Source organism: Eurosta solidaginis, chromosome 5, assembly GCF_040869045.1.
Source record: "Eurosta solidaginis isolate ZX-2024a chromosome 5, ASM4086904v1, whole genome shotgun sequence".
Classification (NCBI taxonomy): domain Eukaryota; kingdom Metazoa; phylum Arthropoda; class Insecta; order Diptera; family Tephritidae; genus Eurosta; species Eurosta solidaginis.
This window is the reverse complement of record NC_090323.1, coordinates 79,972,200-80,116,378: the sequence shown is the minus strand read 5'-3', so window position 1 is coordinate 80,116,378 and position 144,179 is coordinate 79,972,200. Positions and strand designations below refer to the sequence as shown.

Genomic DNA, 144,179 nt, shown 5'->3' with positions numbered 1-144,179 from the left:
ATATCGCCTGGGCTCAAGTGGAGAGGGTGCCACGATAAGCAAAATTGCGAGTTTGTTTGGTGTTAGCGATGGCGGAGCAATACAAGTAGAACTTAAAATTTGTTTTTGAAAAATAGTAATTAATACCAAATCTTTATACAGAACATGACGAACATAATATTTCAAGCCATTTTAAATGTGAGACAGCAATTTGTGTACTGGCCAGACAGTGCTGAGCGTCAAAGTTTAGTAGCTGAAACTTTCGACGAGTTGCCCCACTGCATTGGCTATGTTGATGGCACTGAAATAAAGTTAGCCGAGAAACCGCTTGACGATCCGGAAGCTTACTTTTCTAGGAAGCATGTGTATTCGTTGAAAGCGCAGGCTGTGTGAGACTATAAGCTACGAATGCGTCATTTAGTGCTCGGATTCCCTGGAAGCGTCCACGATGCCAGAATATACAACAATTGTAGTTTAGTGACCCAAGCTTCAAGCTTGTTTACAGGTGCACAATGGCTGCCAGCCGACAGTGCTTATAAATTAACAAGTACTGTTATAACCCCCTTCAGATCCACCTCTACAGAAATGACTTCGCATCAGCGAAATGCATTTAACCGCCAATTTAGCCAATATCGAATAAGAATTGAGCATTGTTATGGTATATTGTGTTATGGAATTGCATTTTCGGTGGAAGCAGTAAGGAAGGCGGTCGGCATGATGTGTTGGTGCACAGTGGCTAGTCATTGTCGGCTGGGGCGGGTCCTTGCCAACCATACTGTTCCTGCGTCATAAACAGAAAAAAGTTCCTATCATGCCTATCAAACTAGCAGCTGTCAAATTTAAAATAAACTGACAGAAGCGCAGAGACGACTCAAAACGCTTATAATTCAAAATAAAACAACATCCGGCCGAACCGGATGTCACGGACAGACCGTTAATATTCAAAAATTTAAATTCAAATTCAAAAAAAAATAACGCAAAAAAACTACCGAACCGGAAGCGACCGGTTACCACTCTGAAAATCAAATAATAAAACAAAGCTGAAAAATTAAAATAAAGAAGAAAAGGGCCGAATATATATAGGGGGCGCCGCGGGTGGTGTTGCGACGCCCGGTGCTTTGCCCACCCTCAAAATCCATGGCCACCGACGCACCTATTTTTCGGTGCGCCTTACCTGGATACCCTATGTGCCTTCTAAATAAAAAGAGACCTCAGCATTCCCATTTATAATTCAGATTTATTGACAATTCATTTCAGTGAGAGACTTAGACTATATCTATATTTAATCTTCTGAGGTTAAGACTAACTAACTTTTCAGTTTTTTTTTTCCAGATTTGCATAGGTTTTTACGTAGTCACGTAAAATGTGTCTAGTTATAAGTGGAAGTTTAGTTATAAAAACAGAAGAGAAAAATTAGCGCTAATGTGTTTAAGTATAACCCCCTTTTTTTTTTTGCTTTGGTTTCTAAACAAGTTATCTGTTACGGTTTCAACTTTTATAAAACAAAGTTATAATAACAAAAATTGAATAGATGATAAATGTGCGTAAAGCTGGAGTCATTGGTGCCGTATGTCGTATCGCTGTATCCGTATCCCTAACGTAATCAGCTGTTTATCGTTACGACGGTAAACCAAAACCCAATTGGTTGGCTACGATACGGTTACGACCTTAGTGGCAATAATCGATTGCATTGATTCTCATAAGATTGGTCGAATCAGCTGTTATAAGGTTACCGATACGGTTACCGATAAAGCACCAATGTCTCCAGCTTAATACAGATATAAATGAAACAAAAATATCTTGCCCTATTAACCAATACTTATATATAATAGGGATTAAAAGCAGAAAAACATGTGCATACTTTTTTGAAATTGTAGATGTGAGCTATACATAACTGTGCTGAGGCTAGAAAATTTCTGGTCTCCACTTTAAGATGGAGTATTTCCATTTTTATTAATAACTTTCGACTTTTCCTTGGAAAAATTTTGTTTTTTTTTTCTGTTTTATTTTTGTGTTAATTATTTTAGCTTATCTCATCTTATTTTATTTTATCTTAATTTAGTTTATCTCATTTATTTCATTTTATCTAGAGTTAGTTTATTTTATTTTAGTTAACCTTTTTTTTTTCTTTTGACTACTTAGGTTAAGTTTATTGTGTTTGCTTATCTTTTATTGTTATTATTATTATTTATAATCTTTATTGCTTTAATTTAATTTTGTCGTATTTTATCTTATATTATTCTATCTTGTTTCCGTTTAATTTAATTTTATTTTATTTCAGTTCAATTCTCCTTGATTTTGTTTTATTATTCTATTTTATTTTATTTTACCTTATGTTCTTTTTTTCTTTTTTTTTCTTACTTGTATAATTCTGGTATGTAGTGTTGTTCGGGTTTTAATAAGGTTTCAAAATAATATAGATACATAAATAATATAGCAAATTAAGAATAACTACGCAATATATTTACAGAGGCAGGTTTTTTTTTTAAATTCAAATTTGTGCTAAATAAACAAGACTGTCATATATTTCTTTTTATCATTTACGTAAGTTAGCAATTGATTGTTAAGACCTCGTCAAATCAGAGTTTGGTTACATTGTGCTAAAAAGTTTTTACTTACAAGCCCAAGTAAAGCTACTATAAATTATGATTATATACTTAACTGATGCTGTGGTTCGTATGAGCTGTTTTATAAGCAATGGAGGGAGAAAACTTGTAACAATAGCGATATTCTTTCGTAAACAGCCGGTAGAGTATTGGAAAGTATAAAACTTGGCCAACATGAAGCCGTTTGGAAGCAACTCGTTCTGCTCAAGTTACCAGAACTCTTTCGATCCTCACCTACGTCTGCTGGAGCTGTGAAGAGTCAACCTATTTTCAACTGTAATGACTTCGAAATTTCATCAGTTCTTTCTTTTATTTTAGTTAGTAAAAGAAAAATTCTTTAATACCGAAATCTTTATAAACAAATTCTAATATTTTAGAAAATTTAGAGGATTCATTGGGAATTTGAGGATTTTATTGAGAATTCCCGAGAAAAATTTTTGAAGTTCAAGAAGCTTTTTTTTTTTTTGTATGAAACCCGTTTTCGAACGTGTTTTCGAAAAGTTCCAAAGATTACATAAAATTTGAGATAATTTCTAACCGTTTCCAAGCATTTACTTGGAATTTCAGGAATCTTCTAGTGTGCAGGGTTCCAGTCCAATTAATGTTAGTTAGTTAATCAAGAATATATTTTTCTTTGACCATCCCTTTTAAAGAGTATTCCAAGTTTTCTCCCCTAAAAAAAACTTAATTTTACATACATTGTATGGAAGAAAAGCTACCGATGCTTTCGAGAAAAAAAAATTGTCAAAATTAAGTGCTATACCGGTCTGGGCCGAAATGAATTAGACAATGCAAAATCAGGGTAGAGGTAAAGTTTTAAGCTTACGGAACGAACTCACCGCTTAGATGTTTTTGCTGTTAGTTGTTTTAGTTGGGTTGTGCAGCAGGCCTATATACGGCGAACCTGCTGGTTGTTGTCGCCTAAGTTGGTGTTACAGCAGGCCTATATGAGGCGGCCCTGCTGGTTGTTGTTAATATAGCTGACGTTGCAGCAGGCCTATATGTGGCGGCCCTGCTGGTGTTTGTTGTGGTGTTGTATCATAAGCTGCTGCGTATGGAGTTTGTGGTGTTTTTGGTGTACCTGGTATTTGCTGCGCTCGAAGATGGCGCAGTCGAGTATGGTAGCGTGCGCGCGGTGGTGCAGTCGATGGTTATAGCGCGCGTGGTGTGGCGCGCTGGCGGTCGTTGCGCTCGAAGATGATGCAGTCGAGTATGGTAGCGTGCGCGCGGTGGTGCAGTCGATGATTATAGCGCGCGTGGTGTGGCGCGCTGGTGGTTGTTGTGATCGAAAATGGCGCAATCGATGATTATAGCGCGCGTGGTGTGGCGCGCTGGTGGTCTTAGCGCTCGACGATGGCGCAGTAGATGAGGATAGCGCGCGTGTTGGCGCTAGTGCAGTGCAACAGTAAGTAGTTGTTGTTTTCAAAATATTATCAGTTGGGTGGGTTTCTTGCTGTAAAGGTCTAAAGACAATTTATGTATGTACACGCAGGCATGCGCATGGAATGAATAGGTGATTTTGATGTTACACGGTGGATAATGCCCGCACGCAGGAAGTATGGGTTCAGGTCTCTGTCGCCACAAAAAAAGAAAAAAAAGACAATGGTCCAGCTGAGGCACTCTCAACACAATCGTATGCAGTGTGGAATCACTCGAAGGATTTGTCGTCGTCGTCAATTCAGTATTTTAACTGGTTACTCCGAAAATGCCAATCACTTTCCGTTGTCACTATTTCACTTGCAAACTTTTCTTCATTACATTGTTCGGAACCATTTTAAGATCATCAAAATCACACGATTTTCCACCTATTCTCTTTACGTATATGGTGTTCCACGAGCATTTCCTTGCTTATTGCTTTTATATTTTCCTAGCAACATCGCTAATCGATTTTCTTTGCAAAATCTTCTTTGATTAATTTTTCTTTTCTCTTTGTGTAAATTAGCGCGGTGAACCTCCACATCCGTTCAGGAATTCGCGACCACCACCGGTGCTTCTCCACTCACTTTTCTTTCATGATTCTCAAAAGGCGCACTGTAATTAACGATGGCTAGACCGCGAAATTGGATTTTCACATCGAATGGATCATTTCAAAAATATGTTTTCTTTGTTTTTGTGTTTCGCACTAGCAATACATAATTTTTTTCCAAGTTTTTATTGGTTTTCCATATTGGAGTTTTTGCTCATAACACACCCACAATCACTTATGTTGGAGGCCCTTGCCAATGCGGACAATTCGAAAGTTTTACTTCGATTTTAGGCAACGCTTGCTTTTCTTCTTCGGACACGTCTTTTTTTTTAATGCTTAAGGTACGTTTTACCCAAATTTTCCCAACTTCCAGATTGGAACACTATTTCACACATACCGAAATGAACCGACTACCACCTACCACGACGCATGCCATTTTTTTCTTCACGGGAGCAATAAATTTAGCCGCCACCACATTCAATGCACTTTACTTATTCAATTTTTGTAGGTTTTGCCCAAGGAAAGAAATTTTAGTTAAACAAATTTGATTTTGCCTTTTCCGCATATTTAATTTTTTTGGGAATTTCTTTCTTTTCTAGTGTTTGTAGTACGGCGCGAAATAATTCGGCATAAACCCGTGTATAATGGAGGTTATAGTTCAATAATGTATTATTATAGCGTGCACGAACACTATATTTTGCACAACTTTTATTAATTTTCCGGGCGACTTTATTACCCTTGGCAAAACCCAACCGATACCGACGCTTGCAATCTAAGTTCTGATTTTCTGCCCAAAATGGCCGACCGCGCCATGGCATTGTGGAAAACTTTCGTTCCATTATTGCGACTACGCAGTGGAACAGCGCCGTTAAATCGCATGATTTAACTGTGGTTGCCATGGTAGAACCATACAAGGTGGTAGTCGCGGTGACAATCCTGCAGCCATCATTAAAAGTTCGATATATTTCGGTTTTGTGAACCGATGGACTAATGTCAAAATCATACTGCGATGAAAGTTAATGTGTCAATTCGTATGAACCTACTAGTCAGCTATCACCTTGTATAGTTACGCCATGGTGGTTGCCGTTATTGGGAATTTTCCCACATCGTTGGACTATTTCGTGATGCCACCTGCGCGAAATTAACAAAATTTTGTTTCAACCACCCCAGGCAGACATGAGTGAGGGTGGATCCTAACCTTTCCTATCACCAGCCAACTGGTACGTTCCAAGGTTGAATCTCCCAAGTAGACCATAACAAACCTGCTTCGCTTGGAAGACCTGACGATGAAGCGAACAGGAAACCGGTTCATCTGTGGGAAGCCACTACCGGGAACATCCGATGCCAATCAACGTGGGGCACGACTCACCCCTGAGATAAGAGTCTCAAAGTCCTACTACGAAGCTAGCCGGGCAACATAGGTCCATCAACAAAAAAGTTGAGTCAAATCGGGAATTAATTGTGTTTCCTAGTTTAAAAGGGCTTTGCGGCAATTAGACATTTGTTATGGAGAACTCGTCAAAACTCCGAAGGATGATTTCTAGTGGTTATCGCCCCCACAGAAAGGCAAGACGAAAAAAGTGTAGACATTTTGATATGGAGAACTCGTCCAAACTCCGAAAGGCTAGTCCGACCTAAGCGTGGACTGCCAGGGTGTTCACGGTCCTCGGTGAGTACGCGTGTGAACACCCCATGAGGTCAGTGCTCGGGGAGAATACTGGGCGAGATGTCCCCGACCGCCAAAACGTCCACACAAAAAAAGTCCGATTGGTAGGTAGATATAAAAAAAAATCAAATTGTAATTTGGCAAAGAAACGTTCTTTCTGGTTCATTGCGGACGAATGTCCGAAGCGTGAAAGCGACCTATCAATTTCCCGTTTAGGTCTTCGAGATCATACAGTGCATTGCCTATTTTTCGAAGCACGCGACACTTCAGGTATTTTGGTAGGAATTTGGCGTTAATGCCCTGTTTGAAGTTACTTAAGGCAAAGTTTTTCCGAAAAACTTCCTGACCTTCCTTATAGTTGACTTGCCTAGAGCGCTTGTTATAGGTGGTTACTCCCCTATCCTTTACGTGATCTAAATTTCTACGGATCTGCTCACGAATATTAGTCAACTTGTCAGCTCTGCTTACTACCGTAACCTGGTCTTCCCGAAGGCTGCCGAGTTTCTCTAAAATGTTGTACGTTGAGGCATGTTGGACCATATTTTGGCCATATAATGCAAAGTATGGAGAACACTGAATCGCCGTATGAAAATCACTTCTCAAAACAGATAAAATCTCGGGTATATGCTTATCCCAATCGGTATGGCCAGGTTTATCTTTCAGGAAAATCCCAATCTTCGAAACAATTTCTCTATTAACGCGCTCGGATGCGTTTGCTTGGGGAGAATATAACCCCGTCCTCACGTGCGTCACCCCATAATTTGCAAAGTTCATTTCCTTCGAGATAAACTGCTTGCTATTGTCACTGTGAATAAATTGAGGGACCCCTACAGCTGGAAAAATTTCGGAAGCGAAGTAATTTATAACGTTAACAGTGGTGGCTCTCTGCATGGGCTTTAGCCAAACGTATTTTGAAAAATGGTCTAGTACTATGAAGAGAAATTGGTTTCGCCGCTTATATCTCGGATATGGCCCTAGGAAATCGCAATATAATCGCTGAAATGGCCTCTCGGATGCAAAGGTATTCTCTATAGGCGGTCTCGGCTGCTGATTAGTGGGTTTTACAGCTTTGCAGGTGTCACAACGCTGGACGTAGTCCCTGACGCCCTTAGCCTGCTGCGGCCAGAAGTACTTCTGCCTAACACGTTCTAAGGTTTTCTGCCACCCGCCATGGTAACTCCGGTTAGCGTCATGTGCTAATCTCACTGCTTCCTCAGTCAACCTTTTCGGCAACCATAATCGCCACAGCGAGTCTTCTTCCCCTTCCACTCCCTTACGAAATTTATCTCGTTTGAAAATTACCCCGTCCACCACTCGTAAATCCGGAAGCGATTCCTCATTTTCGGCGACGGTCCGAATTAAGTCTAAATATTCGTTGCTGCTAAATGTGTGGTAGTGAAAGACAACTCATCGGCATCAAACCGCGACAGCGCATCTGGTACTACATTCAGGGTGCCCTTACGATGTTCCATTTTAAAGTCGTATCTTTGCAGTAAGAGCGACCACCTCGCCAACCTCCCGCTCAAGTCCTTTTGTGTCATTAACCACTTGAGATTGGAGTGGTCCGTGATAATACGAAACGGTAATCCCTCCACATAGGGTCGAAAACGTTTCACGCTGATTATGGCGGCGAGACATTCCAGCTCGGTTACCATGTAATTGCGTTGAGCATTATTCAGCTTTTTCGACACAAATGCGATTGGGTGCTCAGCGCCCTCGTCATCGACCTGGAACAACACTCCGCCAACACCTATTTTGTAAGCGTCGCATTGTATTACGAATTCCCTTGAAAAGTCTGGTTGGCCCAAGACAGGGGCGGAACTCAAAGCTACTTTTAGCTTTTCGAAGGCCTCTATAGCTTCATAGGTAAGCTTGAACGGGCCTGCTGACTTACGGAGACAGTCGGTCAAGGGACCTGCCAAGTCAGCAAAATTGGTAATAAACGCCCTGTACCAATTCGCCATGCCCACAAACCTACGCACTTGCCGAGGGGATTTAGGAAGTTTTGCATTGCTTCTATTTTCCCTGGATCCACTTTCAAGCACCCGCTGCCTATCAGGTACCCTAAGTAACGAATTTCCTTCTGACAAAATTTACTTTTTTCCACGTTTATTGTCAGCCCTGCGTCTCTCAAACATTTGGCCACTTCCGCTAGCAATTTCAGGTGGTCTTCAAAATTAGTGCTGCATACCATCAGGTCGTCCAGGTAGACAAAGACGTTCTCTCGCAGAGGCGAAGGGATTGCCTTGTCCATCAGCCTACTCATAGTCTGCGGTCCATTGCACAGACCAAATGGCATTACCTTGAAGTGGTACAGAGGCCTCCCCGGAACTGCGAATGCTGTTTTTTCCTTGGAGGACTCTGTCAATTTGATCTGGAAGAACGCGTCCTTCAGATCAATGCCACTAATAAAATGCGTATCTTTCAGTCTGCTCAATAAACCGTTGATATGAGGCAGGGGGTATGAGTCATTCTTAGTCACCGCGTTGACCTTCCTGGAATCTATGCACAGCCTAACTTTGCCTGGTTTGCGAACCAGCACCACAGGACTACACCACGGGGAGTTTGATTCTTCTATAACTCCTAATTCGAGTAACCTGTCTAGTTCGCTAAAAGCTTCGGCTTGCCTCGGTGGCGAAAGAGGGAAATGTTTGCTTTTTATGGGAACTGCATCACCGGTGTCAATGCGATGCTCCACTAATTTAGTTTGCCCTAGGCCTAACTTCTCGTACGAAGGAAACGTCTCGATGACCTTTTGTAATTCTAATTTCCGGTCTGGTGACAATTCATGGAGGTTAAGTTCCTCTTCCTTTTCAAGCCTAATCTCTATGCACTCTACGCTTGGGAATATTTCGGGAGCTAACGCAAATGCAGTCCAAAAATCTACCCCGAAGTACGCTTCTGGGAGCAAGAGAGAACAAGGTAAAAACGAATAACCTTTGTGGTATTTTTGAAGGTGGCCGGTAGAGATACTGAGCCTAGAATTCTTTGCTTGTTGCCTCCCGCGGTATATACGAACGCATGTAAGGGCTGATATTCGAAGCCGTTATCCTCTAGGAATTCTAATCCATTTTTGCCTAAGATGGAAACGTTGGCTCCCGAGTCCAACAGCCCCACAAGAAAACTATCTTTAATTTTAGCCTTTACGAGAGGCCTTTCATCCTCTGTAAGCGTTAACGTGGTGGCTTGCAGCAGTCTACGCTCCTGTACTCTCCTGTGGTATCTCTTCCTACACTTCAAAATATTGTCCGATACCGGGTATTGTTCGAAGATGGTATGTCCTATTTGTTCATACCGATGTTCCCTTTCTTCTAAGTTTGGTGGAAATTGCGTTTGGCAAGCGACATGCCTATGCTGGCGTTGCAGAATTCTGGTCGGCTCGCCCATCGCGAATGAGGACGTTTGACTCTCGGATTCAGAACTATTCGAATTGTCCGTACTGTCAGGGTAAGTTTTTATCACGTTTGAGGGCTCTTCTGCCAGGGTACTACTGCACCTCGGAAGCTCATCACCTCCATGCAGAGATTCACCCTCTGGTTCAGTGCACGGGACGACACCTCGAGCACTGGCTGGTGTGGGAGCTATGAAGCCGAACGAGGTTCCCCCGCCTTCTCGCTCGGGTACTGGTTTCCCTGCCTGCGATGGTCCCTAGGGCATTTAGGAGTAAATACACCCTTATACCCACATTTAAAACAAAAAGGATTTTTAATGGGTTCCTCACAATATATATAGGAGTGGCCCATTGCCTGGCAATTCCAGCATTGGATTCCCGAATAGTCCGGTCTCCTGTTGCGTCGATAGTCCAGCGCCTCTATCTGCGGATCCATTTCGCCGTCCTCGTCTTCCATCCTCATGTCCGGGGTTGTTACGCGTGCTTCGTTTACATGCCGTCCTGGGTGAGTGGCTCCCAACAGCTTGGTTTCTTTGAGCACTTGTTCACCTCTGCGTGCTACATCGCGTAGATCATGAAGGGTCCTTACATCTGCGTTGAAAAGCATCAGCTTAAGGCTACTGTTGACGTTCCTTTTTATAATGTCAATCAGTAGAATCTCCGACATGGGTTCTCTTAAGCGCGCGTTCAAGGAAATAATATCTGTGTGGAACACGTCATAGCACCCACTTGCTTTCTGCTTACGCATGGAAATCTCCATCATGATCTCGTGGTCAGTTTTCAAAGTGCCAAACTCTCTTTTCAATGAGTAGCACAAAAAGGCATAAGTCGCGTTTAGGTTTTGTTTTGTGTAAAGCCAGTGCCATTCTTCGGCCCGCCCGGAAAGAAACAGGTGGAAACTAGCCATTATTTGTTCGTCCGTGCATTGTGTGCGATCACACAAGGTGTCCAGCTTAAAAAGGAAATCCGCTACGCTTCCAGTGCCATCGAACGCGATTTTCCACTCCTACAGTTTCACTACTATGCTACTCGGTACAGGGTACATTGGTGGTACTACTGTTGGCAGTGGATTACGCTCCATCCTATTCGCGTTCCGGTTCTGATGAATTGATTGCTGCGCAGATTCGAAAGCGGCGTTGAGCTGATCCATATTGTTTCTGATTGACCCCATCTCTCTCCGCATTTCCTCCTGCGAAGCCTGGAACAGCTGGTGTAGCACGTCCACCCACGTGCTTCCACGAGTAGCTTCGTTCTGCATTCCTGGGGCATTCGCCCGGTCACCTGCAGCTTCTCCAAAGTTTCCAACTCCTTGGTGTAATGGTAAGGCACCAGCTCCATCCGGTGCATAGGTCGCCACATTGGTCATTAGCCCCGAGATATCATGCGCGTTCAGTAGGCATTCGGATTACTGGTGCTTCCAGGTCTGTCCAGCTTATTGCGAGGGTCATTCAGGTCCGAGCCCATATTCGGCCCCGCGGGATCTACATATGGTCCACCTACTGGGGTGTGCACCACCAAGGGACGCCTGGCCTTGGGGAAACCCCCCTATTACGACCGCCCCGGTTCTGGCTCCCCCGAAAGCTTCCCGCACTCCCAAACGGAGTATTTCGGCCCGGTTGGCCGTACGACTGCTCGCGTGACATAATAATTCAAAAAAAAATTTTATTTGTTAGGTCGTAGTTTGTTAAATCCTAGTATTCGGAAAAAATACTTTTATTTACTGCCAAACGTAAGGCCGTTAGGGGTTAGGTAAAAGGTACGAATTCACCCCCCTTCCACCCTATATTTTAGACGATGATTTGTTTAAAAAAAAATGTGTATATATATATATGCGAAAAAAAATTTTTGTGCGGGAAAAAAATCGCGCGAACAAATACTATTGTCCTTTGTTCGACTATCGTATCGACAAAGAAATTCAAAGCTGGAAAAAAAAGTAGTTAGTAAAATATACAATATAGGTGGTGATGGGAATGCTGACATCCCATCATTAGAAGGCAGCAGGGCTACAGAATAAAAAAAAATAAACACACAGATACATTCATACATGTCCCTAGTGCTCCCAACCGCAATTCTAGGGGGCCTTAAGGCCCCCCTCCGAGACTGGTTGGGGCCACTAGGGTGCGCTCCAGGCACACACGGGTCGGTCTCAACACGCCCAGCCGCAACGCAGGGGCAGTCTCCAGGGGCTCGCCCCTGGGACTGGTTTGGGGTGTTGAGGCCGCCCGTCCATTCTTACCGGACACCCCTCCTGCCTCCGCCGCAATGGGTGGAGCGGTTTCGTAGCCGCTCCCCCAGTCTGGTGGGACAGGAAAGGGTGCCGCTGTAGATCCCAGCTCCCCTCGTCATAATCCAGGTGGTATTCGGTGCTACCACCTGAGACGTAGGATGAGCTGGGGTCCGTACAACTCACACACACACTCACACAAGACAACACAAATTCGGCATAAGAAAACTATAACAATTTAAACATTACAAAAAAAACCCAATTAGCGGACAATATTATTCCAAGCCGACTACGGACAACTTCCGGGTAAAAAAAAAACCCCAAATCTACAAAAAAACTAAGTGCGTTCAGCACTGCCTCATCGGGTGAATACAAAAATTCGGAGGACTGACGTGAAGTCTCATGACCCCTTCGGCCACTGCCCCCGATGACCAGCCTGGACAACCTGGTCCGTCCAGCCATCCCACCGCAACGTAGGTGGCGGCTCCTGTGGCTGCTCACTCGGACTGGTGGGATGGTCAACTTCACAGGTTGACCCGACTGACCCTGGCGGCCAGCGCCTCAGGCGCCACGTTGGGCGCCATCTGTTATGGAATCGCATTTTCGGTGGAAGCAGTAAGGAAGGCGGTCGGCATGATGTGTTGGTGCACAGTGGCTAGTCATTGTCGGCTGGGGCGGGTCCTTGGCAACCATATTGTTCCTGCGCCATAAACAGAAAAAAGTTCCTATCATGCCTATCAAACTAGCAGCTGTCAAATTTAAAATAAACTGACAGAAGCGCAGAGACGACTCAAAACGCTTATAATTCAAAATAAAACAACATCCGGCGGAACCGGATGTCACGGACAGACCGTTAACATTCAAAAATTTAAATTCAAATTCAAAAAAAAAATAACGCAAAAAAAAATACCGAACCGGAAGCGACCGGTTACCACTCTGAAAATCAAATAATAAAAAAAAGCTGAAAAATTGAAATAAAGAAGAAAAGGGCCGAATATATATAGGGGGCGCCGCGCAGTATTCCTATTTATAATTCAGATTTATTGACAGTTAATTTCAGTGAGAGACTTGGACTATATCTATATTTAATCTTCTGAGGTTAAGACTAACTAACTTTTCAGTTTTTTTTTTCCCAGATTTGCATAGGTTTTTACGTAGTCACGTAAAATGTGTCTAGTTATAAGTGGAAGTTTAGTTATAAAAACAGAAGACAAAAACGTGCACGTGTTTAAGTATAACCCCCTTTTTTTTTTTTGCTTTGGTTTCTAAACAAGTTATCTGTTACGGTTTCAACTTTTATAAAACAAAGTTATAATAACAAAAATTGAATAGATGATAAATGTGCGTAATACAGATATAAATGAAACAAAAATATCTTGCCCTATTAACCAATACTTATATATAATAGGGATTAAAAGCAGAAAAACATGTACATAATTTTTTGAAATTGTAGGTGTGAGCTATACATAACTGTGCTGAGGCTAGAAAATTTCTGGTCTCCACTTTAAGATGGAGTATTTCCATTTTTATTAATAACTTTCGACTTTTCCTTGGAAAAATTTTGTTTTTTTTTCTGTTTTATTTTTGTGTTAATTATTTTAGCTTATCTCATCTTATTTTATTTTATCTTAATTTAGTATATCTCATTTATTTCATTTTATCTAAAGTTAGTTTATTTTATTTTAGTTAACCTTTTTTTTTCTTTTGATTACTTAGGTTAAGTTTATTGTGTTTGCTTATCTTTTATTGTTATTATTATTATTTATAATCGTTATTGCTTTAATTTAATTTTGTCGTATTTTATCTTATATTATTCTATCTTGTTTCCGTTTAATTTAATTTTATTTTATTTCAGTTCAATTCTCCTTGGTTTTGTTTTATTATTCTATTTTATTTTATTTTACCTTATGTTCTTTTTTTTTTTTTCTTACTTGTATAATTCTGGTATGTAGTGTTGTTCGGGATTTAATAAGGTTCCAAATAATATAGATACATAACTAATATAGCAAATTAAGAATAACTACGCAATATATTTACAGAGGAACGTTTTTTTTTTTTACATTCAAATTTGTGCTAAATAAACAAGACTATCATATATTTCTTTTTATCATTTACGTAAGTTAGCAATTGATTGTTAAGTCCTCGTCAAATCAGAGTTTGGTTACATTGTGCTAAAAAGTTTTTACTTACAAGCTCAAGTAAAGCTACTATAAGTTATGATTATATACTTAACTGATGCTGTGGTTCGTATGAGCTATTTTATAAGCAATGGAGGGAGAAAAGTTGTAATAATAGCGATATTCTTTCGTAATCGCGCTGCAAAGAAAAACAGCCGGTAGAGTATTGGAAAGTATAAAACTTGGCCAACATGAAGCCGTTTGGAAGCAACTCGTTCTGCTCAAGTTACCAGAACTCTTTCGATCCTCACCTACGTCTGCTGGAGCTGTGAAGAGTCAACCTATTTTCAACTGTAATGACTTCGAAATTTCATCAGTTCTTTCTTTTATTTTAGTTAGTAAAAGAAAAATTCTTTAATACCGAAATCTTTATAAACAAATTCTAATATTTTAGAAAATTTTGAGGATTCACTAAAGGAATATTTTATTGGGAATTCCCGAGAAAAATTTTTGAAGTTCAAGAAGCTTTTTTTTTTTTTGTATGAAACTCGTTTTCGAACGTGTTTTCGAAAAGTTCCAAAGATTACATAAAATTTGAGATAATTTCAAACCGTTTCCAAGCATTTACTTGGAATTTCAAGAATCTTCTAGTGTGCAGGGTTCCAGTCCAATTAATGTTAGTTAGTTAATCAAGAATATATTTTTCTTTGACCATCCCTTTTAAAGAGTATTCCAAGTTTTCTCCCCTAAAAAAAACTTAATTTTACATACATTGTATGGAAGAAAATCTACCGATGCCTTCGAGAAAAAAAATTGTCAAAATTAAATGCTATACCGGTCTGGCCGAAATGAATTAGACAATGCAATATCAGGGTAGAGGTAAAGTTTTAAGCTTAGATAAAGATTTGTAGATCTAATAGTGTCAAAAAAAATCATCAGAAATTTTACATTTTTCTGGTTTTGAAAATAATTTCCGTATCCGGAACGAACTCACCGCTTAGATGTTGTTGCTGTTAGTTGTTTTAGTTGGGTTGTGCAGCAGGCCTATATACGGCGGCCCTGCTGGTTGTTGTCGCCTAAGTTGGTGTTACAGCAGGCCTATATGGGGCGGCCCTGCTGGTTGTTGTTAATACAGCTGATGTTGCAGCAGGCCTATATGGGGCGGCCTGCTGGTGGTTGTTGTTGGTGTTGTATCATAGGCAGCTGCGTATGGAGTTTGTGGTGTTTTTGGTGTACCTGGTGTTTGCTGCGCTCGAAGATGGCGCAGTCGAGTATGGTAGCGGCGCGCGGTGGTGCAGTCGATGGTTATAGCGCGCGTGGTGTGGCGCGCTGGTGGTGCAGTCGATGATTATAGCGCGCGTGGTGTGGCGCGCTGGTGGTTGTTGCGCTTGAAAATGGCGCAATCGATGATTATAGCGCGCGTGGTTCGCGCGCTGGTGGTCTTAGCGCTCGACGATGGCGCAGTAGATGAGGATAGCGCGCGTGTTGGCGCTAGTGCGGTGCAACAGTAAGTAGTTGTTGTTTTCAAAATATTATCAGTTGGGTGGGTTTCTTGCTGTAACGTTCTAAAGACAATTTATGTATGTACACGCAGGCATGCGCATGGAATGCATAGGCGATTTTGATGTTGCACGGTGGATAATGCCCCCACGCAGGGAAGTTTGGGTTCAGGTCTCTGTCGCCACAAAAAAAGAAAAAAAAAGACAATGGTCTAGCTGAGGCACTCTCAACACAATCGTATGCAGTGTGGAATCACTCGAAGGATTTGTCGTCGTCGTCAATCCAGTATTTTAAGTGGTTACTCCGAAAATGCCAATCACTTTCCGTTGTCACTATTTCACTTTCAACCTTTTCTTCATTACATTGTTCGGAACCATTTTAAGATCATCAAAATCACACGATTTTCCACCTATTCTCTTTACGTATATGGTGTTCCACGAGCATTTCCTTGCTTATTGCTTTTATATTTTCCTAGCACCGTCGCTAATCGATTTTCTTTGCAAAATCTTCTTTGATTAATTTTTCTTTTCTTTTTGTGTAAACTAGCGCGGTGAACCTCCACATCCGTTCAGGAATCCGCGACCACCACCGGTGCTTCTCCACTCACTTTCTTTCATGATTCTCAAAAGGCGCACTGTAATGAACGATGGCTAGACCGCGAAATTAGATTTTCACATCGAATGGATCATTTCAAAAATATTTTTTCTTTGTTTTTGTGTTTCGCACTAGCAATACATAATTTTTTTCCAAGTTTTTATTGGTTTTCCATATTGCAGTTTTTGCTCATAACACACGCACAATCACTTATGTTGGAGGCCCTTGCCAATGCGGACAATTCGCAAGTTTTACTTCGATTTTAGGCAACGCTTGCTTTTCTTCTTCGGACACGTCTTTTTTTTAATGCTTAAGGTACGTTTTACCCAAATTTTCCCAACTTCCAGATTGGAACACTATTTCTACCACCTACCACGACGCATGCCATTTTCTTCTTCACGGGAGCAATAAATTTAGCCGCTGCCACATTCAATGCACTTTACTTATTCAATTTTTGTAGGTTTTGCCCAAGGAAAGAAATTTTAGTTAAACAAATTTGATTTTGCCTTTTCCGCATATTTAATTTTTTTGGGAATTTCTTTCTTTTCTAGTGTTTGTAGTACGGCGCGAAATAATTCGGCATAAACCCGTGTATAATGGAGGTTATAGTTCAATAATGTATTATTATAGCGTGCACGAACACTATATTATGCACAACTTTTATTAATTTTCCGGGCGACTTTATTACCCTTGGCAAAACCCAACCGATACCGACGCTTGCAATCTAAGTTCTGATTTTCTGCCCAAAATGGCCGACCGCGCCATGGCATTGTGGAAAACTTTCGTTCCATTATTGCGACTGCGCAGTGGAACGGCACCGTTAAATTGCATGATTTAACTGTGGTTGCCATGGTAGAACCATACAAGGTGGTAGTCGCGGTGACAATACTGCAGCCATCATTAAAAGTTCGATATATTTCGGTTTTGTGAACCGATGGAGTAATGTCAAAATCATACTGCGCTGAAAGTTAATGTGTCAATTCGTATGAACCTACTAGTCAGCTGTCATCTTGTATAGTTACGCCATGGTGGTTGCCGTTATTGGGAATTTTCCCACATCGTTGGATTATTTCGTGATGCCACCTGCGAGAAATTAACAAAATTTTGTTTCAACCAGCCCAGGCAGACATGAGTGAGGGTGGATCCTAACCTTTCCTATCACCAGCCAACTGGTACGTTCCAAGGTTGAATCTCCCAAGTGGACCATAACAATTGAAGGAGCGCTTTAACAGTTTAAAAGAGCTCAGAGTTACGATAAGAAATGATGAGTCGGTTAAATTTGCTTGTAGGTGGATATTAGTATGTGCAATTCTACACAACATTGTCATACAGCAAAAATAACATTGACATAACCGACTTAACTGAGGGTGATATTGGTGGCGAGGAAGAAAGGGGCCTGAAACGCCAAATTGGTCTAGCAGCGAGGGTGATGCAAAACGGCGTGCTATTCTAACTTTTATGCACGCATCACATTAACAGAACTACAAATTTCTATCCTTATCCCTCTCTCTACACTTATAACCATACCAACCTCTCTCCTTCCCTTTTTATTCCTTCCACTTACTCTCTTGTTCTTCTTCCTCTTCATCTCCCCAATTTTCATCCTCCCACCAATTTTTCTTTCCGTCGTTTCCACTGCCTCTGTTTCTTATCCTATCCTTATTCCTATTCCTGTTCTAATTTGTATTTCTATTCCCCTCCCTCTCTCTACAAAATCACACACACACATTAATTTTTGTTATATGTTTGGAAAACTCCCCAATCCATTTTGTAATTATTCATATTTATTAATTTTTATAATTCATTACAATTGAATTCGCTTTTATTTTGTAATAAAAAATTTTTAATTAAAGAACTGAAAATGTAAAATTTCATTAAACAAAAATACGATTGCACTGAAATTTTTAGTTCTTTGAAAGATGTAGGCAGATTTGTTGCCATTAATATCTGATTAAATATAATTAAGTAACTCATTTTCTAAAAATTTATATTACCCTAAAAAAACAAACAAAATCATTTTACTCACATATTTTTTGTTCAACAAAGCAGGTAAATTAATAGTCGTGAATCTAGCTGCCAGAAAATGACTTTTATTCATAGTTGAGCACAATGCATTAGGTTTTAATTTCTACTACCACTAAATTTTTTGATTTAAATTAAATTTTCCACTACCATTATAATTTTAGTGAAACGTTCTCTACTAGCATTAAATTTTTTACCATTAAAAAATTAAGTAGTAGTCCAAATTATTTTCATTACCATGAAAAAATTTAGTGGTAGTGGAAATTTAAATCTAATGCATTGTTCCCAACTATGCTATCATAGTATCATAGCTAAAATTTGTCTCGGTGGGCTTCACTATGACAATAAGCAGTGTGTCCGTCTGCTTGGTTAAAATACAAGAATGAAACTACTTAAGCTTACAATCAATTTCATACTTCTTCAATCTTTCCTGACTTTCTAATTTTAATTTTTCAATTTGTAATTTCTCTTCTTTTTGTATTTCAAGTTCCATCTTTCTTAATTCAATTTGATTTTTTAATTCAAGCTCTTTTAGTTGTACTTTATTTTTTTCCTTTTCCCTCTCAAGCTCTAGTTTTTTAACTTCTAACTCCAGTTTTCTTTCTTGAATAAGAAGAAGGTCGTTAAAGGTGTTAGTAGTAGGCATTTTTTTCCGTTTGTTTTTTCGCTGTCGAATCGGTGATAACGTTCTGGTTTGTGGCAATTTATGCTCAAAAGTGCTATGTTGTGTATTGACCGGTTTTGCATTACACGTTCTGTTCTGCTTGTGCTGCGTTAAATCAACACTACTTTGAAGACAAAGAGGCTCAGGAGTACTAGTTTGGCTTCTGGCGACAGGCTCAAAGACGGAGTCCTGTTCTGGTTCTGTGTCTGTGACATAGGAAATTGAGTAGGAATGGTCGATTGTCATTTGCGTATCAATTTGGCTGTCGAAAATAAACGGCGGGGCCAAATATATCAGCAAGCATATCGAAATTTGGCCATATTTTTTGTATGTATGCTGTCACACTAGACTCGTCACCACTGGCCAACAAACCAGACCCCGTCTTGTTCTTCCAATCGAGAGCAGACACGTACGATGCCTTGAGGTATCTCATTTTGCATTTTAATGAAATCCATTCTATTTGTCCTAGACTGCTTGCCATTGATTTTATTCTTGTGTAGAAGCGTTCGGCTGTCGGCTTCTGAAATAACAAAATATTTGAATATAAGTATTTACATCATTTTGCCAAAGTAGGTAGATCATAGATTCCTAGTAAAAAATCACAAAACCAACGTACATACATACGGCCACAATTATGCATATGTACATATGTATACAACAGACTGTCCCAGCCTGAACGGCGATATTTAGTTGAAACATGTAACAGCAACGCTGGGTCAGTGCAAGTTGGCATAAAATACGCAATAAACAATCACATATAAATATGTAAAAAAGTAGGCGACACATTGCTCCTGGCCAAGGCTGGTAAATATTGCAGCTAAATTGAAATTTAGTCGAGCTGGTGGCAGCAATATTGGGCAGGTTAAGTCGGCTACCGCATATGTTAAACTTTATACAGATTAGTTTTAGTTATCAGCAATTAATACACTCAAAACAATTGTATACATACCTCAAAAGACTTCTAGACCTCTAGTTGCGTGAGCAACTGCTTCAAATAAATCCATATTTTCTGATTCTGTCCATCGGTGTGATGTATTTACTCTTCTTCGTTTGCATTTTTGTTTTGTGTTCTGAAATACAATAGATTATATTTAAAAATGCAAAAACTACAAAAGAATTGTTTATTTTACCTCCTCCATTGCTTGATTTTATGTCTTAGCAAACGCAAATAGTTTTTATCAGCTGTTATGTCTGCAAGGTTGCATTCCTTTGAGTTTATCACGTTTACACGGTAAAATGTGCGCGTAAATTTATACAAATTGTGTAAATGATTTTTCATACAAAAATTGACAGTTCGTTTACGCACTAGATAAATTAATAGGGGGACTCATGATAGCATATAAACTTATAAGGTGTAAAATTATATCCATTTACACACGCTGTTATATGAACGCACCTAGTAATACTCTTGATAAACTTGATTGTTTATCAGCTGTATTATTGCCGAACAACATTTTTTGATTGTTATACAAATTAAAAAATGCCAAGACTAAGTAAAAAATCAAAACTAAAACGCCTTTACTTGCTGATGTTGGAGATTTTTGATGAAAATGCCGTCTGTAATGTCTGCAAGGTTGCATTCCTTTGAGTTTACCGCGTTTACACAATGAAAGTGCGCGTAAATTTATACAAATTGTGTAAATGATTTTTCATACAAAATTTGACAGCTCCTGCGTAAACTAGATAAATTTATACGTTTACACACTTTATAAGGCATTTATACGGTTACATGAGTCCCCCTAATACGTTTACACACTTTATAAGGCATTTATACGGTTACATGAGTCCCCTTACTAACTAACACAAACATGTATACGTTCGACAAGAGTTACGTTCCAATGACGCGTGAACCAGATACGGCTAGAAATTTAACATGCAAATGCAACAACAAATGTTGTGATCCTGATGTTCTGTTCGTTTCGTTTTCTGTAGTACATTTTTTGACAGCTAACCACTTTTGAGTTGGTAGCACTTATGGCTCAACTATATGGCTGGCTCATCTCTACAGCAACAACATACCTTTGTTCAGATTGTCAAAATCAGCGTGTTGCTGTTAGAAGAATGTAATGGAATGGAAACATAAAACTTAGCAGCTTTTGTGTATAGTAAGAACATGTTGTCAATGTGTTGCTTTCGTTTTGAGTTTGCCATCTCCTTCTGACAATCCCTACTCCAGTGAAATGAAAAAAATTAAATCAGCTGATGAGATGAGCCAACCATATAGTTGAGCCATGGTAGCCCTGAAATAAATATGTGGACATATGTGTATACATAAAAGATTTCGTCATATTTAAAAGCAAAAACCAGGAAAGAGTAAACTACTTGAAGAAAATGTAAGGAAAATAAATTGTTTGTTTACGTGCGAAACTATTTAAATGTTAATAATTCTATCAGTATCTTCAATCTTTTGTGGACGTTTCTTCTTCTTATTTTCAACAAAACAGATGTTTTATATTAGTGCTACCAGCTCTCATTAAGCGGGAGTCATTGGTGCCGTATATCTTATCGCTGTAGTCGTATCCCTAACGTAATCAGCTGTTTATCGTTACGACGGTAACCAAAAACCAATTGATGGGCTACGATGCGGTTACGACCTTAGCGGCACAAATAATCGATTGCATTGATTTCCATAAGGTTGGTAGAATCAGCTGTTATAAGGTTACCGATACAGTTACGGATAAAGCACCTATGTCTGCAGCTTTAAGTTGATCCAGATCGTTCCAGTGAGATTTGATCGTGAGCCAGAGCTCGATAAGTCAATGGAACGCTACTAAGGGTAGTTGAAAGAAGAAATAAGAAAGAACGTGTTTCATCATGATGTAATAAAGACAAGGTGGTATGTGTAGTGATAGCTCATTTTGAAAACTACCATACAATACGAATGATGAGAGAAAGGGGAAGAACAGAAGAGTCCGTTTTGTGATATAGTATTAAATATGGTACTTTTTGAATCAAAGCACTAAGTGCATTTTTTACATCTTTCATTAAAATATTAATACAAGTTTATGGCAGACTCTCCGAATATACTTCAAGGTTTGCATACTACACATGAATTCAAGAACATTAGGTACAAGGAGCATTTGAAGAAATGATAGAGATATAGCTCTAAGCGGCCGACCTTGCATGTTTTATGCAAACTCCAAACTGCATCTGCTAGGGCAGCTAAGTTCTCGCTCAGAAACTTTTTATAGCAAAACCAGAGATGCGTCACTTAGTTTGTGTTCCGAAGGGCAAAATCTACTTTTACTTTTTTGGATACTCGGGTTTTACACACGGGCAAAAAACTGAAGGCCAGAAAAAGGTACAATGACATTAAGTTTGACCTTTTCATTATCCCATCTCATGATTTTAAAAATCAAGAAAGTTGATTGTAAGTTTTTGCAGAACTTCGAAACGTAAAAAACGTCGATTCTTACACTTTTTCGGGCGATACCCTGGATTTTTTCTTTAAATTTTTTCGATAAAATTTTGAGTCATAGCTGTAATGCTATGGAATTTAAACTGAATGTTGTTTTTGAGACGGAGATTCTAAAAGTATGAGCAAAATTAATGTGCCCCTCCAATACTCAAAACTATCATCAATCAAATTAGCGATACTTTTTTTTTGTCATTTTCAATATTAACAGTTTTTTGCTTATAGCTTCTTGAGGCAACTGAGTATTGAAATTTGGATTATGCACGATAGTAGCCTATCAGGGACTAAAAATACCTGGGGCTTCAAATTCGATGTGCCACTTTCAGTTTTGAAGGTAGAGGCAGAAAAGTGGAAGCACTTGGTTGCGTAAATTTTTTTCAGGAGCATTTTTTTTTGTGGGCACAGCTACAATTTTACTTTTATCACTTCATACCCGTTTGTTAATTTTTTCTCTACACCACGGTGGTATATCATCAATTGCCTCATCTTGGAATATTCACGCGAGGAAAGTTATTGATGTTTGTACATGGGGCAAATAAACGAAATTTCCGACAAAAATTGGCAATCGTCAAAAATTGCAGACATTTTTTTTTTAACCAGGTTTTATTTAAAAGTAAATAATGAAAAGAAACACAAATTTGGTACAAAAATTAAAAAAAAAAATTGTTATCTACACTTCTTGACGATTGCTAATTTTTGGCGAAAATTTCGTATATTTGCCCCATGTACAAACATCAACAAATTTTACATAGCTAACAGCTGCATATATCTCCATATTTTGTTAAAATTTCGATATAATCGGCACAGAAGTGTTGAAATAAAAGTATATTTAACATTGCGACCTCAATTTATATATATTTTGTTCGATCTTTTGACTATATCTTTTTGAAGCATTATGTAAGACGAGTAACGGCGATGCACTATAGCTCCGATTTACTCCTCAATGTTCCTAACAAAAAGATATTTGCGTGATACCATGTTTCAAAAAAAATTTTTTTCCAACAAAACCAAAGTTTGACGGATTTCCCCATATATAAAAAGAAAGGCTAAAATGTGTGTTAGTTGGTCTCCGGTGTTCGAAGAGATGCGTCGGTCGATTTTGTTCAAACTTTCACATAAGGCAAGGTGCACACGAGGCTACGCGTATTAGATGCTGCAAGCGAAATTCGTACGCTTTGATGCCGAACACATGTATTTGAATGGAGAGCTGCATACGAGGCGTCAGCTGCATGAAAGCGACAAAGCATGAAATTTTCGTGTAGCTAGGCGTACAGCAATGTTGGTCGCTAGGCGTAAATACGCCTAGAAAAGAGCAAGAAGAAGATGTTTGTTTACAATTTTTCGTTTGCAAACTTGTGTGCTGTGCTTCTGTTGCTATAAATATATATTGAGTTTATTTCATATAAAAAAATATAAAATGGTCGACGCGACTAAATTCGTTCAATTGGTTGAGAATTATCCTTGCCTATACAAAAATAATTTAGCAGAATATTCGAAGAAATATATTACAGAAAGAGCCTGGGCAGCAATTGGTGTGGAAATGAATTGGTCAGGTGTGTAGATTTTGGGTTTCTTTTTATAAATAAAAACAAAGAATATGTCTAAATAGATCTAAATTTATTACACTCTTCCTTACAGTGCCTGATTGCAAAGAAAGGTGGAAGAACTTGCGAGATGGCTTTGTAAGAAGTCTCAAGCCATCTCCTAGTGGATCTTCTACTAAGAAGGGGGCCTTACTATTTGCACGACATTATGCAATTCGTTCTTCCATATGTAAAACCAGAGGCCCTATTCAGTAACTATGAGTTTTGAAATGTACATTTTTCTTTCATACAAATTATATGAAGAAAAAGTGTACATTTTAAAACTCACAGTTACTAAATAGGGCCCCAGTGCATCATTCTGAAAATACCAGCAACATTATAATATCAGAAATGGAAGAACAATATTTGGATGAAATTGAAAATGGATCAATTGCTGACGACAACTACAGCGATTGTGCCCCCACGAAGACAGGGTCTTTGATCTGCAACAACCTAGAATCACATCCAGCCAAAGAGAGCAATTTTGCATTTAGTGTCAAGAAAAGAAAGAAAACAGCCCGAGATGAAGTCGATGTGGCGGTGCTAAATTACCTTAAAACAAAAAAGGGAAATACAACTTCGGAAGATCCAAAAAAAATGTTTCTAATGAGCTTACTTCCCGACGTAAGAAGTCTTTCTCTCGAGAATTTGCGCACATTTAAAATTCGATCTATGATGCTGCTAGAGGAGCTTTTAAATGAACAAAGGGCACAGTCTGTCAGGCGGGAACTGTTTGATCCAGCAACGTCTTATGGCCAAAATATAGAAGTCTGCACCCCAGCTCCTTCGCCCGATGATACTCCAACCTATACTCCAGTACTATTTGAAACAATTGACTGTGAAAATAAAAGAGCCTTTTACACAAACGAGTAAACTTGCGTTTTTGTATATTATTTGTTATATAATTATACTATTATTTAGTTATAAACAGATGTTAGAATGGGTATGTTTTCAGTGGGCTGATCTCATAAGTATCTTACTACATAGAAGTAGTCATGAATTAGACGATACAATAGTGAACGAAAAAAGTACCAGTGTTACAAGTGGATGCTAGTTTGAATACATGTACACCCAGGGAAGTACGTATTGGCACAAGGCCTTTTTGCGGTTTTCATCTAGTTTTGCTTTAGAAAAATAATTATATAAATATATATATAAATAAGATGGACTAAAAAATCACATGCTTAAAATGTTTCCCAAAATTTAGAAAATGTTTTTGAAATCGGTTTGCATAGTTTTCGTTCTGCAATTCATTTAAGTTTTATTTAAAAATAGTGAAAACAAAAAAGGAAGTAGCTGAAACAACTTGCAATTAATTTTTGCTGCTATAATTTTATTCGCATGTGTACACATAGTTCAAACTAGCCTCATTCACAGAACAGATCGAGTACTATTCGTAATATTATTTGATATGAATTATTATTCACTTTTTTTCAACTATTTGAATTAAATTTATTGCAATAAATGTTGTTAAATGGAAAGTAAAACATTCTAACAGTTTTTATAAACAATAATTCCACTGCCAGGGCAAAGAAACATTTGGTAATAAAAAATAATTGCCTAAATAGTGTCGTAAGTTTTGTGGGTCAGAATTTTCCATTATGTTTACATTATCGAACGCTGGCAGAGTACTTGGGTTCCGTTGAACTGGTTGTTGGTTTTCGATATCGGGAAGTAAGGTCGTGTATGATATGCTATCTTTTTTCCTTATAAAATTATGTAGGATACAAGCACTTTGTATAATTGAAATGATTGTTTCGTACTTTTGACATCGTATAGGTGTTGAGAAAACTCCAAATTTGTTTACCATCATCCCGAAACTGCACTCTATGTTCTTCCTACCGCGACTTAGTCTATAATTAAATAGGCGCATCTTGTTGGCAATGTTTCTTTCCGGATAAGGCCGCATAACATTTTTCCTTAAAGGAAAGGCATTATCTGCTACGAAATAATATGGCAACTTATTTCCACTGTCGTCATGCGGTAGTTCCTTTGGGGATGGTAAATTATTGTAACTTTCTAACCAACGTCCAAACGTCGAAATTTTAAAAACTCCCCCGTCGCTATTTCGTCCTGCAAATACGCATCGCAACAGGCAAGTAATATTACTGAATGGTAGTTTTTGTAATTTAAATGAGCTGAGCCCGAATTTGGATATTTTTGAATTCGCACATGCTTTCCGTCGATAGCTCCTAAGCATTTGGCAGCTGCCATAGATCAGAGAACCGTCCCGCAATACTCTTCCAACGCTCCTCATTTGGCAACGTCATATAACAATCTTTTAATGAATTCCATATAGCTTTTGTTGTTTCTTCAACAATTACTCCGATTGTACATTCTCCTCTTTGAAAATATAAAGCAAGCGCATTGAACGTGCATCCTGTAGCCAGATACCTAAACAAAAAGTTATAAAGAATTTAGACCACGCACATACACAACAACATTTTCGCGACCAACTCAGTAGTGGCCTCAATTCAAAGAGACTCATATATAATGAAAAGCTCCGACTCAGAAAATATTCCTATAACAAATCGAATTTGTCATCAGAACAGGGTAGCTGTTGTTGTAGCAACACCTAATACTAGGATTTTCAACAGAGTTGGACGACAAAGAAATTACTGCTAGAGTTGTTGGTTCTACATTACAATAGACTCGGTGGTGTATGTCACGCGGATTACATGACGCATGCCGGGGTGATTCTGGATAAGTAAGAATTTACTCTGTAACAATATCGAAGCTGAGCAAGTGACAAGGTGACAAGGAACTCACTGGGAAGTTTTTAATTACCCCAGGTCCCGGAAGGTTTTGGAGGTAATAAGCGCTATTGAAAGTACTTTAACCAGATTATGAAAGGCGAGATGGTATCCGGCCCTGGAAATGTGCGTACTTATCTGCAACGTATGGAAATGCGGTTTAAGCCAACTGTGTTTAGAAACCTTTGCGGGCCAGCGCGTATTTATCTGGATAAAACGGTTTTCGACCGGGAAATCCCGGCTTAGAAAATTTCAGAAGCAGCTTGTTTAGCATATCATTTCGATCTTCAACAAGGAGGAGTTCGTGTTATTCAGATGTCATAACCAAGCATTCCATAGCAGTTATGAGTGTAGAATTATGGTAGGCCTGCAACTGTATCCAGTCGAGGTTATGTAGATCGGAACACCATACTGGTGGCTCACAAAAAAGATCGGTCGGCCAATTCCGTTCTACATCGTCAAAGGTGTTGTTTGTACTTTCCCCCAGGTGCTGCAAGTGACTTTGTGTCGCATCTCTACGCAGCAGTTTAAATGGCCTAGGCGGTTATGTGCAATTTAGTGATAACGGCAGCTCATAGCTTTCACCACAATCAAATCCAATCGCTCGCTCAATAGTTGAATACAGCAATTGTGTAGGTCAGGGAAACAGACTCTTAGTCCCTACCTCCCTTTGCACCCTTTGCCAGCACAGAATATATACGTTTCCGACATCCGCCCAATGCAGCTCCTGCCATGGACGGTGCCACTTTCCTAGATGTTCTGGTCTCCGCGACGATCTGCACTGCAGACGTTTTCTGGGTATAATGTCCACAGAAAAGATAGTGAGAGCGGAAATGGAGGCGGCCTCGAGTTTATCATACACCACTCTGTGCAATATCATATATTTGATCCCGGCATCGACCGCAGGGACAGTGTCTTAAAACGTCAAGGCTTATTTGTCCGGTCAGGCGATGCAAACCTAGAAATCATCAACATCTATATCCCTCCTGCCACCTGTTGCCCCAGTGGATACCGCCCTAATATCAGCGACTTACTCACTGGCAACAATCGCATTATCTTATGCGATTTCAATGCCCATCACGATCTATAGCGTTCAAACTTGCGGGCGGACAGTAGGGGTGAGATGTTGGTGGATCAAATAGAAGAAACGACGTTCTGCACAATAAACGGAGACGCCCCCACACGTATAGTAGGAAGCTGTCTCAGTTCGTCGGACATATCAATCGTGAGCGCAGGACTAGTAAACTGCGTCAACTTGCAGCCGATGGTAACATTGGCATCCGACCACCTGCCTATACTTATTTCGCTCGAGCGTTCAGCTGACTTCATCGGCACAGAAAAACGCACTTTCATTAACTTTAAAAAAGGAAAGTGGGACGAATACAAATGCTTTACAGACAACCGCTTTGTTGCCCTCCCTATCCCGACTGATGCCCGCCTCGGCTCGTTTAACTCCCGCCGGTAGAATTCCCGAAATTCGGCCCCACTTACCGGCGGAGGCCGCAAGTTTAGCGAGAGAACGTGACCTTATAAGACAGCTCGATCCCGGCGACCCCCAATTAAGGGATATAAACCAACGCATCAGATTGCTTGTGGATGAACACAAGCGGGCGAAATGGGAGGAGCATTTAAGCGGTTGTAACCTCTCTGCCGTTGTATGTAAACTTTAGTCCACCGTAAAGTTCCTATCGAATCCGTCTAGGCACAATGACAAAGTTTCCATCGCCTTTGGTGATAAAGTGCTGTCGGATGCGAAAAAATGCGCGATAGCTTTCTGCCGACAATATATACTGCATTCTACGGTCGACAAGTATAGACGGAGAGCCAACAGACACGCACATAAACATAAATTCAGCGCGCCACCAATTACCATCACCGCCAAAAAGGTTGGCGATGCCATCGGTCATGCTAAACCATCCAAAGCAGTGGGCTCAGATGGCATAGGCATGCCGATGCTTAAAAGCCTAGGGAAAGAGGGTTTTAAATATTTAGTGCCTGTATTCAACCTGTCTCTTTCCACCTTTGTCATACCCGAAAAATGGAAAATGGCCAACGTGGTCCCGCACACTTTCACGCATATTGGTGTTTTCTTTCTGTATGGAAGCACCAACGAGCATAACCAAATCCTTGAATGTAGCTTTTGACATGCGATAAAATGTCCGGAACTTTGTATCATCCTGAGACAACTCCTTTGCACATACAAACAGTCTACAATTAACATTTTTCTGAATATATGGATGTGCCCAATACTTTCTCTTTGCTTTCTTTTCCTTTCTGCGACGAAGGAAATTTAGCAATACCAATTCTTCGTCGCTGGACATGTTTATGTTGACCGATACAAACAAAAATTGTTATTGAAACCCGTTTTGTTTTGATTTTGATTTTTCTCTTATGCGCGGTGGTGAAAACTTTTGTTTTTAATTTTATACAAAATCAACTTTTGTATAATGGCAATTATACAGCATAAATAAATTTTTGTAGCGACGCTTGTAAGTAGCTACGTATGCAGATCTTGAAGAGTAGAGGAATTGTAGCTACATAAAATATCTTGTACGCGTCTATGACGGTTAGCCTCGTGTGCACCTTGCCTAAGTTGCGTATACCTTACGCGGTAGTTATTACATAGGTTTGGTTGCGATCGACGTACAAATGCTAGGGTCTTGAGATCGAAACGTGGACCTGGGTAATCCTGGGATGAGTTTGTACAATATGGGTGCTATGAGTACTTTGATACGGTGTATTTTTCGTACACCTTGGTGACTAGGGTCTCGAGATATAGCAAAAAAAAAAAGGACCCGGGTACGCCTAGAATGTAGTGGTGGGTAATAACAGAATTTGTTGAGTGTTAACACAGTAGCACAGGCACACTTTGCAGTGTTAACACATTGTGTTGACACAATTGTGGTTTAACTGATTATCGAAAGTCGATATGAGTGTTGGCACAATATCAGAGCACAGTACTGTGTTACTTAAGCACCAAATACACGACACGAACATTTCCCCGAACATTCCCGTTATGTCATGTTTCTGCGACCTTTTCTGTCCTGTATGGTGGTGTTTGCCAGTTCGCGCGTCTATGGCGAAATAGCTCATAATCGTAGTAATTTCTGAACGGAACAGACGTGCGCGGAAAAGTAAAATGGACAATAAAAAATTTCTGAGCGAATTTATTGAAATGTATAATTTTTTTTTACGCTTAATTGCCACAGCGAGCAATATTGTTGCAGCACAATTGTTGTCCGTATTCATCGCTGTCTGAAAGAGAACTAATGTTCGGCCAAAAGTTCGTATGGTGTATGGCCAAGCAGCGAACAAGATTGCGGAATGTTCGCGGAAATGTTCGTGTCGTGTATTGGCGCTTTACCTCTAACTCAACCTTTGACGCCATTTAGAAAAGTAAATCATGGCAACATTTATCTTTTTTCATACTCCCATGTTAAGGGAATCTACGTTATATAACCACTACTTTTGTTTAAATCAGGCGTGCTAACCAACGAACCGATATCATTTCGTTACGATAATTAACGTTAATAAACGAAACAAAGGCGCATAATCATAGTCAAAACAAAATAGGTTTTAAATTTAGTTGCAGCTTTTTGACATAATTTTCTATGAGCTATCTACCAAAAAAGCTGGAACTAAATTTAAAACCTATTTTATTTCGACTATGAATATGCCCCAAAGTCATTTCGTTTCGTTTATTAACGTTGATTATCGTAACGAAATGATTTCGGTTCGTTGGTTAAGCATGCCTGGTTTAAATTGAACATTTCAACTTAGAGTACACATTTTGTGCCCACATCTTTTAAACGTTATACACAGGCAAGATTATGAGTACAATCAACACACAAGCAAAACACAATCACAATGGACAATGTATGTATGAATGTGCACTTACGATCTGAGTGTCATTATCTGTGCTATAGAAACAGTCAGCTTTGTGCCATCGAGTGTGCCACTGTGTTATAAATTAATCGATAAGTGTGCGTGTGCGTGCCGCACATTACTGAGTGTTAACACAATAACACAGCACAGTGCTGTGTTACTCAGCCTTATAAGGAGGACAATTGGCGTTTTAAAGCTCTTGAGCTAGCCATTCAGAAATCAAACTATAAAAAATAAGCCAAAGAGGTAAAAGTCTAGTTAAGGGGTCGACTGCCAATACGCGTCAAAAAATATCGAAAGAAGTGTCAAAAGACGCGTATTAATCTCGAGAACAATAAACCGATGGCGGAAAAGAAAATTTTTATCTCTGTCCGGAGATATTTGCAGTTGAAGTTGGCGATTTCCATGTGGTTGTTGTTGTGTTCATACCCACAAAAAAAATTGTCCATCACCGTGGCGGAAGCTACGGTTATACCACACACCCGGACTTGGCATGGCATAGCCCAGGGTTATTTTTTATAAGCGCGGCCGAAGGCCGCCAACGCAGAAAGGTGTTCTGCGAAAAAATACTATGGATCCCCCCCCGATTTCGAAGGTACCCGAGGGTCTTTTTTCGGTTTTTCGTTAATATCTTTTGAACGAGTTAAAATTTTTATTTTCCGCCTTGGGATTATTAATAGTGATGTCAAGATGCGTCGTTTGACACCTCTTTCGATATTTTTGGTAGCGTATTAGCAGTCCACCCCTCAAATAGCCTATTACCGCCAAAGATTTGAGGCCTCCGTTTTGCGAATCCGAAAGCGGAAATCAAAAATTTTACTTCTGTCGAAAGTTATTCACAAACAACCGTAAAATGTGCCGAGAGGGTCCGAAATATAGGGCCTGATCCATACTTTTTTTGCACAGAACACCTTTCTACGTTGGCGGCCTTTAGCAGTGATTTAAAAAATAACCCTGGGTGGGTCCGACACCGGTTTGGGGATCAAAACTCAATGCGCGCAGAACACCTTTCTGCATTAGTATGTGTGTGTGTGCACAACAAATCTGGCAAAAAAACGACCACATGAAAATTTGATCCGATTTTTTGCTTATTTGACAGAAATTAAAACTTAAATTTTCGCTTTTGGACTCTAAAAACGGAGGTCGAGACGCGTCATTTGATACCACCTTTGAAAATTTTTGTTACAAATTAGGTGGTGCACCGTCTTGTAAAACGTTACCGAGGCTAACTGTTGAGTTACTGGTAGCACTCTAAGTGGAGACTATCCACATATGTATATGATCAAAGCGAACTATTAGGTCCGCATGAGCAGAGTGTTCATAAAAATAAGAGTAATTAGAACCAACTTCGAAGATTGAGTTCAGTAGAAAGACCCGGTTTATTGATCAAGCTCAGAACGGTACGGCCCAAATCTTGTGTAACACTTGGTTTTGTAATATACAAAATTAACACAAATGACGGAGCTAGTACGAGGAGAAGCTTCCGAATCGGACGACGAAAGCCATTTGAAAGTAAGATCGGTACACAGAATATAAACCATAACGCTTTCAAAAATTGTGTTTACTTTTATTTTAATAGGGAGCAAATATATTCGCATCTGAAATCCCAGGCGAAGCTACTGAGTCTGATGAAGGTAAAGTTTTTATACATGGTGTTGCTTAACGCATAATAGACCAACCCTTATATGATTCCTATTGGCCCGATAAACAGCTCATTTTTGGCACGCTTGCCAAGGCAGCCGGTTCTGTGTACCGGAGCGACTCGGCATTTTTCCAGACCAAGGACTGTTATTTCAGTGTAACCCCATTTAATTTGTTACGTCCCTCCCACAAATAGTCATCCTCCCAGCAGCGGGACTGCTCCATATTCTCTTGCTCCGGGAAAGTATCGAATCCAATCCGGGTCCGTCTCCTGACCCCGGTACTGTAAATAGTTTTGCTCCGTCTGCCGGAAAAGAATCCTTTTAGGACGGTCATACCCTTGTCATTGTGTCTCGGACAGGTTGTTCTGGGCTAGATCCCAAAACCCGACGTCCACGTAACTTTTATAAATCCTTTGTGGCTCCTTGCTGTTCACGCACAAGGTCGTCCCGTCTCCTCCCCCCTCCCCTCTTTTCCGGCAGCAATCGTGTAGGTCAGGGAAACAGATTCTTAGTCCCTACCTCCTTTTGCACCGTTTGTCAGCACAGAATATATATGTTTTCGACATCCGCCCAATACAGCTCCTGCCTTGGACGGTGCCACTTTCCTAGATGTTCTGGCCTCCGCGACGGCAATTAGCACATGTCTTCAACCTGTCTCTTTCCACCTTTGTCATACCCGAAAAATGGAAAATGGCCAAGGTGGTCCCGCTCCTAAAGCCTGGGAAACGAGCTAACATAGGAGAGTCATATCGCCCGATATCTCTCCTATCGCCAGTAGCCAAGACGCTTGAAGCCATTTTGCTCCCCAACTTCAAAGCAAATTTTCAACTAGCCTGTCTAGAAAACTTCATAGCACAACCACCGCGCTAAATGCCATTAGCACCCAGATAAATTGCGGTTTAAATCACGGCTACCTCCCTGTCCTCTTCAGTTGTTTCACCTTGCTAAACCGGGCATTATCACCGACTAAATCATCCGAGACCTTATTTACAACATGTACGTCCCAGATGTCGACCATTTTGAACATCCGCGTCGATGGCACTACGCTACCGACTGTCCTACACCCCAAAATCCTGGGTGTGACGTTTGATCAGGACCTACATACTATCCCAAATAATATTTTCTTTTTGTAAGAGAGTCGTCGAGATTACAATGGAATAGGACATCAGCCGCAAACTGGCAAAATATATTTAATACCGAAAACATCTGGTATTTTAGTATTCAAATTTTTATAATTTGGAAATTTTTCAGATTAATTTTTATTACCTAACTTAACTTACAAAATTGATTATTTTATCAGAATACGGTTCACATTAGATTGCATTTTTCTCGATTGTTCGGACTCAACCTTAACCAATTTTATATTAAACAGGCGTAAAAAATTACGTCCCAAAATAACTGGCACAGACATGCATTCATCTGAAACAATTTTAAGTTCAACAGTTTTATTTTATTTGTGATTATTATTGCAAGTTTAATAATTCCAAGAATCTCCAAAGTATTTCCTCCGCTTGCTCTGGATCGTCCGTGGGTGAAGGACAAAGACGTCGTCCGTGACGGGTGGCTGCGCCTGGATTGAGGGAGGTTAGGTCGCAAGTGCTGTTGGCGCCCTTGGGCAAGCATCGGAGTACCCTAGTTGGGTTTGCGGCCTAAAAAATAGCGCGATGAAACCCGTCGGGGGGTTACCGTCGCTGAGACTAGAACATCTAGGGAAGTGGCACCGTCCAAGAAAGGAACTGCATTGGGTAGGCGTTGCAAGCATATATATTCTGTGCTGGGAAACGGTGCACAAGGTGATAAGGACTTAGAGTCTATTTCCCTGACCTACTCGTGTGCTGGTGTTAGAAAGAGCTAAAAATACCCTGCTACGGAGACCCAGGGTTGGAGCGGCCGTATGAGCTGGTTGTGGGGGAAACTCGTTTTTTATTTTTTAAGTCAACCGACATTGGTTATACATACATACGTGCATCCGTCGGCCTATCCGTCCGAGGTGTCATCTTAACACGTTTTTTTTTTGTTATAACTTTCATTCAAAGAAATGTATTGTGATGAAATTCAATATACACATTTTCTCACAGTGACTAAGATTCCTGCTAAAAATGGGAATAATAGGAATGCAATCACTCCCACTTGGTATGGTAAGCACCTTGTCGATGGTGTGATGGCTTAGTCAAACTCCATAGCTCCGGACTAGGTGTCTGAGATCTTTAGGGCATTCCATCTACGCCGTTATGCCTATTAGAAGGTGGCGGGATCTCAGTGATCAATAACTTTGGCTAAGGGATGATTTACAGCCAGAGGGTATATCCGACTCTATTTCAATCTTCCCGATACTTGTGTTGATAACATGGAGGGAGGGAGAATACAGTCATAAGCGAGAGCAGGCAAAAGCGCTGCAAGCGATGTGTCGGATAAGGGAAGCAAAATTAGCCTAAAATCAACGGGGTCCGTTATGGAACGGCAGGGGAATCGAACAAGAGAACAGTAATAGGGACGGATCAGAGAGACCGTGTAGGCAGAATGCAGTTCAAGAGTTTTCCCGTGAGAAACCTTCAGTAAAACCAGTATGAGAAGGTAGAAGCTTCACACGGGAGAATGAAACAAACACGTACAACTATCGAAACAGCGCTAAATCGATCCTTCCTGCTCCTTTTGATGCTTTCGGCGAAAAACAACGTTGTCCACATTATGAATTATTTGAGATTACTCGAGTTTATCCCGGACTTTGGACGCTTCAACGAAGATGAAAAGTAAAACTAAAGCTAAATAGCCAAAGTGGCAAGGTTAAAGGACCTCAATTTTACCTGTTGTTTAAACTCGCACTAAAAAACTGTGCTTAAAATAAAATAAGGTAATAGTCTAGTTGAGGGGTCGACTGCTAATACGCTACCAAAAATATCGAGAGAGGTGTCAAACGACGCGTATTAATCTCGAGAACAATAATCCGATGGCGGAAAAGAAAAATTTTATCTCTGTCCGGAGATATTTGCATTTGAAGTTGGCGATTTCCATGTGGTTGTTGTTGTGTTAGTACCCCCCAAAAAAATTGTGCATCACCGTGGCGGTAGCCACGGTTATACCACACACCCGGACTTGGCATGGCTTAGCCCAGGGTTATTTTTTATAATCGCGGCCGAAGGCCGTCAACTCAGAAAGGTGTTCTGCGCAAAAATACTATGGATCCGACCCCCGGTTTCGGAGGTACCCGCGGATCTTTTTTCGGTTTTTCGTTAATATCTTTTGAACGCGTTAAAATTTTTATTTTCCGCCTTCGGATTATTAATACTGATGTCAAGACGCGTCGTTTGACACCTCTCTCGATTGGTAGCGTATTAGCAGTCGACCCCTCAACTAGACTATTACCTAAAATAAAATTTAAATAAAAACTTTAGTAGCATACACGTACAAGCAAAACAATTAACATACAAATATGTTTCCTTTAACATCGTCTTCATTTTACAGGCATGGCTCCTACAAATGTAGACTTAAGGCAGCCTGAACAATGCTATCATCCGCTGGCAAAATCCTGAGCCAGATAAATAATTTTGCATGTAAATACAACAACGACGATTTGAGCTAGATAAATCCAGATAGAAGTCTGGTTCAATTTGTGAGCCAGATAATTTGTTAATTCTTTTTAGGTTGGTAACGCGGCCTTTAATATACCTACTTTTTCAAAAATAGATGTCGCTGCTTAGCCTTTCGCCGTATGAGTTAAATCAAAAACAGCGGCGACATCTGCCTATCACATTTCACGTGTGCGAAAATTTCACGACATCTGCTTCTCAAGTCTCAAGGATCCAGAGCATTCCCGTGAGAATTGAGCGTGAGCCGGAGCTGTAAAGCTCACTGAAAGACGGCATAAAAGTTTCATAACCCGGTTAATCTTAAGTTGGCAACTCTGGCTAAGCAAGTCGAAAGTTTCTTTGCTCGGCTATTTGAAAATTTAATTAATTTGTTTAAAGTGTCAAACAATTGTGAGAATTGCTAAATACATGGTTATATCCTTTCTATTGATCGGAAGTTAATGAACGTTTTTTGTTCTCTGGCGTATTTCTTGTAAAAGTGGATAATTGTGAATCTAAAATTAAATTGCAGTGCAACAACAGTAACTAATGCATTTATAAATTTAATTGCATGCAACAACAACTAGTGCAAGAACAAGTAAATGCACTTTGCGCCATTACTAACTAACCTGACACTTGCCAAGCGGTCTACTGCGCCACCTGTGTGTGAAGACATCTGTCCATCAGTTTATATAAAGGTTACCAGACGTTCATGGGTTGGATTTTATATAAGGTGCCACGATTTTCAAACTTTTGTTGATTAGTAGGGGTTGAGGGGGTCCTAAAAATCACCAAAATGGAATCCGCATCTCTAGGAAACTCTTAGTATATGAAATATAAGCCTTTTAATTTCCAAACTTAGTAAAATTTCAACTTAAGTCCTGCACTTAAAATTCGGGTCGCACATGTCGATAGCGGTATCAAAAGACGCGTATTTGCGTCAAGATTCACAATCCGAAAGCAGAAACTATATTTTTTATCTCGTTTAAAAGTTATTCGCGGAAAACCCTTCGATACTATTGTCGCTTTTTTCGTTGTTGCAATTAAACAAACGAAAACAAATGAAGGTGGTGAATAGTGTTGCGAGCTCCGCAACAATATCTTTTTATCTTGGTAGAACATTATAAGGTGGTGGCACGTCGACATACATGCAAACAAACATACTCTATCAATGTATTTTGATTTTGTAAAACTCTGACGGGTTTCTTTGGAGGTGAGTTTTTATGTTAGTTTTCTTGTTGCCGGTGTCGGATCGGTTAAGGGTAATTTTTTTAAAGGTATTCTACGCAGAATTACTGTGCATGGCGTAGCCGGTGTTAGATCAGCTAAGGGTTGTTTTTGTAAAGTGCGGCCGAAGGCCGCCTACGTAGAAGGGTGTACTACGCAGAAGGACATCACCGTGGCGGTAGCCACGGTTATACCACACATCCGGACTTGGCATGGCGTAGCCCAGGGTTATTTTTTATAAGCGCGGCCGAAGGCCACCTATGCAAAAAGGTGTTCTACGCAGAATTACTGTGCATGGCCACCAAAAACCAGCTTTTTCAATTTTTTGGTAAATAAAAGCTAGAAAATTTAAAGATGTATATACATCAGATAAAATGTATTTTTTTATGTTATTTTTCGATTTTTTAATTTTTGAAATCCATCCACTAGCTTCGGAGATATTTTGATTTGAAAAATTCATAATTTCGCCTTTTGACATAGAATTACCCCCAAACCTTTCATTTGCACCAAAATAGAAATAATAGAAATCAGCATAAAAATCTCTATAAAGAAATGTCAAAAGACGCGTATTAATCTCGAGAACAATAATCCGAAGGCGGAAAAGAAAAATTTTATCTCTGTCGGGAGATATTTGCAGTTGAAGTTGGCGATTTTCATGTGGTTGTTGTTGTGTTTGTACCCACAAAAAAAATTTTGCATCACCGTGGCGGTAACCACGGTTATACCACACACCCGGACTTGGCATGGCGTAGCCCAGGGTTATTTGTTATAAGCGCGGCCGAAGGCCGCCAACGCAGAAAGATGTTCTGCGCAAAAATACTATGGATCCCACTCCCGGTATCGGAGGTACCCGCGGGTCTTTTTTCAGTTTTTCGTTAATGTCTTTTGAACGAGTTAAAATTTTTATTTTCCGCCTTCGTATCATCAATACTGATGTCAAGACGCGTCGTTTGACACCTCTCTCGATATTTTTGGTAGCGTATTAGCAGTCGACCCCTCAACTAGACTATTACCGCCCCTTTTTGTAAATTCTTATCATAAAAAATTTTAATATTTACTTAAAAATCTCGCGTTCCGGTAAATTAAATACATTAATTTCAAATTATTCAGAGAATTACAAAAACAAAATACATTGATAGTGTATGTTTGTTTGCATTTATGTCGACGTGCCACCACCTTATAATGTTCTACCAAGATAAAAAGATATTGTTGCGGAGCTGGCAACACTATTCACCACCTTCATTTGTTTAATTGCAACCATTGTAAACTTTACCAAGTAGCGCAACTAACAGCTGATCGCTCACAATTTGTACACACACACAAACATCACTAATGGCCATATTACGGAAATCTTAGGGAAATTGAAGTTAAATTTTTAAACAGACAAAATGTTATAATTTTGGAATATATACCATCTAGGACACCTTAATTGCAGTAATTGAAAGAAAATGTTTGCTTATACTCAAGTATTTAATTATATTTTCTAAATTTATCTGTAATATTGATACAATGATTGATCCAATGCAACTCTGGTCTTCCTACTGTCCTTCATTCCACTCCATTCGAGTGCCTATTTTCACGGCCTGAGAGTGCCTTCCACTCTATTCGCAACATAACCTCGAATTAAGCTGCCAAACTATATAGTAAACAATGATTGCAACAAAGAAAAAAGACAATAGTATCGACGGGTTTTCCGCGATAAAAAATAAACGTGATAAAAAATATAGTTTCTGCCTTCGGATTCTAAATCTTGACGCAAATACGCGTCTTTTGATATCGCTATCGACACGTGCGACCCGAATTTTAAGTGCAGGACTTAAGTTGAAATTTTACTAAATTTGGGAATTAAAAAGCTTATATTTCATAAACTAAGAGTTTCCTAGAGTTGCGGACGATAATTTTGTGATTTTTAGGACCCCCTCCACCCCTCGAAAAAAAAGTTGGAAAATCGTGGCACCTTTATTCAAAATATTCCCCCTCAACTTACTCATGGATGACTTTTGCGGAAAATGTGATAAGGGTTTTGGTCGTACTGACAATACAAGTGTGCCGTGTAATGGCTTTTGTAAAAAGCGCTTCCATCGTGCGTGCTGTGAGGGCGCCATCACTGAATATGACGTTAAACTAATAAAATCAAATTATAATATACGCTACATGTGTGTGGAGTGTTTAAATGCGCGTGTTAAAATTTCGAAGGCATTTGACTCCGTCCTAGCCTCTCAAAAACTGGGGCTGGAAGCTATAATGACTGCCTTTGAAGTAAAATTCAGGGATTTGTCTACCCAAATAGATGGCATAAAAAACTTAATTTGTTGTAACCAAACTGTTAACATAGAGGAAGAAAAAAGTAGCAAAAAAGACAAAGCGAAGGAAAAAGCAAGTTCAAATAAGTGCAGTGCTAAAAATAAAAACATAAACAATAAGAACAATCGTGATAGCATTGGTGTGTTGGCTGCCGAAATCGGTGCGCTCAAAGCTGCAGTGAGTTCGTGTACTTTGCCCCCAAAACACAACAACGATGCTATGCTTACATATGCATCGGATCTATGCACTTTCTCGCCGTTGCCTTCTGGCTCGCATTCGCAGTGTACGGGTCCCCCTCTCAACACTCCTCTAGAAGGTTCACAGCTACATATAGCTGATAATGCAACGGCTATGCTCACACTTACATCCCTCTCTGTGCCTATCCCACCTTCTTTTTCGTCAAATGTATTGTCACCGTCCGCTATCTGCAGTGACGCCAGGCTGCCTACTGTTGAAAATTCTGGTGCCGCTAATTAAAACAATTTCACCGCCGCCGATAATGTACATACTGTCGTCCCACATACTAATAATGATGCCGTTCTTTTTGTTGTTGTAGCAATGCTCGCCCCACCTAATTGCCGCGACCGATCACAAATTGTCATCAATAATAATGATGCCGTCGACACCTCAAGTACCTCTTATGCTGTAAATACCAATGATAAGCCTCATTCCGCTAATATTGGGTCTGCTGATAACGCTGATAATATTATTAATGATGTTAATACTGGAGTGCAACCTGAGGCCCACAGAGAGGTGACTGCTGTGCCGCCTCCTCGTAGGTCGATATTTGTATCACGGCTTCACGCATCGTTGACGGAAGATGGCATAAGCATTGTGAATGATGACTAAGTGTGATATCTTCTGCATAAACGTCAAAATTCCAAAGCGATTGGATCACCTGATTTGTAAATGACTATCGCTGTCTCATTATGTATCTCTTTCTATCACCCGCTGAAGATAGGCGCCGCAATATTGAACAGCCTGTCAAAACGCTGAAAAGTAGCCATATTGAACAGCCTGTCAGGCAGTTGACAGATAAGATAACACACTTTGTCATCATTCCCAATGGACATAAGTGTTTACCATAGTGTACCTAGACAAGTGTGTCAACTAAGCAATATACGTCAAAACTACAAACAGCCTCGCTCACCTGATGCAAATCTCGGGTCTAGAGTTGCATTTTTGGTACGTAAGAGTACTTCAAGCTGAGTTGCATTTGATAGTTTAATAAAATTTTGTAGTATTTACAGATGAAATAGTTGCATATATTTCAGCGGAAATAAGAATACTAGAAGATTTGTAGCCTGCAATAATGCGGAAACACACGGAAAGCAAAATTTATTTAAATTAGAGTCAAAATATAAAGCGCCACACGTGTAACATGGAAAAATTTCACTTCTATGGCTGTTTACACAAATGCATAAGGGCAAAATTATATAAAAGCTTTGGTCGCTTCAAAGCAAATATAACGTATGGCGTTTCATTGTTTTTCGTATGGCGTTGTCAAAGCGTAGGCACGCAACCAAAGCATTTATGGAAATTGTTTGATACTTCGCCAGACAGATGAATTAATTAATGCAACACAACCAAAGCGTCTGTGTAAATCCGCCTTAATTTTTATAGCTGTGAAAGTCTCCTGAAAATAAAATGGTGCTGTAAGTGCAAACAAATCAAACTCCTATATGACACTGCTTTATTTTCTATGTTTTTTCTCTTATATTTTCTGTCGAGGGAGCCAATAAGGTTTAAGTACCGGTGTAAGTGTGTGAACTATATTTAAAAAAACTAACGAAATACAAGAAAAATACAAAGTAGTTCATTAAAAACAAACAAGCCAGTTTGTATTTCGATAGGGTTTTTTGACAATAGGCCGTTTTTTCTTTATTTTTTCGGACAAATGAAAATTTTTGTTTTTGGTTTCAAAATTTTGTGCGTAAAAACACAACTAAATTCAAAGTGTAAATTGTGTGTGCAAATGAGTTTTCAATAAGTGTACATTTTTCAGTTTTTCATAGTTAAGGAATTGACGTTTTCTCTGCTTTTTGCTCTTAAAAACCCTCTGTAATAAATTAAACTTTTAATAAAAATGAATAACTCTGAAATGAACACTTTTCGCCATGATATAAAATTAAAACGCTGTGGAACAGGAGCAACACTTTTGTGACTACATAAACCCTGTTTCAATCTTTTACGTCTCTGCACAGAACCCTAATTGACGTTTTCAACCAAAACAAGAATGGCAACCCAGATTTTCCCGTTATGCTCACTTAAGCGAGTGCCTGTCAGAAAGAAGTCAACACACTTGCACTTGTACACTATGGTGTTTACAAATTTAATTTTAAGTATGAAAGGGTCATCTCGTCTTTTAAAATATCAGTGCCTGATGCATATTTTGACAAAATTCTTGAACAGTCTTTTTGGCCGAAACATTCGGTGGTACATTTGTTCACAAAAAAGGCAAATGTAAGAATTTCAAAAAACTTACCGGACTCGGCAAGAATACCACAGACGTAAATATCGGTTTGTCTTATATATCTATTCATCTTCTGACTCTTCCCGTTTGGATTTACTTCAGGCCGGTTTGGACTCATTTCAATTATGGTGTACAGTAAATCTACTAGTTTTGAACTGCTGCAAATGTAAACTAATGCCATTTCACAGAGTCAACCCAGTTTTAAAATCCTATATGCTAGATGGTGCTCCCTTGGAGCGTATATCTGTAGTATGTGACCTAGGTGTTCTTTTTGATGCGAAGTTGAGCTTTAACATGCATATTTCATCTATTGTAAACAAGGCATCGGGTGTACTCGGATTTATTAAAAGACTAGCTTTTACCCGCGGTCCCGTCCGCAAGGAGGAGGAGCCTGCTTGTCAAGATATCTGTTTAAAAATTATTTTTGCCTAATGTATTTTATTTTTGTAATTTAGTAAAAAAAAAAGAACTAAATGAGAAGATAAGCTGAAAGGCACGCTTTCATGAATAGTACAATACAGTTTTTTTCGAATAAAAAAAAAATACATTTTGTTTTTAAATTAAATTAACTGATATGAGATGGGTGAAAGAATTACTACTCATAGAACGAAGGAGTGAAACTACAATTAGTTAAAACCAAAGAGAATTTTTTAGATGAAAATAGTGTTGCTTTTTCGGGTATTTAGTTGGTTAAAATATTACAAAAGTGTAATTATAGTTATAACAGTTCGTTACAGGATTCATTTAAAAACTCAAAAATAGAACGAAAAAGCTGTGTTAGATTGAAGATAAAACATACCGAATTTTAATTACGAATAATTATCAGCAAAAAAAAAAAAATCCAAAGCCATAAAAGCTCATAATTTAAAAAGGCATGTGTGCTGAACTACCGGTTGCGAAGAGACCTAAAATGATCCCGGAAGGGTCCCAAGTTGATAATAAAATTCCCGGACAGATCCCGAAAATCATTCAGAAATTAACCAGGAGGGGTCCCAAAATGATTCCGAAATAGTCACGAAAAATTCGTGAAATAAACCTGACGGGATCCAGAGAACCATCCAGAATTGTTCTCTGACGGGTCCGCAAAAGATTGTGAGGTAGTCCGGAAAGAGTCCCGAAAAAACTCCGACGGAATCCCGGACAGCTCCCGAAAATCATGCAGAATATATCAAGGAGGGGTCTCAAAATGATTCCGAAATAGTCCCGAAAAAGTCCCGAAATGACACTGAAAGGATCTCGGGCGGATCCCGAAAACCATCCAGAATTGATATCTAAAGGGGCCGCAAATTATCCCAAAATAGTCCAGAAAAAGTCCAGACAAAATTCCGACGGGATCTTGGACGAATCCCGAAAATCATTCAGAAATTATCCCGAAATAGTCCCAAAATGATTCCGAAATAGTCCAGAAAAAGTACCGAAATAACTCCGACGGGATCCTGGACAGATCCTGAAAATCATCCAGAAATTATCCCGGAGGGGTCCCAAAATGATCCCGAAAAAGTCCAGGAATGGCCCCGACGAGTTCCTGACGGATCCCGAAAACCATCCAAAAATTATGCCGGAAGGGACACCAAATGATCCCGAAAAAGTCACGAAATGACCCCGACGGGATCCCGAAAACTATCTAGAGATGGTGCCGGAAGGTACCGCAAACGATCCCGAAATAGTCCCGAAATGACCCGACGGGATTCCGAACGGATCGCGAAAACTATCCAGAAATGATGCCGGAAAGGTTCCCAAATGATCCCCTAATAGTCCCGAAATTACCCTGCTGGGATTCCGAACGGATCCCGAAAACCATACAGAAATTATGCCGAAAGGGTCTCCAAATGATCACGAATTAGTCGAGAAAAAGTCCCGAAATCACCCCGACGTGATCCCGGACGCATCCCGAAAACCATCTAGAAATGATGCCGAAAAATACCCCATATGATCCCGAAAAAGTTCCGAAATGACCCGGACGGGATCCCGAAAACCATCTAGAAATCATGCCGGAAGGTACCCCAAATGATCCCGAAAAAGTCCTAAAATGACCCCGACGGGTCCCGGACGAATCCCGAAAACCATCCAGAAATGATGCCGGAAGGGACCCCAAATGATCCCGAAAAAGTCCCGAAATTACCCCGACGGAATCCCGGACGGATACCGAAAACCATCTAAAAATGATGCCGGAAAATACCCCAAATGATCCCGAAAAAGTTCCGAAATGATCCCGACGGGATCCCGGACGGATTCCGAAAACTATCCAGAAATGATGCCGGAAAGGTCCTCAAATGATCCACGAATAGTCCCGAAATGACCCTGACGGGATCCCGAACGGATACCGAAAACCATCTAGAAATGATGCCGGAAAATACCCCAAATGATCCCGAAAAAGTTCCGAAATGATCCCGACGGGATCCCGGACGGATTCCGAAAACTATCCAGAAATGATGCCGGAGAGGTCCTCAAATGATCTCCTAATAGTCTCGCAATGACCCTGACGGGATCCCGAAGGTATCTCGAAAACCATACAGAAATGATGTCGGAAAATACCCCAAATGATCCCGAAAAAGTCCGAAATGATACAGACGGGATCCCGAACGGATCCCGAAAACCATCCAGAAATGATGCCGAAAGGGTCCCCAAATGATCCCGTATTAGTCGAGAAAAAGTTCCGAAATAACCCCGACGGAATCCCGGACGAATCCTGAAAACCATCCAGAAATGATCCCGGAGGGGACCCCAAATGATTCCGAAAAAGTCCCGAAATGATCCCAACGGGATCGCGGACGGATACCGAAATACAAATACAAATAAAGGTCTTCAAATTATCCCCTATTAGTCCCGAAATGATTCCCGACGGATCCCGGAAACTATGCAGAAATGATGCCGGAAAGGTCTTCAAATGATCCCCTAATAGTCCCGAAATGATCCTGGACGGATCCCGAAAACCATCCAGAAATGATGCCAAAAGGGACCCCATATGATCCCGAAAAAGCCCCGAAATGACCCGGACGGATCACGAAAACCATCCAGAAATGATGGCGGAAGGGACGCCATATGATCCCGAAAAAGTCCCAAAAAGACCCCGACGGGATCCCGGACGGATCCCGAAAACCATCCAGAAATGATCCCGGAAGGGTTTCTATATGACCCTAAGAGTTACATAGAAACATACAGGTAAAGCTAATAAAAGCGTGCTAATCAAAACAATTGAAGAAGGGTGGATGGCGGGAGGAGAAGGAGAGGACCACTGATCGTTTTTCCAAAATTGTTTAGATCTCGATCTGTATGTGCCAGATACCAAAAACTATTGATTTTGAAGAAAATGTATATTGAGTTATAACAATTTAAAGATTTTACACCAGAGGTGGTGAGAAGGGGGGAGGGGGGACGGAGGGTGTCACTGCTCATTTTGTAAGCCCTCGACTTATTTGACCTATTGAGTTGTAATATTGGTGAAGGTCAGTAAAGGTAAAATTATAATGTGAAAAAATTATAAAAAGTAATTGTTCGGAGGGGGCGTGGGACCACCACCCCCCTTTCCATGTTCGAAAAAATTTCGCTAGTAGAGTATTGTCTGTGTCCCAAATTTCATCAAAATCCGTGTAGCCGTTCTGGCGTGATTCAGTCACAAAGACGAAAAAATACAATAATTAAATTATAACTGTTCCTAGGGGGCGGGGACCTCCCCCCTTTTCAAAAAAATATAGCTAGTAGATCCTTCTAGGCTATTGGCTATATGTGGGCAAAATTTCATCCAAATCGGTCCAGCCGTTCTTGCGTGATAGAGTCACAAAGACAAACGTCTGGACAAACATCTAAACATCCAAACTTTGCCATTTATAATATATATTAGATATTAGATGGGCTAAAGAATTTGGTGATCCTTATTTAACCAAGACCCTTTACACATCTTTGGTTCGCACAATATTTGAGTATTGTTCCTGTATTTGGTCCCCGTTCAAAATATTGGGAGAGGTGTCAAAAGACGCGTTTCGATCCCAGGACCACGAATCCGAGAGCGGAAATTCAAAATTTAATTTCTGTCAAAAGTTATTTCCAAAAAAACGAAAAATGGCCCCGGAGCGCTCCGAAACCGGTGGTGGGATCCATAGTATTTTTGCGCATAACACCTTTCTGCATTGGCGGCCTTCGGCCGCGCTTATAAAAAATTACCCGGGGTGGGTCCAACACTGGTTTGGAAACCAAAACTATATCCGCGCAAAACACTTTTACCCACAGTTTTTCTTGTGGGTACTGCAAAATCATCAAAACAACAACAAACACATGAAAATGTTAGATTTTGTTTGCAAATATCTCCGAAACGAAATAAAATTTTGAATTTCCGCCTTCGGATTCGTGATCCTGGGTGCAAAGCGCGTCTTTTGCCACCTCTCTCGATATTTTTGGTAGCGTATTAGCAGTCGACCCCTCAACTAGACTTCTACCAAAATTACCCTGGGTGGGTCCAACACCGGTTTGGGGCCCAAAACTATATCCGCACAAAACACTTACGTCCACAATTTTTTTTGAGGGTACAACAACATTACAACAATCACATGAAAATCGCCAACTTCAACTATCTCCGGACAGAGATACAATTTTTCTTCTCCGCCTTCGGATTATTCTCGAGATTAATACGCGCATTAGCAGTGTCATGCTATCGTAAAGAATTACCCCCAAGTTCCATGAGGAGCTTGGGGTCACCAGAGCCTCGTCTATTAGTGAAACAGACACACAGATTTTTTTCTCTTATAGTCAAGGGATGTTTGCAAATCCCTTAACACACTAGGTTAAGAGAGAGCTGGCGATCTATACAATGGGCTCTGAACTTCTTTTTTATCTTATTAATTTAGGTGATAGTCTAGTTGAGGGGTCGACTGCTAATACGCTACCATCTTTAGAACAATAATCCGAAGGCGGAAAAGAAAAATTTTATCTCTGTCCGGAGATATTTGCAGTTGAAGTTGGCGATTTCCATGTGGTTGTTGTTGTGTTGTACCCACAAAAAAATTTGTGCATCACTGTGGCGGTAGCCACGGTTATACCACACACCCGGACTTGGCATGGCGTAGCCCGGGGTTATTTTTTATAACGCAGAAAGGTGTTCTGCGCAAAAATTCCATGGATCCGACCCCCGGTTTCGGAGGTACCCGCGGGTCTTTTTTCGGTTTTTCGTTAATATCTTTTGAACGCGTTAAAATTTTTATTTTCCGCCTTCGGATTATTAATACTGATATCAAGACGCGTCGTTCGACACCTCTCTCGATATTTTTGGTAGCGTATTAGCAGTCGATCCCTTAACTAGACTATTACCTTAATTTATAATCGCAAGTTCTTACGAGTGTATAGTAGCTTAAAATGAGATAAAACAATAAAAATTCACACAAAATAAAATCAAGGTTTTGCGGAATAATTTCTGAACTGTCATTAAAAATGACACTGTCATTTCGATCATTGTTTACTATATAGTTTGGCAGCTTAAATAGAGATTATGTTACGAATAGAGTGGAAGGCAGTGGACTAGGCAGTCGAATGTCATATAATGAAGGAATGGTGTTCGGAGTTTTTTCAAAGTTAAAAAAAAAAATGATAAAGCTTTAATATAAATAAAACTATTGTTTTAATAACAACAAAAACGCCGTATATATTCTATATACATAAATTCGTAAGAATTATCTCACTTCAAAATTTGAGTTAAATAATCTAAAGTTTTTGTTTGAAACTGAGTCGAGAACTGTGCGTGTGAATGTGCGAATTTTCACCGATCAGCTGTTAGTTGCGCTACTTGGTAAAATTTACAATGATTTCGATGACAGTACGGAATGTTACATGTGTTAGTGGAGAGCGAAAAAAGCTTTGAATGTGTGGGTGAACTAGTTACCCCCGTCTTGTAGGGTAATTAGTTCCCATGGTTGTATTTATGATCTTACAACTCGGCCAACCTGAAACTGTATCCACCTCGATATAATATCTTAATTTCTATTTTTACTGTCGTACATTTCCTAATCTGATACAATTCGTTATTTGTGTTCAGAATTACAGCTCGCACTGTATTGACCTTGATACATTATAACTTACTTTCTATCTTCACTTTCGTACATTTCTTAATCTAATACAATTCGCTATTTGCTTTCAGTTACAGCTCGGCCAATCTGACACTGTAATCGACCTCGATACAATATAACTTAATTTCTAACAAATATTAGTCTGATTCCTCTACATCTCCATCCGGCGATTGAGGTCAGCTTTTATTCGGTAGGCTTCAACTACTCCATCATAAGGCAACTGTGTGAGCTGGCAGTTATCAATATCCCGTACAACATACCTATCATGACAGACCACCTTGTGTATTACATATGGATCTTTGTATACGGGAATAAATATTTTTTTACTTCCGCAAGTAGTATCAACGTTTCTTATAACAACATAGTTTCCTACGTCGTACGTCTTGGTTGTAGTTGTTGAATTAATCCAAGGATTTCCAATGTCGCATAAATTAATTTAGCCAAATAAGTATTGCAGTATTCATTCGTTTTTATTAGAAAAAAGTGTACTTTACAAAAGACCGATATATACATACATAACATACAGGATCAACTAACTGAACTAACTTAAAAAAAAGGGTTGCCATAAATGTTGAAATGGTATTTGACATTTGTCGTCTTTCAGTGAGTTTTACAGCTCCGGCTCACGCTCAATTCTCACGGGAATGCTCTGGATCATTGAGAGACTTGAGAAGCAGATGTCGTGAAATTTTCCACACGTGAAATGTGATAGGCAGATGCCGCTGCTGTTTTTCATTTAACTCATACGGCGAAAGGCTAAGCAGCGACATCTATTTTTGAAAAAGTAGGTATACTAAAGGCCGCGTTGCCAACCTAAAAAGAAATAATTAACAAATTATCTGGCTCACAAATTGAACCAGACCTATCTGGATTTATCTGGCTCAAATGGTTGTTGTACCATTTACATGCAAATTATTTATCTGGCTCAGGATTTTGCCACCGGATGATAGCTAGTGATATCTCAACACTTCCACTCATTGTCTAATAAAATTTCAGCTATATTTTAAAACTCCTTGTTAATCAAATGTTAAATTCATATATTGGCATAAAAGTATGTGCCGATTCTGATTTAATGGCTTTAATGGCTGCAATTTGTTCTTCGGTACAAATATATTCCAAGTCGAAATAGCCTTCTTCAAATTTTTCCCTTATGAAGTGATATTCGACATCAATATGCTTCGTTCGTTTGTGGAATACGGGGTTTTTGATTAGTCGGATCGCGCTTATATTATCCACGTATAGCTTGACCTTGAAATCGTTTTTCCCCGACAGCTCGGCCACAAGTAAATTTAACCAAACTAGCTCTTTAACTGCTTGACAGGCGGCTACATACTCCGATTCTGTTGAAGAAGTTGATACTGACTGTTGCCTGATTGACGCCCAACTAATAACACCCGAACCAATATGGAAGACATAACCGCTCGTTGACATTCTAGTATCTGTGTCTCCAGCGTAGTCTGCATCGCTATAACCAACCAAATCAAATTTACTGTCGCTTTTGTAAAGGATACCTGTACTTAACGTGCCCCTTATGTACTTCATGATTCGTTGTACAGCATTAATATGTGCTGCAGTTGGTCGCTCCAAATATCGGCTCACGACACCTTTAGCATAACTGATATCTGGTCTTGTTCCGATTGCCAAATACATCAGACTGCCAACGGCTTCTCGATACGGAAATTATTTTTCGTGCTTGTCGTTTACAAAATCACTAAGCTTTTGATTGAAGTTCATCGAAACTGATACTGCTTTACAATCCATCATGTTAAAACGATTTAAAACTTTCATGGTATATGCTTTTTGGTGTATATGGATTGAATTATCGGATAACTTTTCAATTTCGAACCCGAGAAAATATTTGGCTTCAAATACTTTTACTACAAAATGTTGTCGTAAGTATGAAATGATCACATCAATTTCGCTCTCTTCGTTTGTTGCTAACAATCCATCATCCACATAGATGGCGATAATGGTTATTTCATTGTCCTTCTTACGAACAAACACACATGGATCTGAACTGCTAGGCGTGAAATCGAATTTGCGAATGAAAAACGTGATTTTTTGGTTCCAGCATCGCGAAGCTTGCTTAAGTTTATATAAGCTTTTGATTAATTTGCATACGCGCCTACTCTTGTCTTCATAACCTACTGGTTGTTTTTCCTTTAGTTCACCGTAAAAAAAAGCTGTTTTAGTGTCGAACTGAATTAGCTTCATTATTAAATTGTGGAGCTTTTCGGCCGATTTTTTTGAAATAAAACCATCGTTTATTTTAATGCAAAATTATATAAATATAAAAAACACCGCACATCTTCTCTTGTCTAGGCTCAGACATTTTGTGACTCGCTGCCAAATCCAAAATTAATCGAACCGACGTATATTTCACTACTGGACTAAAAGCTTCTTCATAATCCACACCATACTGTTGTGTGAAACCACGAACAACTCAACGCGCTTTGAATCGTTCTATCGTGCTATCTGGGTTTTGCTTCACTTTGAACACCCAACGGTTGTCAATTACCTTTTGATCTTTCGGAGCATCAACTAGTTTCCAAGCATAAGTGATTCATATTCTTCGTCCATCGCATGCTTCCACTGTTGCACTTCTTTTGAATTAATTGCCTCCTCATATGATATTGGTTCACAAATTAACGCCGAATAACCTGATTCGATCAGTCGACTTGGTGTATTAACTTTTGGTCGAAAATTATATCGCTCGTTTTGTCGCGATTCATGATCATCACACGTCTCCTCATCATTTGTCAAAACATTTTCTTCTTGGGAAGTGATTTCATCTTTATTTTCACAATTGTTGCTGACCTCGCTATCTTCAATTTCTGATTCTTTGTGAATCACATACTTGACAGGTTGCTTCTCGTTGAATCGAATGTTGCAACTCATAAAAACCTTTTCGCTAGATGGATCATACAACCGGAAATTATTATTTGTGGACTCGAAACCAATTAAATAAACCTTTTTGGCTTTTGGGTCCCATTCCTTACGACCCGTTTGTTTCGGAATCTGTACAAAGCATTCGGTTCCGAAAATTTTTACATGACCCAAATGTGGTTTGCGATCAAACCATTTTTCATATGGCGTGCTTCCAACGCAATTGCTGTTTGTTGTGCGATTCAATAAATATGTTGCTGTGCGTACTGCTTCCGGCCATAGTGATTTCAGCAAACCACTTGCAATGAGCATCGTTCTCGCACGTTCTTGGACAGTACCATTGTCACGTTCGATGCGACCATTTTGTTCGGGAGTGTACGGCGCGATGCCTTCAAGCTGAATACCTTCATTTCTTAATAAGTTTGTCAATACTTTTCGATTGATAAATTCTCTTCCATTATCGAATCGAAAATGCTTGATTTGTGCACCATTCATATTTTTAACAAGTGGTACTAATGACTATAAGCCTCATCTTTTGACTTTAGTAAAAACACAAAACGAAAATTAGTGGCTTCATCTTTAACTAACATAAAGTAGCGAATACCACCTACTCCATTAATTTCACTCGGGCCGCACAAGTCTACATGTATATATTCGCCTCTTGCTGATGCTCGCTTAACAGACGTTTTGTGTGTTGCTCTGGTCATTTTACCATATGCGAAATCTTCGCAAAACAAACTTTCATTATCAGACAAACTGACACCAGTAACTAGACCATTATTACACATTTGATTGATAGCGTCAGCATGCACATGTCCCAAACGACGATGCCAATGCTGCAATGAAACAGCGGCAACGTTTGCATATTCATCAATATGTAATCGAAAACTCATTTTAATTTGATTCAGTTCGTTGCGTTTTCCTACGACAACAACTTTGTTCAACTGGTCGACAAATTTTCAACCGTCTTTGTCGATTATCACTGTGATACCTTTATCTGTTATCATGCTTGTTGATAGCAGATTTTCGCTGAGTTCCGGAACGTACAGTACATTTTCTAGACGAACTGGCTTCCATTGATTGTCTACTTTTACATCGATTAGAATTGTTCCTATTGCTTCGATTTGTAAGCAACTATTATTTGCGACTTTAACTTTGCTACCGTTTGTGTGCTTTCGTAGCGTAGAAAACCATTCTCGATGAAATGTCATATGTTTTTTTGCTGCAGAATCGGCGTACCAACTATCAGATTCCTTACCTGGTAATTCCATTGTTTGCTGTACGGAACACCATGTCATTTCACCACCTTCTTTGTTGGTTTTGCCTGTAGATTTTCTTTCATATTTTGGACAGCCCTTATCTCTAGCCCAATGGCCTTTCTGCCCGCACGCATTAAACCTCGTTTTTTGCTTCAAATTATCAATTTTTAATTTCGGATTTGAATCTTTTCTATTATATAGTTTCGGCTTAGTTTTTGCTGAAAACGCTGCTCTAACACCAGCTGTTTCTTCTCCATTTAGTCGATTTAGATTTTCTTCTTCCAACTGTAAAGATGACATCAATGCATTAATCGTTCGATTTTCTTTAGTGTTGTACCACACTGTTTTATAATTATTAAAATTTGACGTTAAACCAGTAATGATACGTGCCATCTTTAATCTATCGTATAGTTTTTCATTTTGCTGTTTGATTTCTGACGCTAGTTGATTAACTCGAGCTACATAACCTGCTACCGATTCATCATCTCGCATTTTCACTGTAAGAAATTCTTCGTATAAAGTCATTGCTCGGATATCGGAATTCTTTTAATAAATGCTTCCGAGCTTTTCCATGATTTCTTTTGAAGTTTTACATGTCAAAACAAGATTTCCATGCTCAGCATCCAACGACTGCATAATAGCATTCATGGCTTTTCCCTCGTTTCGATGTCTGTTGGGATGCCCAGGTTTCTGGGTATTCAACAGAAACTGTTTGGTCAGCATCTCATTTCTCTCCTTGATGGGGAGTATTCTCGCCTCATTATGCAGATGGTGTTCTGGGGACATAAGAAGACAGCCCGTGGCGATTCTGAGAGCAGTATTTTGGCAGGCCTGTAGTTTCTTCCAGTGGGTAGTTTTTAGGCTTGGCGACCATATGGGTGACGCGTAGCACGTAATCGGCTGGCTAATTGCTTTGTATGTGGTCATGAGCGTTTCTTTATCTTTTCCCCAGGTACTGCTAGCAAGGGATTTGAGGATTTTATTACGGCTCTGAATTCTCGGAACAATTGCGGTTGCGTACGCACCAAAATGTAGATCCTGATCAAACGTCACACCCAAGATTTTGGGGTGTAGGACAGTCGGTAGCGTAGTGCCATCGACGTGGATGTTCAATATGGTCGACATTTGGGGCGTCCATGTTGTAAATAAGGTCGCGGAAGATTTAGTCGGTGACAAAGCCAGGTTTCGCGAGGCGAAAAAACTGGAGAGATCAGGGAGATAGCCGTTTATTTTATTGCATAGCTCATCGATCTCTTGGCCTGGGCCTGTGGCCATTATTGTGCAGTCATCGGCGTAGGAAACGATTGTGACTCCTTCCGGTGGTGAAGGTAGCTTAGATATGTAGAAGTTAAACAAAAGTGGGGATAGGACACCACCCTGTGGCACCCCTTGTTTAATTCTCCTTGGTGTTGATGTTTCGTTTCTGAATTGCACCGATGCCTGCCGACCACCCAGATAATTTGCGGTCCACCTTTTAAGACATGGGGGAAGGGTAGACCCTTCCAGGTCTTGCAGTAATGAGCCATGGTTGACCGTATCAAAGGCTTTTGATAGGTCTAGCGCCACGAGTACTGTTCTATGGTGGGGGTATTGATTCAAATCGCAATTTATCTGGGTGCTAATGACATTTAGCGCGGAGGTAGTGCTATAGAGTTTTCTGAAGCCATGCTGATGAGGGGCTAGCTGCAAATGTGCTTAGAAATAAGGGAGCAGAATGGCTTAGGATGCATTATATATTGTCGGCAGAAAGCGCTCGCGCATTTTTCCGCATCCGACAGCACCTTATCGCCAAAGGCGATGGAAACTTTGTCTTTGTGCTTAGTCGGATTCGATAGGGACTTTACGGTGGACCAAAGTTTACCTACACCGGTAGAGAGGTTACAACCTCTTACGTGCTCTTCCCATTTCGCCCGCTTGTGTTCGTCCACAAGCAATCTGATGCGTTGGTTTATATCCCTTATTTGGGGGTCGCCTGGATCAAGCTGTCTTATAAGGTCGCGTTCCCTCGCTAAGCTCGCGGCCTCCGCCGGGAAGTGGGCCGGATTTCGGGAACTCTCCCGGCGGGAATGAAATGTGCCGAGGCGGATTCAATGACCTTACGGAAGGCACGCTCCCCTTGGCGGGCATCAGTCGGGATAGGAAGGGCAGCAAAGCTGCTGTCTGTTGCAGATTTATATTCTTCCCACTTTCCTTTTTTGAAGTTTATGAAAGTGCGTTTTTCGGTGACGATGAAGTCGGCGGTACGCTCGAACGAAATAAGTATGGGCAGGTGGTCGGATGCCAATGTTACCATCGGCTGCCAGTTGACGCAGTTTACGAGTTCTGCGCTCACGATTGAGGTATCTGGCGAGCTATGACAGCTTCCTACCATACGTGTGGGGGCGTCTCCGTTTATTGTGCAGAACGTCGTTTCTTCTATTTAATCCGCCAACATCTCACCCCTACTGTCCGCCCGCAAGTTTGAATGCCATAGGTCGTGATGGGCATTGAAATCGCCTAAGATAATGCGATTGTTGCCAGTGAGTAAGGCCTCGATTTTAGGGCGGTATCCACTGGAGCAACAGGTGACAGGAGGGATGTAGATGTTGATGATTTCTAGATTTGCATCGCCTGACCGGATAGATAGGCCTTGACGTTCTAAGACATTGTCCCTGCGGTCGATGCCAGGATCAAATATATGATATTGCACAGAGTGGTGTATAATAAACGCGAGGCCGCCTCCATTTCCGCTCTCGCGGTCCTTCCTGTGGACATTATACCCAGAGCAGGTCTGCAACGCAGATCTTGCTGTGAGTTTAGTCTCTTGAATCGCAGCAATGCGGATGTTGTACCGCTTCATGAAATCGACTATCTCCGTAATCTTCCCAGTTAGTCCATTACAGTTTAACTGCAGAATTCTGAAGTGCATGAGGGGTGACGCCGCCACTCTAGCGGTAAGTGACGGGTGACTACGCCTAGGTTGTGGAAGGCCAGGACGCAATTGCTGTTGTGGCCTTGGGACTGGGCGCCCTTGGGCAAGCATTGGGGTACCCGGATGATTTGGGTTTGCGACCTGGCAACATGGCGCGATGAAACCCGTCGAGGGGTTGCCGTCGCGGAGACCAGAACATCTAGGAAAGTGGCACCACCCACGGCAGGAGCTGCATTGAGCGGATGTCGCAAACCTATATATTCTGTGCTGGCAGACGGTGCAAACGGTGGTAGGGACTAAGAGTCTGTTTCCCTGACCTGCACGATTGCTGCCAGAAAAGAGGGGGGGGGGGGGGGGGGGGGGGGAGAAGAAGACGGGGGCAGGGGCTGATGCTCAGCATTGCTACCAGCTCTACTACGAAGGTAGTAGTTATGAGTGGTATCAGCTGTTTGAGTTGTTGGCGCCGTGGGGCGCGAGCAGCAGCGGGTACTTGTTGTGGCTTGCTGAGCAGCGAGGCTGCTGGAAGGTAGTGGAGGGGCGCTTAGGCGTAGACTACGGGACGCCCTTGGGCGTGAGCAGTAAGGAGCCACAAAAGATTTATAAAAGTTACGTGGACGTCGGGTTTTGGGATCAAGCCCAGAACAACCTGTCCGATGCAACCATCCCTTGCACGAGACACACTGAACAGAGTATGACCGTCCTAAAAAGATTCTTTTCTGGCAAATGCAGCAAAACCATTTCTCGGGACCGGGGTCAGGAGACGGACCCGGATTGGGTTCGATACCTTCCCGGAGTAAGAGAATATGTAGCAGTCCTGCTGCAAGGAGCTGCTGGGAGGATGACAATTTGTGGGAGGGACGAAACAAATTAAATGGGGTCACACTGAAATGACAGTCCTTGGTCGGGAAAAATCCCGAGTCGCTCCGGTACATAGAACCGACTGCCTTGGGAAGCGGGCGCTCTGCCTTCTATAGTATCAGTTAATGCACGTGCTTTCATGTAGGCTACAACTTGAAATTTCCATAAACGATAATTAGAGGAATTTCTTAAAATGTGGCCTGTGAAATTGTTCTCGTCTTTTCTGAATGAATCCATTTTGAATGCTATGACAAGACGACTGTGGTTGTTGCAATTTATTCTTGAGGTGGCTAAATTTCTTTTTTATTATTGAAGCTTATTGAACAAATTTCCTGGAATATAACCTGTTGAATTAATCTGAGGATTTCCAATGTCGCATAAATTAATTTAGCCAAATAAGAATTGTAGTATTCATTCGCTTTTATTAGAAAAAAAGTGTACTTTACAAAAGATAGATATATACATAACAGGATCAACTAACTGAACTAACTTACAGCGCAAAAACCTGCTATGTCATATATATGTATGTATAAAAAAAAAAAAGGGTTGCCATAAATGTTGAAATGGTATTTGACAGTGATATCTCAACAGTAGTCTTATTCTGGGACTGTCGATTGGTATCATACTATTTCAGATATTGACTTCTCACCTAATTGGAATTTAATACTTACAAAATTAAAAGCATTTACGGCATCATCGGATGAGTGAGATTGACGTCTTCACCTATGGCTGCAACTTCTTTTCGTGATTTTAAAATTTTTCCTGGATTTGGGCACGAGCGATGACCATAGCCCATACGCCAGCAGCGGAAGCAAGAACACGTCGGTCGTAGCGGGTACGGGCATTGAGGCTTAATATGCCCAACCCTGGAACAATTGTAGCATTTTTGTAGTGGTTTCGGGTCATTTGACGTTTTTGCTGCATTCGTATGTTTTGTTCCCACTCCTGGTTCTACTGTGAAATATTTTCTTTGAAAACGGCTCACTAATGCCGTCAACTCATCAAGTGTTTTGGCCGGTAACAGTAGATGTGCATTTGTCACTACATTGCCTATGCCGTCTATTATGAAATCGATGATTTCTGTTTCGCATATGTTTGCCCGTTTTCCTATTGCCTGCATCAATAGAAGGTAGCGATGTTATGACTCGCTCTTTTTGTCCCACTTGCGTCTTGTCTACGTTGCTGTTGTACCCCAGTACTACCTCTTAGCTCGCCGATTTCTTTCATTAATTTTAACATTTCCATACGTTTTCGTAGCGCCACCAGTTCGTCATCCACACTTATGGTCGTGGCTCTTGCGTCAATTGGGGCAGATTTTGATGGGGCGGTAGCAAAAACATCGTGAACAGCAGGTGTTGAATTGAATTCAACCAAAACATCGGTAGTAGAGGTAGTTGGAACGGCAGTGGTGGCAGTATGGACGGCAGTGGCGTCAGAGCAGACGGTAGCGGCAGCAGAATAGACGGCAGTGGCAGCAGCGAAAACATCGTGAACGACAGGTGTTGAATTGAATTCAACCACAACATCGGTAGTAGAAGCAGTTGGAACGGCAGTAACGGCAATGGCGGCAGAGGACTCAATAGAAAGGGCAGCGTTTATCTCAATCATTTCGTCCGGAATGTTCGGAGTGGTATTCATCGTATTTACGGAGCTATTATCTCCCACGCCAACTATATTTTGCAGTATTTATTTATTAGTAATCTGCGTAATTTTATAATGTTGGCAGTAGGAGGAAAATCCACATTCTTTTCAGTTAAAACTTTAATAATGCCTTCTCGAGCATCCATTTTACAAAATAGTTGTTTATAATAGTGCGCGAGGTGCGTTAACACACCTGAGATGTAATACCTTCGATGGTTAATAAAACAGCAGAAATGTCAGGATTAATTATACTAGTACTTTATTTTTCGGTCTTCATTCCAAACCATCTTTTTCTTCCATTTTCTTCCTTTACAGTGATGTATTTTTGCTTATTCTATTAATTAGTTCCCATGGTTGTATTTTTTGCTTATTCTGTTACATTAGTTGACATGGTTGCATTTATGATCTTACATCATATTAATTTTTCTTCAAGACCGAGTTTGTTATTTTTATAAAATGAATATATGGAATTTGCGGACTTCTCATAATTATACACTTTCAGCTAATGTTCGAATCGCTGAACTGTCGAATAAATTATAAATTACTCCATTATTCAATATTGCAAAATGGTCTTTATTTAGACTACTTTGGGAGTAGTACTTCACAATTATACTTCACAACTAATAGCGTGTTTAAATCAAACTGATTAGTTATTCCTCAGCCTACGCAGCTTTTACCCCGGCACCACTTTCGCATTACTTCAGGGTGGCGTTCAATATTTCTCATTTTTTAAGAGCCTATTGTTGTCCCTGCGTCCAGGTTCCCGCTATTTGCTCTGAGTGTCCATTTAATCGCCACTGCTTCGCATGCGCATTTCTCTGCGCTCACTCTCAGCATCCATAAGGCATGTCATTACTATAAATGCCATTTTGCTCACTGCAGTCCAGCACTCTTTCCTGTTGCAAATATGTGATACTAAATTTCTCGTGGTAGGTTCCTCCCAAAAGACTCCATGCAAGGTGAGTCTTTCTGCGTGGAAACGGGGGCAGTGGAACATGACGTGTTCTGCGTTTTCTAACTCCGTGGTACACATTGGGCAATGAGGATCTTCCTCTATCCTACGCTTCCATAAATACTCTTTGAAACCGCCATGCCCACTCATTATCTGCGTGAGATGGTAGTTCAGTTCGCCGTGCTTCCGCTCATTCCATTGAGCTACGTCCCAAACTAGTGTGAAAGTCCAACGCCCTTTACCCGAGGCCTCCCACCGTTCTTGCCACTTAGCTATTGTTTGTGTCTTTGCTCTTTTCTTGTCTTCTTCAGATGGTCGCTCGATATTAGTGTTATACAGATCGGCCATTTCGCTTGCCAGTAAGTCCACTGGGATTTTCCGGGTTAGAACCAGGATCGCGTCGTCGGACACCGTCCCATAAGCACTTGCTATTAAAGAAGCAAGTCGGTACGCTGCTAATATATATTTTTGATGGGTCTGTTTAGATCCATACCACACTGATGCTGCGTATAGTATTATTGAGCTGGTTACTGTGGACAATAGCTGACGTGTAGCTTCGCTCGGACCACCAATGTCAGGCATTATTCGAATAAGTGATCCATTAACTTTGGTAATTTTCTCCCCCACTACTCTGAAGTGCTCTTTGAAAGTTAACTTAGAGTCAATGTGCACTCCTAAGTATTTTAAGGAATCCTTTGAGGTGATTTGATGATCCCCGACAGTTAATACTAACTCGTTCGCCGACCGTTTGGAGCTTAATTAGTATCTCCTGCTTGGTTATTAAGTTATATATGTGTGTATGTGTGAGTAACAACTTCTGCTCTTGGCCGAAGACTACATGTGTGTATGTGAGATAATCCCTTTGCGCTAAGCTGCTGGTTATGTGTGTGAAATATTCTTCGTCGCCTTCTATGGATGTGTGTAAATGGCTTACGTTGATGTGTTCATGTACACAAGTGTGGCTGCTTGCTGTTTTTGTTCTTGGGATTATTTACTAACAGCATAGTGATGTTAATATTCGCCACAATATTTTACAACCTATTTTATATTAAATTATTATACATAGAAAATGAGTAAATTAGAAAAAAAAACCTTCATATACCGTATTGCAAGTTTCCATTTATAACATTTTTTCTATTATTTGTTGTTCTTTACCACCGTCAATTGAGTGCGCCAATCAGGTGCTTTTATCTCATTAGACGAGGATTTTTGTTGCAGCCTATATGGCTTTTCTTTAAGCTCTTGCTTTTGTTAGAATTGCATAGTGCTTTTTCGATATACTGAAGGCAACAAATTAATATGATAATTAATTATTTACATACCAGTAAAAACAAAAAAAAAAAACATGCCATTAAATACTTTCACACATATGCTATTTAATTTTTTTTGACCTGGCATTATCGGTTGTCGACTACACCAATCAACCAGAACACATGTTGAGCAAATCCTAAAAAAAAAAATTATAATAATTTCAGTATATGGATCTTGATCTTGCTTTGCTCGGGAATTGAGCGCGGGACCTTCGGTGAAGGCGGAACACACAACCACAGCGCCGCTGTCGTCAATTTATTAAAAGATTTTTTATAAAAATAAAGAAATTTTTATCCTGTAAGACAGGATTTTTGCTTTAAGAAAAGTTTTAAGTATTGTCTTGAGAAAAAAGTTCCTATGGAAAAACATTCCATTTTGGCAAAAAAAAATTTTTTTTGTTTCAGTGTACAGTTGATATTTGGTCACAGATTTTCAGAGTTACTATCCCCCAGTCCCTCAGTTGATATGCATTGATAAATAATATTTTACAGATTTCTACGAAAAACAGACTCCAGCATTGGTGAACGATCGTTTAATAACAGAAACCCACTACAAGACCAATTTACTCCAAAGAAAACTAAGTAAATATCTTTCATATTTGACAATTCATTTATTTATTGATGGTACTTACTTACAGTCGAGACTAATATATCAATTTTCAAAGGATTGTCTGCTTTTGTGAAGAACTTCATTACAACAGCCTCTAAACAATTACTGAATACGGATCAACTTCTTATGAAGTCTCAGGTAATAACGAAATAGTAAGGATCGAGGTATAGAGTATTTAAATGTAATGTATGTATATGTATATATGTACGGGTTACTCAATACCTGTTGTCCAAGGGGCTATTGGCCTGATATTAGTACAGTACTCTGTGGCGAAAACCGCCTTACCATGACCTTTGGCACTCCAGCTTGCCAGTCGACAGCAGAGGCATGTAGCTAGCAGAGAAAATAGACAATACGACTTTCTGCCCGATTAATGACGATGCCCGTACTAGAATCGCAAGTAACTGTCACAGCTCGCCAGACATTTCTATTGTCAGCGCAGGGCTCATAAACCGCATTTCCCGGCTGAAGCTACAAATTTAGCAAGAGAACGTGACCTGGCGAGACAGCTCGACCCTAGAGACCCCCAATTTAGGAGTTCCAACTTGGATATTATGCGACCGGTTCTATGTACCAGAGCGACTCTGGATTTTTCCCGACCAAGGGCTGTCATTTCAGTGTAACCTCATTTAATTTGTTGCGTCTTTCCCACATTTCCAACTCCACAATTGTAATAATTCCAGTCAGAATCCTAACACCAGTACCTGACCCCGGTCTAGAGAAATGGTTTTGCTGCGTTTGCCGGAAAATAATCTTTTTAGGACGATCACGCTCATGTCAGTGTGTCACGTGAAAGGGTTGGTTGCACCGGACGGGATGTTCTGGGCTATACTCCAAAACCCGACGTCATCGTAATATTTACAAATCTTTTTTGGCTCCTTGCTGTTCAAAGTCTGCGCGGTAGCACCCGGCACCCCTAGAATGTGTTTATACAATATGGATATCAAATGAAAGCTGTTGATGAGTGCTTTAGTACAGAGTAGCTTTCATACCTATTGGTGACTAGGGTCTCAAGATATAGGCCAAAACTTGGACCCGGGTACTCCTAGAATGTGTTTATACAATATTGATATCAAATGAAAGCTGTTGATGAGTGCTTTAGTACAGGGTAGTTTTCATACCTATTGGTGACTAGGGTCTCGAGATATAGGCCAAAACGTAGACCGGGGCCCCCTAGAATATGTTTATACAATATGGATATCAAATGAAAGCTGTTGATGAGTGCTTTAATACAGATAATTTTTAATACCGCTGGGTGTCTTGGGTCTCGAGATATAACCAAAACGTGGACCCGGATACCCCAAGACAATGTTTATACAATATGGATATCAAATGAAAGCTGTTGATGAGTGCTTTAATACAGATAATTTTTAATACCGCTGGGTGTCTTGGGTCTCGAGATATAGGCCAAAACGTGGACCCGGATACCCCGAGACAAGGTTTATACAATATGGATATCAAATGAAAACTGTTGACGAGTGCTTTACTACAGGGTAGTTTTCATACCTATTGGTGGCTAGGGTCTCGAGATAAAGGCCCAAACATGGACCCGGATACCCCTAGAATGTATTTATAGAATATGGATATCAAATGAAATCTATTTGTGAGTACTTTGACATTGGGTATTTTTCGTACCCCTGGGTGCCTAGGGTCTCGATATATAGGCCAAGACGTGGACCCGGGCACCCCTAGAATGTGTTTATACAAAATGGATATCAAATGAAAGCTGTTGATGAGTGCTTTAGCACAGGGTAATTTTCATACCTATTGGTGACTAGGGTCTCGAGATATAGGCCAAAACATGGACCCGGATACCCCTAGAATGTGTGTATATTTTGGATATCAAATGAAAGCTGTTGCTGAGAGCTTTTAAGTAATTTTCATTCTGATATTCGATTTAGTCGAACAGAGTATGCATGCTCCGTGAGAAACTACACGTGTTAAAAAGAAATAAACGTTCAAAAGGAATAAACGTTCGTTGTGCAGTGCGAGAGGTGTAAGGAGGTGTTTCACCTGCAGTGTGTTGTTGGCACTTTGGCTGCTGATTTGACTTACTTTAAAAATGCCCATGAAATTTATATTTGTGGCGATTTGTGCTGTCGTTCATCGTGAGGCTGAAATGTCTTCGCTGTACAACAACAACAACAGCGTCAATATCAATAATAATAATTTGCAAGTCAACGGCAGTACCAACAACATCAATAATAATAGTGAGCAAATGAGTCAAACAGCGACAGCTAATACACTTGCTGCTCTTCTTAAAGAGAACGCGAATATTAATACTCTTATCACTGATCTAAAATCAGTTAACGACAACCTGCAAAAAAAAAAAATGGATAGCATGCTTGATTGTTTTTCCGTATTACACCGAAGTATAGCACAGAAAGACGAATTGATAACTGCGCTGGCAAGTGAGGTCAAAGGACTTCAGGTCTTACTTACTGGTTTTCTGAATGAAGCAAATTTAAAAAATCCACCCCCAAACAAAAACAATAACATGTCTGCTGCGTGCAATGCTTTTATGCCATTATCGCCTTCCACTTTCTCGTCTATTGCTGCTGCCAACGTCGCATCTATTTCAAGTTGTCCCAACAACAACGCCTCGGTGTCGGCATCTGCATCACATACTCTTGTTGTTGTTGTTGTAGCAATGCTCGCCCCACCTAATAGCCGCGACCGATCACAAATTGTCATCAATATCCTCTAACGGGAGTCCAAGGAAACTTGCCGTTTCAACAGGGGTGGACCATAAGGAAAGGGGTGTTAGAGGCGTTGGTTCCACATTACAATTAAAGAGATGGTTGGTGTCATGTGGGGACACATTGCAAGCAGGGCATACATTTTGTATGTCGGGGTTGATTCTGGATAGGTAAGAGTTTAACCTGTTACAGTATCCAGAACGAAGTTGAGCAAGAGTGACACGCGTTTCCCTGGGGAGTATGCGTTCCTCTTCTGCGAGTTCTGGATATTTTTCTTCAAGTACTGGATTCACCGGGCAATTCTCGACATAAAGGTCCGACGCCTGTCTATGGAGTTCACCAAGGACCTGCTTGTGTTTTTCCGCTTCATACGGCTGGGTTCTCAGGTGCCGTATTTCCTCAAAATGCTTAGGGAGATGACTCCTTAGGCCCCTAGGCGGTGCTGGTTCGTCAATCAGATGTCTGTTGGTATGCCCAGGTTTCTGGGTATTCAACAGAAACTGTTTGGTCAGCATCTCATTTCTCTCCCTGATGGGGAGTATTCTCGCCTCATTATGCAGATGGTGTTCTGGGGACATAAGAAGACAGCCCGTGGCGATTCTGAGAGCAGTATTTTGGCAGGCCTGTAGTTTCTTCCAGTGGGTGGTTTTTAGGCTTGGCGACCATATGGGTGACGCGTAGCACGTAATCGGCTGGCTAATTGCTTTGTATGTGGTCAAGAGCGTTTCTTTATCTTTTCCCCAGGTACTGCCAGCAAGGGATTTGAGGATTTTATTACGGCTCTGAATTCTTGGAACAATTGCGGTTGCGTGCGCACCAAAATGTAGATCCTGATCAAACGTCACACTCAAGATTTTGGGGTGTAGGACAGTCGGTAGCGTAGTGCCATCGACGTGGATGTTCAATATGGTCGACATTTGGGGCGTCCATGTTGTAAATAAGGTCGCGGAAGATTTAGTCGGTGACAATGCCAGGTTTCGCGAGGCGAAAAAACTGGAGAGATCAGGGAGATAGCTGTTTATTTTATTGCATAGCTCATCGATCTTTGGGCCTGGGCCTGTGGCCATTATTGTGCAGTCATCGGCGTAGGAAACGATTGTGACTTCTTCCGGTGGTGAAGGTAGCTTAGATATGTAGAAATTAAACAAAAGCGGGGATAGGACACCACCCTGTGGCACCCCTTGTTTAATTCTCCTTTGTTTTGATGTTTCGTTTCTGAATTGCACCGATGCCTGCCGACCACCCAGATAATTTGCGGTCCACCTTTTAAGACATGGGGGAAGGGTAGATCCTTCCAGGTCTTGCAGTAACGAGCCATGGTTGACCGTATCAAAAGCTTTTGATAGGTCTAACGCTACGAGTACTGTTCTATGGTGGGGATATTGATTCAAACCGCAATTTATCTGGGTGCTAATGACATTTAGCGCGGAGGTAGTGCTATGGAGTTTTCTGAAGCCATGCTGATGAGGGGCTAGCTGCAAATGTGCTTGGAAATAAGGGAGCAAAATGGCTTCAAGCGTCTTTGCCACTGGCGATAGGAGAGATATCGGACGATATGACTCACCTACGTTAGCTGGTTTCCCAGGCTTTAGTAGCGGGACCACCTTGGCCATTTTCCATTTCTCGGGTATGACAAAGGTGGAAAGAGACAGGTTGAAAACATGCGCTAAATATTTGAAACCCTCTTTCCCTAGGTTTTTAAGCATCGGCATGGCTATGCCGTCTGGGCCCACTGCTTTGGATGGTTTAGCGCGACCAATGGCGTCCTCAACCTCTCTAGCGGTGATGGTAATTGGTGACGCGCTGAGTTTGTGTTTATGTGCGTGTCTATTGGCTCTCCGTCTATCTTTGTCGACCGTAGGATGCATTATATATTGTCGGCAGAAAGCGCTCGCGCATTTTTTCGCATCCGACAGCACCTTATCGCCAAAGGCGATGGAAACTTTGTCTTTGTGCTTGGTCGGATTCGATAGGGACTTTACGGTGGACCAAAGTTTACCTACACCGGTAGAGAGGTTACAACCTCTTAGGTGCTCTTCCCATTTCGCCCGCTTGTGTTCGTCCACAAGCAATCTGATGCGTTGGTTTATATCCCTTATTTGGGGGTCGCCTGGATCAAGCTGTCTTATAAGGTCGCGTTCCCTCGCTAAGCTCGCGGCCTCCGCCGGGAAGTGGGGCCGGATTTCGGGAATTCTCCCGGCGGGAATGAAATGTGCTGAGGCGGATTCAATGACCTTACGGAAGGCATGCTCCCCTTGGCGGGCATCAGTCGGGATAGGGAGGGCAGCAAAGCTGCTGTCTGTTGCAGATTTATATTCTTCCCACTTTCCTTTTTTGAAGTTTATGAAAGTGCGTTTTTCGGTGACGATGAAGTCGGCGGTACGCTCGAACGAAATAAGTATGGGCAGGTGGTCGGATGCCAATGTTACCATCGGCTGCCAGTTGACGCAGTTTACGAGTTCTGCGCTCACGATTGAGATATCTGGCGAGCTATGACAGCTTCCTACCATACGTGTGGGGGCATCTCCGTTTATTGTGCAGAACGTCGTTTCGTCTATTTGATCCGCCAACATCTCACCCCTACTGTCCGCCCGCAAGTTTGAATGCCATAGGTCGTGATGGGCATTGAAATCGCCTAAGATAATGCGATTGTTGCCAGTGAGTAAGGCCTCGATATTAGGGCGGTATCCACTGGGGCAACAGGTGACAGGAGGGATGTAGATGTTGATGATTTCTAGATTTGCATCGCCTGACGGGACAGATAGGCCTTGACGTTCTAAGACATTGTCACTGCGGTCGATGCCAGGATCAAATATATGATATTGCACAGAGTGGTGTATAATAAACGCGAGGCCGCCTCCATTTCCGCTCTCGCGGTCTTTCCTGTAGACATTATAACCAGAGCAAGTCTGCAATGCAGATCTTGCTGTGAGTTTAGTCTCTTGAATCGCAGCAATGCGGATGTTGTGCCGCTTCATGAAATCGACTATCTCCGTAATCTTCCCAGTTAGTCCATTACAGTTGAACTGCAGAATTCTGAAGTGCATGAGGGGTGACGCCGCCACTCTAGGGGTAAGTGAGGGGTGACTACGCCTAGGTTGTGGAAGGCCAGGACGCAATTGCTGTTGTGGCCTTGGGACTGGGCGCCCTTGGGCAAGCATTGGGCTACCCGGATGATTTGGGTTTGCGAACTGGCAACATGGCGCGATGAAACCCGTCGAGGGGTTGCCGTCGCGGAGACCAGAACATCTAGGAAAGTGGCACCACCCAAGGCAGGAGCTGCATTGAGCGGATGTCGCAAACCTATATATTCTGTGCTGGCAGACGGTGCAAACGGAGGCAGGGACTAAGAGTCTGTTTCCCTGACCTGCACGATTGCTGCCAGAAAAGAGGGGGGGAGAAGAAGACGGGGGCAGGGGCTGATGCTCAGCATTGCTACCAGCTCTACTACGAAGGTAGTAGTTATGAGTGGTATCAGCTGTTTGAGTTGTTGGCGCCGTGGGGTGCGAGCAGCAGCGGGTACTTGTTGTGGCTTGCTGAGCAGCCAAGCTGGAAGGTAGTGGGGATACGCTTAGGCGTAGACTACGGGACGCCCTTGGGCGTGAGCAGCAAGGAGCCACAAAAGATTTATAAAAGTTACGTGGACGTCGGGTTTTGGGATCAAGCCCAGAACAACCTGTCCGATGCAACCAGCCCTTGCACGAGACACACTGTACAGAGTATGACCGTCCTAAAAAGATTCTTTTCTGGCAAATGCAGCAAAACCATTTCTCAGGACCGGGGTCAGGAGACGGACCCGGATTGGGTTCGATACCTTCCCGGAGTAAGAGAATATGTAGCAGTCCTGCTGCAAGGAGCTGCTGGGAGGATGACAATTTGTGGGAGGGACGAAAGAAATTAAATGGGGTCACACTGAAATGACAGTCCTTGGTCGGGAAAAATCCCGAGTCGCTCCGGTACATAGAACCGACTGCCTTGGGAAGCGATCACATACTCTTCTTACTGTGCCGTATATTTCTGATAACTCTGCGGTCGATCTTCTCTCTGGCGCTTCTACCTTGACTCCGATCTCTCAACATTCTAATAATATAGAAGAGGCAACTGTTGTTAATATGCATACCACCAAAACACCTCAACAGTCTGATGGTAAGCAAAATAATCATATTACTGCCCGTCATATTAATGGTGTCAATTTTAATAATCGTAGGGTTGGTCGAAATGCTTCAACAGAGCTAGAAGTAGCCGTAATTAGAAAATGGGTGAATCTATCTTCGTTTAAACCATCGGTATCTGAAGATATGATTGTTGATTATGTAAAAAACCACTCTGGTATCGATGATCAATTTATTTCTTGCTACAAATTAGTTAAGAAAGACACCCCGCTTCAGAGTCTACGGAAGATTAATTTTAAACTAGGCGTGTCTCCAGAATTCTACAGTCTGCTTTTAGATCCCAACCTATGGCCAACTGGGATAAACGTCCAGCCATTTCGTAACGTCCCAAGGAACTGAAGTGACCGACTTAAATAACAGCGTAGTTAATACTCCTTGTCTTTCTGATTATAATAATATTGATAATCTTAAGCTTCTTAAAATTTATTACCAAAATATCTCTGGAATGCGTACTAAGGCTAAAGAAGTATTTTTATTCACGTCTCGGTGTGAGTTCGATGTTTTTGTGCTAGTTGAAACATGGTTAACTAGTGACTTTTTTCATGCAGAGTTTTTTGATCCGAATATTTTTCATATTTATCGTAAGGATAGAGATGCGCAAAAACCAGGCTGTACTAGGGGTGGGGTGTCTTAATTGCGGTAAAACGTGCGTTTAGGTCGTCAGTCGTCGCTCTTGGAAACGCAGATTCGCTTTTAGATCAACTGTGTGTCCGCATCTTCGGCACCTTTGGTAGCTTGTTTATCTGCGTATCTTACATTCCGCCTAACAGTTCTGAACACTTATATGCATGGAGTGCAACAATAACATTTTATGTATCTATGAAAACCATGAAGATGACCACTTCTGCATACTGGGTGATTTTAACTTAAACAAGATCGTTTGGTCTGACCTGCTTATGAACGGTGTCTTAACTGCCTCTAATGCTAGCCTTCCACATGAGATCCATGTTCTATATAGTCTTTCCAGCATTAATCTATCCCAAATTAATTATATTCCCAACATGCTTGGTAACTTCCTTGACCTGTTATTCATTGATGAGAACTTGATCTTTCAGTTACAAGAGTGTAATTTCCCTATCTGTAAACCTGATATCCACCATGTGCCGCTCTTTTTATCCCTTCAGTTTTGTACATTTCCTACAATCTACACATTCGACTCCCAGTCTTTCAATTTCAGAAATGCTGATTACGGTTCTTTAAATGCAATCTTCAACGAAATTGATTGGAGCTCTATTTTTCTTTCGCGTAATGTTGCTGAGTGCTATGAGAACAAATTTACTTGGTCTTAAACTCTAACCTAAATCTGATCCCTCCTCGGAGACATAAGTTACCTTGGTATACGAGAAGGCTTAAAAGACTGAAGAACAAACGAAATAAATATTATAAACTTTTCATGTCCACAAACGATTTTAGCTTCAGAGTAAAGTATATCAGCCTTAGTAAGGAATTCAATGAACTTGATAAAACTCTCTATAACAATTATATATCTCGGTACGAGGATGAGTTAAAGTCCAATCCCAAAGCATTCTGGAACTTCATCCGTTCTAAGAAAGGATGCTCGAATATTCCTAGCTGTATGACTCTGGATGGTCTTTCCTCCTCTTCTCTGCATGACAGCGTAACTCTCTTCGCTGATTTTTTCAAGTCCAATTTTGTAAATGATGCTGGCGTTGGCACTTATAATTATTACGGTGATTATCTTGGTTCGCATTGCGTTGATTTTGGAGCACTTTGCATCACTGACTTGGATATACAGAATGGTATCTCTTCATAAAAACTGTCTTATAAAAATGATTCCGATGGCCTCACCTAGGCCCGCTTCTTTTTGTTCTGTTTATCAATGATATCCGGTCCTGCTTTAATCACTCGCAATTTCTTCTCTATGCTGATGACTTGAAATTGTATTCTAGAGTTACCTGCGTGGCTGACGCGCTTCGGCTTCAAAATGAACTCAACAATCTTACTGATTGGAGTCTCAAAAACAAGCTGTTGCTTAACATAAAAAAATGCTTTCACTTAACCTTGTCGCGTACGCGTAATCGTATAAATTCAACTTACTCGATTCTTAACACTCAACTGTCCTCAGTTGAGGTATTTTCTGATCTAGGCGTTCTATTTCACCCTGGTTTTACCTTTGTCAGTCATGTGAATACAGTTATCCCTAAGGCCTTTTCGAATTTGGGCTTTTTGAAGCGTTATGCGAAAGACTTTAAAGATCCCTATACAAGAAAATCCCTTTTTACTTGTCTTGCCCGGTCTAAGTTGGAGTACGCTTCAATTATCTGGAACCCATTATATAGTTCTAATTCGGACAGAATCGAGCGTGTACAGCGTAGCTTTACTCGCTTTGCTCTCTATCCACTTCATTTCGTCGATCCCTTTCCATCCTATACTGCACGGTGTTTGCTCATAAACTTGAAATCTCTCTCTAGTAGGCGCACAATCCATTCGATAATGTTCATTTTCGACATTGTTAATGGCTTAATTGATTGCGTGAATCTGCTCGATCAACTTTGCTTCAATGTCCCAAATCGCATCCTATGTTCCCACTGCCCTTTTAATCTAATTGCCACTATACCCAGTTAAATCTAATTACCACTATCTCGCGCCCATTACTAGGGCTGTCAGTGAAATTAACAATATTTACAAACCGCTTGATCTCGATTTCGCAATGCCGAGATCCCAGTTCGTCGATAAGATTACTTCATTTTATTCCTAGTACTCAATTCCAGCCAATTTAGTCAGTAAGTAATTTCTTGTACATTTCTAGTCTGTAAGATATTGTTATCATAGACCGAATAAAGAATAAAAATAATAATAATAATTTATACTGACATGCGTACACAGCTCCAATTTGTCTGAAATACTGATGTTTCTTTCATGCATACGTTTACAACTGGGTAGTAAAGAAAAACAAGTAAGGAAGCGTAAGTTTGGATGAAACCGAACATTAAATACCCAACGTGTGCTCTCATTTATATGTATATTAAAGATACATTCAAAGAGAATGCAAACATCGTATTCCCTAATCAGCTATAAAAGAGTTGCTGTTATTGAATCAACGTTCTTACCAAATATCGTTAAATCGTTTTTTGTTGCACTTTGATATTAAAAGTTATGTGAAGTGTTTAATTAAAAGGTACGCACCAGGACCATTTTTTACCATACTTTGCACTAACATATTTATAGTGGTTATGTAGTTATGTGTCATAAGTATGTATATTCCCAATTTTGTGATGTCTAAAACTTTAAGCATAATTTTAACGATTTTCGAAATGCTACCATCGCCATATGCCAGTAAATGCTTCTTTCCGTTCGGGTTTTCCCAATAACAAAAAAATATTAATTGGATAACAATTATTATCAACCGGTGAATTCTTAAAAATTTAATAAAACTGAATGCACCATAAAAATATACAAATATAAATATTTCTGTTAAGTATTCGAAAGAATTTATGAGTTTCATCGGTTTAATCATAACATACAGGCTATTGTGATTGTACTTTTTCGAAAACCGCCACGACATCAACAGGAAATTTCGTAACCAAGAATCAAATATAGGATATTCTGATTGAAAAACCGCAGTGTCTATTATTAGGCGAAGCTGTTTTTTTTATATTAAACCAGTCATTAATTCTTTAAAATAAACTAAAATAACACACTATTAAAACAAAAACCATTTTTTTTCAGGTTTCGATGCAATCAGTTCTGTGTTCATTGAAAAATTCCCAAATTAATATGAAACAGCTGCACGAAAAGGCCAATGATGTATTCAGTACAACCTTTTTGCCAAACATAAATATTTAGATTGATACAAAATTAAATCTAATAAGACGTATTATATATGTACTTCATATATGTATTATAAAATTTAATCCTCAGTGTCCGAGGAGGGAGCATATATCCCACTACTTTCTTTTGAAGGTTCACTTGGAACGAAAGTTGAATGAAAACAACGGGAGAATATTGTACGCAAATCCGTTCTTTCATGGCGCTTTGGAGATTCGAGAATGCAATCTTCGTCCTCAGAGTTTGAAGTAGAAAATGCAAAATTTTGCTGTTGTTGTATTACATCGTGCATTTTATCCGGTTCGGTAGGTACAGAAGGCAGTAAATGCATACTCTGCTCAGACGAGGCCATACCTATTTGATCTTCATTACGAGGAATATCAGCACTTGATGGCAGACTGCTGCGTTTATTATTAGAACTGCCAAATTTAAATAGTGATGAAGTGTTGCTTAGCGTGGTTTGTTCTGCTATACGCCTTTGTTTTGAATCATGCCTAAGACCTTTCGATTGATGAGCCTCTGAAGGTATCAACTTTCTTTTGTGAGCTGTTTTTAATAATGTGCATTCCCGGACTTCACTATCTTTGCAGCTAGCATAGTAACTTACTTCTTCTGGGGATAAAGTTGACATAATAAGAAGGCAATAAATGTCGTCTCTATGTCGTATACTGACAAACACTGGACTGATGTAAAAATTGTTATTAATTAATGATAATAGATTTTTATTCCTTACCTGCCAGCCTCGTCGAACTGCAGGCATAAACTTTCGTTTAAGGCTTCCGCAAACATAAGTAACGCCCTGAATTCCTTCAAGCAAAATGTTATAGATGTTTCCTTTTCAACCTTATAGTTCTCAAATTCATCGGCACTATAAAATAATGTTAGAGCTTTTATATTGGTCTAATCTTAGGAGCCAACCCATTTTTCATTACTTCAATTGCAATTGAGATCGCATAAATTTGTCATTAACTCTTGATCCCTCCACATAGTTTTTTATGTTGACTTTTTTATCGTGGGCTTCAAGTGTGATTTCCTCCTCGGCTGGATTAAAATTATTTGATATTTCAGCGAATATCTTATGAGAGCCTTGTATACTAAAAAAGATTAATTTAATCAAAAATTCAATACAAAAGATTTGACGTTTAAAATTTTCCGATTTCAACCCCTTCTTTTTGCCTTAATATTTCTAATATAAAAATTGGCGCAAAAAAAAAGGTTTAGTTTCAGACCTTTGACGCTGAGTATTATCAAAAGAGGGCATGGCTATATACTAGCATACAAACGCGTTCGTCTCGTACATTAAAGGGCTTAATGAATTCGATCCTCCATACAAAATACAATTTCTGAATTGTTTCATTATTGCTTTATTGAAACTAATGGAGTCAAGAATATAGTCAGCTTTGCTTGGTGTTTCGGATTATAGTGTCATTGCAAGAACCTATATATATATATATATATATATATATATAAAGAAGTGTACATTTTGATTGTCACTCCATAACTCGAGAACGGATAGAAAGATTGCCATGAAATTTTTAGGAAAGATACAGGAAGGAGAGATGATGGTTAGTTGATTTTGAAATCCCAAATCGGTTTAGCCATTAGATATAAAAATGAATGTTTGTATGTATGTCATCGATGAAATCAAAACCTACTGAACCGATTATTATGAAAATTGGTATATATATATGTACTTTTCCACGAGGAAGGTTTGTATAATGAGTACTTTGATACCGGGTGACTAGGGTCTCGAGATATAGCCCAAAACATGGACCCGGGTAACTCCAGGAAGTGTTTGTACAATATGAGTATCAAATGGAAGTCTTTATGATTACTTTGACACTGGGTAATTTCGTACCCCTGGGTGACTAGGGTCTCGAGATATAGGCCAAAACGTGGACCCGGCACCCCTAGAATGTGTTTATACAATATGGATATCAAATGAAAGCTGTTGATGAGTGCTTTAGTACAGGGTAGCTTTCATACCTATTGGTGACTAGGGCCTCAAGATATAGGCCAAAACGTGGACCCGGGTATCCCTAGAATGTGTTTATACAATATTGATGTCAAATGAAAGCTGTTGATGAGTGCTTTAGTACAGGGTAGTTTTCATACCTATTGGGGATTAGGGTCTCGAGATATAGGCCAAAACGTAGACCCGGGCCCCGTAGAATGTGTTTATACAATATGGATATCAAGTGAAAGCTGTTGATGAGTGCTTTAATACAGATAATTTTTAATACCGCTGGGTGTCTTGGGTCTCGAGATATAGGCCAAAACGTGGACCCGGATACCCCGAGACAATGTTTATACAATATGGATATCAAATGAAAGCTGTTGTGGAGTGCTTTAATACAGATAATTTTTAATACCGCTGGGTGTCTTTGGTCTAGAGATATAGGCCAAAACGTGGACCCGGATACCCCGAGACAATGTTTATACAATATGGATATCAAATGAAAACTGTTGACGAGTGCTTTACTACAGGGTAGTTTTCATACATGTTGGTGGCTAGGGTCTCGAGATATAGGCCAAAACATGGACCCGGATACCCCTAGAATGTGTGTATATTTTGGATATCAAATGAAAGTTGTTGCTGAGAGCTTTTAAGTAATTTTCATTCTGATATTCCATTTATTCGCATCAACCTGGCAAAACTAATAAATATACATGCGAAGCCGAAATAAAGACATGAATTAATAATACCCACATACCTATTTACATGTCTTATTCGATTTTCCTGAAATTTGGTATATACATTTGCCTATATTAGTATTTACGATGCTTTTTTCCGGGAAGTAGACCAGAGGCGGACTGTGATTAGGACTGCGACTGATACTGAGACTCGGAGTGGGACTGGGACTGAGACTCGGAATGGGACTGCAACAAAATACATACCACCCTCTGGGACTGGCAATAAGATATGAAGAATGAGAAAAACTTGAGAGAAGAGAAAAGAGAGGAGACTGAGAAAGAGATAGAATGAGACGAAGAAGGAGATAGACGAAGCGAAAAATACGGAGGGAGAAGTGAATACAAAGATGAGGAAAAGTATAGAGGGGCGAGGGCAGAGTTAGACGGAAAAAGCTTATTAAAATGTGTGCAGATATACCAAAGTTAGGGCAGAACAACGTCTTCCGGGTCTGCTAGTAGTTATATATTCAGCTATATAGCTGGCTGTTAGGGTAAAGCAGAGGTGGCAGTTGCGTGGTGGCAAGTCACGAAATTCAAAATATGATCAAAAGGTAAATTTGAATTTCTTTTTAAAATTTTAACAAATGACGTTTTTTTATTCTAAATTTAAAATAAAAATATGCTAAAAAATTTTTAAGGACTACCTTTATATAAATGGACCAAAAAATAGAAGGCAGTTTTTCCTTTAATACATACATAGTCTTGTTGAATTGTGACTAAAAAACTTTAACAATAGCTCTTGTAAAAGAATTTTGGGATTTAAAATAAAGGTAAAGCGCGTGTCCACCTAGCGGATTTTTTTTTTGATAAAATATTGCATTGTCGCCGGGTTCTGACTTACGGTCCAAGTTTCATGTCTCTAGCTCCTCGTTTTTAAAGGATTTGCAGTTATCTTGACTAGCGCGCCACCTAGCGGCTTTGTTTTCTATAAGTTGTATTGTCACCAGGCCTCTAACTAAGTGCCAAGTTTCAAGTCTCTAGGTAACCGGGAAGGTCGTTAAAAATGGATTGAAAGATTCCCAAATTAAAATTTGTTTTCTTATTATCTCAATCCGGGTGCCACCTAGCGAATTTTTTTTTTTTGATTAAATGTTGCATTGCCACCGGGTTCTGACCCACGGTCTCTAGCTCAACGCAAGTTACTCAAAAATCGATCGCAAGATTCCCCTCGTTTTTCAGGGATTTGTAGTTATCAAAATAAGCACGCCACCGAGCGGAACTTCAGTCTCAAATATCTAGCCCCCTGGAAAGTTACTCGAAAATCGATTGCAAGACTCCCCTCGTTTTTCAAGGATTTCTAGTTATCTCACTTAGCGCGCCACCTAGCGGAATTTTGTTTTCTGTAAATTGTATTGCCACCAGGTCTCGAACTATGTGCTAAGTTACAAGTCTCTAGGTAACTGGGAAGTTAGTTAAAAATGGATTGAAAGATTCCCAAATTAAAATTAATTTTCCTAATATCTCGATCCATGCGCCACCTAGCGGAATTGTTTTTGATAAAATATTGCATTGTCACCGGGTTCTGACTTACAGCTCAAGTTTCATATCTCCAGCTCACCGGGAAGTTACTCAAAAATCGATTGCAATATTCCCCTAGTTTTTCAAGGATTTGTAGTTATCTCACTTAGCGCGCCACCTAGCGGAATTTTGTTTTCTGTAAATTGTATTTTCATCAGGTCTCGAACTATGTGCAAAGTTTCAAGTCTCTAGTTAACCGGGAAGTTAGTTAAAAATGGATTGAAAGATTCCCAAATTAAAATTAATTTTCCTAATATCTCGATCCATGCGCCACCTAGCGTAATTTTTTGGGTTCTGACCCACGGCCCAAGTTTCCAGTCTTTAGCTCACCGGCAAGTTACTCAAAAATCGATCGCAAGATTCCCCTCGTTTTTCAAGGATTTGTAGTTATCTCACTTAGCGCGCCACCTAGCGGAATTTTGTTTTCTATAAATTGTATTGTCACCGGGTCTCGAACTATGTGCTAAGTTACAAGTCTCTAGGTAACCGGGAAGTTAGTTAAAAGTCGATCGCATTTCCATTTTAAAATTAATTTTCTGTATATCTCGATCCGTGCGCAACCTAGCGGATTTTTTTTTCACTTGCATTGTAAAGTCCCCCAGATCTGAACTATGTTCTAAGTATCAAGTGTCTAGCTCAACGGGAAGTTACCGAAAAACACTTATCCGTGGGTCAAAAATTCGTATGGAAATGAGGGGACAAACATGAAAGGGACTTAATATAAAGGTATTAAAAAGCTGTTACCATTACGGCTTACAGTAAATATCACAGATGTATTCTTATGTAAAGGATGTAAAGCGAGTTAAACCTAAAGCTATATAACAAGTGAGTATCTAAACCTATACTGTTGTTCTAGTTGTTGTAGCGATAAGGACACTCCCCGAAGGCCTTGGCGAGTGTTATCGATGATGTCCCTTTGCCGGATGCAGATCCGGTACCAAGCCCGACCATCTCGGGAACGATTTATTATGACCACATGCGACCTTCTAGGACATCCCTCCTCCCACCTCCTAGATCCATGAGGAGTTCGGGGTCGCCAGGGCCTCGGCTGTTAATGAAACAGGATTCGCCACGGATAGGTGAGGTTGACAATTGGGTTTGGAGAAGATATATATTGCGCTGGCAACCTGAAACGGGTGCGCTACACAACCCCTTGAATCCGAAACATATACTCAGGCCCGACGAGAGGGAGTTTTCGTGGTGACACTGATGAAGGTTCATCTTCAAAATGTCTTCCAACAATACCACCAACTCTGTATCAAAGTCCAGATTATTTAAACGACTTCGATATCGGTACCGTGAGTAATGAGTTTTTACGATCTGAAGAAGTCAACGAAATAATTTGTCGAGGTCATCAAAAGTGTCCTGTTATTTTTCCACGTATGATGAGGCATTTCCTACCTCGTTGTTAAACAGAATCTTGCCAAATGGAGAGAAAGTGGAGCGTGGCTGGTTAGTGTGGACTGCCATTAGCAACGCTTTTTATTGCCTACCTGTCGTCTGTTAAGCACCAATAATTTAAATCGACCTAAAATTTGTTGTGCGGATATTCGGAATTCCAGGTATGGAAGAAGCTACTCAAGATCGATAACGAAAATACTCAAGATCACATTAAATGTTATATTCAATGGTGATCTTTACAAAATCTAATTCAAAAGGAGGCTACAATTGGTACACTTATTAATGGACAGCTAATCACTGAAACTCAAAAGTGGAAAGAAATTTTTATATAGAACTAGCTTTACCAGGCGCACGTTGTAACGCCCGAAATCGAATGGATGTTGCGTTATTTTTTCTGTTTTGTTTGTTGATAATTTAATTTATTGTTCTGTAAATTGAATTGAATTTTGTACGCATATTTGGTGAAATTTTCTGTTAAAACATTTTATTCTTGTATCTTATTGTATCTTATTTTATATTATTGTATTGCTTTTACCCCTGATGATTGTTGCTTTGATTACATTCCGAAGAAGCATAACTGGTGAGCCAATTTTCAAAGTTGATACATGCGTAGGCATTCCTTTTGGTTCTAAGGAGTATAGAAATTAATTTGGATAATTCACAATTTTATCTTCATCTAAGTTTGTACGGCAGCCATAGTTTTTCTCCATTCCACATTTTACTGGAGGTTTTAGGACTTAACGTCACATAGCTCCTTACCAATTTTAATTATCCTACCATTACGACATCCAGATATATGTAGTATAATATATTCCATTTGTATAGGAGGTGCCACGCCCCCTTTTTCCCAATTCCATATTTTCTTGGTGGTGTTAAGGATTGACCTCAAATAACTCCTTACTGAATTTCAATGTTCTGGCATGTATACCTTCAAAGTTATGCAGTACCAAAGATTCCATTTGAATGGGAGGGTCCACGCCCCCTTTTTCCCAATTCCGCCTTTTCTTGGTGGTGTTAGGGATTGACCTCATATAACTCCTTACTGAATTTCAATGTTCTGGCATGTATACCTTCAAAGTTATGCAGTACCAAAGATGCCATTTGAATGGGAGGTTCCACGCCCCCTTTTTCCCAATTCCGCCTTTTCTTGGTGGTGTTAGGGCAGGCATGCTTAACCAACGAAACGATATCATTTCGTTACGATAATCAACGTTAATAAACGAAACGAAGCCATTTCGTTTCGTTTATTAACGTTAAGATCGTCAAATTAACGAAATGATTTCGTTTCGTTTTCTGCCATATCAAAACGAAATCAAATCGTTTATGTTGATTATTAATTTCAAACTATGCTGACAAAGCTGATTGATGGCGGAGTCATTAAAGGTGAAAGCATTAGCCAAGCTGATTGCAACTTTTCTCATGAATTTTGACAGTACGAACATTTCTCAGAGTATTTTTGACATTACCACCAACGAATTACACAAACAAATTACATAGAGTTTGTGTGTGTATGTGCGCTCGTTGTTGCCACCTTACGGCTTCACCATGGCTATAGCATTGCCAGCACAATTCAAACATAAAGTATCACGTTTTTGTTAACGTTTTTAACGTTAACGAAAGCTTTTCGTTTCGGTTAAAAACGAGATACAATTTATCTTGATAATTTCTTTATCGATAATATGTCGAAGTGTTTCAACGGAAACGGTGGAAATTTTTTGATAAACGATTAGCTTAACGTTAAGGTGCATCCCTGTGTTAGGGATTGACCTCATATAACTCCTTACTGAATTTCAATGTTCTGGCATGTATACCTTCAAAGTTATGCATTACTAAAGATTCCATTTGTATGGAGGTGCCACGCCCCCATTCTCCAAATTCCGCATTTTCTTGGTGGTGTTAGGGATTGACCTCATATAACTCCTCATTGAATTTCAATGTTCTGGCATGTATACCTTCAAAGGTATGCAGTACCAAAGATTCCATTTGTATGTGAGGTGCCACGCCTCTTTTATATATCGAAATTATTTTTAGCCTAAAACCTTCCCGTTGATCGAAGGAACCCATAACCAAAATTTGGTGATGATTGATGTGTGGGAAATACTTTTCCATAGCTAACACACACACACAGAATTTGATTTATATATATATATATGGCTGAACCGAGCTCTCTTCATAGTCTTTCAGACAAAAGACAAATTTGACTGCGCAAGCATACGGCATTCTCAAGTACATCAACAAGTTCCAATGTATCTTGCTGTCCTCAATTTGGTTCAAAATACTGACTACCATTAATGAAATAAGTGTGGTCCTACAAGCTAGAGACGCCACCATAAATGTTGAGTTCCGACATCTAGATGCCTTATTAGCTGATTTGAAGTTGATCAGGAACCAATGAGAAACAATTTTAAACGAATGCAAAACAGTTGCTATTCAATTGAACATCTCGCCAAATTTTCCGGACATTCGAAAGAGAAAACCCAAAAGACGTTCTGAAGATAATTTAAATGAGATGATTATGGATGATTCAGCGTCTGATTTCAAAAACAATACATTCCTGGTGATCGTTGATTCGGCAATCACTGGCATTACTGAACGATTTGCAGCTATTAGAAATTTGAGCTAGACGGTTTCCTTTTTGTGGCAATTTGAAGACATGGATGAAACTACGGTTCAGGCGAGCGCAGCAAAATTTTTCGAAAAATACAAGTCGGACATTTCTCAAAGCTTAGAATGCGAAATAATTCACTTGAAAGACATTTACGAAGCAAATTTTGATAAAGGTCTGTCACCATTGGAATTGCTAAATGACATCTACATTTGTGCTGTATACAATTTTCCTCAACATTTGTGTTTCTTTACGTATCTTTTGCACTATACCCGTCACTGTAGCAAGTGCAGAACGTACCTTCAGCGTCTGTCAAGAATCAAAAACTTTCATAGATCGTGTTCATCTAAAGAGCGAGTTTTAGGACTTGCCATGCTTTGTGTTGAATCCGTTTTGGCAAGACAGTTAAATTTTGATATTATTATAAAAAATGTTGCAGCGAAAAAGGAAGTAAAGCCACTCTTTGATATCCGAACTTTCTATATTGAATAATTAAATCATCATATAATCATCGTTAAATTTATCAGAAATTATTAAAATGTTACCAAATAACTAGAAAAGATTATATGAAACAATATGTGGCTGTTAAAAGAGAATTTTATTTCTACGTTACAATAAAATAGTATAAATAGTAAATATTCTGTGTTAATTTTATTGTCAGCTCTTAGTCCAAAAATCATTTAGTTGATGTGGCAAAAAAATTTTTTGATGTAATCCATCAGTAATGATTCATGAATGAGACGTCATTAATTCAAGTTAATAAAATGTATTAGTGGATTTTTTATAGGGGGCCCGTAAATGGTTTAGTCCCGGGCCCAGATTTTCTCTTCACGTATATTACAGTGAGACGGGTTAGTAAAGCGAAATGAAATCAATAATTAAAATAAAAGGCATACAAGACGGGTTATAAATATAAAAAATTTATTTATATAAAAAAAAGTAAATCCATTGTGACGAATATCAGCATCACTAAGCTGTCGTTCCCGAGATGGTCGGGCTAGCACCTTAATGGTGCTGTGGTATCGGAGCGTACCGGATCTGTATCCGGCAAAGGACCATCACATCGATAACATTCCCCAAAGCCTTCGGGGAGCAACCTTATCGCTACAACAAAAACAACACCGCACAACGCTTCCCAAGGACGTCGGTTCTATGTACCGGAGCGACTCGGGATTTTTCCCGACCAAGGACTGCCATTTCAGTGTAACCCCATTTAATTTGTTGCGTCCCTCCTACAAATTATCATCCTCCCAGCAGCTCTTTGCAGTGGGACTGCTCCATATTCTCTTCTTCCGGGAAGGTATCGAACCCAATCCGGGTCCGTCTCCTGACCCCGGTCCTGAGAAATGGTTTTACTGCATCTGCCGGAAAATAATCTTTTTAGGACGGTCATACTCTTGTCAGTGTGTCTCGTGTAAGGGATGGTTGCATCGGACAGGTTGTTCTGGGATAGACCCCAAAAGCAGACGTCCACGTAACTTCTATAAATCTTTTGTGGCTCCTTGCTGTTTACGCCCTAGGACCTCCCGTAGTCTGCGCCTTAGCTCCCCCCGCTACCGTCCAGCAGCCCCGCTGCTCAGCAAGCCACAACAAGTACCCGCTGTTGCTCGCGCCCCACGGCGCCACCAAGTCACACGGCTGCTCGCACTCATACCTACAATCTCCGTAGTAGAGTCGGGAGCAATGCCGAGCATCAGCCCTTGCTCCCGTCTTCTTCCCCCCCTCTTTTCCGGCAGCAATTGTGTAGGTCAGGGAAACAGACTCTTAGTCCCTACCTCCCTTTGTACCGTTTGCCAGCACAGAATATATACGTTTGCGACATCCGCCCAATGCAGCTCCTCCCATGGACGGTGCCACTTTCCTAGATGTTCTGGTCTCCGCGACGGCAACCCCCCGACGGGTTTCATTGCGCCATGTTGCCAGGCCGCATACCCAAATACACCGGGTACCCCAATGCTTACCCAAGGACGTCTAGTCCCAGGGCCACAACAGCAGTCGCGTCCTGGCATTCCACAACCCAGGCGTAGTCTGGTTTGGCGTCCTCAACCTCTTTGGCGGTGATGGTAATTGGAGACGCGCTGAATTTATGTTTATGTGCGCGTCTGTTGGCCCTCCGTCTATCTTTGTCGACCGTAAAATGCAGTATATATTGTCAGCAGAAAGCGCTCGCGCATTTTTTCGTATCCGACAGCACTTTATCGCCGAAGGCGATGGAAATTTTGTCATTGTGCTTAGACGGATTTGATAGGGACTTTACGGTGGACCAAAGCTTACCTACACCAGCAGAGGTTACAGCCGCTTAGGTGCTCCTCCCATTTCGCCCGCTTGTGTTCATCCACAAGCAATTTGATGCGTTGGTTTATATCCCTTATTTAAGGGTCGCCGGGAGCGAGCTGTCTTATAAGGTCACGTTCTCTCGCTAAATTTGCGGCCTCCGCCGGAAAGTGAGGCCGAATTTCGGGAATTCTACCGGCGGGGATGAAGCGAGCAGAGGCGGATTCAATGACCTTGCGGAAAGCACGCTCCCCTTGGCGAGCATCAGTCGGGGTAGGGAGGGCAGCAAAGCGGTTGTCTGTAAAGGATTTATATTCTTCCCACTTTCCTTTTTTGAAGGTTATGAAAGTGCGTTTTTCAGTGACGATGAAGTCGGCGGTACGCTCGAGCGAAATAAGTATGGGCAGGTGGTCGGATGCCAATGTTACCATCGGCTGCCAGTTGACGCAGTTTACGAGTTCTGCGCTCACGATTGAGATATCTGGCGAGCTGTGACAGCTTCCTACCATACGTGTGGAGCGTCTCCGTTTATTGTGCAGAACGTCGTTTCTTCTATTTGACCCGCCAACATCTCACCCCTACTGTCCGCCCGCAAGTTTGAATGCCATAGATCATGATGAGCATTGAAATCGCCTAAGATAATGCGATTGTTGCCAGTGAGTAAGGCCCTGATGTTAGGGCGGTATCCACTGGGGCAACAGGTGGCAGGAGGGATGTAGATGTTGATGATTTCTAGGTTTGCATCGCCTGACCGGACAGATAGGCCTTGACGTTCTAAGACATTGTCCCTGCGGTCGATGCCAGGATCAAATATATAATATTGCACAGAGTGGTGTATGATAAACGCGAGGCCGCCTCCATTTCCGCTCTCGCGGTCTTTCCTGTGGACATTATACCCAGAGCAGGTCTGCAATGCAGATCTTGCTGTGAGTTTAGTCTCTTGAATCGCAGCAATGCGGATGTTGTGCCGCTTCATGAAATCGACTATCTTAGTCCATTACAGTTTAACTGCAGAATTCCGAAGTGCACAAGGGGAGACGGCGCCACTCTGGGGGTAAGTGACGGGTGACTACGCCTGGGTTGTGGAAGGCCAGGACGCAATTGCTGTTGTGGCCCTGGGACTGGGCGTCCTTGGGCAAGCATTGGGGGTACCCGGATGATTTGGGTTTGCGACCTGGCAACATGGCGCGATGAAACCCGTCGGGGGGTTGCCGTAGCGGAGACCAGAACATCTAGGAAAGTGGCATCACCCAAGGCAGGAGCTGCATTGGTCGGATGTCGCAAACCTATATATTCTGTGCTGGCAGACGGTGCAAACGGAGGTAGGGACTAAGAGTCTGTTTCCCTGACCTACACGATTGCTGCCGGAAAAGAGAGGGAAAGAAGACGGGCAGGGGCTGATGCTTGGCATTGCTCCCGACTCTACTACGGAGGTTGTAGGTATGAGCGTCTATTGTCTTCCCGTGGCAATTATAAAAATTGTAATTTGGAAAAATGATATTTTAATTTTTTTTCCATAACTGTAGTAATCGAATTTTAGTCCTTTCAACCATCTCCTTGAACCAGAAACCCCAGCTGGTTTTACAAAAATAGTTCAACAAAAATGAAATATTGCGTACAATTGTCCTACCCATGACGAACATCTCTGATATAAAATTAATATTTGGTACTATGCCTTTTCTTTCTATTGAACCGTACGCAGAAAGGGAACCTCGAACCTTAACTTCTTTTTACACACAACTCCTGATTAATAAATACCTGTCACTAGCGTTGTTGTTGTAGCGATAAGGTTGCTCCCCGAAGGTTTTGGGGAGTGTCATCGATGTGACGGTACCATAGCACCATTAAGGCGCTAGCCCGACCATCTCGGGAACGATTTATGTGGCCACATTAAACCTTCAGGCCATTCCCTCCTTCCCTACCCCCAAATTCCATGAGGAGCTTGGGGTCGCCAGAGCCTCGTCTGTTAGTGAAACAGGATTCGCCGCGGATAGGTGAGGTTGACAATTGGGTTTGGAGAAGCTATATATTGCGCTGGCAACCTGAAGGGTTGCGCTACACAGCCCCTTGAATCTGGTATTTTAGTCGCCTCTTACGACAGGCATACCTACCGCGGGTATATTCTGATCCCCTAACCCGCTGAGGGACAACAACAACAACTAGCGTTGACGATCTGGGTACTGTAACAGGTTAAACTCTTACCTATCCAGAATCAACCCCGACATACAACATATATGTCCTGCTTGCAATGTGTCCCCCCATATGACACCAACCATCTCTTCAATTGTATTGTGGAACCAACGCCTCTAACACCCCTCTCCTTATGGTCCAGCCCTGTTCAAACAGCAAGTTTCCTTGGACTTCCGTTAGAGGACATCGATGACAATTTGTGATTAAACGCACCTATTGGATGGGGCGAAGCACTGCTACAACAACAACAACAACTAGCGTTGACATAGTAAGACTGTTCATAAAATTTGCAAATCAAAGGAAGGATGAATCATTCCAGAAACTTTGACAATACTCAATTAATTTTTAACTTTAATAACCTTTAATAAAAAGGAAATTCTAAGGTTAGTCAGTGTTATCAAATATTTTCACACTTCACTACGCTCCCGTTAAATACTGTCTCACCGCCAATAAATATTATAATAGTAATATTAAGGCAAAAACGAGACATTTTACTCGTGGTTTAAGGCAAACATTGTTTTTAAATATAAGGGATAGTACAATGTAGTATCTATATACCAATTACAAGTGTTTTCTGGCGTCATGTCTGCAGTAATATTTTCCTCGTCATCAACCGATATACATGTGTTTTTTAATGTTTCATGTTGGCACTTCAACTGAATCTGAAACTTTGCTTTATCGTGTATAAAGACCATATCACAGCGTTCGACCTAGAATAATAAAGTATTTTAAAGATCAAACAATATTAATAATAAACACTGTATACCTTCCAGTGTCGCCATTTCAATTACCAAAGTTGGTAAAAATCTCCTTTGTAAATTATTTATACTACAGGTTTTTTGACAATCTACAGTTGCCATATAAGGGCAATATATCAAAAAAAAAAAAAAACTAAGAGGGTTTGAGGAGGGTTCAAAGTACCACCTCACAACTTTCTCTTACAGCACATTGTGTCAACTCTATTTTGGCCCAGTTTGCTCTCTGCACATTTCATTGGGACCTTTTTTGTAATTCAATTCAAAAGCTAATGTTATTTGAATGCTAGCAAATCACAGGTGTCAAATCATACAAGAAATGAGTGATAACGGCGCCGTCGAACCATCAGCTAGTCCATGGAGCTCACCGGTAGTACTTGTAAAGAAGGATGGAAAAAATGAGGTTTTGCGTGGACTATAGGAAGTTGAATGATGTTACGAAAAATGATAGCTACCCATTGCCAAGAACTGACGACACTCTGGACTCGCTCTCTGGTACGAAATGGTTTTCCACACTGGGCTTGAAAAGCGGCTACTGGCAAGTGGAAGTGAAGGAGGAAAACAAAGAGAAAACAGCCTTCAGTGTCGGTGATGGTCTTTTGCAATTTACAGTGATGCCTTTTGGACTATGTAATGCACCAGCTACTTTTGAGAGACTCATGAATCAGGTACTGAAAGGACTACATTGGAAAACATGCTTAGTGTACCTAGACGACACCATCGTATTGGGAAAGAACTTCGAAGAACATCTGAAGAACTTGGAGGAGGTTTTCCAAAGAATAGCTGGTGTTGGTCTGAAACTTAGTCCCAAAGAGTATTCTCTGTTCAAGAAGCAAGTTAGTTACTTGGGTCATAAAGTAACGACGGAGGGCATCTGCACCCCGAATGAAAAGATAGAAGCAGTGAAGGATTGGCCAAGACCACAGAATCTGCATGAATTCAGAAGTTTCCTTGGGCTGTGCACATATTACCGGCGATTTATACCAAATTTTGCCAGCGTAGCCCATAGCCTCCATGAGCTTACAAGAAAAAATAAAGCTTTTGAATGGAAGAAGAGCAAGAAGTGGTTTCCAAACATTGAAGGAGCGTTTGTGCACTGCCCCAATGTTGGCATATCCGATTCCAGGAGAAACATTTATTCTAGATACAGATGCGAGTGGATATGTTATAGGAGGCGTTTTATCACAACTGGTCGATGGACAGGAGAAGGTAGTTGCATATTACAGCCGTTCAATTGGAAAACCAGAAAGGAGCTACTGCGTTACACGGAGAGAGCTGTTGGCATTGGTAGAGTGCATTAAACATTTTCACAAATACCTCTACGGCCAGCGATTCCGCGTCAGAACAGATCACGCAGCGTTGAAATAGCTTCTGCAGTTTCGTAATCCAGAAAGACAATTAGCACGGTGGATCGAGGGGCTACAAAGCTATGACTTTTCCATTGAGCATCGGAAAGGTAGTACCCATGGGAACCATGTAGTTTGGAATGCAAGCACTGTTCAAAGGCCGAGGCTAAAGAAGACATTATAGATCATGTTATGCAAGGGCTCGAACGAAACGAAAGACCAAATAGAGAGGAGATGACAGCAGAGAGTCCCATTTCGAAGTAATATTGGACACAGTGGAACAGTTTAGAATTGATATCCGGTTTCTTGCATCAAGTATGGGAGAGTGAGGATAGTCAATGCAAAAAGAAACTGAAATATGTTCCCAGAAATAGGATTCCTGACTTGCTCAGCGAGCTGCATAATGGTCCAAGCGGAGGTCATCTTGGAATCACGAAGACGCTCGAGAAAATTAAGCAGAGATTCTATTGGGTTGGTTGCCGTCAGTCGGTCACCGAGTGAATTGCCAAATGCGAGGTTTTCAACAGAGCGAAAGGGCCCAAAACACGAAGTCATGACCAGATGAAGCAGTATATTTCAGGTGCACCATTTGAAAGGATCGCCATGGATGTCGCAGGTCGATTTCCTACTAGCAACCGCGAAAACAAATACGTACTGGTGGTTATGGATTATTTCAGTAAATGGCCAGAGGTATACCCAATCCCAAACCAAGAAGCGGAAACAGTAGCAGAAGTGGTTACAAACGATTGGGTTGCAAAGTATGGTGTACCAATGGAGTTACATTCTGACCAAGAAGTTGTAAGAAGTTGGGCATTCGAAAAACACGGACAACTGCATTGCATCCTCAGTCAGATGGTATGGTGGAACGTTTGGAGGAGCATTTAAGGAAAGTAGTAGACAAGTACCATAAGGAGTGGGATACACACGTATCATTATTCTTGATGGCTTACCGATCGGCAGTGCATGAGACAACGGGCCAAACTCCCGAAAAGGTAATTTTTGGCAATGACCTTCGACTGCCAGCTGATTTGAAGTATGGAATAGATGCCGGTGCGGAGAGAAATGTCAAGAAATCCACTGGTGTCTTGGAAGAAGAGCTGAGAGAGATACACGCTCTGATAAGGCAACGAGGAAAGATTATGAGTGACAAGATGAAAGCCAGATACGATAAAGCAATTAATTCGGAAGGGTTTCAGGAAGATTTGGTGCTGTTATACAACCCACAACGAAAAAAAGGTTTGTCCCCGAAATTGCAGTGTAATTGGGAAGGCCCATAAAAAGTTGTAAAACGGATCAACGATGTAGTGTACCGCATACAAACCATTGACAAACCACGAACCAAAATGAATGTGGTTTGGAAAGGCTGGCAGCGTTTAGATCGAGAGATTTGTCTGATCAGGACGATCAGACTTAGGTGGAGGGCAGTGTGACGAATATTAGCAACACTAATGGATACTATCATCTCTAAGCCGATGCTAAGCAGTGACTTGTCTGCACATCAATAAATCAATCATTATGTCCACATATATGTACGTACTCGCAGCGGAGAAGAAACGCACAAACACATGCATATATCTGAGATTATCCCAAAAGTAGGCAATGGTTTGTGCAAGTATCGCTCACATATATACGCGCATATGAGAAGCTACACGTGCATCTGTAGTTATAATTTTATAGCAGATAACTGACTAGTAAATTCTAGAAATGGAAGCGCCTAGAAGTAGAACGAGAAATCACAGAGTATAAAAGCCAGCAATAGTAGAGGCACGACAACGCTATCTGGCGAGCAATAGCAGTGTTATTTTGAAAGTAGTCTAATAAAGGCCATTTTGCATTATTGAATAGTGGAGTTATTTATTCAAAAGTTTAGTGATTCGAACGTTAGTAGAAGGTGTAAAATAAGCGAAGTTTCCCTAACTTCGTTACAATATGTTCCTGGTTTCTTCCAGTCAATATTGAAGTCTCCCGAGACTATAACATTTTGCGCACTATCCAAAGTTGTTTCAATGTACTCTTCAAAGAAGTCATAAACATCTCTTTCGGAGCTACTTGGTGACCGATAGATCGCTATTGCCCTTATTGTTAAGTTATTAAACACGCAGTCGCAAGATGTCACCCACACCTTGGCATCTATTGATTCGTGAGTTATATTTCTAACTTCCCACTTATTTTGTATATATATTGTTACCCCTCCAGTATGCGCAGAGTTCGACACACAACTTAATGTTCTATAATTTGGAAGACTTACTTCATTATCTTCAATATTTGGCGTTAGATGTGTTTCCGTCAGGAATATTATATCAACATCGTTTTCGTTTATAGCAATTTCCAAATGTTCAAAGTTATTTGTAAGTCCCTGATTGTTGGTATAGATCCCATTTATTGTATTTGATTGCTAGTAACCAATCCGCTTCTTTTTTAATAGTAATTTATGTTGGTATACCGGACAGTCCTTACTGGGTGTTGCATGATTTTCATCTACACCCAATTTCAACTTCTTGTTCACTAGAATGTCCCGAAGACCATGCAGTTTGGAATGCAAGCACTGTTCAAAGGCCGAGGCTAAAGAAGACATTATAGATCATGTTATGCAAGGGCTCGAACGAAACGAAAGACCAAATAGAGAGGAGATGACAGCAGAGAGTCCCATTGCGAAGTCATATTGGACACAGTGGAACAGTTTAGAATTGATATCCGGTTGCTTGCATCGAGTATGGGAGAGTGAGGATGGTCAATGCAAGAAGAAACTGAAATTTATTCCCAGAAAGAGGATTCCTGACTTGCTCAGCGAGCTGCATAATGGTCCAAGCGGAGGTCATCTTGGAATCACGAAGACGCTTGAGAAAGTTAAGCAGAGATTCTATTGGGTTGGTTGCCGTCAGTCGGTCACCGAGTGGATTGCCAAATGCGAGGTTTGCAACACAGCGAAATGGCTCAAAACACGAAGTCATGGCCAGATGAACCATTACCAAATTGTTGTGCTAGGAAAATATTTAAATAAATAAATAAATAAAATCGCGGGTTCGAATCGAGCTCAAGGCCTAACAATAATTTTTTATCATTATTATTGTTATGATAAATTTTTTCTTAATTGAAAAAATTTTTAAATTAGAATAGAAGAAAGAAAAAATTTTAGACAACTGCCAAAGCTCGTTGTATAGATCCATTTCGGGAACTGCTAAATTCCTTCATCGGCAACGTTTAGGCGCCGCTGCTATAACCATTCAGCCATCACAGCGGTTTTTTGTTTGTCTTCATTAATCCTACTTCTATTCTGGTTCGTGCCAATTGATATTCACAACACTGCGACATCTGTTGCAGAATGGATGTGAAAATTGGACTTGTTTGATGGCAAATAAATAAAATATTATTAAAAAAAATTATTTAGAGGATAGAAACCATCGAACAATTATTGAAAAATTAAGGCTTTATAAATCACTAAATGGACACTTCAGAAAACTGATTTGTGATAACGAGTTTAGAGGTATATATATTAAAGAATATCTGGAAATTGAAAATATAGAGCTACATTTGGTAAAGCCAAATAATCATACTGGCAATTCTGATATATAAAGGCTACATAATATAATTCCAGAAAAAATAAGAGTGTTGATTCTAGAACAAAAGTCACTTAATATTAAAGATAAAATTAGCAAGGCAATAGAATATTGTAACGAATTTACTGCAATTCCCCTTAGTTGCAATCTTATGCCAACGTTCGTATCGCTAAACTGTTGAATAAATAACTCCAATATTGAATAATGGAAAAATGGCCTTTATTAAAGTACTTCACAATAACACTTATACTTTGCAACTAGCTGGCTTAATAACCAAACTGATAGCTTAAATGAAACTGACTTTCAAAATAATACTGCTATTGCTCGCTAGATATCGTCTTAATCGAAACTGCTTGATAGCTCAAATCAAAATGAATTCTCGCCTCTACTGTTCCCGCATTTTTACTCTTTGATTTCCTAGTTGCATACTTCTAGGCTTTTCCATTCCAGAACTTACTAGTTGGTTTCTCAGCTACGACTACAGATGTATAATTTGTATAGCTTCTCTCACACCCCATGCGCTTGTATGTGTGAGCGCCACTTCCACAATTATAATTGCCTACATTTAGGAGCATCTCAATAAGATGTCTGCATGTGTTTGGGCATCTCATCTCCGCTGCGTGTACGTACATATGTGTAGACATAATGATTGAATTATTGATGTGCGTACAGTCACTGCCCAGCATCAGCTTAGAGATGGCAGTACCCCTTAGTGTTGCTAATATTCGTAACAATATTATAATAATACATATCATTCGGTTACTAAAGAAAATCCAATAAATATTGAACTTGAATATTGTGTCACGCATACTCTACACATCACTGACTAAAACTATTAAAATACAACTCTACTGAATAAAGCTATTAAAATACAACTCTGCTAACAAAAACCTAAAACCGTACAGACGCTACGTTAGTTTAAAAAAAGAACAGTTAAGTCATCAACTCGCGCTCGTGAAAATAATTTCGTAACTCTGCTAAAATATTACAATATTAAAATATAAACTCTGTAAATCATCATTAAAATCATATAATTAAGACGCCTACAATTTAATAATTACAAAAAGCTATCCTGTCTAATAAATTCTAAAGAATACTAAAAACACGGGTAAGTGTGTCGGTTCCCCCTTGTCAAACGAAAATACGTGTGTGACAAATTCAGAAGTAGGGACGGAACTCTACCTACTACGCGAAAATAAATAAAATCGTAATAAAATCTAAAATAACGTCATAATCCATAAGCGGCGAAATTTTGTATTTATTTATTTAATATAATTAAATGCATAAACCATTTATTTATTTATTATCTACCGGACATAGTCCTCACAGATATGTAACAACTTATATAAAAATTATCGAAATAGAAAAATATATGGTAACAATTTATAAATACAATGACATTATAACAAAAATTTTTGTAAAAAATTCGCTACGGCTTAAATATATACACATGTAAAAACATTTATATATTAATAGGAATACTGGAACATATTAATTGAAAAGAAAGTAATCAATAACATCAGCTTTAAAATGTTCTTTACAAGAGTTAAAATCGGCATGATTGCAAACAGAGTTACATAAGCAGATCATACTGTGAATAGGTTCATTATTTCCAAAATTCGTACTACGCGTTTGAACGTAGAAAATGTATTTGTCCCTTAGACACCTTTCAGGTGCATAGAAGGGGAGAAGAAAAAGTAGTTCCGGAGAATAAATTTTGTTGTCGTAAATGTCTTTGATAAAGAAAATACCACAAATTTTCCTTCGAATATTAAGGCACTGAATATTTAAAATTCTACATCTTAGTTCATAAGATGGCATCGATTCAAAAGTGAACATTCGTCGAACGGCGAATTTAGTGAATCTCCTTTGAACTCTTTCTAACCGGCTGGAATGTGTGACAAAGTCTGAGTCCCAAATGATGCAGGCATATTCCAAAATGGATCTTACAAGGCTAATGTAAAGACTTTTCAGCGTTAGCGGATCAAAAAAGTCTTTGGAATTACGTTTGAGAAAGCCGAGTTTTGAATTGGCAGCACTGATTATTTACTCGCTAACTCGAATCTAAGTATACTCCTAAATCCTTAACAGTAGTTGTACGATTGAATGAGTCGCTATCGTTAAAGTAATAGCTGTTCATTATGCATGCGTTTCTCCGAGTGAATGTGATAATATTACACTTGGAGAAGTTCAAGAAAAGACCGTTACTATTACACAATTTTATCAATTCCATAATGTCTTGCTGTAGCTCTATGCAGTCGCTAATGTGTTTAACTCTGTAATAAATTTTTAGATCATCAGCGTACATCAAGCAACTACAAAATTTAAAACATTGGCAAATGTCATTTATAAATAAAGAAAAAAGTAAAGGGCACAGATGACTACCTTGTGGTACTCCTGATGTAGCGATTATAGGCTTGGAGAGATTGCTGCCAATCTTTACTATTAATTTCCTGTTTTGGAGATACGACTCAAGCCAACTTAGAGTGTTGGAGTGGATTCCGAGTTTCTCGAGTTTATTAAGTAAAAGATTATGATTGAGACTGTCGAAAGCTTTTACGAAATCAGTGTACAGAGTGTCCACTTCTTCGCCGTCCTCAATCGCATTAACCACAAAATTAACAAATATTGTGAGATTTGTGCTGATGGATCTCCCTGGATAAAAACCATGCTGTTTAGGGACAATATAGATTTAAAAACTGCAAATAGCTGGTCATTTACAATTTTGTCCAGCAGCTTTGGGATGATGGATAGCTTAGCAATGGGTCGATAGTTGTCTACCTTGTTTCGAGGGCCAGACTTATAAATTGGCGATACGAATGCCACTTTCCATTCGTCAAGGAAATTACCACATTCAAGGGACTTGTTAAGATTTTAGTAAGAGGCGGATAGAGTGAAACCGCACAATTCTTTAAGAACAAGGGTGGCAGAAGATCGTATCCAGCTCCCTTAGATACATCAAGGTTCATAAGGGACTCCATGACTTCTTCCTCTGTAACCGTGAACTGACTAATATTTACAGACTCCACTATGGCAGATGTATCACATGACGGACTAACTGTCCGGAACCTGTTAAATACCGACCCGAAGAAGTCGGCAAAGAGCTCACATGCTTCCTGAGTTGAGGAAGCAACTTTGCCTCCAAACTCCATTGATTTCGGCATACCGTTATCTTTTCGTTTTGTGTTAACAAAAACCCAAAAAGACTTCGGGTTGGCTTTTATGTTAGTCTCAAGCGAATTAATATATTTATCATGAAGGAACTTGGATATACATTCAAATTTCTTCCTGCACTCAGCAAATTTTGTTTCGTCATCAGCAGAGCCAGTTTTCTTAAATTTTTTATGCGCTTTGTTTCGTTGGTTTTTTAACCTCAAAAGTTCTTTTGTGTACCATGGGAGATTGAAAGATCTCTTTTTTCTGTGGGCTGGGACGTATAAGTTAAGGCTTTCTTCTACTACGCTCTTGAACTTCATATACATATTTGATAAGTCTAATTGCTCAAAGATTAAATTCCAATCAATGGAGTCGAAAACGCATTCAGAGCCGTAAAATTCGCCTTATAAAAATTGAAGTAGTACTCGGGTTCAGTGGAGTTATTATCGTATTTATAGAATGAGTACTGGATAGAGATTGCTTTGTGATGAACCGATTCACAGGTGAGTGGCATATCACACTTATAAATATCACAGGATATATCATTGTTTATAAAAATTAGATCTAACACTCTGTCTAAATCATTTCCAATGTCGTTAATTTGAGATAGGTTAAAGGAGTACAATGTATCACAAAGTAAGTCCCCGACATCCTTTTTAGATGTAAAGGGGGTTAAAAAGCCGTCATCCGGATCTCTCACCCATTGAATAGAACCCAGATTAAAGTCACCCAAAATACAGGGCGTTTGGTGAGGTAATAGAGAATCAATAATAAAGCTGATATTATCAATATGTGACTTGTACATTCCATAATTGTTATTTGGTGGGATGTAACTAGCAATAAAGAAAATTTCATTTATACTATCAAGGAACGTTTCTCCTATATTTACCAAAATACAAATTTGCTCAATGTTGGCATCATTAACGTGTAGTTGCACTTCACGACTTGCCAGAGAAGATGCTACAGCCACCAAAATACCGCCCCTCTTGTTACCCCCGGTTGCAGTATTCTGTCCCTTCGATAGACATTATAAAAACGATCAAAAAGCTCTGATGATAAAAAATCTGCAGTTAGCCAAGTTTCCACGAGTATGATGACATCAAAGTCGTGGGTCGCTGCCGATTCAAATAGCTCATTTGTTTTTGTACGCAGACCACCGGCATTGTGATAATATATTGTGAGCTTTGGATTTGTGATAGGCGCATCACTCACTGTCCTCCCTTTGTCGAGACAAACTTTTGAAAAACCTCAAACGGTCGGAGTTTGACATTTGACGGCCACAGCGCCGAGTCCATAATTTTTGCTCTATCTGAGGACGGAACTCCAATTTTGAAGTTTACTTTACTTACTGTCTCTACCGCTACATCTTTTTTTATTAATTTATAGCATGATATAGAATTTTCTTTGATGCAAGTATGTTTCGCTATATACGTAGTGATGTCAGTAGTTTCCACGGACGGTTTGAACGATCCTACATGAAACCATTCCAGACGAGCAGCGACATCAAGCTCACAACTTGTGCTTGTACCAACAACAACTTTACGTGCATTATTGGTGTTAGCGGCAGCAGAATTATTTTCAAAAGCATTGGCATTGGTATTAGCAGCAGCAGATTTACCACGAGCACACTCGCTGGTGGTAGCGGACGGTGACGAAGCGATAGACGCAAATGAAGGAGAGATAGGTGCAGCGGGAGCTGTTGTTGTTGTTGTTAAAGACGATGTATTATTAGCTGTCTGTACAACTGACCCAGGCCGAGAACTGTTGAGGGGAAGAACAGCAGATTGCGAACGTCGAGGAATAGGTGAAGGCGAGAAAGCAACTATGTAAATCTAATGCACCATTGCAATTGTTATTATTGTTGCTGTTGTTCGAAATGAATGCACATGAATTAACAGCTGTTTTGAGCGCACTTATTTCGGCAGCGAGTACATCAATATTATTATTGTTTTCAGTATTGGCTGTTAGATTTTGCTTTTGCCTTTTCTTTAGCGTTGTTTTTGTTTCGACTCTTCACTTTTTCACTACTCGCTGATCATTTGTTATTTGCAATTATATTCTTCAAATCATCCACCTGCATGCACAAATCCTTGAATTTGCCCTCAAATGCGGTCGTGATGGCTTCCAGCCCAAGTCTTTGCGAGGCAAGCACGGATTCGAACGCCTTAGATATTTTATCAGGCACATTCACACATTCAGAACACCAATATCGAATGTGGTAGTTAGCCTTAATCATCTTCACGTCGTATTCGGTGATTTGGCCCTCACAACAGGCGCGGTGAAAACGCTTCTTACAGAAGCCACTGCACGGCACAACAGTAGTGTCATTCCGGCCAAAACTCTTATCGCATTTACCACAAGAGTCATCCACTTTAAACAAATTGTTCTTGAACTAGTTGTTGTTGCAATGCAATTAAATTTTTAAATGCACTAGTTATTGTTGTTGCAACGCAATTTAATTTTAGATTCACGATTATCTATTTTATATTTATGTGAATATACATATGTACGCGCTTATATATGTATGTGTACATATTGGTTTGGGACTACCAAAAACGTTTGTATGTGTGTAGCTGTTGTGGACATACGTTTTGTCCATCGTGATTGCAGTTGTCGCGCATGATTCGAAATAACGTCGTTCAGTCTGTAGCTAAGCTGTTGTGGACATACGTTTTGTCCATCGTGATTGCAGTTTTCGTCTCACAGTATTTGAATTAACGTCGTCCAGCTGTCGCTAAGCTGAGAAAGTAGCATCGTTTAAGCTACAACAGAACTTCGAATTATTTAAAAAAAAAACTTCATGACACACCAATTCGTGTATAAGAAACTGTGTGTTAAAGAAAGACGAACATATAACTGGTACAGAAGTGAGAGTGATACCACAATTCTCATACATGTTTCCAATACGAATACTATCAATAAAAATATAACAAGGCAAAGTGAGAAAACACAAGTGTCTTTGTTACAACAGTGCGATAGTAGGTTGGTTGTTAATAAAATCCAACTAGAACCATACGAATAATCGTAACCAAAATAAAAGTGTCGAGATGTCGTTGCACAAAAAGAATTTGCAAGTTACGAAAAGAATGTAAACAATTAGGTTTGCCTACATCGGGGCGGAAAAATGATCTTGTTGAGCGGTTAAAGGAGCTTATGAATGCAGTAATTAATTAATGGAAATGAAGAAACAACATTAACGCGAAATAATGTTTCGGTAATACAACGCGTTTCGGAGTTACAAAGAACAATTGCTGAATTGCACGAGCAATTTTCCACTCCTCGACAGCCGCCTGTCATATCAACCAATTTGGACCATTTAATACCGTCGACTCCGGTACCCGCAGTGTACACTACCGCGTCAAATAATATAACTAATAGTACATCGTTTATGTCACAAGGTATTCCTTTGCAATGGGAATCAGCTCATACGGGGCATGTAACAAATGTTTCACCTAATCAAAATTTTCAAAACAATACGATTTATACGAGTGTGCCAATAACCTACAGTAACAGGCATAATGCTATACCACAACCAAATATTTAGTACACTTATGGTCACTATCCTCCGGTTTTAAATTATAACAATTCGCCTTATCGAAGTCATGTACGTGATATAATTGAGCTGTTGCCAATATTTGATCCGGCTTCAGACAAATCGTTAAATTCGCGGCAATTCGTTAAGCGTGTAGAACTTTTGAGAGCTACGTATAGATGGAATGAAAGTGTATTGCTGTTTGCATTGCAACAGAAAATGCGTGCTTCAGCTAAATTGTGGATCGATTCGCAACAATGTGCTTTTATTTCGTGGCCACAATTTGTAAATAAATTTTTATACGATTTTCCTTGTATGGACAATGAAGCCGACGTGCATTTAAAAATGTCTCAAATTAAACGTCAAAACGCGGAGACACCGACAGAATATTACTATCGAATGTTAGCGATAGGAACAAAAGGTGGACTACCGGAGTCCAGTATTGTGCGTCATATTGTTAATGGAATAAACGATATTGACTTGAAAAGAAAAATATCAAACGAATACAGATGTTGTCAGGACTTATTGCGGGATATAGTAAGCTATTGTGTTTATAATGACCCAAAACCCAGTGGTAAAAAATTACAAAACTACGTACAACCGTCGCGTAATTACAAAAATGCGCGAGAATCAAACTCAAATAATAAACAACAAACAGAAACATCACGTCCAAAAGTAGCATTGGAAAATATTAAGTGCTATAATTGTGCAAAGTTAGGGCATTATTAGACAAATTGCCCAGAACCACAGAAAAGGCCACGTTGTGCAAATTGTAATCGTACGTCTCATACGACCGAAAAGTCTACATCCAAAGCAAAAGATGTAAATAAAATTACAGATAATACTCAATGCAAAAATACTGAAAGTAGTGTGAAAATGGTTGTAGTGAACGGGCATGAAACGAAATCCATCGTCGATCCAGGTAGTACATGTACGCTTGTAAGAAAATCATTCGCGGAAAAAGTAGGAAAGTGTGAAGAATGTCATACCATTCTACACGGATTCGCAGGTGGTGAATACGTTTGCACGGAAAAAGTAAATGTTCCACTCGTAATCGATAATAATAAAATAGTTTCGGACTTTTTAATAATCGACGATAATTTAATTAAAGAAAATGTACTTTTGGGTAAAAATGTATTGTGTCGCGCCGATAAAAGATTGGTTATCGAAGGTGGAAAATGTATAATCGAACGAATACAATCGATTAACGCGTCCGCCCATTTAAACGAAAATGAACGTAGTAAACTTGAAAAAACTAATAAACAATTATAATGACGTATTCTCTAATAATATTTCCGAAATCGGTAAATGTTCTATCGCTAAAATGAGTATTAAAGTTAATACTGAGGTCCCTATTTGCCTCAAACCGTATCGCGTGCCGTTCGCGAAAAGACCAATTATTTCGAAAATAGTTTCTGAACTACTCGAAAATGACATAATACGACCAAGTGAATCGCCATACTCTTCGCCAGTCGTACTCGTTGATAATAAAAGTGGCGGTCATAGATTATGTGTCGATTATAGATGCTTAAACAAAATAGAGTTTTCCCAGTTAGCCGGAAATTCGTATTTTACGACCCTTGATTTGTAAATGGGTTATCACCAGATCGAAATTGACGAAAACTAAAAATTTACCGCGTTCGTAACCACAGAAGGACACTACGAATTTAATAGAATGCCTTTTGGTCTCGTTAATGCACCAGTCGTGTTTCAGTGCGTACTGAATAACATTGTGTCGAAAATGCCACATAACGAAGTGCTTGTGTATTTAGACGATGTGATTATACCCAGTAAAACTGTTGACGAAGGACTAAGTCGATTAAAAAAAATTTTAATGTTACTAAAAGACACAAACCTCACATTACACATCGATAAATGTAAATTCTTGGAAAAGAAAATCGACCATTTAGGTCACACTATAGACAAAAAAGGAATTACGCCTGGTAAGTCAAAAATTAACGCAATATTAAATTTTCCTACACCGAAAAATATTACCGAGGTAAGAAGATTCCTTGGTCTCACAGGATTCTTCCGGAAATTTGTTTAAAATTATTCGCTAATCGCTAAACCGTTAACGAAGCTTTTACACAAAGAAAATATCGAAAATTTTGTTTGGTCCGAAGACCAGCAAAACGCGTTTACCAAGCCCATTAAAGCATTAACAGCCGAGCCTATTCTCACTTTATACGACCCTGACGCGCAACATGAAGTCCACACTGATGCAAGCAGCGTAGGTCTTGCCGGTGTGTTATTGCAGTCATCAGACGGTAAAAATTTGAGGCCTGTTTTTTATTATAGTCGTCAGTGTACGAGCAGCGAAAATAAATATCATAGTTATTAACTTGAAGTTCTAGCCGTTGTAGAAACTTTGGAACGATTTCGAATATACCTATTAGGCAAGCGTTTTCGTGTGGTAACAGATTGCTCTGCTATCGCACAGGTTAAGGAAAACAAGGAGCTTAAGCCAAAAATTGCTCGCTGGTGGCTTAAGTTACTTAAATACGATTTTGAATTATACATCGTGAAGGTTCTCGTCTCCAACATGTGGATGCGTTAAGCCGCATGCCAAACGAACCCAGTAGGGAGGTTGAACCAGCAGGTCTATTTCTTAAGGTAACGGCGAACGTAGACGACTGGTTACTAACGATGCAGTTGCAGGGTGGAAAACTCCACGAAATAATATCAATTTTAAATAAAAAAATAAATAAATGTAAGGCGCGATAACCTCCGAAGAGATCTAAGGCCGAGCTTCTCTTCCAATTTGTCGTGCTCCTCTTGAATTGTCCCTACAAATTGGCCGGACGGGACCTACATGTTTTATGCCGACTCCGAACGGCATCTGCAAGGCAGATGAGTTTTCACTGAGAGCTTTTCATGGCAGAAATACAATCGGAGCGCTTGCCAGACACTGCCGAGGGGCGACCCCGCTTAGAAAAAATTTCTTCTAATTGAAAAATCTTATTTCTAAAATTTTGATGTTGCTTTGCCCGGGAGTTGAACCCAGGGCATACGGTGTGATAGGCGGAGCACGCTACCATCACACCACGGTGGCCGCATAATTTTAAATGGTTCAGTGAAATCCGCGGAAGAGAAGAATATAAAACAAGAATATCAAATTCAAAATCATCGTTTATACCGTAAACAGACAGAAGGACTCAGATTTGTTGTCCCAAAAGCTGTACGTTGGCGAATACTCCAATACTGTCACGATAGAACAGGTCATCAAGGAATAGAAAAAACTTTAGAGCGTCTTAGACAAACGTATTGGTTTCCACAAATGCGTAAATATATAAAACATTATATAACAGCGTGCGTTGAGTGCTGTTATAAAAAGCAACGTTCGGGAAAAACTGAGGGTAGTCCTCACTACAGCGAAGTAAAACCAATACCATTTTACCGTATACATATCGACCACATGGGTCCGTTTGTACGAAGCAAACGCGGAAATTGCTACGTCCTCGCGATTTCTGATGTATTTAGCAAATTTCTTATCGTGAAAGCTGTTCGAGATACCAAAACTGTTCATGTACTAAAAACACTGAATGAGATAACGAGTTACTTTGAACTTCCATCACAGATTGTATCTGATCGAGGTACGGCGTTTACGTCCAAAGCTTTCGAATCCTATTGCGACTATAACAACATCCAACATATTAAAACCGCAGTGCGTACTCCAAGAGCTAATGGTCAGGTGGAGCGCGCCAATCAAATAATACTTTCCTTTATACGAAAAACGACCGAAGAAGCGAAAGATTGGGATTTAATGCTTCGAGAATTACAATGGACCGTTAATCCCCAGAAGAACTCAACGACAGATTTTAGCCCAAATCAACTTGTGTTTGACTTCAAAACCAAGTCATAGCTGATGATATTGAACACGAATTAACAACGACCATCGCCGATAAACGTCAACAAGCAACAATCAACATACGCAACGAACAAGAGAAATGGAAACAACGGTTTGATCGTAAACATGCAACACCAAAGGTCTATGCTGAAAATGACATTGTGGTTATAGAAAACGAGCCTGCATCTGTAGGCGAATCTAGAAAATTTGAGCCAAAGTACCGTGGTCCATATATTATTCGAAAAACGTTGGGCAATGATAGATACCTCATCGAAGATATACCTGGTTATCAAGTCACATCGAAAAAGTTTTGCTCAGTTTACACCGTGGATAAAATGAAACCGTGGTGCTACACCAGTCCTGAATTGGATATCGAGGAATCAACCGACGAAGACATAGAGGCCGATCTCTAGTCAGGAAAGGCCGAGTTGTCACGCATACTCTACACATCACTGACTAAAACTATTAAAATACAACTCTACTGAATAAAGCTATTAAAATACAACTCTGCTAACAAAAACCTAAAACCCTACAGACGCTACGTTAGTTTAAAAAAAACAGTTAAGTCATCAACTCGCGCTCGTGAAGCACTCTGGAATAATTTCGTAACTCTGCTAAAATATTACAATATTAAAATATTAACTCTGTAAATCATCATTAAAATCATATAATTAAAACCCCTACAATTTAATAATTACAAAAACCTATCCTGTCTAATAAATTCTAAAGAATACTAAAAATACGGGTAAGTGTGTCGGTTCCCCCTTGTCAAACGAAAATACGTGTGTGACAATTATAATTGTAATAAAGAAAATATATATACAAATATTTTATTCATAAAATAAAAATATATTGAAAAAAGGAATAAGACTAGAGAAAATTATATAGAAGATAGAACTGAAGGATTTATAAAGAACTATAAAGCTTTGCGACACAAAGAACAACCAAAATATATAAACTCAAAACTAGAAAATATTCATAATTCGAATATTAAAAGAAAACTTACATATAATGTAACTGAATCTGTTTGAAATTTGTATGTTAAATTTAAAATATATTCTATCAATTGGTCTGTTAAATAAATAATATTAAATTTGGCTGTCATAGCTGTTACTATTGTTACATTGTTATTATTGTTACTAATTTATTATTGTTGTTACTAAGGTATATATATTTTTTTTTGTTGATATGCTGAACTATATTTAAATACTGTTAATTTAAAATACTTGAGGTATTTTAAATGCTAGCGATGGGGAAGTTAAACATTATGGCGCATAATCATCAATCAAACATAATCTTCTATGAGCTATCTGTCAAAAAAGCTGAAACTAAATTTAAAACCTATTTTATTTTGACTATGATTATGCGCCTATGTCTATATATTCCACTAATATGTTGATATTATTATTATGTTAGTTTTAGTTCGTTAATTATATTAAATACTTATTACTGTTAACGCATTCTACTGGATATTTCTATATTTATTTATAAAACTATGTAAAGATTGAAATTGAAAAGAAAAATTCTAATATCAAAAAATAGAAAATTCATTCAATAAATAATCTTGCATCCAACAAGATATAGTTTTATATTGAAATAATAAAACTCGCGTCTCTCCACGCCCATCCTACTTAATGGTTCATATGCAAGACCTTTTGATTTCTCCCTAACGGATTGGGACGTCTACCGTCGATTTAGCGAGTGTTGCACCCTCCTTTGCCAACCCATCGGCCTTTTTGTTACCTTCTATCTCTTTATGGCCGGGAACCCAGTATTTATATATGGTCCGGCCTGGGCGAAGTTTTGTCAATACTTCTTTGCATTCCACAACACTTCTTGGTGAAGTACTGTGTGAGGTGATTGCCTTCGCTTCCCACGGCAGCCGGTTCTTCGTACCGGAGCGACTCGGGATTTTTTTTCCGACCAAGGGCTGTAATTTCAGTGCAACCCCATTTATTTTGTTGCGTCCCTCCCACAAATCGTCATCCCTGGAGCAGCTCCTTGCACCTGGACTGTTCCATGCAGGAAGGTATTGAACCTAACCCCGGTCCCAGGCTGTGGTTCTGCTGCATATGTCGGAAAAGGATTTATCTTATACGGTCATACTCTTGTCAGTGTGTCACGTGTAAAAGATGGTTGTATCGTTCGGGTTGTTCTGAGCTAGAACCCAACGTTCGTCGCCCCCCAAATTTCTATAAAACCTTTGCGGCTCCCTGCTGTTCACGTCCAAGGACTTCCCGCGATTCACTCTCAAACGTACCTCCTAGCAGCGACGCTGCTCGGCAGTCCACATCAACCGCCCGCTGCTGCTCTCGCCAAATGGCGCTTCTACCTAACGCGGCCGCTACAACCCATCACTCCAATCTACGTAGCATGGATAGTAGCAATGCCGAGCACCAGCTTTTACCCCCGACCCTCCCCTTCTTTTCCGACACTCGTACTCGCGTAAGAAGGAGCCATCAACTCCTTGTCCCCCACACCGTGTTTTCGGTATGCCAGCTCAGAGTATTTACGATCTCGGCATCGGTCCAATGCAGTTCATGCCTTGGCTTTTTTTTCTGCAAATATTGGTGCAATGGGTAGTTTCTGTGCTAAGTGTGATAAGAATTTTGGCGAAGTGAGACTCTGATTGTGCCATGCGTTGGCTTTGTAAAAAATTCTTCCATCGTACATGCTGTGAAGGCAACATGCCTACATACGATGTAGAATTGCTAGCTAAAACCGGCATCTCAGTTACTTGTGCACGGAATGCTTAAATGCCTATGACAAGCTTGGTAAGGCATATGACACCGTATTGGCGTCACATAAAGTTGGCCTAGAATCTACCTTGCTTGCAACTGATGTAAAATTTTTAACTTTTGACTGAACAAATTGCTGAAATAAAAAATGATATTAACATTCATGTTAAATCAAAAGCTAATTCTCACAAAAACAATGAAGACTGTGTGGATGAGACGACTGATGGTATCAACAAAACGTCAAGTGTTGTCAGCTCTCTCAATGCTGCGAAAACATTGCGCAGTGATATTAATAGTTGCGCGCTTACAGATGTGTCGTTGTCGCTGTCTCTTGTTCTCCCCGTTCAACAGTGCGTGTGTGCAATGCCATTTTTTCGACCGATCACCTGTTTTTGCAAGTGCTAATACTGCTGTTAATAACGGTGGGCCATCGTCTGTTAACTCAGATAATGAAAAGAGTAATATGTCTTATGCACAACAGCTCGCGGCTCCAGCTGTAATCTAATATATATTATAAATGGCAAAGTTTGGATGTTTAGATGTTTGGTTGTTTGTCCAGACGTTTGTCTTTGTGACTCAATCACGCAAGAACGGCTGGACCGATTTGGATGAAATTTTGCACACATATAGCCAATAGCCTAGAAGGATCTACTAGCTATATTTTTTTGAAAAGGGGGAGGTCCCCGCCCCTAGGAACAGTTATAATTTAATTATTGTATTTTTTCGTCTTTGTGACTGAATCACGCCAGAACGGCTACACGGATTTTGATGAAATTTGGGACACAGACAATACTCTACTAGCGAAATTTTTTTCGAACATGGAAAGGGGGGTGGGGGTCCCACGCCCCCTCCGAACAATTACTTTTTATAATTTTTTCACATTATAATTTTACCTTTACTGACCTTCACCAATATTACAACTCAATAGGTCAAATAAGTCGAGGGCTTACAAAATGAGCAGTGCCACCCTCCGTCCCCCCTCCCCCCTTCTTGTTGTTGTTGTTGTAAAATCTTTAAATTGTTACAACTCAATATACATTTTCTTCAAAATCAATAGTTTTTGGTATCTGGCACATACAGATCGAGATCTAAACAATTTTGGAAAAACATCAGTGGTCCTCTCCTTCTCTTCCCGCCATCCACCCTCCTTCAATTGTTTTTATTAGCACGCTTTTATTAGCTTTACCTGCATGTTTCTATGTAACTCTTAGGGTCATATAGAAACCCTTCCGGGATCATTTCTGGATGGTTTTCGGGATCCGTCCGGGATCCCGTCGGGGTCTTTTCGGGACTTTTTCGGGATCATATGGGGTCCCTTCCGCCATCATTTCTGGATGGTTTTCGTGATCCGTCCGGGTAATTTCGGGACTTTTTCGGGATCATATGGGGTCCCTTTTGGCATCATTTCTGGATGGTTTTCGGGATCCGTCCGGGATTATTTCGGGACTATTAGGGGATCATTTGAAGACCTTTCCGGCATCATTTCTGCATAGTTTCCGGGATCCGTCGGGGATCATTTCGGGACTAATAGGGGATAATTTGAAGACCTTTATTTGTATTTGTATTTCGGTATCCGTCCGCGATCCCGTTGGGATCATTTGGGGTCCCTTCCGGCATCATTTCTGAATGGTTTTCGGGATTCGTCCGGGATCCCGTCGGGGTCATTTCGGGACTTTTTCTCGACTAATACGGGATCATTTGGGGACCCTTTCGGCATCATTTCTGGATGGTTTTCGGGATCCGTTCGGGATCCCCTCGGTATCATTTCGGACTTTTTCGAGATCATTTGGGGTATTGTCCGACGTCATTTCTGTATGGTTTTCGGGATACCTTCGGGATCCCGTCAGGGTCATTATTTCGGGACTATTAGGAGATCATTTGAGGACCTCTCCGTCATCATTTCTGGATAGTTTTCGGGATCCGTTCGGGATCCCGTCGGGGTCATTTTGATACTTTTTCGGGATCATTTGGGGTCCCCTCCGGCATCATTTCTGGATGGTTTTCGGGATTCGTCCGGGATTCCGTCGGGGTCATTTCGGGACTTTTTCTCGACTAATACGGGATCATTTGGGGACCCTTTCGGCATCATTTCTGGATGGTTTCGGGATCCGTTCGGGATCCCGTCTGTATCATTTCGGACTTTTTCGGGATCATTTGGGGTATTTTCCGACATCATTTCTGTATGGTTTTCGAGATACCTTCGGGATCCCGTCAGGGTCATTGCGAGACTATTAGGAGATCATTTGAGGACCTCTCCGGCATCATTTCTGGATAGTTTCGGAATCCGTCCGGGATCCCGTCGGGATCATTTCGGAACTTTTTCGGGATCATTTGAGGTATTTTCCGGCATCATTTCTAGATGGTTTTCGGTATCCGTCCGGGATCCCGTCGGGGTAATTTCGGGACTTTTTCGGTATCATTTGGGGTCCCTTCCGGCATCATTTCTGGATGGTTTTCGGGATTCGTCCGGGACCCGTCGGGGTCATTTTAGGACATTTTCGGGATCATTTGGGGTACCTTCCGGCATGATTTCTAGATGGTTTTCGGGATCCCGTCCGGGTCATTTCGGAACTTTTTCGGGATCATTTGGGGTATTTTTCGGCATCATTTCTAGATGGTTTTCGGGATGCGTCCGGGATCACGTCGGGGTGATTTCGGGACTTTTTCTCGACTAATTCGTGCTCATTTGGAGACCCTTTCGGCATAATTTCTGTATGGTTTTCGGGATCCGTTCGGAATCCCAGCAGGGTAATTTCGGGACTATTAGGGGATCATTTGGGAACCTTTCCGGCATCATTTCTGGATAGTTTTCGCGATCCGTTCGGAATCCCGTCGGGTCATTTCGGGACTATTTCGGGATCATTTGCGGTACCTTCCGGCACCATCTCTAGATAGTTTTCGGGATCCCGACGGGGTCATTTCGTGACTTTCGGGATCATTTGGTGTCCCTTCCGGCATAATTTTTGGATGGTTTTCGGGATCCGTCAGGAATCCCGTCGGGGCCATTCCTGCACTTTTTCGGGATCATTTTGGGACCGCTCCGGGATAATTTCTGGATGATTTTCGGGATCTGTCCAGGATCCCGTCGGAGTTATTTCGGTACTTTTTCTGGACTGTTTCGGAATATTTCGGGATAATTTCTGAATGATTTTCGGGATTCGTCCAAGATCCCGTCGGAATTTTGTCTGGACTTTTTCTGGACTATTTTGGTATAATTTGCGGCCCCTTTAGAGATCAATTCTGGATGGTTTTCGGGATCCGCCCGAGATCCTTTCAGTGTCATTTCGGGACTTTTTCGGGACTATTTCGGAATCATTTTGAGACCCCTCCTTGATATATTCTGCATGATTTTCGGGATCTGTCCGGGATCCCGTCGGAGTTATTTCGGGCCTTTTTCGAGACTTTTTCTGGATTATTTCGGGATTAATTTGGTTCCCTTCCGGGATAATTTCTGTATGATTTTCGGGATCTGTCCGGGATTCCGTCGGAGTTTTTTTGGGACTCTTTCCGGACTACTTCACAATCTTTTGCGGACCCGTCAGAGAACAATTCTGGATGGTTCTCTGGATTTCGTCAGGTTTATTTCACGAATTTTTCGTGACTATTTCGGAATCATTTTGGGACCCCTCCTGGTTAATTTCTGAATGATTTTCGGGATCTGTCCGGGAATTTTATTATCAACTTGGGACCCTTCCGGGATCATTTTAGGTCTCTTCGCAACCGGTAGTTCAGCACACATGCCTTTTTAAATTATGAGCTTTTATGGCTTTGGATTTGCTGATAATTATTCGTAATTAAAATTCGGTATGTTTTATCTTCAATCTAACACAGCTTTTTCGTTCTATTTTTGAGTTTTTAAATGAATCCTGTAACGAACTGTTATAACTATAATTACACTTTTGTAATATTTTAACCAACTAAATACCCGAAAAAGCAACACTATTTTCATCTAAAAAATTCTCTTTGGTTTTAACTAATTGTAGTTTCACTCCTTTGTTGTATGAGTAGTAATTCTTTCACCCATCTCATATCAGTTAATTTAATTTAAAAACAAAATGTATTTTTTTTTTATTCGAAAAAACTGTATTGTACTATTCATGAAAGCGTGCCTTTCAGCTTATCTTCTCATTTAGTTCTTTTTTTTACTAAATTACAAAAATAAAATACATTAGGCAAAAATAATTTTTAAACAGATAACTTGACAAGCAGGCTCCTCCTCCTTGCGGACGGGACCGCGGGTAAAGGCTAGTTGTTAATAAATCTAAATCTACTTTAGCAAATTCCAATGCTGCTGATACTGCTAATGCTGTTGATACTGCTAATTATTCGACTGCTAATAACATTTCTAATAACCTTAATGCTGAAGACATTGACAATAAAACTGCAAAAACTGCAAATGCTGATAAAGTCAACACGAATGCTTAACCTACACCCTTGGCTGTAAAGAAGATTTCTCACGATAATGCAACATTAAATGTGGCTGCTAACACTCAAGATCAAATTACTGCTGTTAATGATATAACAACCATTAATGACAATGCTGCTTCCAGCTCCACCAACACATGTGGTGATTCTACCTTCGCCGCTGTGCGTTTGCCAAATGTTGACAATGCGCAACCGAGGCAGGTGACTGCCGTGCCGCCTTGCAGGACAATTTTTGTATCTCGTCTTCATTATTCACTTATGGAAAATTATATTATTAAGTATATAGAAGATAAGCTAGACCTTTCACAACCTATTAAAATAGGCGTGTATAAATTTAATTTTAGTTATGATAGGGATATTTCATCATTTAAAATATCAGTGCCAGACGCTTATTTTGATAGAGTTCTTGAACATACATTCTGGCCGAAACATTCAGTTGTGCATTTGTTTACAAAAAACCTAACGCCGCAGGAACTTCAAAAAACTCAAAAATCTCTGCGGAAACAGTGAAAAATTAACCATCACCTACCAAAACGTTCGTGGCCTAAGATCGAAAAAATTAAGTACCTTTTTTCTGAATAGTTTTATTTTTACTTCTCAAGTCATAGCTTTTACTGAAACCTGGTTAAAAGCTGATAATTTTAACTCTGAACTCTTTTCACGTAAATATGTAGTTTATCGGCGTGATCGTCAATCTAGAGCAGGTGGTGTCCTTATTGCTGTTGACTCGACGCTTCCGAGTTGCTGCTATTGGACACCACAAATGACATTGAATTTATAGCAGTAAAGCTTGCCTTGCACAATTTTAGTTTGTTTATCTGCTGCTCGTATATATCGCCGCGATCGGATATACACGTTTATACATGTCATAGCACTGTTATTTGTAGTTTGTACTCGCAATTGCGAGACAAAGACCGCCTAGTAGTTCTTGGTGATTTCAATTTATCATCAGTAAATTGGATCAATACCATCGACTCAAATTTTATGACTACCAATACTCAGCACGAGTTTTTAAATAGCCTGCTAGATACACCTCTTCTCCAAATTAATATTTTAAATTCTAAAAGGAAAATCTTAGACTTAATGTTTACAGATGACTCTGCGGGTATTACTCTAACCCGAACTCCCCCATTATTCCTTCCTGAAGACCCTCTTCATCCTACGCCTGAGATAGTACTGGATGTTGTACAACCTGTGATGCTCGATGTCTCTAAGCCGAATTCCCGACCCCGGTCATGATGTTTTTCAAAGACGAATTTTAGTGTGCTCAATAAATTGATTTCTGCCCATGACTGGTCGAGTCTTTATGCGTGTACAGACGTTGCAACAGCGACTTCCTTGTTTTATAGTTCTCTTGATGCTTTCTTTGAAAGCTGTGTCCCTCTTCGTTATTCCAGTACCACCACGGGTAAACCACCTTGGTTCTCAAAGCAACTATTAAGACTTGATAATATTAAATCTAGACTCTATAAGCGTTTCAAAAGATCTGGTAAAGCTATTGATTTTTATAAATATTTAGTGGCGCGCTCAAATTTGCATCGTCTTAACCAGCAGTGTTATAAAGATTACTAATTATGTTGCAAATTCCAATTTACCAATAATCCGAAACGTTTCTACAGATTTGTTAATTCCAAAAGAAAAACTCCTGGTTTCCCATCTACTTTTATTTATGGGTGCAAAAACGCAAATTCAGATCACGAAATCGCAGATTTATTTGCTGAATTCTTTAAATCAACCTATTCATCCCAATGTGTCCAGTCTAATCTATATCCATATTGCTTCGAAAGTTCTAATAATATTTTAAACCCATTTATTGATAAAGATACTGTTCTTAATAATCTTCTTGCATTGAAACCGATATCTTCACCGGGTCCAGATGGTGTTCCTAGTTGTGTACTTAAGTACTGTGCTGTCAGCTTATCATAGCCTATCTTTAAATTATTTAAACTGTCTCTGGAATCCGCAATCATTCCCATCTATTTGGAAAAAATCGTTTATTATACCTTTGCATAAAAAAGGTAGTAGGTCTAATATTGAGAACTACAGAGGCATAGCTAAGCTCTCAGCTATCCCTAAAACTTTTGAGCATATAATCACATACCAGCTTCAGTACCTGTGCAGCTCTTTAATATCACCTTGTCAACATGGTTTTGTGCCTCGGAGATCAAATACTACCAACTTGCTTGAATTTACGTCTTTTGTTATGAATGGTTTTTTAGATTGCAAACAAACAGATGTAATTTACACCGACTTTAGTAAAGCATTTGACTCTGTTAATCACGAGCTCTTAGTTCACAAACTTGATCGTCTGGGTTTTCCAGCGCCTTTATTAAGTTGGATTTCAAGTTATCTTGAAAATAGGACTCAGCGAGTCTTCTTCGACAGCAATCTTTCAAAGTAGTTTGATGTAACTTCTGGCGTGCCCCAGGGTAGCCATTTGGGTCCATTACTCTTTACCCTGTTCATTAACGACTTACCAAAGTTTATATTACATTCTAGAGTTTTTATGTATGCAGATGATGTAAAACTCTGTTACACATATCTGCCTTCGAACTTGTTCTGTTTTAATCGGCTTCAGGCCGATCTTGACTCACTTCAAAGCTGGTGTACTGCAAATTTACTTTTTTTGAATTGCTCTAAATGTAAGCAAATGACTTTTCACCGTGTGAAGCCGGTCCTATCATCTTATATACTTAACGGCAACCCTTTGGAGCGGTTATCTAATGTAACTGATCTAGGAGTTATTTTTGATCCGAAATTAAGTTTTACCACACATATTTCAACCACTATAAACAAAGCAACTGATGTATTAGGTTTTATCAAACGTTGGGCTAAAGAGTTTGATGACTTATTTCACAAAGATACTTTATACCTCGCTGGTACGTCCTATTCTCGAGTACTGTTCGTGTGTTTGGTCTCCAATCTATCAAATCCATGTTGATCGGATTGAGTCGGTCCAGAGACGGTTTTTAATTTTTGCATTACGAGGTCTCAACTGGGAATCAAGTACTCATCTTCCACCATACAGGAATAGGCTTCTTCTAATTAATTTGCCATCTCTAGAGAATCGTAGAGTATTACTTGGCGTTATGTTCATTCACAAGCTCATTTTTGCGTGATTGACTCCGCTGACCTAATCAGTCAACTAAATGTTGCGGTTCCTCCTAGGGCGTCCAGACATTTTGTGCCCTTTCATTTACCTCTATGCCGGCAAAATTTCGCTAGAAACAGTCCCCTGCGTCATTGGTGCTCGCGGTACAATGATTTCTATAACTGCATCGGCTTTGAATGTTCGTTTGCTGCTTTACATACTGCTATACTCTTATGTTTAGCCTGATATTTTAATTTTATTTTTTCTTATACAATGCGATGTCAAATGTTTATAACATACCAATTTTCTTTGTACCTTTTTAAATTTTTTAATTTTAAGAATGGCTCTGTATTTACATATATATCTGTCTATTACAATAATTAGTCGACCGCTTTGTTTGCGTCGACTTTAAATAAATAAATAAATAAAATAAATTGACACCAGGTACACCAGCAGCAATCGGACAGCACACTCGACAAAGCCTATATCCTTCAAGGCGCATTCATCCATCTCTGACTCCCAGAGTGACGACGTCCGGTCAGGCGATGTTGACCTAGAAATAATTAACATCTATATTCTCCCTGCCACCTGCTGTACAAGTGGCTATCGCCCTGATATCAGTACGCTACTCTGTGGCGAAAACCGTGGTATCCTTGGCGATTTCAACGCTCACCAACGATCTCTGGCATTCCAGCTTGCCAGTCGACAGCAAGCAGAGCAAATAGCCAATATGACTTTCAGCACGATAAACGGCGATGCCCCCACCAGAATTGCAGGTAATTGCCACAGCTCACCTAACATCTCAATCATCAGTGCAGGGCTCATAAATTGCACTGAATGGCAACCGATCACCTGCCCATACTCCTTTCAATTGAGCGACCTGCCAATTTTATCACCTCTGAAAAGCGGACTTTCATTAATTTTAAAAAAGCCAATTGGGAAGAATACACAATAAACTGGGTGCACTTGTATGGACGAAAGTGAACCGATATTGCGCTATCGATTTTTCGATAGGATTTGGGCTTAGGATAAAAAGCCCAAATCGTATCGAAAAATCGATTGCGCAATATCGGTTAATAAATCGACCAAGTCTAATACACAAGCTTTACAAAACAATCTTTTCCTGCTCTTCCCGTTCCGAGCGATGCCCGACAGGGCGAGCGTGCGTTCCGCAAGGTCATCGCTTCCGCTTCTGTACGCTTCATCCCGGCCGGTAGAATACCTGAAATCATATCGCATTTCAAGAACTGGAGCATCTTGTAGCATTATGCGTCATGACCACCTATGCAATACATTTATGGCATTACGCATCATGAACTTCTATGCTAAATACTTCTTAGTAACAATCATATTACAATATTATACAACATAAATTATTGAACTAACACAGCGGTTAACTAACATCAATGGAATGCCGAATATGAAACCCTTGTCCGTTCACAGCTAATAAATTCTGCTTATTATTTACATACAACCAAGAATATGAATTAACCAAATATTCCCATTTCACATGAATATCGATCTGCTGACTTTGCATACAAATCTACATGCATGCATGGTAGTACACATATACATATATGCATAGTAGTACAAATATACATACATGCATATTAATACAAATCTACATGCATGCATAGTAATACAAATATACATATATGCATAGCAATACAAATCTACATATATGCATAATAACACAAATCTACATATACTGCATATATGCATATTAATACAAATCTACATATATGCATAACAATACAAATTTACATATATACTCTGTAATACAAATGTACTTATTTTTAGTTGTTAGTATTAGGATATTTGTAAATGTGTAGGTTAAGTAATTAGCTATAAAAAGGGAGAGAATTTTTGTAATAAAGGGAATATTGATCTGACCATCAAAGTCAACACATCTTCTTGTTTATTAACTTTTCATGGCGATCAATGGCGGTTACAGGGGGGGGGGGGGGGGGGGGGGGGGGGGGGGGGGGGTTGGTGGGGGGCGATCGCCCCATCCTACCTGAATAAATATTGGGCGTGCTTAATTTGCCAGAAATTGAAATGAATTTTTTAGATTTCCGTAAAATTGAGATTGAATGAAATATTTCTTATCTTCTTTTGTCTGCTTGTCTAGCGAAAAAAGGTAAATAATAAATAAGTGAGTTTTGCTTTTTCCGCTTATTGCCGCAGATATGCCATGGTTTGTGAATAAAATAGTTGAAACATGGTGACCTTGCAAAACATAAAAAAAATCTTCATATCACCAACCAACTTCATTTTTTTTTATAAAAGTTCCGGAACACACCTAATATGTCGTTTCATTTACGCAATATCAGAGCCACTGATGATCTGATACGAAACTTTTATTCTCTCAATTCATTTCCAGGAATGGGGCTCGAAATCAGCTGTCTGTTCATTCAATTCGTTTCCAGGAATGGGGCTTGAAATCAGCTGTCTGTTCATTCAATTGTAAACAAAAATTCTTCATATCACCAACCAACTTCATTTTTTTTTATAAAAGTTCCGGAACACACCTAATATGTCGTTTCATTTATGCAATATCAGAGCCACTGATGACCTGATACGAAACTTTTATTCTCTCAATTCATTTCCAGGAATGGGGCTCGAAATCAGCTGTCTGTTCATTCAATTGTAAACAAAAGTTCATTCGTTGTAAACAAAAGTTCATTCGTTTCCAAGAATGGGGTCTGAAGTCAAATTATTCATCTCTTTTTTCCTTTTTTGATTGCTGCAATAGATATAGATTCAAAATAACTCCACTTAGTTAAAGCCACAAGTGAAACTCTCTTATCAGAAAGAACTAGCTTCTACCTTTGAGCTGTATAAAATCATTTCTTGATTGTTTTTTGTTCGAATTCTTTCAATTAGTTGAGCTAATTTGAGTGCTTAAAGATAAATTCGATACGTTTATTTGTAATTATGTCAAAATGGTGTTCTGAAGTTAATCATTAATTTATATTACTGACTTCCATGGCAAAAATGGATTTTGAGCTTTCGGCCACGATCGCCCCCCCTCATCTGGAGACCTGTATCCGCCCCTGATGGCGATCCTGCCAGCCTGATCTTAAATTAGCTGAAAATTTGCTCTTAAGCAAAATTAGCTAGATCTTGCTGGAAGAAAAAATCCTGACAGATTTGGCTAAAAATTTGAAAGGTCCTGCCAAGTTTAAAACCATAGAGAAAAATTTTTTTTTGAGATCATGTTGGATAAAAATCCTGCACAGAGGAAATGGAGCAATAATTACATCGCAAGCTAGATCAACCCAACGTAACTTGGTATGACAACTACCAATAATATTTTAATGGACTTTTGGCAAATTCGAATAAACTCATGGTGGTTATCTGGATCAATTAGTTATGAACGTTTGTTTGAAGCATAATAATGGAAGCTCAATAATAAATTAAACGCATAAATGGAGTGGAATAATCATAATATGTGGTCGGACACTAAATAAATGCAGAGTGGCAAACCAACAGGATATAATGGACAATTCGACTGGCAGCGAATGTTATGTATATTAAGTATATTTAAATTATTTAAATTTTTAGAATCAATTGAGCGGCCTTTAAGGACGCCAAACCATTAGCAAAAACGAAAGTTTTTCTTAGGAATTTTTTTTAAAATAGGAATTAAAAAGTAAATATAATGTAAAAAATCAAAATGTAATAAATTTTAAAGATTTTTTTTTTCTTGAAACAAAAATATAACATAAAAATCTACTTTGTTAAAATTTTGAAAAAAAAAAAAACTTTTTGAGTAAATTGGAATGCCAGCTAAATACGGGGAACGCCCCATTGCATGGGAAGATAAAGTAACAATAGATAATGAAAAAAAGCTGCAATGGTTAAAATCATTTTGGATGAAAATAGGTATGACTAGGGAACCTACAATAGAAGATGTAACAAACCCTACAACAAGGGAAGAAGAAACAGTTAGGATGTTACGAATGGTCTTCCCAAATGAAAAATAAATTTTTAAACGTAATTACAAATTTTAGAATTAAATTAGGCATTTTTTTTTAAATATGGTATGATAAACAATATTTTTTCCAAAAGTTTGATGTCAGTTTTTAAAATGACACAAACTAAACCGAAGAAAAAAAAAGAAGCATAAAATCTAATTTTGGACAAAATTCTGTAAAGTAAATTAAAAAAAAATCGATTTCAATTTTAATAAAACAAGAAATATTAAAATAGTAATTTCAGGAAAATTTTTTTTTTAAGATAATCAAAGGTTTTAGAAAATTTTGAACAGTAGTTTCTATAACATTAATTAAATAAGGAAAATAATATTAACAAAATTATTCTTAGATCTTTATAATGCCAAATAAATCAGGCAAAAATGGCATAAAAACTAATTTTTAAAATATTGTGTAAATTGAAAAAAAAAATTACATTAAAATACTAAAATTAAACAAACTTTTCCAACAAAATTTTTCTTAAACTTTTATGTCAACTAAATAAGGAAAAATAATAAAAGTAAAATGGAATGCATAGGATAAAGAATAAAATCAAAAATTTTATTAAAAATTAAATTTAGTTCATTACTCATAGAAGCAGGAAGATAATTATATTTCAAAATGTCTTGGTGGACAAAAATAGCCCAAGGCATTATGATAGCCATAGCTGGCTATGAATTCGGCAAAGAAACCTCTGAAGAGGAAATAGTTGACAACAAATTGGTAAAATATGAGCCACAAGCCCAAGTGGACACAAAAACTACAGACATTTGGCTAGGTGCTTTAATATGCACGATAGGGCTATTAATCATAGCGATAGCCGCTATTCTTAAAAACTATATGAAAATCAAATATAAAAAAATAAATGTAAGGCGCGATAACCTCCGAAGAGATCTAAGGCCGAGCTTCTCTTCCAATTTGCGTCGTGCTCCTCTTCATTTTCCCTACAAATTGGCCGGACGGGACCTACATGTTTTATGCCGACTCCGAACGGCATCTGCAAGGCAGATGAGTTTTCACTGAGAGCTTTTCATGGCAGAAATACACCCGGAGCGCTTGCCAAACACTGCCGAGGGGCGACCCCGCTTAGAAAAATTTTCTTCTAATTTAAAAACCTTATTTCTAAAATTTTGATGTTGCTTTACCCGGGGTGCGAACCCAGAGCATACGGTGTGTTAGGCGGAGCACGGCAAATGAATAACGTGCTACAGCGCGTCTAAAATTTTTTTTTCTATGTTGAGGAAGAGCAATATACAAGTCAAGTAAAAGTAACCTTCAAATGTCTCAATTGACAGTAAAGAGAGCTTTATTAGCCCCGCCTAAATTCAACGGCAAGTCAAGAATCTGCATAATTCCCATAAATGCTCCTGATATCTTTAAAAACAAAGAAATCAGAAGCAATTCCAAAAACTCACAGTAGCTCACATGGAAATACCAACCACGAAGGCTAGCACGATCGAAAATTTATACCAAACAGAATAATTCTTTCAAATTATACCTGAAAAAAAAAAAAAACAAAACCCCGTGCCAGTGGAGATACGCAAAATACAGAAAAAAAAGAAAAAAAAAATAAACCAGCCCATAACATCAAGCATGAAGAAAAAGTCTCAAAGAGAATATATATATATATAATAAAGCGCTATATAAATTTGCAATAAAAGACTAGTCGCGCTCGTTTTCATCTTAGGATAGAAAAATGGTAGCGTAGAAAAATTTCAAGCAACCAGATTGTTGAGGAAGTTATTGACTTAGGACAATATTCGACCAGGCATAAAAGAAATGCCGGCAATCCACAACTTGAAATTTATAAGGAAAACACAGTTGTCCTGAGGGACAAATTGGTGAAAATAATTGAATATTTACTGCAGCAGGCGAATTTTTAAAATAATAATTGGTACCCAAGTTCTCTAAGATCAAATAATTGCACTAACCAAAGAGATTGTGCATGTGACAATCCCGGTATAAAAATAAAAATAATTCTTCATAAAAGTCATGACGATTCTGTCTTGGTGGCCGCCGCAGAAATCGCATGAAACATAAGATCAAAGATGTTACTGGAAAATAGGGAAATTATCGAAAATATAAAAAGAACATTTAAAGATACGAAACATTTTTCTTTGCACCCACTGTACGTTCCACTCATCCATTAATAGAACTACTATCGATACATAGCTACCCCGCTCTTCCACCAACTACAGCTACTAAATTTTCCGAATAATTAGCTATACAATTTTTTATTGGTTCTAAGTTTAATGTAACCCTAATAAAATGATATAACTATGAAAAGGTGTTATTTAATAAAAATAATTAAAGAAATATATATAAGTATGAGGTGTTTCAGCTATAAAAACTCGATTTTATAGATATCATAATTTTAGGAAAAATATTTTTTACTTTAACTCCGGTAAAATAGAATAGGAAATAGTAATAGGAAATATCTTTTACGCTAAATAGAATTGAATAGTAGTAAGAAATATTCTTACTTCAATTGACTAGAAAATGATAACGGTAATACCAATATAAAAAAAATCTATTATTAACTCAGAATTTAATAAAAACCAGGTTCAACCATAGTATTCCAATTTACTCGGTTAGTTAATAAAAATTTCCAAAGACAAGCGGATTTTAAGTGAGTGCACACATTTAAAATCCGGCTATAAAATAAATAAAATATATAAATAAGTAAAATAGATAAAATAATTGTTAAATTTAAAATTTTTCCTATACGTAAAATAATCGTTAAATTTAAAATTTGAAAAAGATTTGTACAAAATATTGAAAAAAAACATATATAAAATTTGAACATAATAAAAGTATCAAGGTCAGTAAATTAGAAACAAAATACACAACCTCTTTCACTACAATTTCAAGTTAAGGTAAAATCACTCAAATGCGAACAGAGTCTTATACAATTGTTCACAAAAAAATTATATAATACTCTTTTTCTAAGGCGGATGGTGTAGCATTATGCGTCATGCCCACCTATGCAATACATTTATGGCATTACGCATCATGAACTTCTATGCTAAATACTTCTTAGTAACAATCATATTACAATATTATACAACATAAATTATTGAACTAACACAGCGGTTAGCTAACATTAATGGAATGCCGAATATGAAACCCTTGTCCGTTCATAGCTAATAAATTCTGCTTATTATTTACATACAACCAAGAATATGAATTAACCAAATATTCCCATTTCACATGAATATCGATCTGCTGACTTTGCATACAAATCTACATGCATCCATGGTAGTACAAATATACATATATGCATGGTAGTACAAATATACATACATGCATATTAATACAAATCTACATGCATGCATAGTAATACAAATATATATATATATAGCTTAGCAATACAAATCTACATATATGCATAATAACACAAATCTACATATACTGCATATGTGCATATTAATACAAATCTACATATATGCATAACAATACAAATTTACATATATACTCTGTAATACAAATGTACTTATTTTTAGTTGTTAGTATTAGGATATTTGTAAATGTGTAGGTTAAGTAATTAGCTATAAAAAGGGAAATAATTTTTGCAATAAAAGGAATATTGATCTGACCATCAAAGTCAACACATCTTCTTGTTTATTAACTTTTCAATCTAAAGAACTGCAAGCTCTCTGCGGGTGTTGGTAAATTGTGGTCAACCGTCAAATCCTTGTATAATCCAACTAAACACAATGATAAAGTATCTATAGCCTTCGGTGATAAAACTTTATCTGATTCAAAGAAATGAGCGAGCGGCTTTTGCCGACAATTTATTATACATTCTTCTGTAGACAAAGCCAGACGTCGTGCTAACAGACTAGCTCATAAACATAAACACGACGTCGCACCCATTACCATCACCGCACAGAGTTTGAAGCAGCCATCCGTGAGGCTAACCCCTCCAATTCGATAGGCCCCGACGGAATTGCCATGCCAATGCTTAAACACCTTGGCGATGAGGGAATACAATTTTTTCCTGTGACCCCATTTAATTTGTTGCGTCCCTCCCAGAAATTGGCATCCTCCCAGCAGCTCCTTGCAGCGGGACTGCTCCATATTCTCTTGCTCCGGGAAGGTATCGAATCCAATCCGGGTCCGTCTCTTGACCCCGGTCCTGAGAAATGGTTTTGCTGCATCTGCCGGAAAAGAATCTTTTTAGGACGGTCATACTCTGTTCAGTGTGTCACGTGTAAGGGATGGTTGCATCGGACAGGTTGTTCTGGGCTTGATCCCACAACCCGACGTCCACGTAACTTTTATAAATCTTTTGTGGCTCCCTGCTGTCCACGCCCAAGAACGTCCCGTAGTTTACGCGTAAGCGCCCCCCCCCCCCCCCCCCCCCCCCCCCGCTACCTGCCAGCAGCCCCGCTGCTCAGCAAGCCACAACAAGTACCAGCTGCTGCTCGCGCCCCACGGCGCCAACAACTCAAACAGCTACTACCATTCATAACTACTATCTTCGTAGTAGAGTCGGTAGCAATGCTGAGCATCAGCCCCCCCCCCCCCCTCTCTTCCGGCATCAATCGTGTAGATCAGGGAAACAGACTCTTAGTCCCTACCTCCGTTTGCACCGTTAGCCAGCACAGAATATATATGTTTGCGACATCAGCGCAATGCAGCTCCTGCCTTGGGTGGTGCCACTTTCCTAGATGTTCTGGTCTCCGCGACGGCAACCCGCCGACGGGTTTCATCGCGCCATGTTGCCAGGTCGCAAACCCAAATCATCCGGGTACCCCAATGCTTGCCCAAGGACGCCCAGTCCCAGGGCCACAACAGCAATTGCGTCCTAGCCTTCCTCAACCCGTATTCACCCGTCACTTACCCCCAGAGTGGCGAAGTCTCCCCCTATACACTTCAGAATTCTGCAGTTAAATTGTAATGGACTAACTGGGAAGATTACGGAGTCGATTTCATGAAGCGGCACCCGCATTGCTGCGATTCAAGAGACTAAACTCACAGCAAGATCTGCATTGCAGACCTGCTCTGGATATACTGTCCACAGAAAAGATCGCGAGAGCGGAAATGGAGGCGGCCTCGCGTTTATCATACACCACTCTGTGCAATATTATATATTTGATCCTGGCATCGACCGCAGGGACAATGTTTTAGAACGTCAAGGCCTATCTGTCCAGTCAGGCGATGTAAACCTAGAAATCATCAACATCTACATCCCTCCTGTCACCTGTTGCCCCAGTGGATACCGCCCTAATATCGAGGCCTTACTCACTGGCAACAATCGCATTATCTTAGGCGATTTCAATGCCCATCACGATCTACGGCATTCAAATTTGCGGGCGGACAGTAAGGGTGAGATATTGGCGGACCAAATAGAAGAAACGACGTTCTGCGCAATAAACGGAGAAGCCCACACGTATGGTAGGAAGCTATCACATTTCGCCAGATATCTCAATCGTGAGCGCAGAACTCGTAAACTGCGACAACTGGCAGCCGATGGTAACATTGACATCCGACCACCTGCCTATACTTATTTCGCTTGAGCGTACCGCCGACTTCATCGTCACAGAAAAACGCACTTTCATAAACTTCAAAAAAGGAAACTGGGACGAATATAAATCTTTTACAGACAACCTCTTTGCTGCCCTCCCTATCCCGACTGATGCCCGTCAAGGGGAGCGTGCCTTCCGCAAGGTCATTGAATCCGCCTCGGCACGTTTCATTCCCGCCGGGAAAATTCCCGAAATTCGGCCCCACTTACCGGCGGAGGCCGCAAACTTAGCGAGAGAACGTGACCTTATAAGACAGCTTGATCCAGGCGACCCCTAATTAAGGGATATAAACCAACGCCATCAGATTGCTTGTGGATGAACACAAGCGGGCGAAATGGGAGGAACAGCTAAGAGGTTGTAACCTCTCTACCGGTGTGGGTAAACTTTGGTCCACCGTAAAGTCCCTATCGAATCCGACTAAGCACAAAGACAAAGTTTCCATCGCCTTTGGCGATAAAGTGCTGTCGGATGCGAAAAAATTGCGAGCGCTTTCTGCCGACAATATATAATGCATTCTACGGTCGACAAAGATAGACGGAGGGCCAACAAACACGCACATAAACACAAATTCAGCGCGTCACCAATCACCATCACCGCTAAAGAGGTTGAGGACGCCATTGGTCACGCTAAACCATCCAAAGCAGTGGGGCCAGACGGCATAGCCATGCCGATGCTTAAAAGCCTAGGGAAAGAGGGTTTCAAATATTTAGCGTATATCTTCAACCTGTCTCTTTCCACCTTTGTCATACCCGAAGAATGGAAAATGGCCAAGGTGGTCCCGCTACTAAAGCCTGGGAAACCAGCTAACATAGGAGAGTCGTATCGTCCGATATCTCTCCTATAGCCAGTAGCAAAGACGCTTGAAGCCATTTTGCTCCCTTATTTCCAAGCAAATGTGCAGCTAGCCTGTCATCAGCATGGCTTCAGAAAACTCCATAGCACTACCACCGCGCTAAATGCCATTAGCACCCAGATAAATTGCGGTTTAAATAAAAACCCTCATCATAGACAGTACTTGTAGCGCTAGACCTATCAAAAGCTTTTGATTCGGTCAACCATGGCTCGTTACTGCAAGACCTGGAAGGGTCTACCCTTCCCCAATGTCTTAAAATGTGGACCGCAAATTATCTGGGTGGTCGGCAGGCATCGTGCAACTTAGAAACGAAACATCAAAACCAAGAAGAATTAAACAAGGGGTGCCACAGGGTGGTGTTCTATCCCCACTTTTGTTTAATTTCTACATATCTAAGCTACCTTCACCACCGGAAGGAGTCACAATCGTTTCCTACGCCGATGACTGCACAATAATGGCCACAGGCCCAGGCCCACAGATCGATGAGCTATGCAATAGAATAAACGGCTACCTCCCTGATCTCTCCAGTTTTTTCGCCTCGCGAAACCTGGCATTATCACCGACTAAATCCTCCGCGACCTTATTTACAACATGGACGTCCCAAATGTCGACCATTTTGTACATCCACGTCGATGGCACTACGCTACCGACTGTCCTACACCCCAAAATATTGGGTGTGACGTTTGATCAGGATCTACATTTTGGTGAGCACGCAGCCGCAATTGTTCCGAGAATTCAGAGCCGTAACAAAATCCTCAAATCCCTCGCTGGCAGTACTTGGGGAAAAGATAAAGAAACGCGCATGACTACATACAAAGCAATTAGCCAGCCGATTACGTGCTACGCGTCACCCATATGGTCGCCAAGACTAAAAATTACCCACTAGAAGAAGCTACAGGCCTGCCAAAATACTGCTCTCAGAATCGCCACGGGCTGTCTTCTTATGTCCCCAGAACACCATCTACATAATGAGGCGAGAATACTCCCCATTAAGGAGAGACATGAGATGCTAACCAAACAGCTCCTGTTGAATACCCAGAAACCTGGGCATCCCAACAGACATAGGATTGATGAGCCAACACCCCCTAGGGACTTAAGGAGTCATCTCTGTAAGCATTTTGAGGAAATACGGCACCTGAGAACCCAGCCGTATGAAGCAAAAAACACAAGCAGGTCCTTGGTGAATTCCACAAACAGGCGTCGGACCTTTATGTCAGGAATTGCCCGGTGAATCCAGTACTCAAAGAAAAGTACCCAAAACTTGTGGAAGATGAACGCATACTCCCCAGGGAAACTCGTGTCACTCTTGCTCAACTTCGTTCTTGATACTGTAACAGGTTAAACTCTTACCTATCCAGAATCAACCCCGACATACAAAATGTATGCCCCGCTTGCAATGTGTCCCCACATGACTCCAACCTCTCTTTAATTGTAATGTGGAACCAACGCCTCTAACACCCCTTTCATTATGGTCTACCCCTGTTGAAACAGCAAGTTTCCTTGGACTCCCGTTAGAGGATATTGATGACAATTTGTGATCGGTCGCGGCTGTTAGGTGGAGCGAAGCACTGCTACAACAACTACACAATGCTTTCGACTACTAAGATATATAAAACATAAAATTAATGTTACAATGAATGCCCCTATTACCGTTTACAACTCAACTCTGGTTGGGTTGAAATTTCGCAATTTGGTATTACAGATTACAACTCAACCTGTCAAAAAAAATGACGGTTTAGTTGTCTAGTCTTAACAACTTTTTGTGGCATTACCGTTTACAACCTTGTGTTGGTTTAGTTGTCAAAGACGTCAAAATCTTACAACTGATTACTAGCAGTTTTAGAAGACGGTTCACCGCCTAATTTTTAACAAAAATTTTCAAAGTTGGTATCAAAAGACATGTTTCGACCTCCGATTTAAGAATCCGAAAACAAAAATTAAAAATTTAATTCTGTGATTGTATTTTGCCAGATTTTTTGTACATACTAATGCGTTGGACCCACCCAGGGTTATTTTTACAAATCGCGGCCAAAGGTCGCCAACGCAGAAAGATGTTCTGTGCAAAAAACTGTGGATCGGGCCTCATATTTCAGACCCTCTCGGGCAATTTTGTGGGTTGTTATAAATATTTGTCGACAGAAATTTTTGATTTCCGCTTTCGGATCCTGAAAACAGAGGTCGAAACGAGTCTTTTGATACCACCTTTTATAAAAGTTAGATGGTGCACGGTCTCATAAAACGTTATCTAATAAAAACAAAAAATTGAAAGCCGGTAGTTAAACCTTTTTTAATCAAACAATAATCAACAATTTTGTACAGATTTATAGAAAAAACAACGTTTAAACGAAGGATTACATTGAATAACTTTTTGACTTTATGGAGCGACATTCCGAATTTGGACGAGACTGGTCGCAGTTCGGATGGAGCCAAAATAGATGAAATTATGCGAACGTGAGTCCAATCGATACTACCCACTACTCCTGGGAGTCCTGTTTTATAGTAAAATACAATTTTTGCTGTTTAGGTTTTAATCCACTTCTTACAAATATGTTCCTCAATAAGATCTAAAACCAGTCCAACACCAAAATAATTTCCACAGCATTTTTGATAGCTGCCATCAGCAAAGAATCTCAGTGTGGCGCATAATTTTAAAATGGGGATGAAGCCTTCCCTCGAACGCGTTTGCGGAAATGGTCCTTAATTGTGTTTAGTAATGAGCAAGATGCTTCTTCAAATCTGCAAAATAACTTCATTTGAAGCTCATCATTTGTCACTTAAACATTTTCTTACTTGGTGCTTGGCAGTTCTAAGGGATTGGAATGATCACGCGAATGTTTTTCGTATTCGCGACATAAGTCGCCAAAATTTTCGCCATTATAAAATAAATTTTTTTTTTATTATTATTATTATTACCTTCTTTATTAGCCGTAGCTATTTAAAACTTTCAGGTACACTTTAGTAATACAAAATCGGTAATCTTAGCAATAGCTTATTGGCTCATTGTGAGCTATAATGTTCTCTAATATGATATATTATCAGTCTTTTAAATACATTAATATTTCTTTCGTTTTTTATATTGCTTGGCAATTCATTAAAAAGTTTTAGGCCTTTATACATCAAAACATTTTGTGCCTTATTGGATTTATAAAATTTAATTCTAAAATCATTCTTGTTCCTTAAGCCGTAGGGTTGCACATCTCCTACATATGCTATTTGGCTCGTTAAGTACTTTGGTAGTAGGTGATATTTCATTTTAAACACAAAAAGAAGTACGTTCATAATTGTTCTTTGATTGATATTTAACCATTTCAGAGTTTCTAACATATATATATGTGATTGGTGTCAGCCTATTACATAATAGTATGCACCGCACCCCTTTGTTTTGTAGTTTTTGCAGCCTGTTTTTCATCTGTGAGTGTAATAGTTCAACCTAGCAATACACTCCTGACATGAATTTCCGGTAGTATATAGTAGTGTATCTATAGAAAATAATAATTTTCTATATAATTTACAATAATTTATTTAAACTTTATTTTTAAAAGAATATTTTTGATGATTCAAATATTTTAATTTTTTGATAATAAAAAAAATAACTAATATAATCAGAATAAATTTAAAATATAACAAGTATATTTTTTATAAGTAGATAACTCTACATATACTCCCCCTCCAGTGAAATGAAAAAAAATTTTTTTAATGTTAATAATTTTGTGTTGATTGCGTAAAAAGTTTATGTTGGTATTGATGTAAGTACTCAATCTTTTGACGATTCGATGTACTTGATAGCTTATTTTAGTTGTTATATTTAGTTATTGTATTAATAGTTTATGTATATTAATATTTGGTTGTGTTATTGTTATGTTGTTGAGGTTAAAAATAACTTAATAGCTGTTTATTAAATATTGTCAATTATAATTATGTTTTTCATGAACCTAGAATGAGGTTGAATTATAGTAGATGGCTACTTTGTTTGCACAATTACTCAAAAATTAAAAACTTGTATTATGCAGAATGTATGTTCAATATATAATTGTACTCTGCATAATGTATGTCCAAGTTGTTGATAAGGAATGAAAAGTTGATTCCTTAATTCGTTTGAAGGTGATATGAAATTGTCATATGAATTTAATTTCAATATGAAAGAATTGATATATGTGAATAAATTTTATTTTAAGTAATATTTTGAGATTTTTTAAAATTGATTTTAAAAATTTGAAGTTATTTCTTTTTTTATTTTTTGTGTTGTTGAAAACGAGGTATTTTGGGTTTGAACATTTGTTTTTGTTAAAGTTCTTGTATACATAATTGATAATTGTATTTACTTATATACTGAAGAAGAAGCTAAGAAATCAAAATATATGTAAAACGTATAGAAGATATTCACTAATAAGAGTAATTAATTTAAAAATTGTTTGAATAAAAGTAAAAGTATGTTTTAATAATAATAACGTTGGAATAGTGAATTTAAAATTATTCACACACATAAATATGTATGTAAGTATAGAATTAATCTATTATAATTGTTAGTTAATATATATAGAGTTAGAGTTGTTGTTGTTTTAGATTTTGAGACTACATATGTCTGTATGAGTATGTTGTTGATCAATTAAATGATCAATAATAAAAATTTTGTACATTAGAAATTTGTTTGATTTTTACTATTTTTAGTATTCGTTCTTGAACCTTTTGTTTTGTTTGTTTCTCTTCTGTTTTTAATTGATTTGATTTTTCGTCTGTTACTTTTGTATCAGTTTCTTATTAGCACTTTTTTTTGATGATCTGTCTCTTTAAGACTGGTACTGGTTGATTGATTATTCACTGTTTTGTTTTATTTATTCTTAATCGGATTGCAGTTGATTCGATTTTAATGCAACATAAAGAGTTATAGCTTAGATGTTGAATTTGGAGAAAGTGACACGTAAATGATTCGATTCTGAAAGTTGATGATTGTGTATTTTGATAAGCGCAAAAAGGCTTCTTCCACCGATGAGAGTTGAAGTAGCGTCATTTTACGGTCTTTTGGGGAAAAATTTGAATGCTTTAACTTCGAAGTTATTAGAGGTGAACGTTTTTTAATGTTTTCATCAGTATACGATGATGGAATGTTACTTAAATGCAAAATATCTGATGATGGATAAATGTTCGTTGGAATTTGTTCAGTAATTTTTTTTTGTTCTCGTATACTTATTTCTTCACACACTAAATTTTTTAACAATTTGGATTCTTTTTGCTGATGCCGCTATCACATCTACATTGCAATGCACTTGTAGTATTTTACGTATTAGTGAAAACATTTTGTTAAATTTGAGTTAAATCTATGTAAGGACATCTGTATGTAAGTAGAAATGTGTGAGCTAATCTTCAATGATGGTGTAATATTTATATTGCTTGTAGATCGTTCGATTTGTTGAAATGAAAATTCGACTTTTCTTTTTACATTTAGCTATCACTTTCAAAATTATGAACTCTTTAAATAATTGTTATCTATATGCACAAAAACAGCGAAATTTCCATCAGTGATTTTCGTAATTTTGTTATCGCGTAAATCGAGAATAGGTCAGAAGGATCGCCAGATATAGAAAATAATAATTTTCTATATAATTTAGAATAATTTATTTAAACTTTATTTTTAAAAGAATATTTTTGATGACTCAAATATTTTAATTTTTTGATAATAAAAAATAACTAATATAATAAGAAATATAAAATATAACAAGTATATTTGTTATAAGTAGATAACTCTACAGTATCATCTGCAAATTGACAGACTTCAACTCCTTGTAGTATATTTTCCATATCATTAATATATATTAGGAACAGAAGAGTACCAAGCACTGCACCTTGTGGTACGCCTAGTGTTATTTGTGCAGGCTCTGAGATGCCTTCTGTGACTTTCGTGCGTTGCCATCTGTTACTCAAGTAGCTTTCGAACCACTGATTTTCGACTCCATCAGTTCCATACCTTCTCACTTTCAATTCCATACCTTCTCATTTTCAATACACCTGTAAATTGTTTCGAATGCTCGCTTGAAGTCCAGAAATACAGCAGCTATGCATTTTCCCTCATTCATTTCTGATTTCCAGTGAGAAATTACTAAATTTAACGCTGTCTCACAGCTATGTCGCTGCCGGAATCCTGATTAGTTTTCGGATATCAGTTGATTCTTCTCCATACAGGCTTCCAATTGCTTGTGTACCACTTCCTCAAGTATTTTACTCTCGGTCATTAACATATTAATTGGTCGAAACTCTTCTGGATTCACCACGTTTTTTACTTTTTCCACTGGTACCACCATGGACATTTTCCAGTTGCTGGGAAACTCACCACTCTTTAGAGAAATATTAATAATTTTCAGGAGGGTTGGTCCTATTATTTCGGAGGCGCACAGTATAATTTTTGTCGAGACGCGGTTGTAATCTTTTTTTTTTGTTCATGACTTTAATAACGCTAAAGAGATCGTTTAAGTCCAGTGTTTTAAATTTAAATTGCGTTCCAAATCGCTTAACATAGTATATGACACTTGGGGAATATCTCTGTTGAGCTCTTCAACACTTTCAAAAAAAAAATGTATTAAGCTCATTAGCTATTTCCACTTTATTTTTTAGTTCATGGCCTTTCACAATCATTTTGCCTATTTCAGTTCTTTCCTCGTTTAATACGAGTTGCTTTATTGTTCTCCACATTGCTTTTTGGTCTTTTGAAGTATCAATTTTATTAGATATATATTTGTTTCGCGCACTTTGGAGCTCCTTAGTATAGTAGTTTCTATAATCTTTATAATTTTGCCAATTTCATATAATATCCGTTTTGCTTTTAATAACAAAATCACTTTTGCAAATGCTTAAATTTCCGCCACAAATTGATCATCTGTTCATTTATCTATCAAATCATCACTTTCTGAAGTTGGCAACTCAATTCAACTTCAACTGAAATAAGTTGTAACTCGTAATACCAAACAGGAGTTGAGTTGTCCTAAAGTTGAGTTGTTTTAATTACAACGCAACAAAGTTGAGTTGTAAACGGTAATAGGGGCATAAAAATAATTAAATTCAACAATACATATGAGAGAAAGTACAAAATATCAGGCCAGACGTGACAGTTTTGAATTATGCAACTCGGAAAACGAACATTCAAAACTGATGCAGTTATACAAGTTGTTGTAGTGCGAACACCAGCTTCAGAGGGGATTATTTTTGGCAAAATTTTGCCGGCAAAGTGGTAAATAAAAAGGCACAAAGTGCCTAGACGTTCTACCAGGAACAGGAAAATTTAGTCGACTAACAAAATCAGATGAGTCGATCTCGCCCATAATAAGTTGTGAATGAACATTACCCCGATTAAAGTTCTTCGATTTTCTAAAGTTGGCAGATTTATAAGGAGAAGCCTATTTCTATAAGGTGGCAAATGCCCGATATCTCTCCTATCGCCAATCCTCCGCGACCTCTCTCTTGCTGACAGTACTTGGGAAAAGACAAAGAAACGCTCATTACCACTTACAAAGCAATTGGTCAGCCGATTGCATGCTACGCGTTCTATATGGTCGCCAAGCCTAGCAACTACACACTGGAAGAAGCTACAGGCCTGCCAAAAGAGTGCTCTTAGAACCGCTACGGGCTGTCTTCTTATGTCCCCAGAACAGCATTTACATTATGAGGCGACAATACTCCCCAGCAGGGAAACGAAATTCCAACCAAACAGTTCCTGTTGAATATCCAGAAACATGGGCATCCCAACAGACATCTGATTGATGAGCCAACACCGCCCAGGGGCTTAAGGAATCATCTCCGTAAGCAATGTGAGGAAATACGGCACCTGAGAACTTATGAAGAAAAAAAACACAAGCAGGTCCTCAGTGAACTCCACAAACAGGCATCGAACCTTTATGCCAGGAATTGCCCGGCGAATCCATTTCTCAAAGAACAGTACCCAAAAAAAGAGGAATGCACACTCTCCAGGGATACGCGAGTCACTCTAGCTCAACTTCGATCTGGATACTGTAACAGGTTAAACTCTTACCTATCCAGAATCAACCCCGACATACAAAATGTATGCCCTGCTTGCTATGTGTCCCCACATGACACCTACCATCTCTTTAATTGTAATGTGAAACAAACGCCTCTAACATCCTTCATATTATGGTCCACCCCTGTTGAAACAGCAAGTTTCCTTGGACTCTCGTTAGAGGATATTGATGACAATTTGTGATCGGTCGCACCTATTGGATGGGGCGAAGCTCTACAACAACAACAACAACCACATTAAATTTTAGGCCATCCCGCGCTCCCCACCCCTTAGTTCCAAGAGGAACATTGGAGTACTTACCATTATAGTCCACTGTGATGCAGCAATGGACCAACTCATGTTTCTACACGAACATATTGTACGCCTATCATTGCTCGTTTTTAACGATTGTAATCACTACACGATGTTTATTGGACTGTGGGTACTCCATGGATTTCTCTGATGTAATGCGTAGCTGGAGTATATGGTCCAGTCCTAGGACATCGCAATCGCTTCCCAAGGTAGTCGGTTCTATGTACCGGAGCGACTCGGGATTTTTCCCGACCAAGGACTGTCATTTCAGTGTGACCCCATTTAATTTGTTTCGTCCACGTAACTTTTATAAATCTTTCGTGGCTCCTTGCTGTTCACGCCCAAGGGCGTCCCGTAGTCTACGCCTAAGCGTCCTCCCACTACCTTCCTGCAGCCCCGCTGCTCATCAAGCCACAACAAGTACCCGCTGCTGCTCACGCCCCACGGCGCCAACAACTCAAACAGCTGATACCACTCATAACTACTATCTTCGTAGTAGAGTTGGTGGGAATGCTGAGCGTCAGCCCCTGCCCCCGTCTTCTCCACCCCCCCCCCTCTTTTCCGGCAGCAATCGTGCAGGTCAGGGAAACAGACTCTTAGTCCCTACCTCCGTTTGCACCGTCTGCCAGCACAGAATATATAGGTTTGCGACATCCGCCCAATGCAGCTCCTGCCTTGGGTGGTGCCACTTTCCTAGATGTTCTGGTCTCCGCGACGGCAACCCCCCGACGGGTTTCATCGCGCCATGTTGCCAGGTCGCAAACCCAAATCATCCGGGTACCCCAATGCTAGCCCAAGGACGCCCAGTCCCAGGGCCACAACAGCAATTGCGTCCTGGCCTTCCACAACCCAGGCGTAGTCAACCGTCACTTACCCCCAGAGTGGCGACGTCTCCCCTTATGCACTTCAGAATTCTGCAGTTAAATTGTAATGGACTAACTGGGAAGATTACGGAGATAGTCGAATTCATGAAGCGGCACAACATCCGCATTGCTGCGATTCAAGAGACTAAACTCACAGCAAGATCTGCATTGCAGACCTGCTCTGGGTATAATGTCCACAGGAAAGACCGCGAGAGCGGAAATGGAGGCGGTCTCGCGTTTATCATACACCACTCTGTGCAATATTATATATTTGATCCTGGCATCGACCGCAGGGACAATATCTTAGAACGTCAAGGCCTATCTGTCCGGTCAGGCGATGCAAACCTAGAAATCATCAACATCTACATCCCTCCTGCCACCTGTTGCCCCAGTGGATACCTCCCTAATATCAGGGCCTTACTCACTGGCAACAATCGCATTATCTTAGGCGATTTCAATGCCCATCATGATCTATGGCATTCAAACTTGCGGGCGGACAGTAGGGGTGAGATGTTGGCGGATCAAATAGAAGTAACGACGTTCTGCACAATAAACGGAGACGCCCCCACACGTATAGTAGGAAGCTGTCACAGCTCGCCAGATATCTCAATCGTGAGCGCAGAACTCGTAAACTGCGTCAACTGGCAGCCGATGGTAACATTGGCATCCGACCACCTGCCCATACTTATTTCGCTTGAGCTTACCGCCGAGTTCATCGTCACTGAAAATCGCACTTTCATAAACTTCAAAAAAGGAAAGTGGGAAGAATATAAATCCTTTACAGACAGCCGCTTTGCTGCCCTCCCTATCGCGACTGATGCCCGCCAAGGGGAGCGTGCCTTCCGTAAGGTCATTAAATCCGCCTCGGCACATTTCATTCCCGCCGGGAGAATTCCCGAAATCCGACCCCACTTCCCGGCGGAGGCCGCAAACTTAGCGAGAGAACGTGTCCTTATAAGACAGCTTGAACCAGGCGACCCCCAAATAAGGGATATAAACCAACGCATCAGATTGCTTGTGGATGAACACAAGCGGGCGAAATGGGAGGAACACCTAAGAGGTTGTAACCTCTCTACCGGTGTGGGTAAACTTTGGTCCACCGTAAAGTCCCTATCGAATCCGACTAAGCACAAAGACAAAGTTTGCTTCGCCTTTGGCGACAAAGTGCTGTCGGACGCGAAAAAATGCGCGAGCGCTTTCTGCCGACAATATATAATGCATCCTACGGTCGAAAAAGATAGACGTAGAGCCAATAGACACGCACATAAACACAAATTCAGCGCGTCACCAATCACCATCACCGCTAAAGAGGTTGAGGACGCCATTAGTCGTTCTAAACCATCCAAAGCAGTGGGCCCAGACGGCATATCCATGCCGATGCTTAAAAGCCTAGGGAAAGAGGGTTTCAAATATTTAGCGCATGTCTTCAACCTATATCTTTCCACCTTTGTCATACCTGAGAAATGGAAAATGGCCAAGGTGGTCCCGCTACTAAAGCCTGGGAAACCAGCTAACATAGCTGAGTCGTATCGTCCGATATCTCTCCTATCGCCAGTGGCAAAGACGCTTGAAGCCATTTTGCTCCCTTATTTCCAAGCAAATTTGCAGCTAGCCCCTCATCAGCATGGCTTCAGAAAACTCCATAGCACTACCACCGCGCTAAATGCCATTAGCACCCAGATAAATTGCGGTTTAAATCAATATTCATTTTATGAAGCATGACTATGTAAATGTGTTTTAGTGGGTGTTCTTCTAACCCTCTCGTTGCTACTACAATATCATCCATATATATAATTTTTCGAGCAGGAAAATTGTGGTAAAACATTTTAAAAAATTAATAAAAAGTTGTGCAAAATAAAGTGTTTTGTTCGCGCTTCACAAAATGTAACAAATAATGTAATAATACGGTATTGAATTCCTAATATAATAGGAGTTAACTTTGAGAAAAAAGACTCAAATAAATTTATTTAATAAACAAATTTAAACACATACATATACTAATAAACGGTGAAGTAAATCGAAATAAGGCAAAAGCAAAATGGGTATGTGCGCGAAATGCAATCACTCTATAAGAGGAGAGACAGGTATACGATGCGAGGGTGTGTGTAATAAAGTGTACCATTTAAGCCTTGCATGTGCAGGTGTTGATAAATATTGTGTTAAAATGTTTGAGGAAAAACCTATGGCACGATTTATGTGTGATGAATGTGTTACATATATTCAGAATGTAGACTTGGTGCTACAAGAAATGCAAATGAGTGTGAAGAAAAACAATACAATATTAAATGAGTATAAATATGAGTTTGAAGAGGTGATGAAGAAAAGCCAAAATGAAATAAAGGCTTTATTGGAAGCTGTAGAGGGTCGATATACTCAAAGAGTAGCAACTATGGAAAGATCACAAAAGCTGTTTGAGAAAAAAATTGGTGAGATAAAAAGCTTATATGAAATGATAGAAGAAGTGAAAAATAAAACTGAAATAATCGGTAAAGACAATGAAAAGGTATGTAACGAAATAAAGAAAATTAGTAGTAATAATAAGGAAAAAGGGCTGTCATATGCAGAAGTAATGAAAAATAATAATAAAAAAGATGAAAACAAAAGCAAAGTTACTACAGTGCCTGAATTAAAGAAACGTAATCCTATTATTGTTAAACCGAAAGTAAAACAATCGTGTGAAAAAACCAAGAAAGATTTAAACAATAAAATTAATCCTAAGGAACTAAAGATAACAGATATTAAAGCTGGTAATAATGGTATTATGGTGATCGATAGTGTTGATGAAAATGAAAGAGACAAAATAAAAGAAATAATGGACAAAGAAATTAGCAATGAATATGAGATAAAGATACCTCGTGAATATAAACCAAGACTATTTATAACAGGTATGCAATTTGAAAAGAATGGTGATGAATTAACTGAATGTCTACGAAAACAAAATAAATGCTTTGAACAGGGTGAAGTAAAAATTATTAAGCAATATAATGTTAAAGTTAGTCACAAAAATTATTATAATGCAATAGTTGAGGTGGATGTGGAAATATTCACTGAAGCGTTAAAATTAGATAAACTGAATATAGGATGGGAAAGGTGCAAAGTATACGATGGTGTTGATATAACAATGTGTTTTAAATGTAAAGGATACAACCATAAAGCTAGTGAATGCAATAATGAAGATGTTTGTAGCAAATGCTTGGGTAAACATAAACCCATGGAGTGCAAGGAACAACCAAAAAACATGTGCATAAATTGTATTAGGGCTAATGAGAAATTAAATCTAGGGCTTGATACCAATCACCCTTGCAATAGCAGACATTGCCCTGTCTACTTAAAACACTTAAATGTAAAAAAACAAAGGCTAGGATACTAGCAACTAACAATCAGGCCACTGGCTCACCTGGAACATGCTAATGTTATGCAACGTAGAGTATCAAAGTACCAAAAACGATCCACAAAGGACATCAACAATGACTTTAAATGCATCTATTTAAACATAAATAGCCTAGTAGCTAACAAATCAGAGTTGGAAGTGTTGGCGGAAGTTCATAGACCAGGCATCATACTGTGCTCTGAAACTTGTACAACCAAAGATATTATAGACAATGAATTAAAAATAGCAACCTATAAAATGATAAGATGTGATTCCCACAGTAGGCACACAGGAGGTGTGTTAGTTTATGTACATAGTACAATTGATGTTAAAGTAATCTATAATGATAACATAAATGAAAACGTTTGGTGCATTGTAATAAAACTGAAGAAGGTTGATAAAAAGTGGCAGATTGGAGTTCTGTACCACTCGCCGAGCACTAGTGATGCAGCTTTTGTTGAATACCTAAATGAAATTCTAATAGATAAATATGAAAAAAGTAACCATAATATAGTAGTCGGTGATTTTAATATTAACATGAACTGCATTTCGACATATAGTACTAAATTAAATGAGATATTTGCTGTGATGGGGATGAGCCAAAAAATAGAATTTAATACGCGAATCACAGATACAAGTGAATCGAAAATTGATCTATTATTTTCAAACTCGGATGAAATTCTCTGTAATAATTTGCAGGAATACAAAATATCTGATCATGAAACTATAAAATTTAATATTAAAACGTCCAAAGTATACAAGATGAGACTGACCAAAAAAATCATAGCATGGGACAAATATAATAGTGATATTTTAATAACCGTCCTTAGATCATTTAACTTCAACTTTACTATAAACTTATCAATTGATGTAAAAGTCGAATTAATTAATAATATAATGATTCAGGCTATGGAAAGTTTAACCTACGAAAAAGAAGTGCATATTAAGTTAATGAATAAATGGTATGATAGAGAATTGGCACAAATGAATAAATATAAATACAATATGTACACGCGTGCGTTACAAACTGGAGAGTGGGATGAATATAAAAATATAAATAGGTCTTACAAAAAATTAGTCAAATTGAAAAAAATAAAGTATATGGAGAATAAAATCATTTTGAATGAATATAATGCTAAAGAAATGTGGAAATATCTCAAACAAACGGTTAACCAAACTAAAGATAACGAAGGGATAAAAAAGGTTATACTGGATGGCATACTGGTTGAAAACGAAACCGATCTGGCGAATGGTCTAAATAGATTTTTTGTAAACAGTGTGATTGAAATTAATAATAACATCGAAACCTGTCAAGTAGCACTAGAGGATACACAAGTCCATTCAAAATTAAAGTTTGCTGAAATTACCACCGATGATGTTATTAATATCTTAACAGACTTTAAATATAAAATAGGTGGAAGAAAACTGCTATCCGAAGGTGTACTAAAAGATTGTATATCGTATACCGGATATTTCTATGCTCAAATAATTAATAACAGCTTAGAAGATGGTGTAGTACCTGAAATGTGGAAAACGTCAACAATAATACCTGTGGAAAAAGTTAAAAAGACAATGCAACCTGAAGAACTTAGACCCATAAATACCCTGCCAAGTGATGCTAAAATTCTCGAAGTCGTTGTTAAGAATCAGTTGGTGAATCATCTTGAAGTAAATAATATATTAGTCTACCAACAGTCAGGATTTAGGAAAAAACACTCCTGTGAGACAGCGCTGAACTTGGTGATACTGATTGGAAAGAAGAGCTAAACAACAAAAAAGTAGTGGTTTCAGTTTTCCTTGACCTCAAAAGAGCTTTTGAAACGGTGGATAGAGAGATATTAATAAAAAAAATGCAGCGGATTGGCATAACTGATATTGAACTTAAATGGTTCCGCAACTATTTGAAGCAGAGAAAGCAGAAAACAGTTATAAATGCTGTGACGTCGGATGAATTAGAGGTACCCATAGGGTTACCTCAAGGCTCAGTATTGGCACCTATATTATTTCTTATATACATAAATGACATAGTCAATGCTATCGAAGGTTGTGAAATTAGACTTTTTGCGGATGATGCATTAATTATGATAAGTGAAAATAATATTAATACTGCACTCGCCAAAATGCAACATGAAATAAATAACTTATATAAATGGTTGTGTGGTAATAGACTGAAACTAAACATAAATAAAACTAAATATATGATAATAACAAGGAGGAATATCAATGAGGAGGATATAGCCGAGCTAAAAATAAATGATGAAATCATACAAAGAGTTAACAGTATAAAATACTTAGGAATAATAATTGATAATAAACTCAAATTTGAAGATCATATAAATTATACAATTAAAAAAGCTGCTAATAAAATAGGAGTGATGCAGAGAACAACGAAATTCATTCAGAAAAAGTACAAAATAATCTTATATAAATCAGTTATAGAACCGCACTTCGTGTACTGCCCGTCCATTCTTTTCATAATATCGGATAAAGAAGTAGACAAGCTCCAAAAGCTTCAAAATAGATGCATGAGATTTATTCTTCAGAAACCTAGAGATACACGAACGGCTGACATGTTGAAGACTTTAGACTGGTTAAGTGTGAAACAAAAGATTTTTTTCCACTCCATGAAATTCATATTTAATATTAAACATGGAAATGTACCTGAGTATTTAAATAAAAATATAGCATTAGTTGAGCAAACTCACAACATAAATACGAGGAGCAAACATAATTTCAAATTGCCGTTTTTTAGAACTGAAATTGATCAACAGAACATTTTCTACAAGGGTCTGAAAAGTTACAATGAACTGCCTATGGATATAAAAAGTTGCAACCAAATAACAGTATTTAAAACAAAATTATATGAATATTGTAAAACCTTAGCTATAAGATAAAAAACTGTAATATTTTCAAATTTACGAATTAGGCTTCTGGCCGTAATAAATAAATAATCTAATCTAATCTAATACCCCCATCATAGAACAGTACTCGTAGCGCTAGACCTATCAAAAGCTTTTGATACGGTCAACCATGGCTCGTTACTGCAAGACCTGGAAGGGTCTACCCTTCCCCCATGTCTTAAAAGGTGGACCGCAAATTATCTGGGTGGTCGGCAGCCATCGGTGCAATTTAGAAACGAAACATCAAAACCAAGGAGAATTAAACAAGGGGTGCCACAGGGTGGTGTCCTATCCCCACTTTTGTTTAATTTCTACATATCTAAGCTACCTTCACCACCGGAAGGAATCACAATCGTTTCCTACGCCGATGACTGCACAATAATGGCCACAGGCCCAGACCCAAAGATCGATGCCCTATGCAATAAAATAAACGGCTACCTCCCTGATCTCTCCAGTTTCTTTGCCTCGCGAAACCTGGCATTATCACCGACTAAATCTTCCGCGACCTTATTTACAACATGGACTTCCCAAATGTCGACCATTTTGAACATCCACGTCGATGGCACTACGCTACGGACTGTCCTACACCCCAAAATCTTGGGTGTGACGTTTGATCAGGATCTACATTTTGGTGAGCACGCAGCCGCAATTGTTCCGAGAATTCAGAGCCGTAACAAAATCCTCAAATCCCTCGCTGGCAGTACTTGGGGAAAAGATAAAGAAACGCTTCCCAAGGCAGTCGGTTCTATGTACCGGAGCGACTCGGGATTTTTCCCGACCAAGGACTGTCATTTCAGTGTGACCCCATTTAATTTGTTTCGTCCCCCCCAAAAATTGTCATCCTCCCAGCAGCTCCTTGCAGCAGGACTGCTACATATTCTCTTACTCCGGGAAGGTATCGAACCCAATCCGGGTCCGTCTCCTGACCCCGGTCCTGAGAAATGGTTTTGCTGCATTTGCCAGAAAAGAATCTTTTTAGGACGGACATACTCTGTTCAATGTGTCTCGTGAAAGGGATGGTTGCATCGGACAGGTTGTTCTGGGCTTGATCCCAAAACCCGACGTCCACGTAACTTTTATAAATCTTTTGTGGCTCCTTGCTGCTCACGCCCAAGGGCGTCCCGTAGTCTACGCCTAAGCGCCCCTCCACTACCTTCCAGCAGCCTTGCTGCTCAGCAAGCCACAACAAGTACCCGCTGCTGCTCGCGCCCCACGGCGCCAACAACTCAAACAGCTGATACCACTCATAACTACTACCTTCGTAGTAGAGCTGGTAGCAATGCTGAGCATCAGCCCCTGCCCCCGTCTTCTTCTCCCCCCCCCCCCCCCTCTTTTCTGGCAGCAATCGTGCAGGTCAGGGAAACAGACTCTTAGTCCCTACCTCCGTTTGCACCGTCTGCCAGCACAGAATATATAGGTTTGCGACTTCCGCTCAATGCAGCTCCTGCCTTGGGTGGTGTCACTTTCCTAGATGTTCTGGTCTCCGCGACGGCAACCCCTCGACGGGTTTCATCGCGCCATGTTGCCAGGTCGGAAACCCAAATCATCCGGGTACCCCAATGCTTGCCCAAGGGCCCCCAGTCCCAAGGCCACAACAGCAATTGCGTCCTGGCCTTCCACAACCTAGGCGTAGTCACCCGTCACTTACCCCTAGAGTGGCGGCGTCACCCCTCATGCACTTCAGAATTCTGCAGTTAAACTGTAATGGACTAACTGGGAAGATTACGGAGATAGTCGATTTCATGAAGCGGCACAACATCCGCATTGCTGCGATTCAAGAGACTAAACTCACAGCAAGATCTGCATTGCAGACCTGCTCCGGGTATAATGTCCACAGGAAGGACCGCGAGAGCGGAAATGAAGGCGGCCTCGCGTTATTATACACCACTCTGTGCATTATCATATATTTGATCCTGGCATCGACCGCAGGGACAATGTCTTAGAACGTCAAGGCCTATCTGTCCGGTCAGGCGATGCTAATATAGAAATCATCAACATCTACATCCCTCCTGTCACCTGTTGCCCCAGTGGATACCGCCCTAACTCACTGGCAACAATCGCATTATCTTAGACGATTTCAATGCCCATCACGACCTATGGCATTCAAACTTGCGGGCGGACAGTAGGGGTGAGATGTTGGCGGATCAAATAAGAGAAACGACGTTCTGCACAATAAACGGAGACGCCCCCACACGTATGGTAGGAAGCTGTCATAGCTCGCCAGATATCTCAATCGTGAGCGCAGAACTCGTAAACTGCGTCAACTGGCAGCCGATGGTAACATTGGCATCCGACCACCTGCCCATACTTATTTCGTTCGAGCGTACCGCCGACTTCATCGTCACCGAAAAACGCACTTTTTAAACTTCAAAAAAGGAAAGTGGGAAGAATATAAATCTGCAACAGACAGCAGCTTTGCTGCCCTCCCTATCCCGACTGATGCCCGCCAAGGGGAGCGTGCCTTCCGTAAGGTCATTGAATCCGCCTCGGCACATTTCATACCCGCCAGGAGAATTCCCGAAATCCGGCCCCACTTCCCGGTGGAGGCCGCGAGCTTAGCGAGGGAACGCGACCTTATAAGACAGCTTGATCCAGGCGATTAGCCAGCCGATTACGTGCTACGCGTCACCCATATGGTCGCCAAGCCTAAAAACTACCCACTGGAAGAAACTACAGGCCTGCCAAAATACTGCTCTCAGAATCGCCACGGGCTGTCTTCTTATGTCCCCAGAACACCATCTGCATAATGATGCGAGAATACTCCCCATCAGGGAGAGAAATGAGATGCTGACCAAACAGTTTCTGTTGAATACCCAGAAACCTGGGCATCCCAACAGACATCTGATTGACGAACCAGCACCGCCTAGGGGCCTAAGGAGTCATCTCCGTAAGCATTTTGAGGAAATAAGGCACCTGAGAACCCAGCCGTATGAAGCGAAAAAACACAAGCAGGTCCTTGGTGAACTCCATAGACAGGCGTCGGACCTTTATGTCGGGAATTGCCCGGTGAATCCAGTACTTGAAGAAAAATATCCAGAACTCGCGGAAGAGGAACGCATACTCCCCAGGGAAACGCGTGTCACTCTTGCTCAACTTCGTTCTGGATACTGTAACAGGTTAAACTCTTACCTATCCATAATCAACCCCGACATACAAAATGTATGCCCCGCTTGCAATGTGTCCCCACATGACACCAACCATTTTTTAATTGTAATGTGGAACCAACGCCTCTAGCACCCCTTTCCTTATGGTCCACCCCAGTTGAAACGGCAAGTTTCCTTGGACTCCCGTTAGAGGATATTGATGACAGTTTGTGATCGGTCGCGGCTATTAGGTGGGGCGAGCATTGCTACAACAACAACAACAGGACATCGCAATGTTAATTGGACCATATTTTTTGTATGAATTGTGGTTAATTTTGAAGCACTCGGGTAGTCCATAGCGATTACTCCATACATGCATGCATGGAGTACTCGCGATTTGGTAATAGTCTAGTTGAGGGGTCGACTGCTAATACGCTACCAAAAATATCGAGAGAGGTGTCAAACGACGCGTATTAATCTCGAGAACAATAATCCGATGGCGGAAAAGAAAAATTTTATCTCTGTCCGGAGATATTTGCATTTGAAGTTGGCGATTTCCATGTGGTTGTTGTTGTGTTTGTATCCACAAAAAAATTTGTGCATCACCGTGGCGGTAGCCACGGTTATACCACACACCCGGACTTGGCATGGCGTAGCCCAGGGTTACTTTTTATAATCGCGTCCGAATGCCGCCAACGCAGAAAGGTGTTCTGCGCAAAAATACTATGGATCCGACCCCCGGCTTCGGAGGTACCCGCGGGTCTTTTTTCGGTTTTTCGTTATCTTTTGAACGCGTTACAATTTTTATTTTCCGCCTTCGGATTATTAATACTGATGTCAAGATGCGTCGTTTGACACCTCTCTCGATATTTTTGGTAGCGTATTAGCAGTCGACCCCTCAACTAGACTATTACCCGCGATTTTTGCAGGGATTTGGTATTTTAGTCGCATTACTACACCAACAACAACAACGGGTATATTCTAAGCCCCCTATCCCGCTGATGGTTAAGGAGTGTTTGCATTAATCGCCACAGACTACCTATATATATGTATATTGACGAGACTGCAGCTTAAGCATGTTTCCTCCAGAATTTCTGCAATGATTTCGATTGAATGAATTCAATCCTTGACTAAACATCTGCATACTATGCATGTCATTCAGTCGTTCTTATAGCCTAGTCACACTTTTCTTGATTATAATTAACTTTCGCGTACATACATATACCTGTTTCGTGCTGCGGAATACGTTGAGACATGCCTTCATGTCAAGTTTACAGTAACTTTCCACTTGGTGGCCTACTTCATAACATTCAAAAAAGCTTTTATTGAACCGATACGTCCCGACCGCAGATTTGGTTGAATTAAGTGTACGTAACAGCATACCGTCATTATCGGCTTCCACAAACATGTCGCCACCAAATTTCGATAGAGACTGAACTGCCTTCGCAAAGACTGTGAAATGACAATGAAGTTACTAAAACCAAAAGTCACCGAATAATTTATAGAACCTCTCGTGTTTCCACCATCCAAAGTGCATTTCATCTCTATACGAAAGAGTTTCACTATTTATTAAATTAAATAAAAACAAAATATTTTACTAGTAAGTAGAGGTCGGAAAAGGTTTCCATAAAGGTAAGGCCACATTAGGCTGCACTACGCAGCACTGCACTGCACTACAAAATATTCTTTGTATGTATTCTTATGAGCTAATTAGTTTCACTATTTATTAAATTAAATAAAAACAAAATATTTTACTAGTAAGTAGAGATCGGAAAATGTTTCCATAAAGGTAAGGCCACATTAGCCTGAACTACACAGCACTGCACTGCACTACAAAATATTCTTTGTATGTATTCTTATGAGGCAATTCACACCTACAGCTGAATTCAGTAAGCCGGTTGTAGTCACTATTAGAGACTGTTTGGGTTGAAAATGACTTTTGAGACAATTTGCCATTCTGTAAGCTGTCTCGCGTCTCCAGCCTCACAAAAGCAATCACTAATTTGTGAGCTGGGCCGAGGCAGATCACAAACGTGAAAATTTGTGAAAAAGTATGAAAATTATTTGCGAAAAACGCTTTAAATATATTTTTTTATTTCTCAAATTAAAATAAGCATAGAAAAAATTAAAAAACAGAAAATACTTAAAAAAAACATCGAACTCTATGTGGCGTCGCTGAGATTCGAACCTACACACTTTGGGATTTTCTATAAAAATTTTGATCGGCGTCTTAGCAAGCTCAGCCACAATACCACCCAAAGCTATGTTGACAAAATGCAGTACTATATTATTTGTTCAATGTATGAGTAAATTGTAATTTGATGAATTTCGTTGATATGGTCAATTGTTTTTGTGACTTTCGTTTACTGAATACCGTAATCATCTCAAGTCACAAAAATTGTCTCTAAAGGGAAATCTCAAATTGAGAGACTTGAGATGAGACTGAATTACAGAATTCAGCCGCTAGTGTCAGCAGCATTGCGCGACCCGGCACAGCGCGGCAAATTAGATCAACTAGGCAAAAAAGCCGCTTTGGGTAGTGTCGCGCAGTGCTGCTGCCGCTAGGTGTGAATTGCCTCATAGGAATACATGCAAAGATTTTTGCACCTTTTTCAATCTGGGCAAAAGAGTGTGGAACTCTCCTTCCTCATATATTGAGGATGAGATGTCGTGCACCCATAGCCGCGACCTTTTTCTTTTCCCTCTCCTCTTCTTGGCAAAAAAATTAAATAATTACAGCTTCAAAAACTGTGTCGTCCATTTTTCAAACAAAAATAAACACAAACTTCTGCCGCAATGCGTCGCTCGATTGCTGCTTAATGTGAATTGGCAAAATATGTCGTACTATGAGGCGCCGCTGCCGCTACATGTTGCGCAGCGAAATGTGCGCGTACCTTAAAATTGTACTTTGTAATACAATTTCAACATTCGCCACATCACTATGCGGCTAAAAAGTATATGCTGCCCAAAAACAGCAATAAAACAGCATATCGTTAGCGCCATAGAGATGTGTCGAACAAGGTTACATTCGTTACTATATTGCATTAAAAATCACAAATCATATAGAAGATTACGTATTCACGAGTTCATGTCACTTGTTCACTTGCTTCGTTCTGCGCTTCTACGTCACACTTCACTGCTTGAGCGAATGAAGGAAAGCGAGAAAAAACAAGAGCTAAAGGAAATTTTCGTAAAAATTGCCCATAAAAAGCAGCTGATTTTTTGTTAACATGCGCAATGCCCAATCTTGTGTGGGAGAGTTGTGATTAAAAAGTACAATTTTATCGAAAAACTGAGATCCAAGGGGTTAATAAGCGCAATACTTTATTTATTTATTTATCTACCGGACATAGTCCTCACAGATATGTAACAACTTATATAAAAATTATCGAAATAGAAAAAAATGGTAACAATTTATAATTACAATGACATTATAACAAAATTTTTTGTAAAAAATTCGGTACGGCTTAAATAAATACACATGTACAAGCATTTATATATTAATAGGAATACTGGAACATATTAATTGAAAAGAAAGTAATCAATAACATCAGCTTTAAAATGTTCTTTACATGAGTTAAAATCGGCATGATTGCAAACAGAGTTGCATAAGATCATTCTGTGAATAGGTTCGTTATTTGCAAAATTCGTTCTACGCGTTTGAACGTAGAAAATGTATTTGTCCCTTAGACACCTTTCAGGTGCATAGAAGGGGAGAAGAAAAAGTAGTTCCGGAGAATCGATTTTGTTGTTGTAAATGTCTCTGATAAAGAATATACCACACATTTTCTTTCGAATATTAAGACACTGAATATTTAAAATTCTACATCTTAGTTCATAAGATGTCATCGATTCAAAAGTGAACATTCTTCGAAGGGCGAATTTAGTGAATTTCCTTTGAACTCTTTCTAACCGGCTAGAATGTGTGACAAAGTCTTTGGAATTACGTTTGAGAAAGCCGAGTTTTGAATTAGCAGCACTGATTATGTGCTCCCTATGAAAGTCGAATCTAAGCATCGAGTCTAAAGGCTCCATTACTGATACTTAGCATAGACTTGACTTGGCTTTCGAACTGTCACTTACAGTTCTGCTAAATGAACATTGAATGTTACTGATTACTCAAAACTTAACTTGATTTAGAAGTCTGTTGAATTTTGATTTTCTATGTAAGTTCTAAGTGACGTTTACATTTTGAGATGCCATTTGTTTGCTTCCATTTCATTTTGACATTTTGTCATACAAATTGACATTTATTTAAAAATAAATTTCAACGCCGATTATGATGCCAGATTTTATGCGCCAAGTGGAGTATAATCGCGGCTAAGTTGTCAAGTTTACGCCAAGTCAAGTCAAGTCTATGCTAAGTATCACTAATGGGGGCTTAAGTATACGCTAAATCCTTAACAGTAGTTGTACAATTGAATGAGTTGTACGATCGAAAGTCGAATCTAAGCATCGAGTCTAAGTAAAGCATATATGACACTAATTTATTTTTGCTTGGGTTCCAAGCTAAAAAAACTGACGAAACTTTATCGGAACTTCAAAACACGAAAACAATTTCTATCATGAAAAAGCGAGACCACTATTCCCCCAAAATTAATGAGTTTGACATGTTTTTGTTTATGTTTTACATTTTATTTTTACATTAACACTTTTAACAATAAAAACAATGCAAATAACACGCGAAAATTATTTCGGTCTCTAATGGTTCACTTTTTTCCCAAGAAAGTTGATTTTAATTGTGTTTTTATGCACCAAATTTTCAAACTAAGAACAAATGTTCATGTTTCATGTTTCAGAAAAAATAAAGAAAAAACCAATGTCAAAAAAACCTATCGAAATACAAACTTCCTCGTTTGTTTTTAATGAACTAGATTGTATTTTCCTTGTATTTCGTTAGTTTTGTGAAATATAGTTCACACAATTACACCAGTACTGAAGCCATATTAGGAGGGAGTGCTACAAAAATTGAAGATAAAATACAAGAAAAAATACACGAAAATAAAGTAGTGTCATATAGGTATAACTCCTAAATTCTTAACAGTACCCTACAAGGCACGTACCTGTTACCTAATCGATTACTTAGTCGTCACGAATAACTGCCCTTCAAAAACGCGAGTACTCCATAAATAATGTAAGGAATACTCCTTTGGGAGTATAGGAGTATCCAAAACTAATCTGTATTCATACAAAAAATGTGCTCCAATTAACATTGCGATTTCCTAGGAGAGGAGAAGGTGATCCCACTCTCGCTTTGTTTGTGAGTAATCCATAGAGTACATACGTGAGAGTACTTTCCAAAGTTCTTTCGCCGTTGTACTCCATGGTGCACCGAACGAGGATCATATGCCAAAGTACTAAAGAGAAATTGTGTCGGAAAGAATTATCGGAGTGAATTTAATTTAAAATGAAGGTAAATGGAGAGGGGTAATACAAATTTT

At 39.6% G+C, this 144,179-nt stretch overlaps 2 protein-coding genes and 1 pseudogene across 5 annotated transcripts; 2 read left to right on the top strand and 1 right to left on the bottom strand.

The window, feature by feature from the left end:
* LOC137254197 (uncharacterized) overlaps positions 1-17,384 on the top strand; it is a 17,824-nt pseudogene extending 440 nt beyond the window's left edge.
* A 13,086-nt stretch (positions 17,385-30,470) lies between these two features.
* On the top strand, positions 30,471-71,866 carry Blos3 (Biogenesis of lysosome-related organelles complex 1, subunit 3). Of its 2 annotated transcripts, none has more exons than XM_067786565.1 (6): positions 30,471-30,611; positions 31,559-31,877; positions 31,945-31,999; positions 59,941-60,030; positions 60,087-60,196; positions 70,620-71,866. In XM_067786565.1, the coding sequence occupies exons 2-6, from the start codon at positions 31,821-31,823 to the stop codon at positions 70,734-70,736; spliced, it is 429 nt and encodes a 142-aa protein (XP_067642666.1). In that variant the 5' UTR covers positions 30,471-30,611; positions 31,559-31,820; the 3' UTR covers positions 70,737-71,866. The 2 variants fall into 2 exon arrangements, with proteins under 2 accessions (XP_067642666.1, XP_067642667.1); XM_067786566.1 differs by having other exon boundaries at positions 30,474-30,611; positions 31,465-31,877.
* Positions 70,663-140,508, bottom strand: Rad9 (cell cycle checkpoint control protein Rad9). 3 transcript variants are annotated; one of them, XM_067786562.1, is made up of 7 exons: positions 140,337-140,508; positions 140,247-140,282; positions 139,958-140,190; positions 83,959-84,110; positions 71,651-71,812; positions 71,452-71,586; positions 70,663-71,401 (listed from the first exon to the last, which is right to left on the bottom strand). In XM_067786562.1, the coding sequence occupies exons 1-7, from the start codon at positions 140,380-140,382 to the stop codon at positions 70,801-70,803; spliced, it is 1,365 nt and encodes a 454-aa protein (XP_067642663.1). In that variant the 5' UTR covers positions 140,383-140,508; the 3' UTR covers positions 70,663-70,800. The 3 variants fall into 3 exon arrangements, with proteins under 3 accessions (XP_067642663.1, XP_067642664.1, XP_067642665.1); XM_067786563.1 differs by having other exon boundaries at positions 139,964-140,190; XM_067786564.1 differs by having other exon boundaries at positions 140,122-140,190; positions 140,337-140,452.
* Positions 140,509-144,179: the final 3,671 nt, after the last annotated feature.

Excerpts from the sequence above, each read along its gene's own strand:
- Blos3 (XM_067786565.1), top strand. The coding sequence starts at position 31,821 with ATGACGGAGCTAGTACGAGGAGAAGCTTCCGAATCGGACGACGAAAGC. Across the intron at positions 31,878-31,944 it reads ACGACGAAAGCCATTTGAAA|GGAGCAAATATATTCGCATC; the intron begins GTAAGATCGGTA and ends TTATTTTAATAG. Across the intron at positions 60,031-60,086 it reads TTTACTCCAAAGAAAACTAA|TCGAGACTAATATATCAATT; the intron begins GTAAATATCTTT and ends ACTTACTTACAG.
- Rad9 (XM_067786562.1), bottom strand. The coding sequence starts at position 140,382 with ATGTGGCCTTACCTTTATGGAAACCTTTTCCGACCTCTACTTACTA. Across the intron at positions 140,191-140,246 it reads GGATGGTGGAAACACGAGAG|TCTTTGCGAAGGCAGTTCAG; the intron begins GTTCTATAAATT and ends GTCATTTCACAG. Across the intron at positions 71,813-83,958 it reads CCAGAAAACACTTGTAATTG|TATACAAGGCTCTCATAAGA; the intron begins GTATATAGATAC and ends AATCTTTTTTAG.